This window comes from Melopsittacus undulatus, chromosome 5 (genome assembly GCF_012275295.1).
Source record: "Melopsittacus undulatus isolate bMelUnd1 chromosome 5, bMelUnd1.mat.Z, whole genome shotgun sequence".
NCBI lineage: Eukaryota > Metazoa > Chordata > Aves > Psittaciformes > Psittaculidae > Melopsittacus > Melopsittacus undulatus.
Window position 1 is genome coordinate 32,067,837 of NC_047531.1, and position 144,179 is coordinate 32,212,015.

Sequence of the window (144,179 nt, forward strand, 5' to 3'; positions counted from 1 at the left end):
TTTCTTATGAATGTAATTGGAATCAGATTATTTTCCTGTGTTTCCTATCCATGACAAAGGGGTTAAAGACCGATGTCTGGTTTTTACATTCCTTTCACACGTACAAAATAGCTCTGTATTTTGATTTAGCACCTTGCAGATAATTCAGCTCCATCAGTATACATGCAAACAAAGCAGATCCAGGGCACAGGCTAGATCACTGGCCTACTGGCATGTGTACTGTTTAATACATCACCCTGCTGTGGTTAGTGTCTTCCCCAGCTAGAACTTTCCCAATGTTCAGAGGCAATTTGGGGAACACCATAAGCTGAGGACAGTTTGGATGAAGATGCGAAGTTTCGGGGGCTTGGGGGAAAGAATTCAGTCATAATTCAGATGTCATAACTATGACAAGATTTTTGGCTTTAGGGTTAGAGAAGAACACCATTTTACTTGCCATTTTTTAAATAGATGACAAGTGGATGAGCCTGTTTTATTTGTTAGTATAGACCTAATCTTAGTATACTCTGCAGAGATAGAGTAGTCAAAGAGGTTTCCAATTCTCATGTGCATGCTGTGTTAGCTGGTACATGGTTATCTAGGGCCCCTTTAAGATGCAGGTTTACTTTGAGCTTAATTCTAGGTAAGAAAAAAAATGCTACAGTGGGTTCAAAACACACAGTAAAATAACTCAGGTATAAATAGCAGGTATTTGTCAAAAAAATAAGGATGAGATTCTGACAGAATTATTCTAAGGAGGGCAGTTCACAGATAATGCTGTTTAATTGACTGTTGTGAGCTTTGGAGGCCAGAAGCAAGATGAACGTATGCATAGTCGCTGCCAAGGAATCCTTTGAAGGGAAAGAGCTTGCTCATTCCCAAGAGAAATCATGACATTGCTGAAGAGGTTAAAGGAGCTCAGAACGCCCAGCCTCCACTCAGGCAAACCTTTTCCAGTATATGCAGTATTTCCAGCACTGCTCTCAACACCTTTAACAGCACCACAAGTGGAGTCACAAGTTGTTCTCATAACTGAAAGATAAGCAGTACAGACTTCATTTATTTATGAGCAAGTGTCATCATAAATCAGGAAAAATTACTGAAACACTTTAATTTCATTAGTAGTCAGAGTAATTATTTAATCATAAAACTCACAAAGAATTAAAGCCTTAGTGAGAAGATTATTGTAGCCTGTTTTACCTCTACCCCTGCACAAGAACGTAAGTAGGAGTTCTCTGAAAGGAACTGTTTTACAAAGGCCAATACCATATGCTTAAAGAAGATATTGAGAATTTTATCAACAGCATGAGATTGGTCCATTTTATATACACACTGTTAGCATGGCAAATCAACTTTCACAGTCTCTACCTGGAAAATAATAATTAAAGTAATATAGTATCACCAGTTCATCTTGCATAGAAGGAAATTATCTGCCTTCAGTTGCAATGAATATATGTAAGTAAACTCAGTGGCTCAAGAAAGAACTCCAGACGCAGAAATATCATTGTTATTATTATAAAAAAAATATAAGGAAAAAGGATAGAGTGTGCTCCTTTTGTGAAAAATAAGAATAGGTACTTGCTTATAAAATTGTGAGTAACGTGGCAAAAAAAAAATCCATCTGCTATGACTGACTCTCAATAAATTGGAAGTAAATATAGTTTGTGTCTTACTCAGATTAAGTAATGTGTTTTTCTTTTTATTTTACTAATTTTCACAAGAATACTTAATGCAAAATGTGAGGTTGAGGATTGCCTGACATTCCAATGTATTGTGGGGTGACAACATAAAAAATTTCTGATTAGAAAGAGGAAGATTGTTGCCTACATCCTTTGAAATAAAAGGTGCTTTTGCTCTGACACAAAGCTGATGCAATTTTAGATTTCTGCAGCCCATTTGGTGAGGAGCAGCAAGGCAGTCATAGTTTGAGGAGACTGTAATCTAATAGTAACTCAGTGAAAGATATTATGAATGAAGGAATAAATGGGTATATAAACCAGAAGTACAGTTAGTAAAAGTGTTTTGAGGTATTCTATGCAAAGCTAAAAAGAAAGAACACAAGACATAGAAATGAGAAAAGGCCTGTTTTGATCATTTGAACACTGACTGAAGCATCATAGGCCAGTTCATGTGAGAAAAAGTGCATTTAGCCTACACAAACTGCTAAATATTGTTTACTCCTTCCTATGTTTAAGAGTGAAATTTACCGGTAAGCACTTAAGGTTTTCCAAAGAATAGAGAGATTTTTCCTGATTAATAGTTTTCAAAAAATCCTCCTGTGGCCTATGCAGTGATTTAAGTCCTATTTATGACTATTTAAGTCCAGCAAAACCTTTTGCAATTGCAAGATGCTTTTCTTTTGTCTTTGCCTAAAACAGACAAATAGACAGATTTTTACATTACACTACCTAGATGTAAGATAAAACATGGAAACAGGGATATGCCTTTACCACATTGATTGTATGTATGAAGGGGTCTGGAAATAAAACACAAATCTGGCGACTTCGCCTGGAAATACTCACTATAGTTTTCATATTTTTGTAATTTTCTGAACTAATCTGAAAACTAACTGAAATGAATCTGGCTTCCATTGTTTACTGCACTATTTGAATACTCATTTCATTTGTGCTCTGGGTTTTAATTTGGAACTTGTTTGAAAAGACTTTTTGTTCTTAAAATGTGTGTTTACCACTATTTGAATTCCACGAGTTGCAGTTCCAGAATGAGGAAAAAAAACCCACCAAGTACATCTGAGATCTGGTCCTGGGACTAATTAGGAATGCAAAAGATCATGCAACCTGTCCTTTAGACTTTGGAAGAAAGCTGACATCAGAGGAAAATTAGGTATAGCACGGCTTCGCTTTGGCAGGGCCCAACACTTCCAGAAACATTCCCAACTGACAGTAGATACAAAGTGGAAAGCAGAGATATAGGTGATGCTGCTGAAAACAACTGTTGAAAACAAGCTGTTCTGCACATGGGCAAACATTTTAAACTAACATAATTGTGCTCACTGAGGACTAGAAAATAACAAAGAACATGAAGAAAAGAGTGCATGAAAAACATCGTAGCATTAATTATTTTTTCTAATACAATTTCTTTTTTCTGAATGTATGTATTTTAAATATTAAAGATAAAAGAGGAACATTATTGACTCCAGGAATTGCTTTTGACTTTTTTCAATCCACTCTTTGGAATAAAAAAGTCGTGGGGGCCCCGCCAACATATATTAAAGTTAATAGCGTGAAACTTACTGACTAAGGAGTCATTTACTTCTCCATTAAGGTTATTACTAGTCTACCAGTTTCATGAATTTATGATGGGCTTTTAAGCACCATCCAAGGCAAGTTAGGGTGTCATATGTGCACTGCCACTGTACTGTGAAAGCAATAGTTACTTTAAAAAGTGCAGATTTTGATTCTCAAACAAATTGCTCTGAATCCCACCAGTTCTGCTATTCTAAGAATATTAAACAGTACTTTAATAATTAATTTTATAATGCAGTTTATAGATAATAAACTTCCAGGCTTTTGGAAAGATGTATCATATAGAACAACTCAGTAAAATGAAAAGGCGCATTTTGACTCTGTCACAAACCCCTTGTGAAGCAGAGATTGGATAGTGTTTTCCTTTTATGTCTAACATTATCCTAGGTATGGTAATATAAATACTAATATCGTAAATAAAAAGAAACTTCAACATAAGGTTCACGATGGTGGATTCTGAAATAAATTAACTGTATTTCATATTCTTTCTTAAAATAGGTCAAGTTGTTCTAAAAGTAATACCCCTTTATTATTGTTAATAAACAATGATTGTCTTTTCCAGTCCTTAGCCAATTTAATGCTATTTTCTTACATTCAAGCCAACAGGCTGATTGGAAAGCAAATCACACAGCTGCAAGGCCTGCTAACTTCAGCTTAAACTCTTGAGTGTTCAACCCTTCTAAAATCAGGTCAGATGGCTAAGTCCAGAGTCTGGACTGCTATCAGTTCCTTACCTTTCTGTTTTGAACAGTGTTAAAGAAAAAAATTCAGACCAGCTAACTGAAGAAGTCATCTCTGGCTTTAAAGCTTCTAGAATTGCTAACAATTGCATATTAATCTTCTTTCTTAACTCAACGACTCAACTGAATTATTTCAAGGTGGAAAAGAAGTGTAAATAAAAACAACATTTGGCCTTAATAGGCTAGTTTACATTCTTCAAATTCATGTAAATTATATTAATGCAAAAGGTCATACTGAGGTCTCTATTACTGAGTACAGCTGGTCAGAATTGTTTCACCAAAACACTTTTTAGTGAAAGGAGATTGCTCTGCTTGTATTGAAATATTTTCATTTTCCTGAAAGTTTCCATAAAATAATATTTCTAAAATTAAAGTGATTTCACTTGGAAAATGAGAAATTTGCATTTGTTTTCATTTCTTCATAGAACATAGGGTGATAAAATGGCTTTAGTTGAAAGGGTCCTTTCCAACCTTGTTCCAACCCTACTGCCACAGGCAGGGTCACTCGTCACTAGACCAGGTTACAAGGCCCCATCCACCTGATGATGAATACTTCCAGAAACAGGGCAGCCACAAGTTCTCTGGGCAACCTGTTCCAGTGAGTCATCACCCTCACAAAAAAAAAAAACTTTTCTTAATATCTCACCTAAATTTACCCTCTGTCTGTTTAAATTCACTCCCATTTTCCTATCCCTACATGTCTTCATAAAATATCCATTTCAAGCTTTCTTATAGGACTCCTTTAGGAACTAAAAGGCTGTAATTGTAATAGTTCATTTGACTAGTCCGACACAAGTAGAGGGAAAATAATTTTAAAAGTATAAACATGAGAAATATTTCAGTCTGTAAATGTATCCAAATGCAAAAAAACTGGGATTCATTATTGAACAAACCATGCAGAGTTTTTAGTCAGGAAACCTAATCTTTTTTAGGAAATGTAAAATTTCTGCAAAGTAGAAGTTATGAATCCTGCTTAAGACTCAAAACTCTTCTCAGCTCATGGGCTAAATATTAAGTTCAGTAAAAATCCAGTCTTCTGCCCTCTAGTTCTGATTTCTAGATTCTAGATTTCTAGATTCTTCTACTTTCATTTAAAACACAGCATCACTGTGTACATGCACAGTATTTGGGGGACACTTTGCTATGCTTTAGATCTTCAAAGAGTGTTAAGAGTGGATTTATATTATGAAATATCTATATAATTTCTTTTTTTTTTTTTTAACAGTCTCAGTACTTCTTGTTTAGCTAAGCTACAGAGGAAGTCACTAGAAGTTAGAAAACTTACTCAAGAACTTGAATAAATGATGGGCTGATTAACTCCAAACAACTTTGGAGCTTTTGCATTTAACTGAACAAATATATGGAAAAAGGGCTTTAAAGTGAGCTGTCTTCCAAGAAAAGGCATAATCATTGTGATCACATTGTAGGTCACATCCCATGCTCAGTTTTGGATTTGTGTGGTCATTTTTATAATCTGAGATTTTCATATCCTAAAAAAAAGGTGGTACAGGTGTAGTATAAGGTATTAAGATTCCACTATTCTGTTTTTGTGTTATAATAGACAAGGTTTACCAAAATGCAATGGAATACATTAGTTCTGATTAGATAATTCACTTTTGTTTCCTAAATTACTCTGGATGTTTAATGTATACACATGCATTCCTTTGCATTTTCATAAAATAATTTTTGGGTGTGATTTTGAGCTCTCATATAACTGAAACTCCAGATTTACATCCATGTCCGCATGCTCACCCAGTAAGTTAACCAAAAGAGAAAATCAAAAAATTGCAGTATTTTATTAGTCTTAACAATTTGAAAAGCACCCCTTTAAAAACAGAAAAAAATCTCACATCACAGAAGAGACATTTGTCGAAGGCAAAATAATATGTTGAAAAGAGTGGTTTTGAAATGCTCATTGAAAGCAGCAATGAGATTTTGTTTTATTTGTTTGCTAAGAAGAACTCCTCAGGCAATAAGACTGTCATTTTATTTTCACTCCAGAAAAACTCCAGAAGCATGATCAGGATCTAAAAAATCACCTTTAACATTATTCTACTTTTGTAGTATTATTCAATTGTAAAAACACTTTATATTTTTAAGTATTCCTAACCTAAGAAATTGTAGACTGAACCTGGTTGAGCTGTTTCCTACTGATTCAGTCTTGTTACCTGTCACACTCCTAACCATCTGACCTGCTTTAGTTATTTCAGAGTTTATTATTATTATGGTTTGCAGGAGGGGCATGCATATCACTGGCCAACACTTTTGAATTAATTATGTTTTCCTGAAGAAGAAATGGGACAAGAAACTAGGCCAATTATTCACTGTTAACCAACAGATACACATTCACACTAGTGGTCCCAAATGTTCCCTGGGTCTCTGTTTAAAATTAACCCATCAGAAAATCACATGGAGGATGTTCGAGACCCTCCCCCCCCCCCCCCCCCCCCCCCCCCAATTATTTAAAATCATGTCATTAAATCAGACAAATGCTGGCACTGCAACTCAGCAGGAGCTAATTTAACCCATATGCTTTGGGACTGTTCCTACATCCTTTTGTCTTAGCCAGAATTTATGCAGGAATTATTTTTTCCTATAAAATAAAATTATATTATAAAATAAGCATACAATTTTAAGTCCAATGGATTCTAAATGGAAGCTGGATAAATATGACAAAAAAAACACAAGGCCCAAAAACCTTTAGTTCAGCAAAACATATAATGACTTCTTGGAGACTAGCATTACAGAAAGGAAGATCCAAAAAGTACCAGAAATCTGAAGACTGAAGCAAAAAGCATGGAAGTCCAGCCACCATGGAATTATGTTCCGTAACACATATAATCATGATGAATTCTTAGAGATGGATGACATTATTCTGGAAATTCCTACCAAAAATATTAAATGGGTGCCTCCATCATAGCCTTATAGTCAACTCTCTTGCCTTTCTACACTTCCCTCTGCCATTTCTTCATGATGTTTCTTTCTATATTTTTTCTTTCTTTATCACTTTTTAAATATCTTCCCATATTTCTCCTCTGTTTTATCATCTCAGGTTATTTCTTGTTCTTTCCCCTGTTTAGTGTACCTTCCTTTGAAATCCACATGTGAAAAAAGGGGCAAAACAAATAAAGGCTTAACTTCACTTGGGCTTTTCTGAAATGGTCATTATGCACTACACAGACAGCACTCAGCTTTTTATACTGTGACTCATTCCAAAGGGAATATTGACTAAATTATTATGTTGATTTTATATGTCTTAGTAATGAATCTGTGATTTTTTTGTAAGAATAATAATTAAAAAAGCACTAAAGTGTTGGGCTTACTAGAATACTGATGAAGAGCTAAAGTGTAGTCTTGGATAGTGACATTACCCCATTGGCCATTTACCATGTAGTTAAACATGTTTCAATGCAGTAATCCCGAAAGATGCAGGAAGTACTTGCCTACACAAAAAAAAAAGTGGATCTTCATTATTTATAGTTTTGGGTTGTGTTGTGATTGTGCTAGTGCCTGATTTAAGAATTTATATGGGTTTTTTTTTTTTCGGTTGTTGTTTTTGTTTCTGTAGCAGCAACTTACCATCTGGAAATGTTAAAAGAGCATAAAAGAAATAGGATTTATATGCAGAAACAACACTCCGCTCTTCAAACTTTCTTCAGTCTGGCCTGTGCTTTTGCGTGCAAGTTGCTCTTCTCAATTGTCATTTGGGTTTTGTTTTCGTAATTGGTCATCACCATGGGACTCAAGTATATAGTTCTGTGTATTAATGAGTGCTTCAACTGATTAAATAATAGGCTTTTCCACAGGAAATTTGAGGGATGTATACAGTTCAGACTGAGATACTTAATTCTTGCAAGCAAACTGGGATTTATAAAGTACTTTTATTTAAGAAAATCACATGCAATATTAACAAAACAAGCTCATGCCTTGAATTGTGCACATTTTTATGAGTTTAATGTTTTATGAATGTTGTACAACCGGTTACAAAATATGATGCATGATTCTAGAATCTTGTTGCCTCAAGGGAGAAGTTCCTTCAGCCATGCACTTTGTAATCTCATCTTATCTCATGTCAGGATAAACAGTCTTTTTGCTGAAAGAGTTTCTACACTCTTGCACCCTGCTAGTCTTGAAGCCTTAACTGGCAAAAGTTTTCCCACCTGCCTTTATGAAGCATTGGGTAAGCAGCCTTCCAGTATCTGAAGGGGGCCTACAGGGATGCTGGGGAGGGACTCTTCATTAGGGACTGTAGTGATAGGACAAGGGGTAACGGGTTGAAACTTAAACAGCAGAGGTTTAGATTGGCTATAAGGAAGAAATTCTTTCCTGTTAGGGTGATGAGGTACTGGAATGGGTTGTCCATGGAGGTAGTGAATGCTCCATCCCTGGCAATGTTCAAGGCCAGGTTGGATGAATCCTTGGGTGATATGGTTTAGTGTGAGGTGTCCCTGCCCATGGCAGGGGGGTTGGAACTAGATGATCTTAAGGTCCTTTCCAACCCTAACTGTTCTATGATTCTATGATCCTCTCCATGATCAGTTATGCCCTTCCCAGTTAGCATGCAACTACAAAAGGCAATGATGTTGGAGATAGAATGTGGAAGAAAAGAAAGTAATTGATACATATTTATAGTAATTTCCATTGGAAATTCCAAAAGGTGGACTGTCTGAACCAACAGTATAGAAACCTGAGATATGGAGACTACAGGAGTGACGAGGGAGCAGAGGAAGGATTTCATACTAGTGGAAGACTAGAAGTTTGGAGGCTAAAGGGGCACAAACATATTGCTGATGGATGTGACACATTGCTGATGGATGGATGGATTTGCAGGATTTCCTGAAAACATCAAACAGAACAGAGAACACCTTTAACTAGAGATCTAAAGGAATGTTTTCTAATGAGTTGGGTTTTTTTTTTCCACCATTATGACTCACAGACAGGAGGTGAGGTTCAGTATGATCTTTCCAGGGTATTGGCTCTATAGGAAGTGTTCCTGCTCAGTTATCAAAGTGAGATATGAGTAGGAGATCTGAGCAGTCAGGAGTCTGTGCCTACAGACCAGCACCAAAATTGCTCATAAGCTGTTCCTGCTACAATAACTTGAAAGTTACTAATTGCTTTAAAAAGGGGAATACATTGTAAAAGTAAATACTCCAGATCTGTCTCAAGACAAACTTTAAACCCCTATCAGATGCTCATTTTCCTTCACACATTCTGTGGGCAGATGTGTGTTACTAAGTGTCTAGAGAAATTCCCCTATTTAGCTGCTTTCCCCTAAGATTCTCTTATCTGTGTTAGTTAAAAAGTGACTGAAATATGCACAGTTACAAGAGCAATTAATGTGGTATAAGAAACAATACAAAGTAGAATAGCAAAGCCATACGATAATTTATACAGCTTTTCTGAAATTATTTACATTTTTTCCCTCTGAGCAGCTGTAAAACATTTTTTCATTTGCTTCCTCTGCCTAGTGAGATCCAGGAGGTAAAAGCATCCTCAGCTTTGCCTCAGGGGACACATGGCAAGACACACTTATGTGATACTCATACCTCCATGAAAATGAGTATATATTAAGTAGTTGACAAAAGCTCCCTTTATGGTTAGTAAAAAGAATTAGACATCCCAAGTATGAAATTCATGAAACAAATAGTTTATATACCTCATAAATACCTATTTCACTCCACTGAACATAAATAGGGCTTATTTAGCTCAAAACTATACACCTGATCATCTAAAATTCAATTAAATGTTTCCCTGTATGCATTTTCTTTTCCATGTCTGTCTGTTTTGTAGGTTCTAACACTGTTACATTCTGCATAATACTATGAATTATTTTGTATTTGCCACAATGAGGAGCTTCCTATAAAAATAACTGATTTTGTGGTACTTCAGGTTTTTGACAGAATCCATTCAGAGTGAGCATTAAATATCTTACGACTTAATTTGAATCCCAGTGAAATCAATGCAAAGTCTCACAAGTTGTGCACTGGGATTGTATTTAAAATTTTTCTAGGTTGACATTTTTTCAAAGAATCTCTCCTCATTTACAATTTGAGGGTTTTTTTCAGTGAAAATACATGTTTAGATATAGTTTTGGATTGAGAACAGGCTTTTATAAATATAAAAATTCAGTGACATGTTAAGAGCTTAGCTGCAAAGTAAATTTCATATATGAAAAGAGGCCATGGAAACTGTTGGAGTAAATTCTTTTTGAAGACTTGTCACTTCTATTTTCTAATCCTTTTCCCCCTCTCCACAGGACATCTATTGCACAATATATCTCAAATCAAAATAAATCTTTAAAAATCAATAAAAAAAAGAAGAGGTTAACAAAGAAACCATATTTCTGGAATAAACACTGTTTACGTATAATTTTATAGTCTTAGTTTAGTGTCAGTTTCATAATCCAGAACTGGTTCAGAGGTTTTATAAATCAGTCACTATCTGGATCCACTAAAAAGAATGTAGATGTTTTAGCTAAAGAATGCAGCAGAGAAAAAATAAAAACAAAACAGTTAAATGAGCAACATGATTTTTATTTTTTTTTAAAGTACTCTTGAAAGTAGCATACTGTGAGCTAATATTAATCATATGAGGATAGATCACGTAAACAAAATCTATCTAGTGATCTAGTTCCAAACTTCAGGACTGTGAATCCTGTTAAATTTTAATTTTTATACTCCGAAACAATTTTTATAATGTAACATTTATTTTTGATAATACTCAGAACTATGAATCATTTTACTTTACAACCCTTGAGTCTTAGGATTTATGAATACAGAAGAAAATCTGTTTCCTATTTGTAGGCTCTACTGTTTGGAATTACATGCTAGCAGAAGAAAATCTGTCCTTATACAAATGTGATAACACAAAAATATATGAAGGTGCTCTTGCTTAGGTATGACCAGTCAGTCTCAATTGGGCAGATCTGGTGTGTTATGTTTCTTGAACTATGTAACAATAAATAAAATTCTTGGCTCACAAGAAGAGGAATGCTATTACAATATATATAGTCCATATACTTCATTCTGTTTCTGTTTTGTGACTGTAATTCACTGTAAGACTCAAAGGTTGAGGATCAAGTGTTCCCAATTTCACATGAATTTATATCACCTTTATTCCCAGCAAGTTCCCAGTCTGGGCACTATTTGTCTTAGGGTATAAATTCTTTTCTTATGTTCAAACCAAAATTCTATTATGTGTCTACGTTACTGTTTTCTGATGGAAACTACTATGTATTCATGGAGGATTTCTCATCTTAAAAAATAAGTATATTAATAAAAAAATTCTCAACTGCTTACAGTTAAATTCAAAGGAACTTGCTGCTTTAGAAATAGAGCACAAAAGCACATAAAAGTACTTACTTTTTCTGCATTGGTACAAAAGCCTTTATACAGCAATGAGCATAAATTATAAAATAGTTTTCTTTTGTTCCTAATACAATTTTAAATAATTTAGAAGAAAATATGTGCAGTTTATACTTTGACAGATCTAGAATTCTATAGTGTTACAGACAATGAAGATGCTTCTGTGATCATTGAATTCTTTTATAAAGATATGTGATCTTTACATGCTTAAAATTTTAATCCATGGACAAGGAAGATGCCAAACAGCATCAAAAGTCTATTAGCTATCTATTCAGGCTAATATATTGAAGGAAAATTAATCTCTGAACACAGAGCACATTGAAAAGAATGTAAATCTCCTCATTTCACAGTCTCTTTTCCTATGGGATTTCATAGAAAAAAATCAAATATGGTTACTTGAGATTGCTTTCAATAACATTTCAAGAGCATATCTTTAGACTTAGACATATCAACTATTCTCCTGCTGTGAGCCAAAATAACTTCATAAGAGCACATTGAGCTTCTCAGCTGAGTCCTGGATTGACTGGGTCAAGAGAAGAATGATTAAGAACATATGACACAAAAAAAAAAGGACAATGGTATTTTCCTCTTTTAAGACTATGAGAAGACTAATACCAGCAAGGGATGTTCACACAGTTTCCAAGGTCTTGGCCATACAATGCTACTGCAGGACAGTCTCACATGCCAATAGAAGTCCTGCTGAAATATAGAGTTGCATTTGGACACAGATGCCTTTCCAGTAGTCATTACATTGTAATTGCAGTATCTTAACAGAGAAAAGTAAATTAAAAATACATATTTTGCAAAAGAGTAATTAAAATAATTGACATTTTCAATCATCCACATATATAATTAGCCAAAAATCCATTCTTAAGGCACACTTTTTCTCTTGCAACATATGTGCATTATTATGTACTGTGCTGATTGAATGCCCTAATACTTACACTTAAATGGCATTCCTATTCAATAATCCATCTGCTCAAATGATATTTCAACCAATGGCTCTAAAGTTCAGTTTGACAGACCTAACCAGCTACACCATCTTTCCAGGAATATCCCCCTTTCTGTTTTCCACAAGGATTTAGATGGACTTCTGTTTATTTTTGGCTTTTTTCAGGGAATATTGTGGAAAAAAAGGCATTCCTCAGCTACATAATATGCACCACACAGAAGTCTTAAATTTCAGAATTCTTTTTTGGAGAAGACTCATATCACACCATTTTCACAATCTGCAATTTTCCCACTCAGGTCTCCATCCAGGCATTCACAATGAGAAATCAGAACATAAAGTGCAGCTCAGTTCATTACATAGGACATTTTTTTTCTGCATATTTTATAATCAATATCAAGGGTTCTTCAGAATATGGATCTCTTGCAAGAACTACACAGACAGCTACTGACATTGTATACATTCCAGGAAAAACTACTGACATGACTAGGCCATAAAGTAAAATAAAAATAGGAGAAATTACTTTGAATGACGTCTGTTTAAGTTTTTGAAAGGTCTGATTTTATTTACATATAAACATGCATTGCATTAAAGTTGTCAGCACAGTCTATTTATAGTTCTTGGGCAAAAGCTGACAAAACATTGATCTATTTAACCGAATTTAATAACAATAATAAAAAGACATTGAATTTAATTAACTTCAAGAGGAAAAATTAGTTAAACCCATGCACAGTTAAATATTGTCTAACAGAGGCCATATGTGATTTAAAGGTGGTAGTGTATCAAGTAAGAGTCAGTTAAAAGGCTGAGAAAGTTGATGTTGTACTGATTTGTATTCATTTTTGGAATGCAGCCTTTCACTGGAAATATATTGCCTTAATGCCACTCAGAGTACAAAGTCAAGAACAGTCAACTCTCACTGAACAACTACATATCTCATCCCTTTCCTAGTATTTATCATACTTCTTCTTTAGCTAATAACCGATACAGAATATTTTCATACTGACCAACATGCTGTAAAACTTTGTTATAGTGTGTCCCTGTGTTTTAATAAGTGTCAGTAGCTGTTTTTCATGTCCTAGACAATATTTTGTAACTTAGAGACAATTTCATGCCTTTGGACACCTGGCAGACTATGGCTCAGGTGTTCTGGATCAGGTGTTGCTTAATGTAATTTATTCATTCATTTAGCATTATTAAATAAACACTCCGGCTCCCCAGATAAATATTTCATAGTGGTGCAACAGTTAGTTGAAGATAGGCATAAAATATTGCATTTACTAAATTGCAATTACCATTTGTCTTGTGCAAATAAAGCAGAAAGAGCCTATAGTAGAGGGTTTGCACAACATGTTTGTTTTTTGTACCCTAGAAAAATCCTCTAAGCCAAATCTACATTGGCTGCTATTAAGGTTGGCTTAATACCTAAAAAGAGAGGCCAGGGCACTTGTTCAAACAGATCTAGTACCCTTGGCTCCTAGCACAGCTAGAACAAAGGAGATATAGCCAGGCCATGTTTTGAAAAGCAGCTGTGAAGTGAGGTGTTATGCAAAAAGCATGTATTCTGACTCTTCTCTTGGCAGGGGTGATTTCCAGATCCTTGGTTCTATTCAGCTCCACCTAAATAGACTCAAGCTACTTGAAATTTATGTGACTAGACCTACTTTTCTCAAGAAACTGTATGAGCAATGGTGATGAAACGCAAGAGCAGGCATAAGAATATTGGCTTGTGTAGTTTGTTGCCCTGTAGCAAGCTATACGATCTGCTTTCGCTTGTCATATTAGTCTTCTCTTGGTTGTGTTATAGCTCTACTCTCTACAACATAGGCAGCACAAGATTTATGAAAGGTTATATTTTATATAAATTTTATCTGCCTTTTACACACACTAGTAGCTGCATCACACTGCTGCTCTACTGAATAAACTTAGAAGTTCAGTGGTAACTCATCTGCTGAAAAACCTAGTCCGCACACATTATTCAGAAATATCATTGCTGTATAGAAGGCAATAGAGAAATTTCAATAGAGGCAATAGAGTGTATCTCAGTTCTAGAGGTACAGGATAGACTTTTGGCTCCTCAAGACTGTCAAATAGGATGAAGAAACCTGGTCTAGGTATTTTGGGGTGTGGCTTTGTTTGTTGTTTTGCTCATTTTTATAATAATGGAAAATAAACAAGATCTCATTGAAATGCACCATTGATTGTTACTATGATGGCAGCAATTTTGACTTTTCCAGGTATTTCAGAATAACATCCCATTATTTCTATTTATTAATTTTAAAATAAAATAATAATATTGTGCTTGTATGCCTTATGGAAAAATCAGTTTTAGAATGTGGCTTGTAAAAAAGAGCATGTTAAATGTAGAAGTCAAAGGACTTTGTTTAGCAGTAGTCTGGTTAAAGTCCACCAGAACTGCTGAGACTGAAAATAAAAGTTATCAGTAATGTTTATGTGGAAAGAAATATTTCAAGCATTCATATGAATATAATAGGTCTTTGTGTTGCACAACCCAGTAAAACAATTAAGGTTCTTTCACACTGGAGAAATTTCCAGGTTTTCTAGAGTCAGCATAGTTAGTTTATATAATTTCTAGGTTCAAAGCTGAATATTCATCAAAGGTTCTAGTTAGGGAGTATTTGTGGTGGGAATAGCCAGGGGCTATCTTCCATTCATGTCTTTTTTTAAATATTTTGAGCATAAAACTCCAGACATCTTCACATTATTATTACTAATGTGTTTTTTGGTGAGATCTGTGTTACCCTCAGTAGCAGCAAAGTACAAAAACAGGTGAGAAGATGAAAACAATAGTATTAATTCTTGCTTCAGTATCAAAGTTATTTTGGTACTGACATCCTTAGCAGAAATTTATTTTATCAAGGCAGTAAAGAACCCTTGGAACTAAAGAAATCCCACATTCAAAGTTAAGAATGTGCTGAAAAATAGTAATTTTAGCCTTGAACCAAAATCAAGAAAATATTGAAGCAAGGCCTAAGTGCTGTAGATCTGAAAACTGAAATACTACAGGAGCTGGGAAAAATTCTCATTTATTTTGATGGTAGAATACACTGGAGTAAAAGAAGATCTTTATGAGGAGTGAAGGTGATAAGATTTGCATGAAAAACAGTTTGGGAATGAGCTCTGAGACCTTGGGCTTGATAAGCCCTGGGGGAATGAGTTGGTTGAAGAAGAGGGAAGGTAAACAAAACAATTCTTGGGAGGATAGGCCAGAATGTAGTTGTGGCGTGAGTCTCAGTTGACAATGTGGGGTTGTGAGAGGGCCTGCAGCATTGTGACTGAACTATTTACCTGGACAGTTTTACAGGGCCCAGTGAGATTGAACGTGGCATGTTTGTACAGGTTGGGAAAGGACTGAATAGGGGGATAAAAAGGGCTTGGTTGTAATAAAGTTGGATTTGAGCCTCCTCATCAACTTGAGTCCATGTCGTGAAATGCCACAGATCTTAGCTGGCAGTACTTTTCCTGAATAAAATTAATATGTGAGAGATGACATAAAAAGCGTGAGCAGTTCGACTGAAAACACGTAGAATAAACAACAGCTTATAACATTGTTTTAAAATACAAAAGCATATCTGGGCTTCAAAAAATCATACTAAAGAAAGAAGGCTAATTTTAAGTCTGTTCAAAAGAGATGATGTTTTGGCAAATTTTTAAGGTAGTTTCTCAGCCACTTCTCTTCCTCATATTCTCCTAGTACTGCTGATTTTCAACAGCAATAGCAACCAGCCAAAAGTCAACCTGAAATCTATTTTGGACACAAAATATAAGATTACCAACTGAGTGAGAAGAACAAATCCAACAAAATGTTTTTAAAATTTCAAGAACTATGTTATTTTGGATTCTATCCATAGGAAATACTGCTTTTTCTTTTTAAAATCTGTGAGAGCATTTACTGGTATTAAACAGCTCTGGGAGTTGTCACTGTCATGAAGGAGATTAGTGTCTTGCACTCTTTTTATGGTATTTTCAACTTCTGAACCAGCCTGTGACTAAATTTTTTTAATGAAAAACGTTTGCAGTACTAATGCTGACCTCATTTGTCTCTTAAATGCTAAATGAACTTTAACCTTATGAATCTAAAAATTCTTCAGTAGAAACACAAATCTGATCATTTACACATACAAATGGAAAATATTGGATTTACTGATATCCAGCTAAAACACCATCTGTGGAATAACAAGTGAACACCGGTAATAACGTTTTCATCTTTCTGTTCCTTTTGATCTTGCTAGATTCATTACAGCAGGTTTATTTTCAGTTACATTGATAGAATGCAAAGGAACAGTCTCCAGAGAAGTTTTATTTATTCTTGAGAAAGCAAGAAAACTCTACTGTCATTCCAAAACTGGATATTTGCAACTACATTAATGTGGACATCTGTTTTACCAGGTGAAATAAGGTGGGTTTGAACATTAAATACTGCACTATTCTGCATACTTTACATTTCTTAGTCATCAATTTCAACAACTGCATTTCACAGCTCAGAACACTGAGGCAGGAAGAAACAGTTCCCTGAAAGAATAACTGTTCTAAGTATTAAAGTCCTATTCACTCTGCTGTCTGTAAACAAAAATGTCTACTTGTGCATGTGTTTTTGAGTAATGTGAGTGGGCACAATGGGTACAAAGTGAAACACAGAAGGTTCATCTGAACATCAGCAAACACTTTTTTAAAAGGCAGATGACTGAGCACTGGCACAGGTTGCACAGGAAGGTTGTGTAGTATCCTTCCTTGGAGGTATTCAAAAGCCTCCTGGACTTTGCTCTGCACAGCTTTTAGTGGCACTGTTTGAGCAGGGAGTCTGGGACAAGATGACATTCGGAGGTCTCTTACAGACACAACCATTCTGCAATTCTGTGTGATTCTGGATATGCCATATGTTTGCGTTTCTATTTTTCTGTGCTTTTGTTTCTTTTTTTTTTCTCTCTACATGATGCTTCAAAAATAGTGGTTAACTAATAATTGCATACAGCAATTATCTTTCAACCATAACACAAGATAAAGAGATACATTACTCCCTATGTCATTTACCTGTCCCCATTTTTAATGTCTTCATCTGTACTGAAAACTCTTTAGATTGAATGAAAACGGAATAATTCTCATTAGTATCTATTTCGGCTGTAAATCAAAAGTTAAACCAGGTTTGGTTTGCTTTGACTTTCATATACTGTTGATAGGTACTGCAGACATTTGCCTTTTATTTTGAATTCCTCTAAAACCATGTTTTAAAAAAATGTTTCTCAAGTCCAAGAAGAAACTATTTTTCAAAATTCTGCTGATTATTTTAAAGTTTTGCATTCAAAATCTTTTGAAAGTTACTCTGGACAGATTTGGAAAAATGGACAAGGCCTAACTTCAAGGATTTGCTGTCTGTTTTCAACATGACAATTTAGATTATTACCTTAGTAGTTGGTAAATTTAAAATAATGCTAATCAACCTCTATATATATATATATATATTTTAAAGGCTTCATTTTAAGCTAATCCAGACTTTTCTTTATCTAAACCTTTAATAAGAATGGACAGAAGTCCTCATTTCCATTCAATTTACCTTTAACTGATGTTCATTCTGTCCTGAACTCTTTATAATAATTATAACACTAGGAAGTTATTGACAGGGTTTCCCACTTACACATGGAATATGATGATGGACTCAGCCTATAGACTATGAGTCTTAGAGCTACTTTAATGTAAATCAGTAAGCCAGAAAAATAATTTTGTCTTGGTTTCTAAGTGATTTTTTCCAATTCTGCTCTCAGTGGATGAAGATATACTTCATTACAATGAACACAAGCTAATTGACAACCTTTTCTGAGTGTTGTCAAAGCCAAGTGAAAATCTAGCTGTTCATAAAGTCTGAAGTTTCTCCTGTATAGGGAATATGTGTCCCTGGGTTATGTTTGAGATGTGCTAGCAGAAAATCAGTGGGATATTTTGAGATTTTAGTTGTGTATTACTACTTGATTAGAGTTAGAGATGTTATGGAATTGCCCCTGAGTCAAAACTAATGACCATTTTTTTACTTCTGTAGCTGATTTATCTTCAGTAGCACTCTCCTGGCTAGCACTTGTACTCCAAGGGAAACCCATCTGTACTTGTTTCTAAATGTTAATATGGTAACGTCCTGTGACTGACTTAAAGCATGCAGACGGGATGCTTGCCTAGGAACATTCCTAGGGTCCTGTCCTAAGAGAGTCCCTTGATCATTTCTTGAAAGGCCATGATGTATGTCTCTGATATAAGGCAGCAGGGTTTTCTCTCAGGAAGATTTTGTCATTAATATTTCACCAGTTACAAAGAAAAGTGTTTAGGGAAGAAACCATCACAACTCATATGTTCCTTCTATAAATCTAGGATCAGTTACACCTGTGGTTTTTAGGAGAATAAAAAATACTTATTGTGAAATACACTTTTTCCCCATAGAGAAAACATTATTTCAAGTTGTCAGTTCATACCTTTTTACATCAATTTCAGAACTGAATATCTTATTATTTGTAATGACACTAGATATGAAAAAAACCAAAACCATAGATAAGCACACTTATGTAATTTGCATGATTTCCTTGAGATCTGAAACAAGACTTCCCTTTAAAATTTTAAAGGCTTTCAAATACATACCAGATACTTTGAAAGCTTACATTTATAAAGGCAATATATAGAAGGTAAGCTTTCTCTTTTCTCTCAATGAAAGAGTCACATGTCTTTGGCTTGGATTGAGCATCAATATCATCTAGTTTAGGTTGTTTTGGATCAATTATTATTTATAAAATGCAATTTTAATCCTGTCTTGCACATTTAGGCTTTAAGAAATTAAAAATTCAGGAAGAGAAGTGAATGAGGGCTTGTAGAACTATGGCTCATTAAAGGGACTCTCTCTATTTCTACTGTCATTTCTGCATAAATTTATAAACAATTTCCTTTACTGAAGTACAGTGTAGTGGAATAGGAACATGCTCTACTTGATCATGCTTGTGGAATGTCTTTTGTAAAAAGAAAATATTTTGGAAACTGCAGTCATGAAATGAACACAGATTCCAAATCTTACTCCAGCCAGTGAAGATGCTGATCAGGAATGTACTTAAATGATTGAGTAGAAAGCAAATCGGGAACTTGCTCAAGTCAGTGCTGAATTCTTGCAAGTTCCCAACAGTTTGGTAAGATTTTTCCTGCCAACAGCAATAGGATAATAAGTTTGGCTTGATTCTGTGGCAACAGGTTTGATCTTACTGAGATTCACTGAGTTAGTGATAAATGTGAGATCAGCTGTAACCTTAGAAGCCAGGATAAACAAAGAGACCAGAGTAAGTGAGAAACTTTATAAAAGCAGAGGAAGATGATGACATCTTTGTAGCATAACAACCAAAATGGTCTTCATCTTGTTTGAAGTTCTTCCCTCTATCATTAATTGAGTTGCTTAGATGAACATCCTATTCAGGCACTGACTCCCATGCACCAGACCAAACAGCCACATCAGTTTAAGACATAAACCCCTCATCTTTCTGTTTTGTTTTTCTGCTAAAAATTAGGCAATGGGACTGGGGTAATAGAAGCAAATGTGTTTATACCTCAGCACAGGTTACTTGGTGCAAATTCATTACTTCTAGCTTCAGAGGAGCAAACACACTTTTCTTCTATCACCCTCTTTCAGATTGTCCAGCAAACAGTAAAAAAAAAACTACCTTCAACTACCACAGCTAGATTTGCCAAAGGTTTTGAATCTGTTGTTTTTAGTGACTCATCAAAGCCCTCTTATTGTTAATCCATTTCTAAATGTTCCACTTTTTGTATTTGCATTACTATGTTTCTCTTAGTACACGAGAAATCAGCCCTGATTACAATTTTCACCAAAAGGATCCAATGACAGCACAGCTCATTAGAAAGGAAATTTCCGATACAATTTATGCAGATCTCTTCTCCCTGATCTCACACTCAAAAAATTAATAAAGCCTCAGTTTGTATATCCTGGCAAATTCATTGGGCACCAGGGACAAAGTTGTGATGTTTATATTCTCTCTTTTTTCTTCTTGTTCAATCATGAACAAGTTAACTTCCCAAAGTGAATGACTACCGGGCCCTTCTCTGTTAAAGGTGAAGAGTTACACCAGGAATTTGCAGACAAAGAGAACATGCTAAATCTGGTGAGCTGTTGTCTCCAAGTCTTGAATTTTATTATTTCATTCCTGGAATATCTACACTTTCATAAACAGGATTATATATTCAGGGCCTTGCTTCCACATATCTAAAGCACTTGGACAAAATGAAACACATCAAACCAGGTCCTAACCAGTGCTTCAAGGAAGCAACAACAGCTTGTGCCAGCTCAACATGTAATATAACCTTTGGATGTTTTTAAGCATGATTTACAATTTTTTATTTGGCCGTTTCTTTCAGTTAGTGATTTTCTGTCCTCAAAATACAGCTAAACTATACTGTTAATATCAGAAGTGCAGGGAAAAAAACCCCTGTGTTCAAACCTGCTCCTGCATGAGATGCTCAGAACAACTGAATATGACCTTATATCTTCTCCTGCTCCCTTTATGTGAAATTGCTTAGAAACGGAACACAGCTGAAACAAACAGTTCAGTAAACTCCTTGTAACGACCCAATGCCAGACTTTTTCCTTTTTTTTTTTTTTTTTTTACTAAGGGGCTGCAAATACTTAGGTCGTATTACAGCTGATAGCAGTTTGTTTTGTTTGTCTGCCATAGCTGCAGATGAGAGAGATCCAAAACTCATTGACTTGAATAGGTTCTGAATTGACTGCGGGGAAAGGATTTCCACTGTAGATAGGAATGCTAAAAACATATTTTTTTTAAGGCTTCACTTTCAGGAAAAAATATTCCAGGCTCTCTCACTCTCTCATTCTGTCCTGCACATACACATTGCTTAGGTTTAAATTCTGTCTCCTTTGTACACGTTAGATAACTATAAAATTACTGAAGGCATTCAAACAGCAAGGTATAATTAAATGTGAATAAAGCTTAAAATAGTTGCCTAGAGGTGGGAATTTTCCCTCAGGCCTTGCTGAAAAGCTGTCAGGCACACTCTCAAATGAGGTCAGCAGATTCATACATGTTTTTACATGCAATATAGTAATCAAAATATTGTACTAAATACTGTACTTTTAGTACTGTATCTGTACTAAAATCAAATTAAGTTGGAAAGTCAGGTACTCCAAGGCTAGGGTAGTCAGAACTGGAGTTGTCCTTTCTTCAACAGATAGAAAGCACCAAGCCTCAGGCTGTCTGTGGTTTTCCAGGACTATAGCTCACAGATGTCGTGACTGGTCCAGACAGCACTCACTGACACATGCATGTCTCAGACTTCCTCAGAACAGCTGAAAACAGGACTGATCCAGTTACCAAGAAGGGAGGACTGAGGCACAGCAGCCAAGTAGCTTGCTGCTATCCATCATTTATTTTCAACTTTCAAATGAAAAGAAATAATTTAAGAGGGCCAGGGGTGCATGAGAGGAGGAGAGTAATGGGGAGGGAAAGAGGAAGAAGGAGGAAGGAAAGGAAGCTCTGACTCAGTCAGTGAATCACTTTTTTTTCTCCCTGAACAAAAGTTCAGATTTATCATCAACAACTGAAGAACTGCTGAACTGATAACTTAAGTATCTCAAGGATTCAAGCAGAAATTTTCAATTTCATCCCTTTTTCTTTTTTCTTTTTCCATGATAAACCAAACAAGAAATAATTATGGGATTCATTAAATCCATAATTCCTATGTTAACCAGATATTTTTCTATCAAGATAGTATGTGAATTTACTTGGGTCATGAAAAATGGAAGAAATAAAATATTTTTTGTACAAACAAAGATGTCATTTCATGATTAACACAATAAATGTGATTTCCAGAATTATCTTAGATAACACAAATTGAAGACACACAAAGTGGCTGAAGCCCTTACAAGGTGACTTGGTACATCCATCAGGACTTGCTGGGTATTCTGCAGATTATAGGTGATATTCCTGACTCTGCCACTGGCCCACTGGATTAATATGGACTAACCACTTTTACTACCATTAGTTTGTTAATGCCTTTTAGATTCTCTTTAGGAATGATGGCAAGGAAACATTGTATGGGATATGTTTCACTCAAATGTTTTAAAATATCCCTTAAAAAGGAGTAGATATAAAGGATGTCTTAATGCATACAAGCCATGTTATACATGATGGTCACGGGAGCAGACAGGCAGAGGAAACTGGAGGCTCAAATCTATCTGAAAAAGACACTTAGATTTAGATGTTAATATGTGAGTGAGGTAAACAAAATCTACTCAGTGGAATATGGAGAGTTATTTGAGGTGAGACCCAGGTATAGGTGTAGGGAAACAGTTCCACTGGATATACCCTGGGGTAGTCCACCTTGCCTGCAGCTGCTGGAACGCTATGAATCTGTATGTGATGCAGTAGAAGTGCTGCATCACATCTGCCAGCTCCATGCAACTAACAAAAGTTACTATATTAGATGTTCATGTTTAGTCAACTGAATCTTGCCCCAGACAAGTGTTTGCTTTGGTTAGTTGCTTTAGAAGGAACCGAATAACCCCTAGGTGCCGCTGTCTATGCTGTATAAGGACTCAGTTCGGTTGCCCTTATATTTGGGTTATTAAGTGACATGGGTTTAAGATGCCTTCAGTTGTCCTACCTGGACTCCCACCGGTGGTCCAGAGGTCTGTTTCCAGGGATTCTGTGTGCTGCCTGTCTCATCTATGTGTGCATTTGGGACACCCTTGGGCAGCCACCTCAAACTGCACTAGAAGCTTGTGTTAGGTTAATACATGCCAGTGACTGTAATGGGAGTTTTAGATCCTTTTCTCAGATGTAGATGCCTTTGGCTATGAGTTGGGTCCGATTATCCAAGGCCCAGTAGGATTTAAAGTTAGGATAGATGTCAGGTTTCTCTGCACTCTGAAATCACAGCAGTGAAATACATAGCACCTGCAGCATTTGGGGATTATCCAGCAAGTGGTGATCATTAAAGTTAAAAAGAAACAGAGTTGTAGTTTTAGAATTACATTTGTGTCTGTATATTTTACCTAGAACCTCAGATTGACATCAAAGTGACTTTTGAAGTCTGATCCTAATTCATTCATGAGCAAATGACCATTATTCTCTGTATTAGGATAATTAACAAATATAGTTTTGAGTAACTAAGGTGGGAACAAGGTGTCAAAATTTCACAATTTACATACTTCTGTTGATGGATATTTTCCATCATTTCAGATTTCTAATATTTCCCTTTATTCAAAACTCTTCGTGAAAAGTTTATTCTGCTCTCCTTTTTTTTTTTTCTATTTCTGTCTTTATAAAAATGAATGTCACAAGTGTACTCCCATTGTTATATCCCTTAGTAAAATAAGGATAATGGATTAAGATAACTTTAAAAACCTTGTGCTCTTATGAGTTATTTTGTGAAATAGCACACTGAAACCAGAGCTTCCTGATTAAAAGCCAGTATATCTATTGCATTCTGCTGATAGTTGCATTACAAAGACACATGCTTTCAGTACTATAGACTACATGTGAATTAAACATCTGCCTAGTATTATAACATCAATATAAAAAAAACCTATTAAAGCATCAAATTATCATCTTGCAAAACTGGGAGACTCATCCTGTCTCTGCAGACTTTCAAATATTAGACTGATGCAATACTTGTTCTTAGCCAAGTAAACTCTGTGTTACTTTCTTTGTTTCATTATGTATAAATATGTACATCCATTGTTTATAGACTGTGTATACTAGGCAAGACCATGTCTGATTCACAGCTGTGAAATTAATCATGCTTTATGTAGAGGGGATTTCAGGGAAAATTGTTTTATATCAATACTCTGACTCTTCACAGTGTTTCTTTTCTTGTGCAGTAAACCTTTAAGGCCAGGCAGTACAACTGGTAAATTAAATCTACTATTATGTAACAGACTCAGAGAACAGATTAGAGGTACAAGCAAACAGAAGAGCAAAATAACTTAAAAGATATACTGAAACATAAAAATGCACCCTTCAAAGCATAAATCAACAGCTTAATGTATTAACTATTTGTCATAAGAAAGACATTTACCCTGTAAAATGTTCCTCCAGCAAGCTCCTTCCCTGATGCAGATCAAAATGCACAACAATGGGAGGTTGACAGTCCTGCCTGAATGTGTGGATGACAGGAGCTCAAATGGAAAAAGATCAGTGGGTACTCTTAAAGTGTGAATGCAGTTCACTTTGTGAACAGCTTCCGCACATCGTAACAGCAGCAAATGCTTTCTGCTGGTTCACAGCCTGACTTACCATTTATAGTTATGCCGTTATAGTGCTGACTATGAGGCAGCACAAACCAAAGGAGTTGGAACTTGTCTTTCTTTTACAATCAGGGAAATAAAATCTCAGGGTTCTGAACACAAAGACAATTTTTCAGAAAAGTAACATCTGTATCTTTCAAACATGGAACAAGATCTACTTCCAGATATATTGTGTGGGATTTTTGGAAGAAAATCAACAATCAATAAGGAGGCCTATCCACTGGGATACATTGCTAGTGCCTTATAACACCATAAAAAAAAAATGCCACCGGACCTAAAGGACAGATGTTCCTTCGAAAAGAAGTTATGGTCTGAGCAGGATCCCCATAGCACTGGGAATGACACAAGAAACTGAAGACAGTAACTGAGTCCTGCACATCCATTCTTCATTTTTTTTCCAAAGAGAGCTAGAGACACCTTTCCAGATGTAAAAGTGCTGGATAGCAGAGTCCTCACTAACCTGTGCAAAATACATCATTTTTTTACTCTTCTTTGTCATTCTTCCACTCAAGAAAGACTGTTCAGAGATGCTCTAAATCAGAGGCTGTGCTCCAGTAATAATCCTAAGTGAGACAGGAGAATAAGATCAGGATCTTCCAAGAAGATCTAATCAGCCTGCATTGCTCACTCAGCAGGTTGGCCCAAACTTAGCCAAAATAGCCAACAGATGGAGTCAGTTGCCTCTGAATAATAATTCCCTTTACATCCCTCTACTTGAGGTCCACACCCTAGGTCTCTCTCCAGAGCCAGGTGTCTAGCATCTTTCTAAGAAATCCTGGGAACAGATTGGTCTGCTCCCTCTAAATCTGTTTGCACCAATAAGACTCCAGTCATTCCTCTCTCTAGCCACCAACTAAAGAGTAAACCTTCCTGCTTTCTCTGATTCCAATATACTTTTCAAATGTAGCTCCAGCATGTGAAAAGAAAGTTACCAGTACACAAGATTCCCTCTACGCCTTTGTTATAGTATTGTCATTTACTGAGAACATGTTGGGCATAGATAGACTGATGGGAATGTTCTGACCCACAAAGAAAACCACTCCACTAATAACTATGTTTAAAAAACAAACAAAAAAAATTATACCTAAGCCTGCAAGAGAGTTTAGAGCACTAAACTGGAATTTCATAGACATTCTGAACTGCAGTCCTGAGATAGACCAAAAAGACTTTGGTGAAAGAATCTCAAAGATGCTTGGGCATTTCCTATTCACTCTCTTAGTGCTGTTGAGCCAGTTTTCACATCCTGTCTCCATCTGACTACATAGGACACAGAGCAATGAGCTGACTCTTCATTGTGAATGCCACCCCCATATTTATGGTACTCAAATCTTAGGCGGTGCAGTGCTAAGTTAAATCAGCCACTAACTCTTACCTGAAAATCAAGTGAACCAAACAAATATATATTCTTAGGCTCGTTGAGCATTGGATTCAACAGCTCTAAACCTTTTACATTTTTTATGTTAATTCCTCTGTGTAACATTTTTTTCTAGGAAGATCTAGTACCTGGTTGCAGAATGGTAGAGTGGAAAAGATCTTAAAAGAAGAGTAAATCATAAAATTAGCAACCGAAAATTATAGAACTCATTGTTCTTCCTAAAGGCATTGACCCGCTAGGGAAAAAGAGATCATTAAAGTTAACATTTTTTCCATTCTATCTATCCATACTTATTTTAGAACTTTACTCCTTCAGACTTTTGAAGCCAATTCCTACTGAAATCATGATGTGTCATAAAAAGTAGAAATTGGAACATGTTAATTTTTTGGATCATGACAGTTAAGTAGGTGAAATCATCCTGGTTTAATTACAAAATAACTTCTCCCCCCCCCCCCCCCCCATGTTTCTTCTGCTTAATGTTTTTCCCTAATAAAAAGCAAAGAGTTATTACTATAAAGAAAAAATTATGTCATTTCTTGACAAAGAAGAAATATATTTCCTGTCCACTGTGTGTCTAAATATTGTTCACTTTTCTAATTCAAACAATACCACTGAGTCAAAGCAGCTTTTGCATAAAGCAGGATTTGACCTCATTTAGTTCCATACTGAAGAACATATTCATGGAAAATGAGTAATATGCTGAGAATTGTTAGTCTGAAGACACAGGACAGGAAAAGTGGTTTGTAGCAGTCATTTTCATTATAAAAGTATATATTTTTTGTATTTAATAAAAGAAAGATGAGCTACTAAGGGCCAGCTTGTGTTCCCTGTTACACTGAAAATATCCCTACAGTCTGAAAAACTGCCCCCCATCCTATATATCAAGTATTCATTATATGCTTTTGGTTTACACCTTTAAGTGCCAACTGATATAAAAGACATTATGTCAAACATTTCTCATGACTTGTAAAAGCTTGTATCCTGAAAGTGCCATTTCTTGGGCTCAGAAAACATGTAACTCTACTTAGAAGTGTTGACTTCTTTTACAAACACAAATGCCATGGGCGTTCATTCAGCAGGACAGCTGTCAGAGACGAAGGAGTTATGTTCTTTTCTTGATGTCTATCTCAGTGCCAGTTCATATATTCAGAGGCAGGAAACTTAGAGCTCTTCAAAAGTGAACTCAGCTAGACATTTTCCTCTTTCAAGAAGAGGGACTCAACTACCAAACTCTTCAGATGTTTCTTGCTTTTCCTGGTGTAGTTTTGAAATAACCTCTCTCTGGAGTTGGAGAAAAGAAACTCACTTCTCGCAGTCTGAGCACACCGTTTGCCTGGGAATACTCTATTCCCACTATTATTTCTGTGTTCTACATGATTCTTCCTTGTATAAGAAACATAAACAGTCTTGGAGAAGAAACTAAAATTTTTGATCCTTTGCTGATGTCCAGTAGGAAATCATATACCTTTCCTCACAGTCAGTCCATTATTGAAGACTTCCCTGGAAAATAAAAGATAAGGAGTTGACGCTTTCAGCAGCAGAAAAACATTGAACATTTCATATGACCTAAACAAAAGTTTCAACTGTTGTTGTTTTAATGACTCTTTAAATCACCCAATCATAGACTCATTTAGGTTCGAAAAAGCCTTTAAGATCACTGTGTCCAATCATTAATACTTATCTTAATTTGTTCTGAAAGGGACAGTTTGTTTTCCAAACTGTAAACCCTAATCTCAAATGCAGTGAAACATATGAGCATTTGTAATACAAAAGTCTCTTTTCCTCAAATATGTTATTAACAGATGTCTGCCTCCCGCACAGTCTGAAAACTGCTTACAGGTGCAAGGAAATTGTTTTAAAGCACTATAGCAAAGATTCAGAATAAGCTTGTATCACCTGCACAAAGAGACCTTAAAAGATCCCCAGAAAGTCATCACAGAAGAATAATACAGGGTATTAGAAATAGAAGGGCATTTTTCGAGAAGTGGAAAATGCTTTCAAGCATGACAAGTGAAATTAAGCATAACTCAGGCAAGTCTGCAATAAGATAGGCCAAAAATCACTTTGTTAAATAGTTGCATGAGGGGTAAAAACTACAAGCAAAACATTAAACATATCAAGAGCAAGAAGCACGCCAGCTTATCTGCAGAGTTGACAGATGATATAAAAGTTAAAAAGATTTTCTCCAACAAGATGCAGTCATAGCAGAAATACTAAGTGAATTATTTGCATTTGTGTTCATTGTAAAGGAACATAGGTAAACTCTGACACTGAGCCTGTCCTCTGTCAGGCAAATCCAAGGAAATAACTCAAAGTGGAGTGTAATTACAAGAATTTTAGAGTTCTGATGAGTTTTTTATCATTGATAACATGAAAACTAGTTTGTCATTGAAAATGCAAAATCAGATTATATTTGATTATATCAGATAATATTTGAGATTGTCAGAATTGCTCAGATCATCTCAGATGCTGAAAGAGTGAAAGTGTTGAATGATATGGTGTATTTTCAAAGAATCCATCAGGAGATATCCAGGAAACTACACGCTATTAAGCCTCTATTCTTGGACCAAGCAGCTGAACTTTATAGCAAACCACATTAATAAATATGATGTAATAGTGAATATTCAGCATGAGTTCTTCTGGGAGAAATTTTGCTTAGCGACAGACTCAGAGAAACAAGAATTACAGGTGAGCTCCCTAGTATGCTGTATCTGCACATTCAAAGAACTTTTAAGAAGTTCCTCACCAAAATTCTTAACCTAACAGGAAAATTTCCCTCACAGGTTGTCACTTAAAAGCTGAGAAACAAATAATGAGAACTATGTGAAATGTTACTTGTGATAAAGCATGAGGATCGGCACTTCAGTGTATGTAGCTAAACATAATTGGCTTGATATGGATAAGAACATAAAAACTTTGTTCATATACACCTTTTCCAGGCAGTCATGCAAGAAACTGACTATGAAGATAGGATACTGGATGAATAGATATTAAAAGGTCAAATAAAAATTAAATTCTATTGACTATGAAAATAGTTAAAATCTAGTTACTCGTATGCCATGATGGGCTTCAAATTAATCACTCTCAGCAATCTTTGGACCATTGTTATTTTTGTAGAGTCACTAGCTCAGTGCTCATCAGCAACCAAAGGAAAATACAATGCTAATAAAGACAGAATCAGAAAATTTATACCACTGTAGAAATGCATAGCAAACACAGGCCTTCTGTCTTATGTACAATGCTCCTCACCACCCCCCTCTTCGAATATACATATAGCAAATCTTGTAAAGGTATAGGGAGCTGTGACAAGGATGATGAGAGGTAAGGAATGCTTTCCATATGAGAAGATTTTAAATAGAGTGGAACTATGCTCAGAAAAAGAAGGAACTGAGAGTGATTTGATAGGCTGTAAAATCATGAACGGGCTGGAGAAGGTGACTGGGGAATAATCATTCACTGCATTTTATAACAGAAGGATGAGAAAGCACCAAGTAGGATTATCAGACAGTGGGGCTGAAGGAAGTAAAAGGAGTACTTTTTCACAAAACACCTCATTATACTGTGGAACTCACTGCCACAGATAACTTCCATTGCCAAAAGTGTAAATGAGTTCAAAAACACGTTAAACAAATTAAGGATTGAAAGATCCATCAAAAACTAATAAACCTGATGATATGGTGCAATCTTTAGTTCAAGCAAGCTCCAACAAGACATGGTTGGAAGCTTCATGGCTGTGTTGTTACCAAAGCATTTGCTGACCATTATCAATAATATAATATTGGCAGAGAGGAGTTTCAAATCTGACTAAAACCAGATGGTTTTATATTTTTAACTTCTGTCACAGTTTCCAGTGAGCTTTCATTACCCAGAGCACAATTCCTGAGGTACTCTACTAAGGTTTTAGTGACTATCTTACTCTGTATTTGGGCCTATATGTTGCACATGCACATCCTCATCCATCTTTGACACTTGGAAACAAACATTCATTTTGGGTCACATGAGTCCAACCAGGCATATTTCTCTGTTTGGAAGTGGATGTCCCTTTCCCTTAACAACTTAGGCTTTTAAATTCAGCATCTTAATTCTGCCATAACAGTTGGGTAGGACAGAGCTGGATGGTAGAGTAGTTTTAGATTCCCTTGTCTTTATTAAAATATAAAAGGAAAAAAAATAAAAAATGTAAAAAATAAAATAAAAAGAAGGATGAGAAGAAAGAGGAGATATCTAGAAACAGAGAGGAAAACTATGAACACTTTGTTATAAAAGAAGTAGAAATATTTTCTGGTGGCTGTTAATACCTGAACTGACCAACAACTTCAGAATTTTTTAATTGTGTAATATTTTTTTAAACATTTTATATTTTTATTTAAATAAATATTTATTGATTTAATTGTGCAATATTTTTAAATGTGTAACATCTTTCCACACATGAAAATTTTAGTCTTTAATTTTATTTTGACCCACCTTGTCCAGCATCTTATGCTTTAATAATATGAAAATAATGACTATTCTTCCATCACCCCCCTTCTGTCACTGGTCTACAGAAGAATGCTATTGAGGGATGAAAAAAAGAGAGAGTTTATAAAGAATTTCCTTTTTCTTTTTCTTCTTCTCTTTTTTTCAAGAGGGAGCTTATTTGGGAGACATTCTACCTCTACTATGTCAAGGTAAAAAAGAGGTATGCTTTGAAAATTGTCTGCCTGTTTTGTTGCTGGGATGCCATTACTTTGTGTTTCAAACAGCTGGAGATTGAGAAAAGGTGTTTTCTTTCAGTACTTAGATTTCATCACACTCTGCTATTTTTTCCCATCACATGGGAAATCCCACACATGAGAAAAGACATATATGAGTATAACTTGTAGTTTCTTTGAGATGACAAATGCTGTGACGAAACAGAAGAAATTTTCCATTAAAATAAACCACATGTCAGATTTCAGCTCAGATTCAGCCAGCTCTCTGCTAAGGAAATGCACCTTAGCTGTAGATCATGGAGTAAATACATATCTGCTTTACTCAAAATGGCCCATAGAGAAACAAACAGAAATATTAGCTGGTGCTGACTATGATAATAAACAGAAAAGCCTTCCAAGAGCAGTCCACATCATGCTTTTGCCAATGTACCCCGAAAGAAAAAGATACCTCCTTGCTTTAGGCAATATTTAATTACCTTGTACCACAATAAGATGTGTAATTGAAAGCCAATCCTATCCAGTGAATGCTGGACCTCATGCTGCTTGTTGTATTCCTTGTCATTTGCTATAAAAGCTATGAAGAACTGAAGCTTCCCACAAGGTCCTGCAAAATATAATGAATTTCCTTTACCATAGTTTAACACATTTCTCATGACCTCAGTTTATCCAATTAAAAATAATAAAAAAAAATAAATCTGGGGAGTAAAGGAAATACTGGAAGTAGGGAAGAAAAAAACAATATGAAACTCCCTTGTTACAAGTGATTAGCTTTCACCATCCTTTAAATAAGTAGACCAGGGAGATAACGTATGTACTTGACATTCAGCTTACGCCCTTCAGGCTGACTCCATCCCCACAAAAAGCAGTGCTGAAGTGTTGAGGAGCCTTTTGTATGGATTTTTTTTTTCCTTAGTATCTCACTGTTTCAAGAACATGAAAAGCATTTTCAAAAATGTGTATATTAACAAATTTTCTTTGGGCAAAATTTTATATCTGCTAGGAAGAAAACTAGGAGCAGGAATGTTATTATTGCTTGTACTTCCCCTTCTCAATTTTATAAAACCCAATTTTTGTCTTGACTCAGACATTCAACTAAATCTACACAATGACTGCTTTCAGGTCAGCCTGCTTTGTTGTAATTCCTTAAATACACACTGGGGGATAAAGTATTCCAGAAAAAACAGGTGAACTAACTTTCCTGATGTGAGAAAAAAACTCTTGAATAGCTGACAGGATTTCAGTCCTGATAGTTGAAATGTCCTGCCTGTAAGGTACATCTTGTTCTTCTTGGATGAAAAGTCAAGATTAATATTTTTCTAAAATTTTCATTTCATTCAATCTAAGACCCACTCATGAATAAACTACAAAGGACTTAGTAGCTAATCAAATGTTCTTTTCTCAGCTGAAGTACTCCAACAACTTCTAAGGAGCTCTTTCTATGAATGGGGCCACCATTAACCACACACTTCACAGGAATGAAATAGGAATGGACTGTTGGAGGGTTCCTAATCCATAGCTAAAGCTCGCATTCCAGTTAAAACAAGTATTACATAGTAATAGAAATAACAGCAAAGACAAGACCCTCCCCCCCTCCAAAAAAAAAAAAATCCAATACATAGTTGCATTTTAATGTAAAACTAAATAACTAAAATAATCCCTGGTGAAACTGTGTTTAAACAAAAGTCAAATGACACAAAATGATTATTGCATACTTAATAGGTATACCTGGATGCTTCAATACTCACTCTCATCACAAATGTATACCTGTGCATAGTTGGATAATGGTGGAAGTGACCTATTATATTGATTTTATATTTCCTTAGAAGATCCATTTGGTAACAGTTTTACTATTTTATATATTTGACACAGAGATACAACTATTGTAGCCAAACCATTTATCTCTCCCCAGAGATCTGACTGATAGCATGTTTACCAAACTTCTGAACTACCTCTTTCTGTCTTTGAGGATTGCCCCTTTTTAGACCTGAAAAAAGCCTTCTGTGTTGTAAAACCTATTTGTTCAAGCTCTAGCAGATGCTCTAATAAAGGCATTTCATCACAGGAAGCTGTCTGTCTCAGTGAGGACACGAATGCACTAATAAAATACCTGGTTTATGTCATCTGTTAGTTTATCTTTTATTTTTAGCTTAATAATAAAAGAAATTAAATGTGACTAGCAACTAAAATAGTGCTAACATAATGTTATTAGCATGGTATGACTGGCAACTAACCATGTAGCACTAAGAATAAATAACAACTTTGAATAGCCACCAAAATTTAATGTATTCACAAACATAATCATCACTGATAATTACAAGTAAAACCAGAAGTACGCAGAAATTAGTTTCAATAATTTAAAGAATAAAAGACTAACTTTTCAATGAAAAACACAGCTGAGCTTAGACTATATCAAAAACTTGGAGTCATCATCATTACCATTATAGATGGAGCTGTGTGATTTCACCTTTTTTGGTATTACCTTTCAAAACCTCTTCATTGAAAGAAATGGCGTGATGGAGGCAGAAGTGATGAATGCACTGAAAAATTGCTTCCTGTCATAAATAACTTTATAAACCTACTGGGAAATTTTTCATGTCTACATCTGGTACATGGTGACTAATGCAGGATAATCAAATTAGAAATCATTCAGCCAGCAGGGACTAGTGACCACACAAAGGTCTGGTGACTAAAGAAAGATTAGAAGTTGATATGTGTAAATCACAACTGATTCTAATCAGAAGCAGATGCCTGATTTCAGACAGGTCTTCATGGACAAGATGTCAAAAAAATTAGAAATAATTGAATAGATGGAGACAATGAAATGCAGACTATGTTATAATGCAAACAACTGGCAGAGTTCTATGAAAGTAGGTATGCATAGTTGAAATGCAATGTCCACGGAGAATATATATTAAAAAAAAGGTTACTTTCTACCAAGATGATAATGTGATTTAAATTAAAGAAATTTAGTGTAGAAATCATATGTAAACATGCCGTGAAAATGTGGAATACTTCATTCTATTTGACATGGGAAATAATATTCCCATTCTCTGATTTTTTGTGGACAAGCACCATGAGAATCAGCCATTGATTATCAATATTTAGACTAAAAATATGCATTTGAGGATTCCATATTTATATTTATACTAAACTGATTCTAAATTGTAAGTTATATAATAAGTGTAAATAAGTTTTTTTCTGTGGTGTTTATTATCTAAATTTCTTTGTTTTCTTCTGGAAATTTCACTTTCTATCATTAACTAACCTTTCTATCTTTACTGATACATATCTTTAGATTTATTTTACAGGTTCTATATAGAATGTGTATCAGTGCCTAATAAAAAATATAAGAGCTAAATAAAGCAACAATACGTTTTTTTTCTATTTGAGTAATTTTTACAGTCCATTGTCATAGTTAAGGGGTACTGAATATGGATATGTGTCTCCAGAGGTACACTGAAGAATAAACACTAAACACGTAATACCTCCTCTTCCTCCTACCTTATTTACATAGACACTGAGAACTAAATAGCATTAATCATATGTTGCATTGCATAGGTTTGATTTTATGCAGTGCATGTTACACACAGAATGATCTAAACTGTCTGGAATATGTTTTGCCATAGAAGGACTTCTAATGCTAGCAGAAGACAACAATACACTCTCCAGAATATTTTACCTGCAACAAGCACAACAGTGAGCATTGAGTAAAGAAGTTTGACATTCAGATAGCTGAGAGATTTTAGCAAAAAGCTTATGAAAAGCCAGAGCATAGGTTAATTTTACTAAATAAGATATTTTTATGATTCTTCAGTTTTTAGATCTTTTCTAGTTCGGATTGGGGGATTTTTCAGACTCTACCAGCTTCTCAGTCTGAATATTCATGTGAGCCATTACACATCACTCACACTTTTGATTGGCCAACTAAATCTCAAATGGCTCCATCTCCTGCCTGGATGACTATTTTACAAATGAGGTTTTGCTGACATTTAATCATAATTCCATACATTCCTGTGACTTGCTGTTTAGAGGAATACATACACAAATATTACACTGACATAAATGTTCTTCTAAGCCAAAAAACTATTTAGACTAAGTGAATGTTGGAGAATATTAATAAAAATGTGAGTCAGAGGCTATCGTGCAAACTGGGTGGATGGGTAAGGTTAATGGAAAGGACTGAGCTTACAATCAAGTTACACCTTTACTTTCCCTGACTGAAGAAGGTCATAAAAACAAAAACAAAACAAACAAACAAGAACAATCAAAAGGATTTTTCTACCAATGTCTTTCAGCTAAATATTCTTTACTGGTTTTAGTGGTAGGATTCTCAGTATGGGTTAGGGCATAATGCCTGGTTTGTTTCCAGTATCATATATATGGTTTGCCTGGAAACCTTGCCGGTAAATGTGATGACATTTGAGTGATAATTCTGCACCTCTAAAAATAATGTAAGAGTAGGCTTTAGCTGCTGCTCATTATTAAAGCACATATAAGTCATGTACATTAAACATATAATCACTAATCCAGGGGAAAAAATCATACTCCAGTGCATAAAATTAGAACTTTGACTTAGCCAGCCATATATAATAGTTTTCTGAAGATCAAGACAGAGTACTTGCACTGTTTGTACAAAGATTGACAGATCAAGGAAAAAAAAGGAATTTTTCTGAGTGTATATATTTAGGAGGATAAATTCGTGACTCAAAGCACATGCGTAATTTACATCTAGGACCTTTTCAGCTTCTGGATGCAAACACCTAGAAGAAGGAGAAATTAGCAAAACCAGAAAGTATATTGCAGACACTCAATAGATAGGATTTTTTAAAATTAAAACACCCCACTCTTTGTTAATTCTTTGAATCAACAACATATGTTGTTTACTTATTGTTGCATCTTGCAGAAAAAATAAAGTTGGCTTCAGCAAATAATGAGCAGATGAATTTTAAAGAGGACTGTGTGGCTAGAATTACGAATACCAGACAGCAATGCCATTACACTGTGGGCTTAAGGTTTTTCCACAGCAAAATAATAGCCTGCCACACAGACAAACAAATTAGCTGGTGATGGACCTCCCTTCCACAGCTAAACTTTAATCCAAGACAGCCCATTTAACTAATAAGGAATCCTCCTGTTCTACTACTGTGATAATATGAAAGTGGTGTGGAGCTGATAAGCTGGAGTCAGTCAAGTTTTTGACCTTTCTCAGAAGTCCCTTAGACATCAGCTAGATGAGAATGTGAGGACTCAGCCATTTGAGTAAATCTTCAGTGGTCTAGCCCCTAGAAAGTCTCAAATAACTTCCTTAGTCATAACAGGCACTTTGGCCTCACAAAAAAAGACTAGCATGTAAGTTCAACTCCCACTTAAAATTATTAGAGATTTGAGTTCATCTCACTAAGACTTAACCAGCTTAAATATAGGAGTCCAGTCTAAATAGCTGCTTTCCAAGATCCCCACATAAGCTCCTAAAAATCTTTTTGTTTCTGAATTTTCCTTGTAAAATCCTTGGAATTCTACTCTAAGGCATGTGCTCATTTTGAGTAAAATATCGTAAATGAGCTTAGCAGCTATCTCATTCTTTACTACTTTTGGACTCACAGAGCAGGAGTTTTCCAGCCTCTGGTGTCTGTTGACCAGTAATTTCGGTGTATATGCAAATCCCTACAGAGGCAGAATTTTTCTCTTCTAACTTTTAGTCAAGCTAGTCTACTTTTCACAAAATGAAGTAAGAGTGAACCAAGAAGTAGGTGAGTGTATTTTGCCCTGACTGCTGTGGAAACAAATGTGAAAACTTGTCTAAAATGTAAGTCCAATCAGAAACTGCATGACGAACAAGATATTGGAATGGAATTGACAATGCTACATTAGCAACATTTGTAAAAAGAATGGACAGATTTGAGGATAGCAATTACACTTTTAGGGGCAGATGTTCTCTTTACCTCAGTTACTGTTGAGTGCAATGTTATCTCACTTTGTATCAGCAATGTGAGACTTCAATTGTCAGAAAAAAATGAGGGATGGAAACATATAAAAGTCTTTTTGTCCTTAATTTTTTTAAGTCCTCATTATAAGGCATTCCACAAAAAAAGATCAGATTTAAAATAAAGACTGTGGAATCAGGATTTTTCTTCAAAATCAGCCCTTGTTTCTACAGTATCCAGAGCTAATGACGAATGGCTCAGTGGGTTATTTATTCTTCTCATGGAGTCACTGTGGATCTTCACTGTTTAAAGTTCAGACCATGCTCTGATACTTAAGGAGGAACACTGGGGCAAGGCAGTAAGAATTTGTACAAGAAAACTGCTGTGATGACTTTAGCAGTCCTAGTTTGCACGATTTTGTTTCTAATTTCTGAAGACATGTTTGGCCACCCAGCCCAGTACATCAATCTTTCCAATTACACTTCATTAAAGGCAAAGGGCTAGGCAAGCATGTTATGAAAAGGAAAATGCTTTGGGCTTATTGTTTGAAACAATCAACAGTAATCAAAGACTATTGCCATTATGGTGCTCAAGTTTTGTTACGGACTGAAAGGATTATGAATTACCAAAACAAGATGCATTTGTTCATATGGGCCCCTCATTCCCACAGTAGAAGATCATTTCAAATGACATATTCTTCTTTGAAGGTGCAACTTCCATGATTCCTCTTAGCCTTCTGCTCCACACTTCTGCAGATCTTATACTTAGGGAATTTGTGATTAATTGTGTCCTGCTCTTTCATTGTATTGTCTACTATTCAAAATTCCTCTCTCTGTCACACGCTTTCTTTGAGAAGTTGTTGATGGATTTCCTAAGGGGTGGTGGAGGCTGTGACATGTATTGGCAATCAAGTCTCTATGAGCAAAAGGTGATCTCAAAGCAGGTGGTGCCTCATTGTTAAACTGTAAGAAGAGTAAGTTAAGAAAATTGCAGGAGCCAGAGATAATTATAGAATCATATAGTCATAGAATCATAAAATCATAGAATCATAGAATGGTCTGGGTTGGAAAGGACCTTAAGATCATCTAGTTTCAACTCATCTGCCATGGGCAGAACTCCTCACGCTAGACCATATCGCCCAAGGCTCTGTCCAAACTGGCCTTGAAACACTGCCAGGGATGGAGCATTTACCGCTTTTTTGGGCGATCTCTTCTAGTGCTTCACCACCCTCACAGTGAAGAACTTCTTCCTTATACCTAATCTGAACTTCCCCCGCTTTGTTTAAACCCATTCCCCCTCCTTGTTACAGTCCCTGATGAAGAGTGTCTCTCCAGCATTCTTTTAGCTCCCCTTCAGATACTGAGTAAGGCAGGAATGAGTTTTTTATTTGTTGTGTTGGTGGACCAGAGAGAGTACAAGAGGAGAAACAGTATTCTGGAGAGAACACACAGCCCCACAGTGCCTATCAATATGTTAACAAGTGTCCTGCTCTACTGGTAAGAGGATGCTCTAGCTAATTGATATAGTTTATACCACAGTCAGAAATCCTAGTAACATTAGTGATAGACATATTCCTCTTTCTACTTGTAGTACATTTGCTTTTGGTCTAACCCTGCCTTTACACATTTTTCTATGACAATACCAACAATGAAACAATGTTTAGCTGAGGTTTCATCCACTCTGTTACTTCCATACATTTCCCTGAACCACTGAAGTTAGTTCATGGCATCTAAATTTCAATGGAGAATTAAAGCAGTGCAGAAATAGCTTTGGGATCTAATTTTCTATCCCTTCGGATCATGCTAGCACTACTATGATTTCAGACGCATATTCCTGGAGAAGACATACCTCCCAAACAGACATATTGTTACAGTATTTTGGTAAAATCTTTCAAGAGAGCAGTTTTATTAACAGTAGACCATGAAGCTGACCCTGATTTTGCTTATGAGCTGTGTACAACTGAATTAAATACACAAACCCAGTCAGCTGAAACCTGTCAAAAATTCTTCTAGAAAACAGGTTGTGCATGCAGGGATTGCAAATAGAAAAATACTTTCAACTTTAATGACATAGTTTATGTCCAAATCATTCAATGTAGTCTGCCAGTTGTGTGGAATCATTTTTCATAAGGATGTAGCTGGAAGACACTTCAAGATGGACTCAGACTACAGAGTAGTTTAGAAATTAATGAAATATTTTTTTTAAATGACCCTTTAAAAAAAATGCCGATTCTTCTTTCCTATGTACGGCTGTCATCTATATTCATCCTCAATTCTGCTGAAATTCTGTTACCCTTTGAGAATTAGTTGTTATTGGAGGATAGATAGAAATGTTGATTGTCTTCTAGATGGATATGACAAGAAAAATTGATCTGCCTTGGGGCATAGGAGATATCAGTTCTTGTCTTAAAAGGTTGTAATGCAAGCGATTTGATGCGAAATAGATTGGAATAATCACAGTAACTGTCTAATTATAAATGGCATGAAATAAAACTCAGTTTCAATAGTTTGGGAAAATCTAATGAGGTTTGATGTTTACACCTATTTCCTGGTTTCAAGCCAAGTTAATATCTTCATCAAATCTGATTTGCTCTGACAGGATCAGAATATCTGACTTTATAGTAACACAAACATTGAAAATAAAGTTTTATAGCACAGTATTTTAATCCATGCTTATGTTAAAAGTAACCAATTTGTCTGTCTTTTCTCTTTTCCTACCACTTATACCTTTTACCCAAATGTTTAAAATTGGGTTTCACTCTCTCAGCAATCTTGATATATAAGGATGTCTTACTTCGTTAGCAAACGGACAGCTGTGGCATAGGATGGAATAAATAATTTGATTAAGTGAAAGTATAACATTCAGAAAACTCAACAGCATAACTTGATGTACCTGTACTCAGCATTCACACTTAACTAAAAAAAAAATTATTTTATCAACCAACAGCAAGTTTTTGATAAAGAAGCAGCTCTATTCCCTCTCACACATAAACACCGTAATGCTGTCTAGTGATGGAAATACAGGACAAACAAAAGCAGATGAAATCCTAATGCCATAAATCCCGTATCAGTTGGGATTTAGACCTCTACAGCCTATCACATCCAAAACAGCAGCTCTATTTTCCAGGACAGCCTAATCTTGTATTTATGAACTACCTCCCTTCACAGCCTTAGAGTTCACCTCAGGTTAATCACAAATACTTCTGATGAGGTGGCAGTCTTTTAAATACCAGGTAAAGCTCTGCTGCAATCCTGTTTATGGACACTAGAAATATGTCTAAATGTTCTTGAGAAACTCTGAAATTTTTTATGTTGTCGTAATTGAAGCCAGTTTTAATAGCGGGCAGATGCCTGTGTGTAGCCTCTGTGGCTTTCATATGCTCGTTGTCTGATCCAGGTCAATGCCTGCATAGCAATACAAGGCAGCAGACCACAGACAGCCTCAGGGAGGGAAGCACTCTGCTAGGCTGTTGGATTATATGCTGAGCAGAGCCTAGAGTCCTGCAGATATGAAGTCTTACTCATTTTGCAGCTTTGGAGAATTTTGCATTCTTGATAGAAAGGGAAAGACATGTACCTTAGACTGGATAAATCTCTGGTAGTACATAAGTTGCGTATAGAGGCAACAGAACAGACATTTGATTTCAGTAGCCTGAAACTCCATCTTCAGATCTCTGAAGTGTTTATTTGTTTTCAGAACTATTCAAGGGATGCAGGAAGCTGTATTAGAAAAGCTCAGATATTTTTTTCATTCCTTTTCTGGGGTCAGGCACTTCAAAGTGGAGATGAACCAGTGCCTATAATGAAGACTAGACACCACCATATTACATTATTAAACAGAAAATCCTGAAAGAAGAAACTCAAGTCATAGGTTCACATGAGAGGCCTAAGGTCCTTCTCTGGAAGGAAAGTTCACTAATGTGGATCAAGCTGCCAAGTCCCAGCATAAACCATGACAAGAATAAGAGTATGTAAATGAAAATAGAAAAAATCTCTCTGGAAACCAAGTAAACAAATCTGACTTTATGCTAAAATATGAGGAAATGGATATGGCTAAGCCTCATCTTTCTACAGTCTCCAAATTCCTCTCTCTGTTAGAAAAAATGATTTCACTAGTATTCGTTTTCAGAGTTTAATGCAGAGATTCAAACTTTGCCTGGACATTGATGGCTTCAGAGAAATGAATCAGAAGGAAAATTGTGTTTCTTCCCTACTGCATAGTTATGGTTTATGTGTGGATAAATTGTGGAGAGACTACCTTATAATAACCCAAATCCTCTCTTTTGTAAACTTAATCTTTCCCATCAGATTCACACCCCTGTTTTGTAGCCAATAATGGACTAATATATAGAAATCGCAGAAAAGACTGATATTACGTTATCATTACAAAGCCAAGTCTCAGGGTACAGTGTAGGAAGTAAGGCCTGAATAGGGGCTGTTTCCTGAGTGTCCAAAGGGAAATGTGCTGTAATCCAAGCCAAATTGATTGAGATTTGAGTACAGAAGTTGGTTTTGCACAGAAACCAAAGGAAAGTCCAGTAAAACTGAGACCTTTGCAGTCAGAAGGGAAGATTTTAATTGGTATGAATTTTTACCCCTCAGAAAGCTGGTAGATTTTTACCACTTTGTCAGATAAAGCTTTGGTTTTGTAACTTTGGTTATTCGTATTTGCAGGTGACTGGTTTGGGAAACTAGAAAGACAGTGTGCATGGTATAGACATTTTCAGAGACCTAGGGGAAGTATTTAATAAATTCGGAAGTCTTCATTCTTGACCAAACAGGTCCATGCAGTATTTTAAAACACAACTGAACAGTGTTTTATAAACAAAGCGAGCACACTGAAGACATACTACAAACTGAACTAGGATGTTTCCCTGTTTGCATTATTAACTAAAACACAGACTTTAATTTGCACCAGAAAAAAATATAGAAACTTGGCAGAAATGTGGTACAAAACCTAGAGGGAGTCAGAGTCATTGCCTTATGTAATACGATGAAATAGGTTGGTAATGACTCAGAAGCCATGGTAGGAGTCTGCACTGTCCACACAATTTTAATATACTTAATAATAAAAAAAGAAGCAGACAGAATAGTCCTTCTCATTCAGGATGGTACTGTTCCAGACATCCCATGGGAATAATAGATCTGTAGAGACAACGGTAAGATTTTCACAACAATGAGTGTAATCTCACTGTTACATTGTTGGAACTAAACTATAGCTTTCTGGACACAGTTATGTCTATGGATGATTTCTCCCAAATGACTACTGTGTGTTAGCCAAACAAGATTTTTTCAAACACTACGTGTTTTATTTTACTGTGTGAGCATGTTTGTGCATGTGTGTCCATGTGTAACTTAGACTTTTTGCAATAGTCCCATTTGAAGCAAAACCTCATTAAATAGTATCCCAGACACTACAGAACATCTTACAAATAAATGGATATTGTTCTTTGACTGTCAGCTGCTTTTAGTTTAAGCAGTTTACTGTAGCTGAAAGCTCCAACAATCCAGATGCTTTTTGCTATCAAGGTTCATCTCAACCTGTTAAAGTTTAGATAAGGGGTTGCCAGTTTTCCTGCTTCAAAGGAGACAAGAGTAATTGGAACTACAAACTCTCCCCTTCATCATTAAAACACACATTTTATAGGACCACAGAAAGCATCTGTATCTTTACTAAGACAAGGCATGCATTAGACAGCTTTAAACAGACCGCTCAATACAGCAGATCACTTGTCTGACATTTACAGATGTTAATGTGCACACACTCATTCCAGAAGAGGAGAAAATTGCACACGTTTAATCAGAAGATTATTTTACAGAGCGAGGTCCTCACCATACATAATACTTTGCTTTAGCTGAAGCCAAAGGCCCTTAATCCTTCACCATAATCATTCAGTACCTTCCATGAACAGACGCTGCAACTTTTTTCAGTGAAGTTTCTCTCACTTGTGCCTCAGCACAAACGGAGTTTCATACGGCTAGATCCAAGACCTATGCAATCCTGAAAATGATTACAAACATTATGCCTTGGCCAAGTCTGACAATCATTAATTTCCGCAGTCCATTAACAAAAAGTGGAATCTACCCAGCAACTAAATAGCCCTGGTTAGTATAAGATGCATGTGTTTCCTTATGGTCAATTTCATGGAGTCTTCACTTCCTTTTTGATAGCTTACAAATTCATCAAAGATACAAACTGTTTCAAAGTCAGTTAAATTTACTCCTACAGGATGCCATCATCATCAGAATATATAAAATCTACAGTCTAAAGAAAGGTTTTGCCAGAGAATGAATGAAAAAAAGAAAAAACAGTTCCATTCTCGTGTGTTCAATAACTCTAAAATGAGTCCCAGCTTGTTTCCACTGGAACACTGTAAAAAAGGCTGCCTGATAAGATGCCCATTAGTTTCCCTAGTAAAAGATATTTTAGTTTTATCATAAAAGAGGATTTTGGTTAACAAATCACTGACAGTTAAATGTACTGCACTTCTAACAAATCTAGAGGCTTCTGACAAGTTTTTTCCATTCAAATGCTGTCATATCCTATAAATGGTGGGTTTTGCAGGACATGTGAAAAGCCTCCAGTAGTCATTAGAAAGAATGAAGGACCAGCTTCACAAATATTTTGAAGTTTTTCTACATAAGTATTAGATAGGTTTCTAAGGAAACACGACCACAATATCACAGAATAGTTGAGATTGGAAGGGGCATTTGGAGGTCATCTTGTCTAGCTTCCCCTGTCAAAGCAGGTTCACCTACACCTGGCAGCTCAGGACTTCCACATGACTTCTGACATATCCAAAGCTGGAAACTCTACAACATCTCTGGACAACCTCTTCCAGTGTTCATGCACCCTCACAGTAAAAATGTGTTGTTTTTTTTTTGTTTTTTTCTTATCTTCAGATGTAATTTCCTGTATTTCAGTTTGTGCCTATTGTTTCTTGTCCTGTCACCTGATACACAGTAAAAAGTCTTCTTTCATCTCCCTTACACCCTCCTACAAGGTGTTTTGTCCCTTTACAGTATATTTATACTGACAAATTCTTCCTGACCCTTATCTTTCCCAGGTTGAATTCAGATCCTTCAGTTTCTTTCTGTATGTCAGATGCTCCAAGACCTTAAATGTATCTGTGGCCCTGCAGCACAGGATGCTGTTGACCTGTTTGCTGTGATGGCTCATTGGTGGCTCATGGTGAACCACCCACTGTTCAGGTATCCAGCGATCCATCCTTCTCAAATGACTTTTAAATACTTTGATCAAATTCACTTTAAAGGAATGAATCATAGGACTCAACAAAACGATGTTTCAGCACTGGCAGAGCTCAGGACCACTCACATTACTGCTTCCTGTTGTTTGGTGCAGCAGATGTGGTGTTACCACATAGGAAGCTATTTTAGGGAGATACATCCATAAAAAATCAAACTTCCTTGTTTCCTTTGTTAACAGAACACCTTTTTTTTTCTTGTAACTGCATTGGCTATAGCCACACTTGGTAAGCAACTCAAATCTGCAATCCAACCATGTATGAAAATAAACCCTAAATTGAGTAGACTCCTGGAGGATTTAAATAGCATAATAAAGAAATGACTCCTAAATTATTCTATAATTAATAGTACTTATTACACCAAATAAGGAGCCCAGAACTCAAAACAAAAATTATGGCTTTATACAATAAAATTCTGACAGCCTGTTATGTATACTTTCTGTGTACCTCTTTTTACATGTAACTTCTTTAGAAGTCCTTCTAGATATCTATGTGATTAGGTTTCTTTTAAATTTTTTTTGCCAGCCTCTTAGCGTCTTCATGACAAGAGTCTATTTCATTTGGTTTTCTTGTTGGTACCTTGTATACTATTTGTCTGTGGGAACGTAGTTTGGCTAGCTCCTTTTCTAACCCCCCAGATGTATCAGTTATCTACATACTCTGAGGCCAAGCTTTATAACAGCCTTTAGTACTCTAACCTGAGCCTTAAAAGAAAAATGCAATTTTTGAAAGATCCTCTAAAAAGAGAGACCCTTTCATTGTCTTGTAATTACTTTATACATGTGTGTGTGTCTGCAGAGCTTGCAGAACAGAGTTTGAAGTGGTTTCTTCAAGGATACTAAAAAAAGGCAGTGCTGAATTTCCTCCTCTCAAAGATCTGTTGCTTGGTAAAACTGAATGAATTTTTAAAACTCATTTCAAGATTTGGCAGTATGAACAATATTGGCATATAATTTTTCAGCAAGATGAAATATGCATGTGGAAGAAGAAAGAAAAACCAAGATACTTGTAGTCTAATCCATTTAGCAATCTGTCTCTAATTTTAATGATGTATTTGTCATTTTATTACTCACGAAATGTCATTTATATGAAACTGTCACTATGATATTAGGGAGGAACAGCTTGTGTTAAACTGTGCAATGTCTTTGCCAACTTTCAGTGTTATTTGCATTCTACCTCTTTAGAATTTCCCTTATGCTTTCAATTCAGCTTGGATATATTACTTCATGTACCAAACTTCTGTACATAACTGCTGCATTTTATCTTGGGGTGGACATAGCAACTATTGTGTTTAGTTAATTCAACAATATGGAAACCATTCTGAAAATCATTATGTAAAAATATCCTGATGTGAACTGAAAATCCTACAGGAACCTGAAATATCTATAACTGTTAACATTAATATTGACTAGGTGGAGCTGCAGTCACTTTCAAAGAGAAAGAATACATTTTATTTGTTCAAAAAACAATTATACTACATTTCTTTTCCTCTTAAAGATAGTTGAAATTATTTTCATTATTGATAATCACTGAGATGGAGGAAATATGGGGGGTGGTCCTTGTTTGCTTTTCATATACTAATATCAGCCACTACAATATACTATTCATTGCAGTTTAATGCAAAAAAAGAAAAAATCACAACTAGTCAATTCTTAACTCTAAAATTTTCCTCAGGAAATACAGACAAACCAACACAAAGTTTATTGTGTTATTATACATCTTTAGGTTCTCATCTGCCTTTCTTGAAAACTACCAGTTTTCTCACATTTTTCATGTTCTATTCAAACTCGTTGCTTTAAGAAGCTAAAAATAATTAAAACCTTACAATCTTAGAAGCACATTTGTAAAATGAGGACAATATCTGCTAATTACTTTTGTGTGTTCTCACGAGGATTCGGGAGAAAGCAATAGCATTTTGTAGAGCATCTTGAAGAATTAAACAAGAGTTGTAATAAAGTTGTGTCACAAAATTTAACACTCAAACCCGAAGAAGGGAGTGTTTTTATTAGTGCTCCATTAAATTAGAGAATTAAGATTAAAGATATCTTTTAAAAAGGGAGTATTTCTAAAATGAAACCTTCTACTTAGGAGGCTATAAGAAATTTTTTTCTACACTTTTAGGGAGCAGTCTTTGATTTCCATTTTGAATCCAAGTCTTTCCATGAGAAAACGATTTTTAGTAGAAAAAAAAAAAGGAAACAGGTAGAATTAAATTACTGAACAGGTGACAGATATGGAGGATGTTTCATATCAAATGAAGCAATTCAGATCAACACTCCTTTTCTCAGGCACAAAACCTTTACCACAGCAAGAAGGATTACCAAAAGCTTTCTTCTTGATTTTGTACATTTTCCACTAAGCTGAAAAGAAGTATTATAGCTGTATAAAAATGAAGAATCAATGTTACCATGGTACTGGGAAGGCCAGTGTTTCCTTGAGCCAATCGTAGGGGTGTCAGAAGGAGCAAGGCTCATCAGCCAGGGTTGTCCTCCCCAGGCAAGGAAGGGCAGGCTGAGGACAATGGTTATCTCCTTGGGAATGTTGGGCAGACATTGGGATGAGCCAGGACAGGTGGAGATGTCATTTTATGGCCTCTCTGGAGCAGGGAGTGTGTCCTGGTTTGAGCAGTGGCAGTCATTTTTTCTCCTTCTTGGTAGCAGGTGCAGTGCTGTGTTTGGACTTTTGGGCTGGGAACGGTTGCTGATAGCAAGTATGTTTTGAGTTACTGCTCAAATGTTTGGTTTGTCCAAGGCCTTTTCTGAGCTCATGCTCTGCCAGGGAAGGAGGGGAGGCCGGGAGGAAGGAGAGACAGGACACCTGACCCAGGCTAGCCAAAGAGGTATTCCATACCATAGCACGTCATACCCAGGATGTGACTGGGCGAGACCCAGAAGGGAGAGACCCAGAAGGACTGGAGCTCTGGGGGGATGGAGGAGGTATCAGTCAGTGCTCGGTTGGGCAGGGTGGGGTGAGTTATGGGTTGGTGGCTGGTGAGGTGTTGTATTCTCTTCACTTGTTATTTGCTTCATCATTATTGTTTGTAGTAGTAGCAGTAGTGATTTGAGTTATACCTTAGCTATTAAACTGTTCTTATCTCAATCCGTGGGGGCTACATTCTTTGGATTCTCCTTCCTAACTCTCCAGGAGTCAGGGGAGCAAAAGGGGGGAGTGAGTGAACCAGCTGCGTGGACTTGGTTTAAACCATGACAGAGTGGTAGCCCCCAGGGCTGGAATGGTGTCCTGGGCTGTGAGCAGGGCTGGGGGAGCCCTGGAGATGAGCAGGGACATTAGGGCGCCTGACTGTACTCAGGGTCTCAAAAGACAAAATGGCTGATGCCAAACCAGAGGCAGAGACAAGACATGAATACAACTCCAATAGTTTCTAGTTTCACAATCTGTCTTGACATTAAAAGGAAAAAAAATTATTATAATAAAGAACTGATGCATGCGTTGATTGCAAAGGGCTATTTAAGAACTTATTGTTCCTCTAGGGAGGAGTGTGTCCTCAAGTTCTTCCACGTGAATCCTCACTTGTCATCAACATTTGGTTTTAATCACAAATGTTCCATGCTAATCTCAAAGCAATTGCCTTGTTTGTAGAGCTGTGGAATCAAGCTTCATGAAATGACTTAGCATAATTTCTTGAATGTAATTCAATTGGCTTGATCAGATAATTCATGTGACATAGGTATTTGTAGAAAATTTTTCAAGTGTACTTTTCAAGTCTTTTTTAATCTTCTGAAATCTTTCAAAGGATGGACCAGGGTTTAACTTACAGAAAAAAGAAAAAAATGTTGGAAAGCCAAGATCTGGGGCTTTTGGATATATACTTTAATTCTATAATGTAATTATAAAGGGGTTTTGACCCTGCCACATGTGAATGTTTTGGGCTTCATTCTGATCTTAGATGAAGCACGTATCAGACACAGTTATCATCATGCTTTAAACATATCTCTATATTCTATCAAATAAATGTCAGGCCTGGTATACAATCTGTCATTTGTAATTCTGAATCCTAGGAGATGTGTCTAGACAAGTAATATAGATGATGCAGAGATATACATTCTGAATTCAGCTCCACAGCACAGATCAGTTATAGGTGTTCCCCACAGACTATGAAGTAATTGGACTGAATGCCATTAAAATGCAGCCATATTGAAATGTTCTCTGCATTACCTTTCAACTACACAAAGAGATGTAATAAGACATCTAATAAGACTCTGAAGATGAAACCGTGTCACTATATCTATTTTTACACAAACTGCAGTAAAAGCAGAAGTAAATTTGTGTGTCTTCTCTCATACAGTTGCTGTTGTTGAGACTTTGAACCTCATTTTCAACTGGTCCTTTTTAAACAAAAGAGGAATTAAAGGAAGCTATCAACATTCTTAATGTCGGATTTGGAAGTCTTTTTGTGTTTGCTTTGTTCCTAGCTTAAGATAGCAGTGCTTTATAAATTCGTTGGATTATTTGTGCCTTCAAAGAAAGGCACTTTTCAATGGGACTTAAGTATACGCTTGACATTAAACTTATGTTTATGGTCCTAAATTAGAACCTGAGTTGTTTGATACAGCATAATCTATCCATGTTTTTATTATTGTGCTAAGTCAGAAGTGACAGTCTACCTATTCTGGCTGAATTTCTATAGGTAAATTCAGTACTTAGGAGTAATGTCAAAGTCTATGCATGAGATTCTTCCTCAGCACTATGAAAAGTATGTCAGCATTTGAAAAGCATAAAGGAGCACAGAATGGTGATAGCACATACAGATTTATCTCTTGCTACAAATATGATGGTTCTTGCTGTGGAATTTTTAAATTGTACAAAACCTAATGTGTTAGTTAGCTGGTTCAGCGATCTTGCACATCAACCAACTTATTTTTCTCATGCTGAGACTGACTTTGCAATATTTAGCATTATTTTTATTTTTCATTTAGCTGTTATCATCATTTAACTGTTTCTTACAGACATCTTAACTATGGAGATCACATTTAGTATCACATCAATCATAGCCTCTATTCTATGCAATTCAATTGACCTAGCATCTGTTACAATAAGTCCTAAGAAAGGTGACAGAATCTCCAGTAATCTAATTCATTCTAGTTATAAGCTGCAGTTTTCTGCCACACTACACACTTGCAATCTCTATTGTGCAAAAAATCATCTATCTAAAGATAGTCCTTGATAATGCAAAGTACTAGCCAATATCCTTAAGAGTATGCAGGCAAACTGTTAAGTAGCTAAAGATCTTTTTAGTTCTGATAGTCTATGAAACATTTTCTTTTCCTAAGAGCTGATATTTTATTTGTTTTGAATGCAAAACAAAACATTAGGAAAGGCCTGGAGGGAAGTCTAGCACACAAGTGACTAGTAACAGTCTAATCTCCCTCTGCTATTGAAGGAAAATGTGTTTTGGTTTCTTTCTTCTTAGTCAAGTAAACATAAATATATTTCCCCTGGCTTCCATTACAGCAAGTTGGCAGTTACAGAAGAATTCTTTCAGTTTTGATTTCCTGTCAGCTTTACTAACAAATGACCGCAGAGTACAGTATTCTCTTGGTGTGGTTTTTATAGACTCTGTGCCTTAAAAGGAGTGTTTCTGAATGAAATCACTATATGTTCTCGCTTGGAGAGCTCTGTTTGTTTTCTGTATGCAGTACATTTCCCCTATTAATGAATGTGTGAAATTGGGAAAACGATAGGCAGGATGTGGCCTGAAAGAAAACATTTGTTAGAGAAACTTCTCTTCCCTTGATCTTCATCTTCTAAGCTGGAGTCAGAAAACTAAATTCAGATAGAGACATGAACTGGTTCAGGCCACTTTTTCAATCTGCCCATAGCAGAGAGAAAACAACAAACCAAACCAAAACTAGCTCCATGTGCAAAAGGCTGATCTCAGGGAAGTCAGTGGCACATTGCTGAGTGTTTTCATAAGAGCTTGCTGAAATTTCTCCCTCAATGTTGAATTTCTTCTCAGAGGTCAATCTTGCACAGAAAGAGACCTGACAACAACAGAGCTCATGAGATACGGTCAGAAACTGTGTGGTTCCTAGGCTCCTCAGTAGCCACTCCTATGGGCTGGGACCTATTGCCCTGCTTTCTCACACTTAGAATTCCCTGAGAGTAGCCACTAATCTTTTCATTTGTCTCTAGAGAAATTCTGTTTCAAGCAGGTATCCATTCTCTACTTATGTGTGAGGAGTAGCCCCTCTTGAAGAGCAATCAAAAGTCTACTGTAAGAGCAACAGTCTTTTATAACAGTTTTTTCCAGATTGATATTTCTTTTTCTGCTCTGTCTTTATAGCCATGGTCTCTGGAGAAAATAAGGCAAATATAGAAATGCCACTGCACTCAGTGCATTTTCTGTATTTTGTTTTTCAACACATATATGCCTAAGTAGCCTTTTGCTCTGTAGTGTGCAGAAAGAAAATGTCCTGCAGTGAGGCGCTCAGTACTGTTCCCGAATCTTCACTGAGGGACCTGGACAGCAGTGTGGAGCAGGGCTAAGAGAGACAAAGTGATTTCATCCCTTCAACCCTTACAGAGAAGATAATAAGGAAAGCACTTTCCAAATAGAGAAAGCGTAAGTGTCTTCAGACAGCTAAGGAGGCCAAGAAAACTGCCAAGAGAGGAGTGTAGGGAAGAACATTCCAAAAAGCTGTCCTTAGCAGACCATAAATCCTACTCAGCAGACAGTTCAAACGCATCACTTGCACCAGTCCTACTCTTCCCTGTTTATTTTCTTCCTGTCAGCATTAAAATAGAATAATAAAGTACCAAACAAACAAACAAACAAGGCAAACAAGAAAATAAGCACCAAAACCCAGTAGAGAAGAAAAAGTGCTAGAACCCTTGTCTGTCAGCAAGGAGTCCCTTGGATCACACTATGCTGCAGCCTATGGAAACACTGGTGCTTTACCATGTCCCGTCCAAGAAAGGAATTCATAAGCTCTTCTTAAGCATCTGAAATAATCATTCAGAGGGATAAGGGAATGCCAAGATTATATTTAAATATTTAAATGGGAAGCATATCCAAAAGTTTTGTTTCATGCCCAAGTGAGGTGTCTTCCTGTTAGTTTTGGCTGTTCAAGCTTACAACAGCTCCATATTCCTTCCTGCATTCGGTTAGAAATTTAGAGATAAGGTAACTCTTTTAAACATAAAGAATATTTTACTCTTGAAGAATTTTTCAGGGAAATGGCAAGAAAAGTCCACCCTCCCTAGTTTGCTGTGGGAAAGACAGAAAACTCTGCTGCCAATTTTGAAAGGGAATGCACAATAGGGCAAGGAAATACCTTCCTCTTCAGAGGAAGCCACACATAATGAGGGCCTGGGGAGGAAAGCGAGCACACTGGAGGGAAAACAAACAGATTTCAGTTGGAAACCAGCCTGGTCTCTGTCAAACATACCAATAAAACTGACATGTTCCTGCACACTGAGTTGGTAAGATCTGTGTGTCATGATGGGAAAAAGTACCGATAAGAAAACTTAATAGCATTAACCCAAAGGCTAGCTACAGAAAACTTAAAAGCTTTTTTTGCCATTCTCTCTCCCCAGTCATGTGTATAAACCAAGCAGGAAGGTAAGGCTAAATTAAATTCCTCAGTAGAAAGTTAAAGGTATTAATGCTCAGGGATTAGTTTTAGGAGGTATATAAACTTAACTGTTGCTAACACTAAGCGGCATCAAGGGGGATTAATGAACACCATGCTTATAAATAGAGCCTGGACTCTTTGCTAAGACAAAGTCATCCTGGAAAACCTGTCCAGAACTTTAGAAGAGACTCCTAAGCAAATTAAAAAAGATAACAGCCCAGAAAGAACCCCAGTAGGGAAGCAGGTTTCTACAGGAAAAATATTTTGGTTTAAGACAACTTTAATATCAACATCTGGTGATACCTAACAAAATTAAAGCAGAATAAAAGAAAAAAAAGCATTCAGAAGGGCTTCCAAAGGCCCATGCATCAATCCAATTAGTGTAGATGCAAATGGTTATTACTGAGGGTTTGAGCATCTTAATTGCCGAGGCCTAGCTTTTTAATTCCTAACTTTTGGGGCCTTCGCATATAGATTATAGTAACACTGATGTTTCCAAACCAGTAGGCAGCTGTCTGAACACTAATCAGGTCTACTTGTCTGCTTTCAGAGCAATGAACATCAGTGCCGGGGCTTCTACAGTGCTTCAGGCAGAAGAGGTACATGTGTATGAACACAGACACACACACCGCAGAACTGATTTGATTAGTTTGGATCTAGCTAGTCTGGAGTGTGGGCAAAGATGCTGGATATGAAGACTCTTTCTCACAATTCAGACTTACACTACAGAAGATTGCCACCATAAATGTGCAAATTCAGGGTCTGAAAAATTTATACTCATGGCTGTTACCACTAAGCTCCCCTTTGTTACTCTTGGTTATTAAGCAAAGTGAGATGAGTGCTCTTTGTATGAAGACCTTTCATCTCAGGTGGTCCTGTTCCTGTACTAAGGCACTTCAGTTACCACAGCTCTACAGGACAGGGAAAATCCCAGGTTACAATAAACCTTTCCCTGAATTATCTGTGTAGATCAAGAAGATTAGAATTAGTGAGATATCATTGCAAAGGCATCTGTGTGCATTTGTGTGGGTGTGTTGTGTACTTGGTTTTGTGTAACTTGTGTTTAGTGCTCAGTCACATCAAGCCTCTGGCTATGTATGGATGGCTTGGTATAGCAAGCTGTGGAGCACCTCCCCAGAGATAGCAAAGCCTAGATGATGTGGGATGTGTAGAATCCATCTATCCTGCTAGCATATATCTTCCCCTGTGTTAATGTACGTGATGGCAAGGTAGGAACATCAGGGTGGATAGTTGAAGACTGATATCTGAATATTTCAGCAATGCAATAAGTTTTCACCTCCTACAGGTATTCTTAGAGATATACTCTGAATACATTTAACAGGGAAAAATAAGGCTATGTGGTACTTTGCCAGCAGAAACATAGACATCAAAGAATTATAGGATCAGGCAATAACTGGGACCCAGCTGCCTTGTGAGGATGCACACCAATGAAAAACAGGTTTTTAAACGAGTATTTAATGCACAACTTCTACACTTTACACTGCTATGAACAGCAAATTTTCTGAGCTTTCATTTAATCAAAAAATAGGAAAAAAAATAAAAATAAGGAGAGAATAAGCTATGTGGTGGCAGTTTTCTAACTGCTACATGAAGTTACAGTACTGTTAAACACAAGGCTGAACAGCAGATGGCATATTTACGCCCAAGACTTGAGACTATTGTTGACATGGTTTGCAATAGCAACGTTGATGTAAATGCATATATGCTCAGTCTGTGTATAATGCTGACATTAATCCTCAAGAAAAGAAAACCATCTGTAAAATTTTCAGTTAACATAATCAGAACTGAATTAAATACTATAAACTTACATATTATTCAAGATAAAGCTTTTTTCAAGTAGAGAGGACTATAGCTTTGTATTTTATACTAGCCTTGTCTAATCCAATGTGTGCCTTTAATGATATATTTCCTACCTTATTTTTAATAAATTACTATGAATTGCACTCTCCTGTGTATAATCTTTTCTCCCAGTAGAATATCAAATATCCCATTTGAGGGCAACACTAGCTTAAAAAGACACAGCTTAAGGTATCTCAGGCAAACATCAACATCTTTTGGGCTCTGAAGTTTGCAGGTTTTTTTTCTCTAGTGGAGAGCTTTTTCCTAAGGCATTCCCAAGGAATTTATTACTATGTGTATAAAAACTGCATTAGGAGTAACTGCGTCCATCCTGTGTTTTTAATTATTATTACTTTAATGAAAAATATTTGCATAGTAGGCAAATCAACCAATCCTTATATTCAGTTAGACTATGACTGACTAAAGTTGATAGTCTGCAGTGGAACTTTGATACCCAGGTTTGAAGTAAAATATATACTTTTCTCTGCCACTTAGTACCAGTCTGGACCATGCTCTGAATGCTTTACTAAGCCAGGATCTGAAATAGTCCCATGACAAAGTCCAAGGGGTCCAGAAGGAGGATTTAGGATCTACCATCAGCCTTAGATGAAGTTTTGATGATAATTTCAATGCTGGTAGGGTCAGGCCCTCAGATACAGAAGCACAACTGGTGCTACATCATCTGTGATCATATGGAGAATTCATTGCACCTTTCCAAGGTTCTGAACCAGAGTGTAACATCTTTAAGAAAGCTAAGGCCATTAAGCTATTCTATTGCAGTTTTTCACACCACATATCCTGTGCTATAAAAACTCAGTCAACTTGAAAATGAAAATTATCTCTTAATTTTTGAGCTTACTTTGGTATTAATCTTTTTATGGCTTGCCTTTTTCCTCCCAGCTGTTTTCCTTCCTATTTACTGCACTTGGTTTTTATTGGAACATAGCTGTCCAGAAACCGATACTTTTGAAGGCAGAGTAGATACATAACTGAACTATACTAAATGGCCTGCTCTTTTCACACAAGGTTTGTTAAATAACAAAGAGCAGAAAGCAAATACTGAACATTGATGTGGGTCTTCATCATTTATCATCTGCAGATTATAGTGTTCTTACAACTATGAAAGATAAAGTCATGACAGGATATAAAATGAAGGCAATATTCCTTTATGGATCTTTTTTTGTGTAAATTGCTGTACAAGCAGTTAATTCTTATAGCTCTCAGGAGGTAGACAGGTCATCTGAACATCCTTAGCTCTTTGAATATAAAACTACAGCAAGATGTGGTTTTGGCATATGTACTATTCTAGATTTTTATGACTCTGGAAGCATCCCTGCATGATTTATTGGCAAGCTTCCCATTGATTCTAGGGGTTCCTGATAAAATCCACTGATTTTATGAATCAATTAGAAAATCCCTCTTTTGGACGACAAACAAAAAGAGAGTGATATTTACCATGGAAAATTCAGAATCAGACTTCAAACACTCTGCACATGGGTTTCTTTGAAGAATGATTCACTATTGATATAGCTGGAGCTGTTAGCAAGTATATGTTTAAATCATCAGAATTGCAGTGTAACCAGAAATGCTTAGAACTTTGAAATTTCAGCTAGATAATGAAAAAGAAGTAATGAGCTTACTGTCCCTTACTTGAACTTGCTGAACGAGTGCTATGATGTTATAGGAGCTTGACAGTACTCGGCTGGACAGAGGCACTAATCTGATGGGGCTAATAAGGGTGTTGCTTGTTTCTTTCTTTGCAAGCTATTGCTGATGTCTGCTTCTGATATTAAATGCAACAGCAGCACCTAGGTTTGTTCAAGTTATTGGTCTCCTTTGTATCATGTTTTGTACCATCAGTAGTACAAAGTGATACATTAAGCCCTTTCCTGAAGTGTAAAGTTTATTTAAAGAAATACTTAAAATTCCAAACCTCTCATACAGGAATTGTGAGGAGCTACAAACTTCTTGGTAAATATTCATGTTTAGGTTAAGCATGTCCTTTCTACTGCAAATATAAACTCTCCATGATACACTTAGGCCATTCTCAGTGCAGATTTCCACCAGGAAGCTCTTGGGGAGACTCAGCAGGATCACAGCATGGATTTGACTATATGTTTAATTTTATGTGCAATTTTGCTATTACACACATGAAGGTCTTTAAAGTACCATTCCTCCATAGTTTGCACACTAAAATCCCTCACTGGAACTAAAGCTGGGAGGCTAGCCATGGGATTCCAAACCATTTTCTTTAAATAAGAAATATAATGATAATTAAGTTGTTGTTTTTTAGAAAATACTTTATTAAGAATAATAAGAGTAAACAAGGTTACAAAAATACCAACTTTATTAACTAATGAAGAGGCAGTTACTTACAGAAGATTTTTAATACAAGTTATAACCACAGTGTTCCCTTTTCATTAGGCATTCAGCCAGATGTGTTTAATGGGAGCATTATTTTCCCCACTTAAATATAAAAAAATACTCCCTATCATACACTGCATTCCACAGGCAGCTCCCTGAAGTTAGATCCCATGCAAGGAAACACCATACAAAATTGCCCAAGGGTTTAAAAAGGAACACTGTCAAATTTTAGAGTGAAAAGCCATGTTAGTTCCTGCCAGCAGCCCCAACATTCATAAAACAATAATATACCAGTGCACGTAAGGGAGGAAGAAAATAATTGATAAGGAAACAAGGCTAAACAACCAATCCAATAAGTTTCATCCAGGTTCCATGGGGGTCAATTAGTTTACAGCCAATGTTCCAGAAGAATAGCAGTAAAGCCTCACCTCCTGCTGCAGTTGCTGTGGAGCTGAGAATCTGTGTGCTTTTCAGTGTACAAGTATGCATAAAGTTCAGTGCACAGCCATAGCAAAAAAGCACTGAGCAACTTTGAGCCCCCCCCTTTTTGACAATCACATTCACTGATTTCAAGGGACATTTTGCCTGAGTAGGTTTTGACCCTCAGAGATATATATGGACCCTCGTCTGAAAAGCTCAAACTCAAGTGAGTAGCTCTGTCAAGTACATTGGCATTACCTGCAGCAAGGGTTTGCAGAATGCCTCAGAGAATTCAAATTTTAAACTAAAGAAGATTTCAGCAGTAGCAGCAAAAATCTAGACCAGTACATTCCCAATGAGAGCTACAGTTTCTCTGAGGGTCATGAGGTTTATGAGAGAACAAGAGATAGGGAAAAAAAGATTTTCTAAAGGATTTTTTTTTTCAGTAACAAAAGAAAGAAGCATCAGCCAGTTCCAATGCCCAAAGAAAATCAGTAATTAAGTTGAACTAACTTCAGTAGCACAAAATCACCTCTTTGGCTTTAATTAAAAAAAATTATATCCAGTATTTATACTTTTCAGAGACCAAGGATTAGTTACAACAAAGAGAACGAAGATGAAATTCAATGGTATTTAAGAATGTTCTTAGATAAAAATTTAAGTTCTGTACCCTTTAATTCTAATGTGAATAAAGCCACATTTACAAAGTAAAGTCCAACTCCTGCTGAAGTTAGTTAAGACGGTTTCCAGCAATTTAGATGGGCACTAGACCAGGTTCCCTTGTTATTACAGCGAGAAAAATATTAGAACAGTGGAAAAATATCTATAGAGTGTCCTTTAAGAGAATCCTGTAGTTATAACAGTTGCCTGGTACGGTACCATTGGTACCAACAAGAAATATTCACAGGAATAAATGAAGTACAAATTCATTACCACATATCATTATTCTTCTCTTCCCTTGCTCTTCAGAGTCTCATGTGCCCTCTATACTGATATAGGGAGAGCAAGAGCACCCAATAAGCAAGTGCATACAAACATGTTAAGTTCTGGAGCAACAACTCTGCACAATTTATTTTACTGAGGCGCTGCCCAGAACAAAAAGGTAAAAATCCTTACACGTTGTCTAACAAAAAACAGTATTTTTATCATATATATATATGTGTATATATATATATAAAAATCACAGTCTTCTGCACAGCAGAAGCTTATAACTAAAATATTTTACGATTCGATTTATTTTAATTAGACATAACAAAATGCCTGCAAATATAATACAGTGGGCACATAATAATTCTTAGAGTACAAAGAGTGAACATGGAGTTATATATTTTATCCACATTCTGCTTGTGACTGGAGACAAAACTCTCTTGGAGTTTTTTAAAATTTTCTCTTGAAAAGTTAATCCTTTCAGTAAGATATGGTCAGTATATAATTACTAAGAATATGTTCTTCACATACATGGCAATAATTAACTGTAAATACAACAGGCTAAATCCTGTCCTCTTTAGGTCTGGCAAGCAAGAAAGCCCAAAAGGAGAATAAAATCTTCAGAGGCAGCTGGAATGTATCAGTACAGACTATCTGTGTAGCATCCACCACCTCCAGATCTGCTGTACAGAGAAGTTGCATCTTATCCAAAGAGACTATTTACATCAGGAGGAATTTCAGAAGCTCTGCTTGCTGAAAGACTTCTTCCTATGTGCCAGTAGAATCTTCTGGATGTTTGACACAAATCTTAGCATGCCAAACCACTTAAGCATGGGCTGAAAAGCATCCCAGTTCACCAGGAGATGTAAGCATATTTGAGTCCCATTGAAATGAAAGTGCACTGCTGAAGAAAATGTTTTGATGAGTCAGCATGAAGAATGCCTCCCAGAACAGCTCCCCTGAACTGGTTAATTTCTGCCAGGGCAAAATTCAACCCTGTGTCTTCTGAATGAAATGTCCTTTTAGAAATGTCCTACACCATGATGCCACCTTAGCGGCTATGCAGTTAGATATGATACACGTCATACAATTTGGTAATGGAAACATTTACAGTTACACAGTCACAAGTGAAGTAACAGTGCAGTTACTTATGCAATTACATGTACAGTAGTAAAACAAACAATTTGATATATATTGTATCAATTTTCCAGAAATTACAGGGTAATTGGTGCCACCTATAACAACATATTTGTATAATACTTCCAGCCATACCAGTAAATGCCTAAAGGAGAACACGTGCTTTTCATGGATGCTATTAGTTCCCTTTCCCCATCAATATAAAGTGATGGCTTTACATACAGACAGAAAACACAAGCTACTAAACTACTGATGATGTTTTCCTTATTACATACAAGATCATATCAATATCTGCAATAATTTTATTACCCTGAAATTCAATTACACAGAGGATATAAATTTGTACAAATCTAGGTAAGGTTTTATTAAAGATCTTAAGTCTCTGAAAGCCTAGTAATGTATAACTTACTTTTCCCAGTACTAAGTCTCTCAGACAGGTGCCAGATCCAACTATTCTAACTATTCTTTTTCCTGATGCAAATAGAGTTACTTACACAAAATAATTAAAATCAAATGAGTTCTTAACACTTGTCTCTTGAGGAAGATTTGATATATATGATTGAAATTTAGCAGTAGCTAATCAGGATTAATTTTTCAATCTGTATGAAATACTCTTTTTAGCATTGTAAATCGATGGTTATATCTAACTTTAAACAAATGATTAATAGTTTACTAAGCAATCCACTTTTATGTCTCATCCTTCATCCAAAATGGATTTTGAGATATCTATTATAGGACCACATACACATTGGGGGAACTAAGTGCAAAACTAGGCTTTATAAACACTATGTAAAAGGAAGTTATATTGACTTCTATGAGAACTCTGCTTGCGGCAGGCTTGCCAAAGTCCATCAATAATGAAAAGATTAATTTCTAAAGAGATTATTTTTAATGAAATATTGACCTCTTATAAGGGCGAAAGAGAAACATGATCATATATGCTGTCCTTGACAGATGCATATATCTCTCAATAGGTCTTTTGTAATATATGAAGAGAAATATATGGCTCATAGAAATAATAAGATGTGATAAATAAAACTATGATTTTACTCTCTTCCTAAATAATCTGAAGAGCAGCATAAAAGAGGTCATATGATCTATTCCTACAAAACCATTTATCATCCAGTAATGTCTTTGCAAAATTTTTTACTCATTCAAGTATCTTCAGGAGATATGTCACCATACTTGCATATACTGTAAGTCACTCCAACACTTATAAAACAACACTGATCGATAGACAAAAACACCAAAAACACCCATAAATATTAAAAGAAGCTCAACAAACTTGACTATCAAGTAGTTAAAAAATTGTTGATCTTTACATTACACATTAATTCCATGCTGTCAAAAATCTTTCTTTGAATGGAAGTTGTCAAGTTTTCAGGGTTTTCTGTAGGTCATCATAATCTTGTGTATCCACCGGGAATAATATGAGACCCGGACAAAAATCCCAGGACGATTTCGAATGGCACATCCACGGCCAGGAACAATAACACCAACTACTATCTTCAGTCTGTTTTGTTCACAAACCAAAGGACCACCATAATCTCTCTAGGAAAAAAAAACATAAAGAATGTCCCTTCTCAAAATGCTTCAATACACAGCTCCCACCTGTCTCCTACTGATTGGAGCCTTTTGGGGGTGACCTAGCTCAATGAACAGGCAATAGGATTATTCTTGCCATAAGACAAAAACCAATTTCCAATATCTGTTCCACAGCCAGAATTTAGAAGAACCGATGCCAAGGTCAGCCTTTAATCTTTGATTACATCCCGTGCAAATTAAATCCTGTGATGGACCTTTTGATGCAATTCTAGTGACTTCAGACTACCAGAACTTACTGTCCTCTTTCGGTTACCTGCAAGCATAACATTTGCTTATGTGGATATAAACCAGATAAGCAGAAAGTGAGTTGACTGATAAACATCTGTGTTATGGTAAAAGGCTTTGCATCAAAGACTACAGACAAAGCCAGGTTAATATTCTTCTGTCAGGCCATCATCTTGCGAGGCCCTAGAATAAGAATCTATGTATACTAATAAGAAAGGGGGAGAATTCCATATATAATAAAAAGTAATATTTTGTAGACATAATTTTGAAACATGTTAAAATGCTCTTGTTCATTATTCTGAGTGAAGGAGACATCTATGCAGCAGTACATGCATTCAGAGAAAATTTGGAGTATGGCTAACTCAGATCTGGGTCTTATTTAGCCCTAAAATACATTTAAATTTGATTGAAACATCAATTTAGATACATTCACATAGATCTAGGACAACATAGACACTATGTTCAACGCAGATACTGCAGCTTTTACCCAGGCAAAACATACACTGAACCTAGCAAACTATCTGCAAAACTAGATAGTAAGTGTTCATATCAGATAGTGAGATAGTGTTTCAAAAAATAAAAGCTGAAAATTAGCATTGTATTCTCTCTGGATCACCAGAGAAACAACAATGTTTGACCTTTATTTGGTTAAGATCTTTTTTTTTCCTGACTGCAAATTAGTTCCCACATGAGCAATGAACTATGTCAGTACCATCAGAGCAGCTCATAAAACACTTTCAGGAGTGGAGTTTCACCTGCCAATCTGATTTTGTTTCTCTGCCTGTTCTCTGCTGAGAAAAGTAGCTTCAAAGGGGAACTCAGGGAGCAGGAAACCATGCAGTCATTAAGACTGATTGCTAATATTAATTCAGTTCATTTCTTCCAGCAGGAGAAAACAAAGTGCAGGATCCCCTGCAGACTTCCATGCAGATGTTTCATTTATAAGCCTTCACATGCCTAAGAGCTCACTTATGATTAAATATTTGATTTTGAAGAAAATACCTTGCAATAGCATAATGATAATGTGGAAAATATAATAAAAGGAAGAGGTTTCAGTAGTCAGTTGAAGACCTCAGTTCACCATGGTCTGGTAGAACACTTGGGTAGAGAAAATTTCACTAGTTGGTTAGGATCAGTATTAGCAAACCATCTGTCCCAGTTATTAAATGCATAATCATGTTTATGACTGTCCTCCTTCTATATGTCATCAGGATGATTTTCCACATGAAAAACTATATCTTTCTGTAAGACGTGATTTGCAGCATTTCTCCTCAGATGTCTTTTCTCCATTATCAAATTATACAAACAGAAATTTGTCCTGGTCTAGTAAAGAGTATAGTCATGTGATTATACTTAACATTCATGCAAAATTTTACTAGTGTGGTAGTATGGAAAAATTGAAGTGAAGAAACTTTTTCCTGAACTCTTGCAGAAAATAGGACATTAGAAATAATTTTCCTGTGCAAAATATTAAAAGAGGGCTTGTTTTTTTTTTTTTTTGGTGTAAAAATTTCATGCAGAGAGAATAATTGTAAAAAAAACATGCTAAATTATTTCTGGTAAACTATATTTAGCTGACGGCTCCTCAGAATATATTAGGAAATGTGATATTTACCTCACAAGGCCCAGCACCAATGGTTTCAGCCACAGCACAGATTTCTGACTCATTCACGGTGATCTTCCCTTTGAGATACTGATTGCATTTCTCATTTCCCAAAATAAACAGATTCGCTACCCGGAGAAGGCCATCATAGTTAATTACTAGAATTGGAAAGAGAATGAAAAATTTATTCTATTTTAAGAAAAACAAAAATTGAAGATACAAATCTGAATAAACTTACTCATGTAACTTCAGTTATTGTACTTTCCCAGCAGTAAACACATTATCTGTCCATCCCCATTCTCACAATGCATTTGCCTTTTGGATTTCTTATATTTGCTGCAAATGAGATTTGCAAGAAATTTGTTTGATGGGCATGTCTGTTCAGTTCTCTCAAGATATCTGGAGAAGTTTTTTGTATTAGAAGCAAGGGATAGGGATCTGGTTTTACCCTACTGTTCAACACCAACTTGCCCTGTCACATCACAGAAATCAGAGCTGAGAATATTGTCTCTCCCATGAGTGGAGTGAGGATTTTGCTCTCTCCTTCAAACACAATTTAGCATGTAAGAGTGCCTGCACGGCCTAGGGAAGGACTTGTGACTTGAAAAATATTGTAACAGAGCAGAGTCTTTCTTATTCTGTGCTGGTTCAGCTACACTGAATGACTGTGCCTGCGAGGGCAGAGCCATAGGCTTTTGCAATCTCCATTCATCAGCGTGAAGGTCAGGAAGCAGGAGCCCTGTAGAGCTTACTCTTGTTCTACATGTCGAAAGACAAGTCTGTACAAGCTGCAAAGATAAATAAAGGGCCTAGACTTGTGCATTCTCTGCCCAGCCATCAAAAGAAAACAACAAGCTTGCTCTTCACTGACTTACTATCCTGTTTTCTTGAAAAAAAATGGATGTAACACTTACTGCTTTCCTGACTGGGATGCTGTGAGGATTATAATAAGTAGTGCATAAAATAATATAGTACAAAGCCCTTGGAAGACAGATGTTATGTATTCACTGCATTATGTAACTCCACAGCATTTCAAATTCCTTATCAGTTCTAGTAAGATAAGCTTTCCTGCAATGCTGCACCATGCTCCAGCCTGACTTTCCTGTCCTCCAGACAGCCGTTCCTTGCAGAGGATGGCTAATATGGCCATGCTGGGAACACCAAATGTAGTCATCTGAGAAACGGCTGCTACAGATTACTTGCCACCCACAAAGTAATGCAGTGTAGTGACTACAAAGAAGAGAGCCTCAGAATTACAATCTAGTTTCTGCTTTGCTTCCAGGAGAGCATGAATATGTTGCTGCTACTTAGTCAGGGTCTGTGGCAAAATGACATTTGAGCACAGCAATTATTGTAGTAATTATTGTCAACTGGCAGCTATTAACTTTATCATCAACACATAATTAGGCAAATATAGTATTTACCAGCCTAACTAAATGTCTCTTCACCCACATATTTCTATTTACTTCACAGAAAACCTGTGTTTAATAAACGTTAGTAAGGTTGCAATGTCAAGTACTGAAAAGTTAGGGAATGTCAGACTTAGGACTGCCTATGCATCCTTAACTCAATGTCTTTGTATATCTTAATTACGTCTTTGATTACATAACTCTGTTAGTGTTTCCACAGGGTGGCCTGCTTTGGGATACAGAAAGACTGCTCAAGTAGATGAATTGGAATGTTTAAAAAAAGCTTTAGAACTCTGCAAATTTTTTTTGCCACATTTTGTAAACACATAGAACAATATATTTTGCTAGTTCATTCTTTGAAATATTTGAATCATTTTGCTTGTCTATTAAACAAACAAAAAATAAAAGTTGGACTAGAGAAAACATTTTATATTAAATGGTCTCAGGTGAAATGCTCAAAGATTTACAAAATTGGGAAAAAATTGAAACTGCATTTTATAACAAAAAACTGTCGCACAATCGTGGCATCAGGCAATACCAGCAGTCTCACCTATAATGACAAGAGGAGGTAAGCTGTCAATGCATTCATTTAGTTTTTAAAAATAGTTTCTTACATCCTGTGTATCCCCATCCATAAACACTGCAACTGGTCTTCTCTGGAATGGTACATCCAGAAATGGGCAATCGGATTATTTCTACAAAATTTGTCAATATGGCAGGTCTGAAAAGAGAAAACAAATAATAGATACCATGGATTTTACTCTACCTAAAATGTATCTGAAAAATAACTTCAACAGGAATCAAAACCTATGCCAATTCTTTTCCATCTTTGATAGATTCTTCTACCTACTTTTTGTGCTACAGCTGTTAGCTGTCAAAAGATTTCTTGAAATGCTGTCAGCACTATTGTGCTATTTAACTTGGGTTTTCATCTTAAAAGTAAGTAATGATTGCATTTTGTTTGAATATACAGCTTTGTTAATATGGAGAAAGTTTGAAAGTTCATATATACACAGGGATCTCAGTTACAATCTGGTGCTTATTCTCTAAATTTAGACCATATACTAGTGCATGCGGATTGTTATTTAAAAAAAAAAAAAACAACAAAACAACAAAATGACAAACAAACCAAACCAAAAAACCCTCCTAACAAACCTAAACTTGGTTAGAAAAGTTATCTAGAAAACCATATAGGCACCATTTTTCTGTACTGATTAAGATAGATGAATCTGCATTTCTGCATATACAAATTAAAATCTCTTTTCTTTGGAAGTTTATTCTATACAGACATCATCATCATGCGGTATCAAATGTAGTATCAAAGATGGCAGTGAACTGAATTTGCAAGTCTTCTTTAGAAAGAATCTCATTCTTTGGTTGAGAGTTCTGGAATTCACAATAATGGCTACAAACCTGCTAAGTTTCAGCAAGACCAAATCTGATCCTGCAGGGCCATATACCAACTGGGAGATATTCAGAACTTGTCTATGCTTCTCCTCTCCCTTTCCTTTGATATTATGGACTCCAAGCCAGGCTTTGTAATCTTTCAAATCTTTGTACCTAAATGAGGCAAGTTAGTTAGGATTTTGACAAGCATATGATACAATAACTAAAAAAAACTGTTTAAAATGTTAGATCTTAACTAATACTCTTCACCAGAAATGGGTTTCTGCTGCCAACTTCTATTCCAAAATAAACATGCTCTGATGTAAGCTTTTGGTCTGAAGACGTTACATAATTTTAACTATTACTAAAATCTAATTTTTGTTTCCTAATTGTATCCAAACATTTAGATCCTTGGACAATATAAACCTTTGATTTTTTTGAGATTTGCCCAAGTTTTCTATTTTATTTTGTCGAGCTAAGCAGAAGCATGAGATTATTTTCATAAAGAAGCAATTGTCTAACCATTGGAGTTGGAAAATATATTTATACTTCTATGTTGAATAGCCAAAACCCTTTTAGATTAACAACAATAAAAATAGATAATACCAAGGTCCCACAGGCCTTTTATATCAGAAAAGCAGTGTTAAAGCCAAACAGGAGAGAAAAAAGCTTCATTTAAGTTGAAGAGGTGCTGTGCTGATAAGATCCCAAAAAATAGACATATTTCAATATTGCAAAACTACAGACTACTGTACCGAGAAGGGAAACACTGCCTTGCTGTTAGAACCCACTCTTCCTTTATTAAAGTACCTCCACAGATATGCTTATTCCTGGGAGAAAGAAGAAAAAAAAATGTAAAAAAGAGGTAATAGAATGATTTTCTACATATTCCAAACATTTAAAGAATAATTTTGTTCCCCACATATGTATGTATTTCCCCATCCTGGTGAAAGGTAGATGACTGTCAGTCTGCAAAAAACACATTTCTATCCCTCTGCCCTACAATTTCAACACTTACAGTAACATAAACTTGCAGAGATTTACTCCAATGTGTAAAGCCAAGAGCAAAGAGAAACTTAGTCACTCTGTTCCCTTAGCTGTTTCAAAACTCAATTGTAATGAGACCTAATTAAAAAAAAATATATAATAATAATAAAAAAGAAAGCTAATTCTTTGTAACAGGAACTGGACTGAAACACTCAAGCAAGTCCCCAAACTGCCACCAGATGTAAACAACATTTGATCATTATTCATGTAGGTATTATTCAAAGTATTGACCTCAAGGTGGCGAGTTCCTATTTGATTACAAGCCCTCTGAGATTTCTGTCCCCACATATTTCAGTTGGAAACAATCTGCAATGTGTGACATCCTACATACGATTATACAAAACCTACCGCATAATATATCAAGTAAAATTAAAGCAATTAAGCATGACAGTTCTTTCAAAAATAAAGATGACTGTGGAATGCAGATTAATTAGTTTCCTTCTTTCTGCCTCCAAAATCACATTTATTTTCTGCAGCCCTTTGGAAAGTGAATCAGAATTGTCAGCAATTCAGGAAAAGCTTAAAATCTTGGAATTTATAAATTCAAATCACACAAATGCTCAACGCTTTGCAAAGAACTTCTGGAAGGAGTCCAGACTCTGTATGGAGTTCAAAGACAGCAGAATAACACAGAAGCTTCTCTACGTTATTTTTTTTTTTTTATTTTATTTTGGTTGAGGAACAAAATATCTGATCCAAAAGTTTGGATTCTTTCTAAAATATATATTCTGCCCAGTATTATTACAAAAAAAAGTCACAATCAAGGAGTATATGCATGCTTCCATGTTATGTTTACATCACTCATTATCAAGATGAATTTATAAGACTGTATCCTTGTCCTGGGTTCAGCAACCAGTAATTTTTTCTCCTTCTTGGTAGCTGGTGCAGTGCTGTGTTTTGACTTTTGGGTTGGGAACGGTGCTGATAGCATGTATGTATTGAGTTACTGCTCAAATGTTTGGTTTGTCCAAGGGCTTTCTGAGCCTCATGCTCTGCCAGGGAGGAGGGGAGGGCAGGAGTAAGCAGAGACAGGACAACTGACCCAGGCTAGCCAAAGAGGTATTCCATACCACAGCACGTCATACCCAGGATGTAACCGAGAGTTACCCAGAAGGGCTAGGGTTCTGGGGGTTGGAGGAGGTATTGATCAGTGATTGGTCGGACAAGGTGGGGTGAGTTATGGGTTGGTGGCTGGTGAGGTGTTGTATTCTCCTCACTTGTTATTTTCTTTATCGTTATTACTATTATTGGTAGTAGCAGTAGTGATTTGTGTTATACCTTAGTGATTAAACTGTTCTTATCTCAACCCGTGGGAGCTACATTCTTTGGATTCTCCTCCCCAACTCTCCAGGAGTTGGGTGAGCAAGGGGGGGAGTGAGTGAATGAGTTGTGTGGCTTGAACCACTACAATCCTCTGCTTTAGAAGATTGACTACTACTTTAAACATAGGACATATCCAGAATTCATTCAATGAAATAGATGAAATTCATGCAAATACACTTAAATTCACCTGATAAGAGGATCTGGATTGAATATATAAGAAATTTTGTCATTGATCAATTTAATATTTAGAAGTGGGCCTTAGTTACAAAATACAAGTTCCTATGTTGCACTAAGCCTTTACAATTTGGACATGGCAATTCCATTTTGAGGTGTGCAGTTAGATTTTTGCAAAAGACCTGAAGACATTAATTTTTTGTTTCAGACAACATTCTATTTGCTTCCTTGGTAACAATACAAAAATAAAACTGCATTTTTATGCCCACATGTAATACTTAAAATTGTATTTTGCTGTTGGAGTATTCCAAGAATTCAGTGAAGAATCTGCAACCATTTAAGCACACATCTACTTCATGGAATTTTGTTGCATAGCACAAAATCCAGGTTCAATTGCCTTAATGTAAGTTATTTAATTTCTAGGCAGCCAGATGTATTTCACCTTACCTGTCTAAAATTTCCTCAAACATCAAGGCTGCTTTAAAACAAGTGCATGGATAAACTTTTCTAGGAATGATTCAGCCCACCTGATTGGTTATTTAGTCTAGGAATAGAGTGATGGTCCTTTAGAAATGTCTTTTTGCATCTTCCACTACCCTTCCAGAAAGGTCTAGCTCTGATTTGATCTCATAAGATGCAAAGATCATCAAGAATGGGAAGTACCCAGAATTATTTTAGCAGTGAAGCAGAGTAGAAGACAAGAGGTTTACCTTTACTCCATTTTTCCATTTAAGACCTGGTTACAGCATGGTTTTAAAAGAGATGAATCATAAGGTAACAGAATTGAGCCATATCTTAGTTTATATCACCAGACAAAAAAAACAACAACAAAAAAGACTTTGTTTTTTTTTTACATTTTTTCTTTTTTTTTTTTCATTGTAGGAGATACAGGACAGATACATGAGGTATATTAACGATTAACACTTCCAGCTGATGAGTTATGAAGCAGAGTAATGATCATAGGAAATGGTAATTTATGTTCTGGCTTTTACACAGTAGTAAGTTAAGATCTGCCATAATGTAATACACATTTCCAGCTGTACATGTTAGGGACTTGGTTTAGAGAATGAAAAGGATTCCCTTATAGCTCCTACTTTGAATTGTATGCAATGGTATGAGCAGAAAGCTAAATCTGACATGGATATAAATCCTGAATCCAACACTTCTCAACTAAATGCACTGTTGTTGAAGTGAAAATATTTACATGAAACTCAATTTTTTTGGTAACAGTTTCTAAAATAAACAGTTTAGTGCTGGATGCTAAGCCAATGTTATGAAAAAGTTTGCAGCAGCTAATCAAAAAAGCAGAATGCTATGAATGCTTCATAAGCTCATGTGTGTAAGTTAGTGACAATGAACATGTAAATATTTCACTGACAGTATGAATACTATAAAATCACCTGATGTTCCAGGAATGCTGCTTTTCTGCTTTTACAGAATTTGATTGCAATCCAGAAGCATTCTTATTATGGTCAGTTCTACAGCTCCAAAACCAATATATTCATACATCTTTCTAACCAAAGTTATAGTTACCTGTATGTCAAGCTAACCACCCATCCTTCGTTAGTTTGTGTTGGGATTCCATTTACAACTCTCAAATGTTTTGTTGAGGCACAAGGAATGACAGTATCTGAAAGCAGGTCCAGAGATCACATTTTACTAAAAACAGTGGTAGGAAACCTGTACAGTTGCACATAAGGACCACAAGAAGGTCAACATTTATTATGGATTAACTTTCCTGCGCTATCGAGATATATTTCATCAAACCTACTTCAGTGAAGTTGAGTCAGTCTATATAAAAATGCATTGGCAATATAAAAGATATATATTTCAATATGGGTTGGTTTTTCTTTTTTTGAGATTTACATAGTTATAGAGAAAACATTGTAAATCATTACCATATCTCACCACTGGCAAGACAGGTGAGTATACATAAAGGAGTATAATAAAACTATTCTACATTTTCCTCTCGTAAAACCTATTTTCTTTAATCTATATTTGTTTTAATCTTTAACTGATATTTCTTTTATTTCCCAATACGAAAGAAATGGCTAGTCTTAGAGAATATAATATATGCACTGGACAGTACTTCTGCAGATTTACTTACCATCCAAGCTGGTTGTAGTAGGAGTTGTATCCCCTTCACCTAGGCAGAAACATAAAATAGCCATAATACAAAATTAACACGTATCTAACAGTTGAACAAAATAAAAATGAACAGCAAAATGACATATTGCAAATTTTAGTAGTTCACAAAGTTTTAAACTTCAGTCATTCCTTTATTACTCTGCAAAAGCACAGTCTAGTAAGGGTTAACAGAAAGGCACAATTTCATCCCAGTAGAAGTAAACAATTAAATATTTTGCAACAGGAGTTTAAAGTATTTTCCTTCTTGGCTGAATCCTGAATACATCAGACTATCTATTATGTTCAACCTATATATTTAATTCATAAGAGCAAGTGCTGAAAAATTAAGTTGTGACTTTTTTATAAGCTTTCAGGAAGTATTGAAGTCACATAGTTAAATATAAATCAGATTTAATGAAAAATCCTAATCTCCTCGAAAACCCTTGAAACTTCAAATTTCCTTCTCCCTTGCTATCAGCAAAAAACTTAGCCTTATCAAAATATGTTACCCAGAATCTGGTTTGGTTCTTGCATCTAGTCCAAGTCAAAATACAGTTCCAATGAGCTTGCTTAGACCTCGTTCAAAGTTCTTGCCTTCAGCAAAGCCTGCAGAGTGACCCAACATTACAAGCTAGAGGTACAGGTGTAGCTACAAAAAATTTGCCCAGGTAAAATTGAAACAGCCTCATCCAACTAGGTTTCCACCATTAAGTAAATCTCTCTCTCGCTCTCTAAAGGTATACATTTATATATGCAACTAAATTTCCATGTGTATGTATAACATATGCATCTCTGTATGTGTATTTGCATGCATATGTATACATGTATCTATATATATGTGCATATATATATAGAGAGAGTGAATGCTGTTTGATGAGACCAACTAAAGGCATTAAGTGAGCACATCTGGGAACTGCTAGCATTTTTCTGTACTGGTTAAGCTGGTTATCAGTACCTGAGTGAGCTATTAGTAGTTTAATACTTGTGCATATGAGTTACAATTGTAAAACAGACATATTACAGCTCTGGAGGTTGTTTCCAGGAACCATAATACCATTGCCATGTAACCTATAAATGTTTGCTGTGAATATTTTGTTAGGAATTCATAGATGCAGATAATGAACTTATATATTCACTATTTATAGTGAATAAAATTTATACTCCTTCAGCTGTTGTTCTTTATCTACATTGACACAAATAACCTTTTCCAGTTTGTTTACTATTTACATAGATGCCAAAATATCACCTGAGACTTGAAGTATCGCCTCTTAGAGATGCTGAAGTTCAGACTATGAGGAAACACAGCAGATTGCTGCTAGGAATGAATGTAACATTATCTTTAACCTCTAGAGATCACAGAAATTAATTCAAAGGCCTGATTTACCATTTAATTGTTCTCTCGGGATATACAGCACAGTGATTTAGAAATAAGAATTGAGAAAAAAAGAAAAGAACATAAATGGAATTACACATTTTTCAGCATAAACCTATTCTTTTCCACTGAACATCAGTCTATTACTGTATTCCCTAGGGTCTTTAATTCTGTTTATTTAATCTATTTAGGTTTTAACATGCAACATTAGAGGCGTGATGTTCCTAGTTCTTGCCAGGAATTAAATCATCCTATAAACATCCAAAAGCAGAATCTAATCTATATAGCACATATACACTCCAGCATATATGTAGTGAGTTATCCTAACTTTACAAACAAATACAGATCACACAAAGAGTCTGTGAAGCTTGTAGCACAGAAGATAACTGTCTCTGGGTTTCTTGAGGCCATAGCCAGCTTTCTGACCACTAGACAATTCTTTGTCTCCATCCAGCACTCATTCAATAGCTAGATCTGTTGGAAAATGTTTAACCATCTGTAATAGCCCTTTTATGCTCCTGCTGCATAAATAAGCCTTGAAATCTCCAAGCTGGTCAAGGAAAATGACCCCTTGTTCATATATTACACAAGCAACTTCTGTCCTTTCCTTCTCAGTCATGCACAATTGATTCTTGATAGAATCACACATTATCTGCTGTCACAAGTGACAGTACAAAGGTATGCCTATGCATGTGACACCATGGTTTCACTGGGACTGCACAGTTGACAACGCCTGAGGCACACCAAGTACTCACATCGAGAAATAGGGCAGTAATCCCAGGGAACGAGAGGATCATCTGTGTAACACCAGGGACCATGAAAATCATCATCTGGATTGCGGCAATAGTTTTTCTTCAGTTTACTAACATCTGGTTCTCTGAATATTTGTATATGCCTACAGGGAAAAAAAAATTCAAAGTGCTGAAAAGCTTTATACTATAGCCCAAATTTTCAAAGGTTAAATGTTGCCTTGCTCCACATTGTAATATTAGCTGATTGAGAAGCCTACAGGTCAGGGTTTCAGGCTGATTAAAATCAAAGGGAAGATGAGACCCAGATATTTGCTGGATCTGGGTCCAAGTTTCCTCTAGTTGATATTTTAAGCTCTGTGTCCACTGTACAGCTGTGAGGTTTATTGGTCTGCCATTAAAGCTAAAATCCCTGAACACCCTCAGCAGGGATCATTACACTGATTAGAAGAGAGTATGTGTTGCCCTCAGCAAATCTACAGGCCTCTCTGGGAGCACAGGTACCTTCCTCCTCCAGATTTACAGCTAGTACAAGGGACCACTGAATCTGCAAAGAAAGATGAATCTTAGACAAAGTAAAGACAAACACAAGAAAGTTAGACAGACTGAGCAGAAGGCAAGGAGAAGGATGAATGGCTCAGACAAACTGCAGCAATAGGTGTCCTAAATTGCAAACCTGTATGAGGCACTTTTAAAAGTGAAAATTTGGGGTAAAAATCTGAAGCAGAGAAATCTGTTTATTTCTGGCTTATCAGATTGACACTTACAAGATTCTGAAGTTACAGCTGCACTCCCTTTTTCAGTTCATAACCATCCATGCATGCTGCCTCTAGCACACCCATAGCCAGAGTAACTGCTGCAGTGAGACAGGTAACTCCCAAAAGATGTTCCCAGATGGAAAATTTGTGGGAGTAAGAGAAGAAAGGCTCATCTGTGCTCAAGACTGTATGAATGCAATTACATCAAGCATCCAGTCTCATTCACAGCTAACTGAAGACTTATTAGCACTCTCAGAATGCATGATCTTAAAATTCTTCCTTCCTTACATGGCCAGTATGCGGGAATATGTATTCTGCCTCTGGCCCTGGGACAGCCAAATTCCAGAGGGCAATAGGTTGGGCACTATGACTGTGGTGATCATGAGCACTAGCAAAACAAGTACCAAAGGTAATACTGAAATAATCACATCTACCTCAGAAACTAAAAGAAAATGAAGGAAAAACTGTTTCCATCTGAGACACTAATGTAATATCTCATACGTAGAAACTTTTTATTAATCTCTTTGTGCAGTATGTGGAAGTCCTTGCTCTTTTCATTTACTGATCAACTATTCTGAACCAGCAAAGACAGCATATGATCAAAATAGTCTTGAAAACTCACAACTTCTTTTGTACTTACTGCTGATTCATTTTTTACATTAACAAATAAAGTAACTTGCCATTTCTACTACTTGAATATGATAACAGAAAATACAAGTTGCTTTCATGTAATTTGATGTCAGTATCATTAGATCATAGTCTCAAGACTCAATTTCATGCTGTAAGGGAACTTAGGTAGTTTAAAGTCTAACCTCCTGCTTCAAGCAGCATGAGCTATGAGATCAGATTGATGAGAGAACCGTTTCCTACTTCATTCTTGCTATTCTCTCATAGAGCAAAACTTTCAAGGACAAAGTAAGGCCTGGTAAACCAGGCCAGTAAACTAAACACTAAGAAACATCCCAAAGCCTGCAATTAGTGGTTAGCCTGAACAAAGACATGTTGTGTAATACATTTAAAGGGGGGGAAAAAAAAGAAGATACTGAAAGCTCCAGGGCATAAGGGGCTATTTTAGAATCACTGCAGAAAAAAAGAGATGCCATCTGGAGGCAGTATTTATTCAGGACTCACTGAACCATCTCTTTTTGTTTCATATGTACACACCTACGTAAGTCTTCAATATTCTTGTCCCATGTGGAGCAAGTTAGCCCAAATCTTGTCTTGGATAGGTTCCCCATGTAACTCTTTCCATTGCCACGATAGCAATCTGAACAAAGGAAGTTGAGACAAAAAGAAGTGGAAGGTGATTGTATAGCTTTGAAGAGAAAACTCCTCATTTCCATCAGTAATTCAAATAATTAAAGACAAGTGTTATATTTAGCAAACACTATACAGTATAAATCAGTCAACTGTATAAATCAAATCAGAAAGAAAATGGGAGAAAGTTTTCAGAATCAGATACATAATGTCCTGCTTGAGGCCCCCATTCCCAAAACAGTAGCATTTTAAACTTTGCCTTACTTAGATAAACTGGAAAAATATCCTTCATAAATAGTTTATGGTTAATTTAAAACGGTCACACAGAATATCCTGAAAGTTGTCAGGAGCTGCTGTATACAAAACAAAAATGCCCCGCTATTCCTTCATCCTAAAAAAACAGGCACTCAGCCTATTTGAAAAACCTTACCTTTATGTAGATTCTGGATACTGGCAAGAGTATATAATCCTAGACTTAAATTCTACTTTGGCAAAACAAAAAAAAAAAATCAACATGACTTTAATTTTAATGTAATTCAGAAACTTGCCTGTTCGCTCCAACAGAAGTCATGTTTAATTCATAAGCTTTTATCGTAAGCCTTTCTGAGACTTTTCAAGTGGATTGTTTAAAATGATCACTACTCTAAAGAGTTTTTGCATAAAGTATTTCATTTCATATTCATCAGTATTTTTACTTTTGGATAATTGATACTTTACAGAAAATACAAAATGAAAGAAAAAGTTTAATCCTTTCTCTGAATAACTTTTGCAACTGCAACTTCTCAAATTTTAAAGGAAAAAAAAGGCTAAAATTTAAAGATAGAGATCTTAATGCAACCTAATGTAGGGTCATAGGTCTGATGTCCTAACCTCAGTTTATGCTGTGATTGACATCAGTTCTCAAGATGCAATAATACTCCTTAGAGTACCACTAAGACCTCACGGGAAAAACATTTGCCTGAAGACTTGGAGTGGACTTTACAGGCAAAGACAACAGCTTGAATCTAAGAGGTTACATGTGAAGTCCCATGTGGTTTTCTTTCAGTTCAACATCTTACAGACAAGGGAGTTAATGGAAAAAAATACATTTAAAATATTGTGTTTGATGGCCTCATATGCAATTATAAATAGACTGTAAACCAAGGAAATTGCTTTAGCTCTGGGAAAAGGGCTTTCAAACTAAGAAAGGTCAGAGATTGGAGCAGATTTCCAGTTAATATAAAATGTATCTCCAGTTAATATAAAATGGCACTCTGATTTGTCTTGTCTAAAAATCAGATCCAATAACAAATCTTTGCTGCAGCTTTCCCTGTTGGAATCGAAACATGAACTGAGAAGCGAATCTCATTTACACCATGATGAATCCCAAATATGCAAATAAAGCTAAAGCAGAACTACACAGGTGTAATACAGATGTACTGAGACTAACTTCTCTATTTTTCCAGCCTGCCTATCTGCCATTTGGAACAGTACAGCATTCACTTAAAATCACGCTATCGACCTTTCTTCTGTTACCTTGCTCATTTGATACATCGCACTTAGGAATCTGGGAGCAATAACCAATACGGATGTTTGGGTCAGTGGTAAAACACCAGGGTGATTCAGATCCATCTGGATTTCTGCAGTAGTTCTCCCTCAAATCCCTATAAAAATAAATATGTTAGCTCACAACAGGGATAACCTAAACACACTGATGCATTCTATTGCTTTTTATGATGAATTCGCAACTATCTAGGCTCCTTAAAATCCGATATTACTGATCAGTGTCCAGTGCAAGGAAATGAGGAACCAGTAGAACACAGTGTCAAAAAAGAGTAGTAAATGTAATAAGAATATGGCTATGGGAATTAATTTTCAGAGGACCTATGTTTTGACTGGATAGAAGATTTCATTTGAAGATTAAAAATATTTTCAATATAGCTATTTTTATTCAGCATTCTCTGTCAAAATTTGTATGCAGGCTGACATTGGATACACCTGCAATCCATTACAAGTGCTTTTAAATACAAATGTTACAAAAGTGCTTAAAATTCCCTGTACTTTGAATGGCTCTGCTGAGTTTAGAGAAGTAGAGTCCTGTAGTCTGTCAGCAATTCATTTAAGAGACTGAATCTTGGAACATGAAAAACAAAATGTCTGTAGAAATTCTATACAGCTGTTACCTTTAAAGTAAAAGTCAGTCACAAGGGAACATCTTTAAATGTCTCTTGCATCTCACATGAAATAGTCAAACCTCTTAACTGTAAGTTTTATTTTCCCATCCCCTGACAGTGGTTGCCAGGTTCTGTGCATCTCCATATTTCATTCTGTTTTTCCATCTGCAACACTTACTGATAACAGACTATGGAAAAAAAAATGAGCCTAATACTGTAATTCTTACTCATGTGAGTTTTGAACAGGCATACCAGTGGTTTTGTTGACTTTACTCATGTAGTGTTGGCTGAATAAACAATACTAATATTAACCTCTTATTATTAACATGCTAGGAACATTTTATGACTTTAGGGCCTAAACCTTCAGCGTTACCCAGGTGCAGCACAATTTTAGGTGGTGTTTTGTCTGAGAAAAAACTGTGGGATCAGGCTTAAGCATTAACTTCCTGGTAAATTCCAGGTGGTTCTGAGACTGACAGAGGAGGCCCAGGATCGGTCCTATTTTCCATTATAAAGATGATTGTTACATTTTCAGGGCATGTGTAAAATGCACAGCATTTGACTGATAAACTGAACAATAACAGTGAAAAAATTAAGACAACAAACCTGTTTTGCTCAAACAAGCTATTGTTAGGGCAATAATTTGAACTCAGACTGGAATATTTTCTTTACTTTGAGAGCCTGGCACCATTAAAATCCAGCACAAGCCAAAAATGACATTTAGCACAAACCAGGCATTGTGCCCATGCTGGTCAGCTAGGTTTTCTCTATGCTCAATGAAAAAAGGACTGAAAGAGCATGACTAAAGTAACTACATAAAAGAAATAGATTATTCACTTCCTGGGAGTTTATGTACTGTACAGAAAGGTTAGATTAGTGGTCCTTTGGTAAAAGCAGTCATATTCATTTAAGTACCTTTAGTAATGAGACAGAAAAAGAGTTGAAAAGATAGATAATGCCAAGTGTTGCCAAGGAGATTACACTTAGGTAGCATTTAGGACATATGAAGTTAAAGTTAGTAATGAAACTGAGAACAAGTACTTACCTCCATGAAAGAAAAACAATAGTGCATACCAGCACTACCGGGATTCAGGTCCCAGTTTGGAAAACATCCATACACTTCACAATCGATTAAATATAGTGAATATATGCTTGAAGAGAAAGTTCATAAAGAAAACCTTCTACAGTTTCACACAAGTTCATCTAGAACTAATATTTTGAGATCTGAACAACTGATTTTCCCATGTTCAAATGGTTTTCAGCATCAGCAAGCCAAGTGAATGCATTAGGTTACAGAGAAAGGACAGGGATCCTATAGTCTACTTTGGTGACATGAATTTCTAAACCTTTGCAAACTTTTTTTTTAAGCTCTTCTACCACTGCAGGAATACCCACATGCATCTACTCACTTGCACTTGAAGTTCTCAGGAGTAATGTTGTGCTGGTGAGGAAATTGGGAGTCCCATCGCTGGCATTGGATCCCACTCCATATGGTGTTCACCGTGCCACGATAACCCTCACCTTGTCCCTGTATGCACGTTGATGTCTCAGCTGCTACCTCCGTGCTGTTCATGACTCTTTCATCTGCAGACCCAGAGAAGAAGGGCTGTTTCATATGCTTAAGACTGAGCCTGGCTTGGGATGTTATGTTTGAACTCTACATTGCAGTTAAATCTTGGTATCTGGAGCAATTTGATGAAATTGCCAATCTCATGTCTTTTACAAAATAATCTTTTCCTCTTCACACTTCCAACACCCATGAAATCAAAATAAGTGTTAGACCGTATGCTGGTTTATCCACATGCAGGCAAAGAATCTGCAATGTTTAAGAGGTTTTGGTTAGTAAGACATTGTCCTTATGCTATGTCTTTGAAGTTCAAGAGATGTGCTGGGTTCGTTTTTTATTCACTGAGTTTTATAAAACTGAGTGACTACCCATGTACACATTGTTAAACATATTAATACATGTTTGAAGATTAAAACCCAATTGGTTTTCTCCAAAGAACTCCTGGAATATCAAGTCACAGGGAAAAAGATGAACATAAAAAAAAAAGGGAGAAATCCTTTTATAAAGGAGAAATCCTATTATGGAAGTGTTGAATCCTCCTTGAACTTTCTCTTTTTATGCCTCATAGTTAAAGGGAAAAAAAAAAAAAGCTCAGTTTTTGGAAATCAAAGATCAGTATTCTCTACAGACAGACAAATGTTTTAGGCTAACAAATTCATCAGATTCAAGATCTTTTACAGATGTTGATATGCTTTGCATTCATCCTGGTGTGGGCTGTTTTGAACCAAATTCAGAAAAATAGTGGTTTTTGAAATGATTCATTCACATAACTTGAAAGTCTCTTTTTATTTCTTATGCAATTTTTGTAACTGCAAATTAATAGCACAAATATTGCATCAGATATATACAAAGTAGTACAAAACTAAATACACTACAACAGCGACACTTCTACAGTGTCCTAAAAAGCTCCCAACACAATATTTTTGCAAGTAAATACCCATCTGTTGATAATTGTTATTGTTCACAAGACTAATTTTATTAATTACCTTAAAAGTATTCGTTGCCAGCAATAAGTATGTTAATAAAGCTCTAAAATTAGTTTTGTTTGAATGCTCCAGTTATTAGAATAATATTTGTGTGTTACTCATAATGTAGTTCATTCCTGGTAACTTGAGCCAGTTCTATGAACTTGCAGAGAATATGGATCTTAAGGAAACCAAATGTCATAACAGATGGGTTTGGCTGATTTGCTGTCTAATCTTCTATGTTAAAGATCACTTCCCTGTCAGATGATAACATCAAGTTGTGCAGTTGACTTATACATTTCTCCATGCTGGAGAAAATTTCTCTTCATCTGGTTGATGTTTTTACATCGCTGTTTCGTGGTCAAATTAATTTCCTATCTTTCTTTCATAAGGCATTTTGTCTGCAAATGTCCTGTTTCAGCAGGATTGTGAGTTCCAGGCTTGTTGCAAAACCAAAAGGATATGACACTGCAAGTATCACAAGTAGGCTTCCAGAGGCCAGCAAATGTACCCTTTCTAGTGAATTTATCAAACAAGCTTGCAGCTAGTAACTGTATTTTTAATCGTTATTACTCATTTTTTAAAATAATTGAACAACAGACAAATTCATGCATCTAATAGAAATATATGGCTATGTATTTAAGTTTTCCATCATAACTAATGTATGAAAACAAATTGGAATCATATTCTAAGACAGCTCCTAAGCTGATTAGACTAAACATTGCTGTGCCACTTTCAAATACATATCAGTCTTTTAAAAAAAAATATTTGTGATGCTTTAATTAAAAAGGAAAGAGATGTGGAGTATAATTTGGAAAAAAAATAGTTATCTACCATGAAAAATTTCAGTACACATATCTTATCCTGGATGCATACTATTTCTCAAGTAAATTAATAAGTTACAAATATATAATTCTAGCAAAAGGTGTTTTTCTTGTAATAGTAATAATGCATAAAATTAATACATATTAGAAAGACCTTATTTATCCAGTAGAAGTTACTATTTCAACTGCAATGAACTTGACATCTACTCTGTACTCAGTCATACTAGAGAAAAAGTAATTAGGTTGGCATTTATGTATCATTGTGTGGCTTTGTTTTGTTTTGTTTGGTTTTTTTTTAATTACTTGCCTGAATTTAATAACTAAAGCATCAAATGACTTAAGCAAGGCCATAGATTCATTCTGTAGAGCATTTCTTCTTATCCATCTACAGATACACAGCTTAGTGATGTGCCTGGACAGTGATCTCTATCTATAGATCAGATTTAACACCAATTTGTCTGTGTCAAAATACCCTATTTAAAGGAAGCAGGCGAACTTAACATTTACATAATAAGGCCACTACTGTAAAGACTTATGTTATAATGGTTGAGAGAGATTGTTTCAAAATCTGCAACATGTGATAGATTATCTGCTGCTACTACTTTGTGGCAGCTCTCAGTAAGAATTCTAGTGTTGAAAAATATCACTACAATGGTTCTATTGAATTAATAAAGCAACTTATCCTTCCAAAAGGTCCACAGAACCCCCTCCAAACTCTTCTTGCTATACGACCTGCATTTCCTGCAAATGTCTAATTTTCAAACATTAAAAATGGGATTCTAAAATATTTCTGAAATTTAATTCTGAAATCCTGGGGGCTTGTGCCTTCAGAAATAACCTGTCCCATTCTGGCTCTTCAATCTCATGGAAAGCGCAAAATTTATCAAAAAAGGCTCAAGAAATTCTTCATTCATTGGGTGGTTTCTTGAAATAGGCATGATGGGAACAATCTCCCTGTTCCTGTGGACTGGATGCACATGGGTACATCAAAAGCTTGGAGAGGTGCTCTGCAGACTATAAGGCAGTTTATAAACTTTAAGAAGTGCCCAGATTGTCCAAGCCTACAGCTTTCATCTCCATTCAGTACTGGTCTTGTTCTTCAAGCTGATTACTCTTGTCACCCACATAGGTGATTATCTAATACTTATTAACTTTGGGCATGAACATCAGACATGCAGAGCACTGATGAAAGAATCCTGAGACCACAAGCACCAGTTCTTTTGCAAGGAGCTGGAAACAAGATCAAGCTAACAGTCAGTAAGGATGGATTCCCATCTTTACCCTAACAATTCCTTTAAAATATAAATTAAGATCTACAACTCCAAAGGCTTGTTCCAATAAGAAAGACATTACGAATTAAATTTTAAGATGAAAATTCAATAACTAATCCTTACAATGCAGGCAGTTCAGCTTTTAGAGTTCTGAACTGAGATAAAAAGTACCATTAAAGGAAAGTCACACAAAATGTCATCTTACAAAATACTAATATTTATAATTTGTTAAGTGTCACTTCTTATTCCTGTATGGAACTTGACTATAAACAGAGGAATTTGATAATTGTCTAGCAACACTTTGCTACTTTTGAACTTTGTTGTAATTTGTTTTGTGCTCTGGATGACTCAAATTAACCATGTAATTCAGACAGCTACTTGAGGATTTCCTGTTGGTCATATTTCCACCTTCACATGTTCACTCTGAAATCCCCAACCAAAGTACAATAATGCAAAGGCTTTCTTTTTTCTGCAAAACCCTCCCTATATTTCAAAATACATAATTTTATTTATAAAGGGCCAGCTCATGCATTCATAAATGCTTAAGTAAAGAGATGAAATATTATCCAGAGCTTCATGTGTAAAGCCACAGACAGTCTTCTAAGTTCTGGTTCTCACAGTAATGTCAGCATGAGGGAATCAGCAGGGGCCCTGAGTCATTCTACAGCTGAAGTAACCAGTTAGAGTACTATTTCTGTCTTTAACACCAATGACCCAGAAGAAAATCCTACACAAATTTTAGGTCAGTGGTGAAAATCCTATTGACTTCAAGGAAGGTATGGAATTTGCTGGAGTATTCATGTTTTTTCATAGTAATGCTATCAATGCTTTTTTGGGAAAATACATAGTTGGAAAAGAAGTAGAGCCCTAAATTACTTCATCAGGAAAATTCCTACTTTCCCTCATATTGTTGCAATTTCTTTCCTAATGTGCCAGTCCACAAAAAGAAAATGTGCCCTGATTTCCAACAAAAGATTTTGAAAAGTAGTTTTTAAAAGACAAGATGTGCCTAACCCAGTGAAGAAAGTGTAAACACCACAAAGTCCTTATTAAACATGACCCATGCATTTCTGTAAATGTCACTAAAAACCATGAGTGACATGGGAAGAAGCTGCTCATGCTTTCAGGCATCTCTACCTCAAACAATATCATCTAGCTTTCTAGGCAATATGATAGTGGCAGTTCTTTTCTTTCCATGTGTTTCCTCCAATGGATTATCTCACAGTATATGAAACATGAAAAAAACCCACCATCACTGATTTATAGGGGATTTGTTGTTTGTTTTTTGTCGTTTTTTGTTTTTTTTTTTTCAGTAAAAACATATGAGAAAGCAAAGAAGTAAATGAAACCAAAGATCAAGAACCACAGTACTGAAGAACTAATTTTCAGCTCAGACCTGCACAACCTACAGTTCATTTGTCCTTGAACAGAGAGAGATCTTTGAAGGTTATTCCAATGCCTACAACTAGGCTTTAAATCCAAACAATTCTTAGTTTAAATCCGTCTAAAAAAAAAAAAAGCCTTAAAATAATCTCAATATTTGGAGTTTCATAGCTCTTAAATCTCACTTTCAAAGCTATCATAGAAATGATGAAAAGAATTTGATCAAAATCCTTTTTAAGGAAATGTAGATTAAATCATTGCTCACAATGAATGCTGGACCTTTGTTATACCTCCCTGTGGAGCAAGGTGGAAAGTAACACTTTATCAGCCACTAAACATCACTCTCTTTCCACTGCCACTTTTCTATAAATATCTTTATCTTACACAAATATTGAGCTTTAACTGAGTGTCATTTTTATTTGTTTACATGCTATGATTCAACAAATAACTTTAATCAGAGCTTCACATTCAAATGGACAGTTGAAATCTGCTTCTAAAGAATGGCTAATCTAGTATCAGTGATTTTTTGCCTTCAGGTTCATTTTACATCTAGATTCTCAATTTTGCCATTTCATTACTTGCTTTCCTCATCAAACCCACACCTTTATTGAATTCTCTCAGGGCTTTTCAGGTTTCAGTCACTCCTATCTATTGCCTATGAGTACTAGTAACAGAGGTTAAATCCATGGTAAAATCAGCTGGGTAGGTTGGAAATCAAGTAGGCAGTAAACAAACGTTGTCTTTCCCATATTAATACCATATATCTCAGCTCTCAAATGACTTTCTTTCTGGGCCTTAGCACTTCTCATAGCTATACAGATCATCTACAGAAGTGCAGCTATCCTTTTTCCTATTTTTTTGTTTAACTCCCAGCTCCTGTCTCCCCTCAGTAGTTCATGTCCTCATTCACACTAAAGTAACAGTATTTTTTTCATGTTTGCTGTCACTGCTTCCATTTCTTCATTTCATCCTACACTTTTTTATTGCTGTTATAGTTGTCCTTTTATCCTCTCTTCTAACTAAAAAATGTCAAGCCAAAAACCACAGACACATATGTGAGCAACTTCAAACCAATTCTGGGGTCCCTGAAGTCTTAATCCAGATCCAATTTTTACAGCTTGAGCCATCTCTAATCCCTAATTGCTCCTGTCATCTCTTTCTCACAGCCCTGGCTGTAAGCCACAGTGTTTTATGCTGCTTTCTGTGCTTGGAAATAAAGTTACAATGCCCTCCTGTCTCTTCAGTCTTAAAAACATATTTATTTTCTGAATGCTTCCTTCCACTGACTTTTTTTGCTGAAAATTTTGTATATGAGCTGTTGTCAGCATTTTGGCTATAGAGCATACTAGCACTCATGACATTTAGCAAAAGCCACAGGCAGCATGCTGCCTTGTGGTCACTCCCCCAAAAGAGAGGACACCTACGTTTCTGTATATGGTCCAAGGACTTGGATTTGAAAAGCATTTTTACTAATTAGCATTTCTTGTAAAATGTATAAACAGTCCTCATCATAGAAATTAAAAATCTGTGTGAGAATCCAAACCACAAAGCTATAAAGACATATAACTCATGATCTCTTTTTAGTGTACTAAAACTGAACACAGCCACAGCTTCAGAAAATGAAGCTACCACTGAAACCCAGAAAGGACTAGTGTTTTGGGCTCCCTGCTAAGAGGTGGGAAATAGTTTTTCTATGTGCCTCCAGAAAGACAGAAAACTGAAAACAGGTCTTAGATATTTTGTGTTGGTATTCTAGTCACTGGGCTGGTGATACAACAGTATCATAAACAATAAATTCCCTCTCTGAGTGATAAAGGAAAGCACTGAGCAACATTGCAGCTTACGTAGAGGGCAATGACATATGCCTGTGCCAAAAAACCTTTGAAAATATCTGCTGGATTAAGCATCTTCAAAATCACTATTTCTTGTATTTTTCCTCATATATATTACTTTAAAAATTTCCAAAGATCTATAGTTTTCTGCAGTGAAAATATAGTCTTGCATATGAAATTTCCACACATATTATACTTTCTAACTGCGGGTGAAATAATTCATAGTTAATTCAGTCAATTTATGCCTAGAAATGAGATAAAAGGCTTTCATTACAACATTAAAATCATTACATCCTTTGGGGTCTTAAATTTCATTTTGATGATTACCTTTTATTGAGGACTCTAATTGTCATTTGAGCAGACAAAGGTGACATTAGAGTAGTTTGCAGTTCTCCCACCCAGCTGTTTTAGAAAGCTTAGGCCAGACAGTAAATACTGAAAGTTGTATGGGTTGTAAGCTTACGTGACCAACAAAGCCAGATGTGAATCCTCAGAACACTGACACATCAGCTCAGGAAATGCCAGAGGATAAAGGTTTATAAAAGTTGCATTTGTGAAACAGTCAGCTGTAACTTACGATTTTTGTTGTTGTTTTCTTTTTTTTTTTTTTTTGTGAAAAAACCCACTTCTACCAAGGGAAAATAACGGATCTAGTACTCTACATATGATTAATTTATTACCTAATAAATAAAGAAATGTTAGAAGCACAGTAAAAAAATCACACACAAAAAACCCCAACAAACAGCAAGATCTAACAATTAATTAACTAAAAAATTAGAAAGATGGTTCTGTTACACAGCTTAGCATGACTGCACAAAATGGGGAAAGACTGAACTTTCCCCATTACCAAAGATTACCAAGAACTCTAGATTCAATTACATGAGTTCGTACTGCAGTTCACAGGCAAGACTTTCAGCATGGTATAACTTACTGGGTGTCTGACACAAAACAAGCAGTAGTTCTGTTAATTTTCTTCTGTCTCTTGACAACCTGATTACAGACATTGCCTAAAATAGCAAATTAAGCTCACTTACTTACAGTGGAATAATTTTTGTAGTTTTAACTACTTTATACTGGATTTACAATGGCATGTCATAGGACAAAGTAAATTCAATTACTCCACATCAAGAAATAGATTAAGAAAATTCTTATTTAATCTTCAGATTTCAAACAATTGACTAATCAACAAAAAGTGACTGACACCCCAAGACATTACTCTGGCCTAAGCCAAAACAAGCAAGGAGAGAAAATGCTGAACTATTGGTGGTGGAAAGAGAAAACATTGCAGCAAAATTTGGTTTGGCAAGAACTCCAAGTGAAGACAGAGCATCCCATGCTTCTGCCTTCAGGTAGCAACTGCACACACATAAAGGTTCATGCCAAAGCCATTCCCTTTCACTTATCCACGTCACCCTGTATTTATATATTTGTTAATTTTATGGGGAAAATACAGGATTATATTATGGAAACAGACTTTTTGTAAGATTCACTACTGTCTCTATTTTATCTGGATCTTAGATACCCCAGGAATGGTTTGTCTTGGTTTATATAACAACAATAACAAAGCACAGAGAACCCTGCAAATTAAACTGTCGTTAAAAAATCACTTCTTTTATGCTTATTATAATTTTCCTTTTTTTTTTTCTTTTTCATTTTTTGAATTCTAGTTCCAGGTGAGATTTCTTTTTCATTTTAAAAGATTCTGTTCTGTTCTTCTATTCTCCTTCCAAGAGGCTCAAATAAATTTTAGTGACATAAGCCTACTGAAGTGACACTTAGAGCTAGATGAAAAACAGTGTCTGGTTTCGAGGATTAATTTTTTTTTCACACTTAATTTTGGTCAGAATTGAAGCAGGAGAACAAAAGAAATCATAGTTTCCAAAACTGCAGATCTAACAGAAACTGACTTTCTCATGAGATAACATGACACTGAGTTTCACTCAGCAGTTTTAGAAGCAGCTTTTGCCTGCATTTCACAGAAAATAAAAAAACACTGTTTTCCCTTTTCTGCCCATTTTCTTTGGGTATCTCCCACAAGACTGGGGCCCATGAAGCTGTCAAGCTTCTACACTATGGATTCAGTTAAAGTCATGCCTTGTTTTCAGAAATTGCCTTTATTCCAGAGATGTTATAAACAAAGTGTTTTGAGTAAAGAGAATAAAAAAACAAAACCTGTCTAAGTAATACTAGTCTGCCTTTAACATCATGCTTGTACACTGATTATTTCACATTTCAGTTCACTAAGAGAAGAAAAAAACTGGACCCCAAATCTGTCAATGAGAAGAATGTGAGATAAAAAGAGAGATTATCACCTGTAGACCCCATGAGTTGTGAACGAGGAAAGCATTTTCAGAGATGCAAATCTTAGTTTTCTGGCTAAACCATGTCCTAGTGAAGCTCAATTCTACCACCTGCCTCAGCCCCAAGGTTACCACAGAAGTCTAGAAAAACTAGCTAACACAAGTTTTCATGTAATTTCCAACAGTTTTACCTTCTTCACTGTCCCTGTAGTGTTCATTGAAGACATCTAATCATAAGTAGAACAGAGCTCTCAGAGTTAGCACTAAAGTTAGGAGGATCTGGTCTTCGAAGATAGAAAATGCTGCAGAATGCCTTAAAAATTCTGAACTAAAGCATCTCTATGTGGGCATTCGATATTTATATACCTTGATATTGCTTGGATTCAATTCCCTGTCTGTAAAGTGAGGCTAAAAAAACCCTACCATCTTGTTATTGATGGATGAAAAGAAATTAATTGACTGCAAAGTATTTTGATACTGTAGTGCTGAATATCACAGAGAAACCTATGAGGAAAATAATAATTCTGTCTTTAGTACAAGTTGCATAGCAGGCAGGAGCTGAGGCTTAGAAGCACACAATGTGCAAAAGGAAACCAAAGCAATGGATAATTGTTAGATAGAGCATTGAGTAGGGAAGGTGTGAATGCACCTGTTCCCAGACTCGTGGGTTAATGCTCAGCATGGCCAACCTAATATGTACATGAGATCTTCATGATGATATTGTTTCACTGGTTTAGTACTTGAGATTTCTAGATTTTAATGTAAATTCCTGCATGTGACATACACACATTTTCCAGTGCTAAGACACAACTCTTATTTTCTGTCAAGATTAAATATAATGTTGTTATAAACAATCCTCTTTGAAAACTATGTTTTAAAAGTCAGTGAAGGGCAATAAATAAACTAGCTATGGCCCTATATTGCTTGAACTATCTGTATTCATATTTTGGAAAGGAAAAGGAAGTAATAAATTTTGCTTGAACTCACCACACGTTTTAATTGCACAGAACTCCCAGGGGGTGTTAGGGTCAAGAGTGTAGCACCATGGTCTCAGCTTGCCATCAGGATTGCGGCAGTAATTATCATCAAAGCCCTTGTCGGGATATCTGCAAACCACAACAAGAAATGTGTCAGGAAAGTCTTCCTGGCAACATTGCGTTGGCTTCTACAAGGTACTTAAAGGACAGTCTTCAGCAGAGGCAAACAAGAACCAGTTCCTGTTAACCTGAAGTCTGATCCTGACATGGATGCAAATGCTCTTTTAACACTATTACAAAGTTAATAACATAAAGTCTCTTTCCAAATATGCAGCAGAATCAGACCACTGAGGGGATTCCCTGCTGTGCTAATGCACAGGGTACCGGATGGGGTAACTACTAATTGCTAAACTCTTGCTCTTGTGTCCATCGACTGATGACCAGACTCTAAAGCCACCTGGTTATTTTGAAAGAGCCCAATTAAGTGTGGATTGTATAAACACTGCTTGGCATGCTGAACTCATTAAGGAAACAGGTTTTTTAGTGCAACAGCCCTGGGTTCAAACTGGAAGATATTTTGAAGAGCTATGTTATTAATGATAGCTCCATTTCTGTAATAGAGCTCATTCTAGGTCATGCCCTCATTTTGAGCACTGGTTAAAAAAGGAAAAGGAGAAAAATAAGGAGTTATTTTCTGTCACCCTTATCTCATTAAGGTTTGAAACTATTGTGCCATTTAATTGTTTCTACTTTCCTACCACCATCATTGAACAATCAGGCAGATATTCAAGATAAAACTTAAAGAGAAGGAGATAAATGCATACTCTTTTCCTCCAGTGAATACAAATTGTCTTGGTATTCCAGGTTTATTGAAACACGTTTGTAAAAGAAATAAAAAGTAGATTTGCCTGTGAGGGAAAGATGAAAAAGTGTAAGAGAACAATAAAGTTAACTACCTGGGAACCTGAACCCGGTTACAACTGCAAGCAGATGTGTTTCACACAAGCAGAGGAAAATATGATTTACAAGTGCGTGCTTTTGCTAGGATGCTTTTTCTGTCAAACAATCATGCTAATTTTGACTCACTGCAACTTGATCTCCCATTCCTTGGGAAAAAATCAGGTTCCTTCATCTATACAAAGGACAGGGATGGGATTTAAGTAGAATAAAAACAAACAAACAAACAGTAACAAACAGCAAAAGGACCAAGGAGAAATCTCATAAACCCTTGAGGCAGTCAAGAATGCGGTAGTTTCAGTTTCAGATCTAGCATCAGTGACCTGTTTTCTGCTGGGTGGAAGACAAATTGGAAAGTTTGTGTCCAAGGATTGGACACATTGTGTCCAATTTCACAAGAAAACAGTTAATGGGCTATTAACACAGCATAAAGAGAGATTTTTATTTTTTTTTTTTGTCACCCAGTAGCTGCAGTGATGAGCTTTGATGTTAGCAGCACATGTCACTTAGCAAAGAGTCCATGGCCCTACCCAGGAAATGAGGTAAGTCCAGGAATGGCAAGGTATCTGCAGTCATAGTTCCCAAACCTATTCAGAACAACTGGGAGTGTAAAGAATCCATTTTCTAGAAACAAGTGCCCTTCCATAGCACTGTATGCTCTGTCCTTTCCAATATTATATATGTTCCCACAGTATGCCAAAAAAGTTATTTACTAACTTAAGAAAAGATGGAATAGATCTTCAGGAGCCAGCTTTAGGTGTCTGCTGCATGGAGTAGTTCCCGTGAACTGTATCTTTCCACCTACTACATCTACGTTTCCTTTCTTAGAGCAACAACAGCCTTTCCAGTCAATGTTTCTTCCCTCAAGTATTCAGGCATGTTTCTGCCTTCCCTCATATCCAGTAGGCAACAGTTTCTCAGCTCCTATAGAAAAGGCCAACTAATACTAGGGAGAAGATAAACAATAGGGCTTCAATCTCTTCCACAGAAAGTCAACAGTGAGACTGTGGTGGATTCCCTGAGGGCTCATCCCTTTGCTCTGCACAATTCTCCTTCCCCAGTACACTTGGGGAGGGACCTCTTGCTTAGACCCAATAAAAAGCCTGAGGTTTCCAAGATCTTTCAGAACCCTACATATTTCTTCCCCTCTCCTGCCATTGAAACTTCAGTAGCTGTACCTCATTATTGAAACTGAAATGAAACATTAAGATACACATCTGGTGTCAAAATCAAGACTTTTTCTCAGTTTCAGGGAGGGGAAAAGAGTGTTAGATGAAGAGATAACATTTATTTTCTTTAAAGAGGCAGATGTTGAGTTCTAGCTCTGCTGGAACTAAACTGAAACTTAGTGTCTAAAACTCTTCACCAATATTTCTTTTCCCCTTCTTTTTAAAAGACATACAGGACTGTAAACTTGATTCTGTATAAAATAAATTTTCATGCAAGAGATATAAACCAGAGTATTTTAATAAAAGTATACAAGCAGTTATTCAACTTCTATAGCACACTTCAGCCCTACTTTTCTCTGTGCAGTTAAGTACATATTTTCAAAACATATTTAATTTTAAGCAGAAAATATGCTGCTGAATGCTCCATCTCTGGCAGTGTTCAAGACCAGGTTGGATGAAGCCTTGGGTGATATGGTCTAGTGTGAGGTGTCCCTGTCCATGGCAGGGGGGTTGGAACTTGATGATCTTAAGGTCCTTTCCAACCCTAACTATTCTTTGATTCTATGATTCTATGATCCAAGTCATTATCCTCAATGGAGGACACAGGAACTGGAGCTTCAGAACACAATTCTGCATCCACTACTAGCTAAAAACAGCTCATGCAGGAGCTGTTTGGGCAGATTCCTACTGCTACCTTCAATCACATCTAAGTACACAGATATTACCAATTCTCTTCAGTAACCAACCTCTGAAGTGAATACATGTGGAACAATTCATCAAGGTGACAGAAAGGAAAAGTGAGGTGTATTCACCCTGAGCATAAAACATTGTTCTAAAGCAGGTAGACTGAAGCATTTGAAAAGATTACTAGTTTTACTTCTTTTCCTTTGTTGTTGCAATTATGATTCCAGAAATTAAAAGAAGTTTAAGTCTGTCTAGCTAGTCCCTTTTGGTCTCCAGGTTATTCGTATTATCTCCAGATGCTATAGTATAAGCCTCTCTAGAGATTGCTGTATTTTAATGATTCATTTGTTCCAGACCTCTTTTCTTATTTTCAATTTCAGTAACTATTAAAAACCACAAGCAAGCCAAAGCCCCAAATATTTTTTAAAAGCTAGTATAATCAAAGTATAATTGTCACAACTTTTAGTGATCATTCCATGAAGGTAATTAACATCAATATTGATTAACTGTACTGTACCCCAGTTAGTCTTCTGAAAGCACATACAGATCAGCTTAATCTTGATGGGTCACTTTTTGATAAAAAAGCATTTTTATTACAGCCTAAAAGCTCTCACAAGTACGTTTTCTGAGGAGAATCTTTCAAGGAGGAATGTGATTGTGCGATTGCAGTTAGTCTGAAAAATCACTTTGCAAGCAATCCAAAATTAACAGAGTAAATTTCCTCCTGACAGAAAAATTGTTATTGTTTGCACCCAGAAGTTCTATAATTTTTTTACTCACAAGGAACAAGTGCATGGCAAAAATCAGAAACAGATTATTTTAAGTGTCAGCCTGTTAAGAACTACAGGACTGCCTGAACTACAGAACCCATGAAGCAGATCATCTGAACCAAGAGGAAAAAACAGGTTATATCACATAAAATCAAAAACTGCAGTTTGCTACTGTTTTGCTGAATAATCAGTCTTTCTAATATCTGCCAGTACCTGTATTTCTGAGTATGAAAAATATGCTATATTTGGTGCAACACTTTAAAATATATAAAAATACTTTCAGTGGAAGGTCTCAGTCATTCTGAGTTTGTTGATTCTTGCAGTCCTCCTCTGTCAGTTTAAGTTTATTCAATGCACTTACAAATAGAGATAATCCAAAATCCTGAGTAAAACTAAAATTAAACTTTAGTCCAGTTTAAGAGAAACACAAAGGTCCTCCTGTGTGGCCTAAACCCCCACACAAAATCCTTCCAAAAGGGTGTATCATAGATGACCCTTTACGGCCGGGTGAATTTTACCCTTTAGGACAAACTGTAATGGGGATGCAATTTATCTTGCTATTTCTGACTCATCTTTTGGCATTAGGTACCTATGCTTAAACTAAAAGAGAAAAGTCTAAAATACAAATCCATGTACATAAAATGCTAAACAGAATGATTAACTCCTTTCCCAGGCTGAAAAAAACACATGTAGTGGGCAAACATTTTGTTGAAACAACTTGGATACTTAAACTTGATTACAACAGAAGATCATCTACAGCTGTAAAGCTGTTCAATATTTCAAAAAAAAGAGCATACTCTGTCTTGACAATGTTTCAAGTTTATGTTCATTAATTGTGTTAAGAACTATCAAAAATGTATTATTTTTTAATCATTCTGATTGCTTTAAGGTATTTTAAGCTGACTGAAGTTGCATAACAACATATACAGCAACATTCAGAAATTTATTTTTCTACTGTAAGTAAAGCTAGGGAGGAAATTTGGATCAATTAATGCAGCACATGTCCATCACTACACTACACAGCCAGGGGATGTAGCCGCAGCTGCATGACATAGCCTCTAGTCACCATCCTTCATCTCCAGCATGATGGCAGCCAGCCTGCATGCACCATGGGCCAGGAGCCCAAGCAACTAAAACTGGTGAACTCCATAAACTTCAGTTCAGCTAATGCTGATTTTGTCCAATTGGTTCCAAAATGTGTGTCATTTTCAAATTATATCCACATGAATTTTCCAAGGAAGGTGGGGAAACAAGTTACCTCTCTGGACGAAATTTGTGCTTGTGTGGTCTCTGAAGATCCCAGCGCTGACACTCCTTGCCTGTCTCGGTGTGATCCATTGGCCCTCTGTAACTCTCTCCATTGCAGGTCATGCATTCAACTAGGAAAAAAATAGGTAGTATATTATGCTGATGACATGCAACACACACACACAAATAAATTGGAATAATTAAATCACATCTCTGCTGTTATGAGTTGAAACCAACCTAAAGAGAGATAAAAAAGTAATATATTTAAGTCAGGTTGGTATGGTAAATGCCTTTTGGGAAAGATTTTCATCTCTTATATCTAATCCAGATGCTTAAATTTGATATCACTTTATTCACTTTATAGGACACTTATGGTTTGGAAGCAGGTGGGTGTGAGCTGCTAGAGACATTCATGTTCCTAGCAGATTTTTAACCTTAGTTATGGTTAGTAACAGAGAGAGACACATATCTAAGGAAGAAGTATATTTTAGGACTGATATTTTATGATTAAGTGAAAATAATTATTCTAAATCACTCTAATCATGGCATAATTACAGCATAAGTTTAAGTACAGAGTAATGGCTGAATTTCAGGGCAGTACAGTTTGTTTCTTTAAATTCCCAGCACATTCATATGATACTGTTTCTTTTCGATACTAATTCTTTTTGGCAGCCTAAGCTAAGATACATTTTCAGCCCTGGTTTGGGAAAGTGGGGGGTGGAGGGAGAATGGGCAAAAGCTACCAAAGGGATTTGATATCACTGCTGAACAAAATATCCTCCATAATTTAAAATGAGAAGTCTTAAAATATAAAATAAATTCACCATACCTAACTGTAGACACGTTTCTTAAGTGTTCCCTAATTAGAGTAATTGTAACAAAAGATCACTTAGTAAATAGTAATTTATGCAATTACAGATCTCACACTTCAGATGAAGCATCCGCTACCAAAGTCTTCATCCTGCAGTGAGCTCCAGGTCTTACCACGTTTGAAGCTCAAATTGATCTTTAAATGTTAGCTTTTAACAGATTTTCAAGCTCCTTGTCATTCTCTTCCTCCCTCCTTCTCCCTTTTCTTCCCCCACCACAGTATAGCTATTGCACATGACACATTAGCAGGAAAATTAAAGTCATCCTATCTTGAGAATTTAAATGAGTTGATTGACTGGAACTGAATTGGATGATTAGCAAGATATAAGAGCTTAGTTTGGAGCTTAACAGAACTTAAAATTCAACAAATGAAATGGTGCACATGAAATATCTTTTGAATTCTGTGACTTGAAAGTTGAACAGGAATGAATTTATACAAAGTCTTATTTACAGTATACATTTGAAAGAAAAAATGGAAAAAAAAAACCCAAACCATACTTAGATTGAACTTTTTTTCCTGTAGCTAAGTATCTCTATTTTCATCCAAAAGAAGGAGAAAAGTTGATTTTACTAGGGAATGCTACTAGATGATTTTATCACATAGTAATAGCAATGTTAATGGATTCTCTATGGACCAGATAAGTGAAAAAAGGGTTGCATTTGTGCGATCAGCATAACTTCTTTGTTCCAGTTCCTCCATGACCTGAAAAAAAGCTGTTGAGTCTAAAAGCTTGTTAAAGTCTTCCAGAGTACTGGAACATAACAAGACCTCCTCTTTCTGTAATAATTGCTTTCCTTGTTACAAGAGTTATTCTTGCTGAGAAATCGACAATTCTTTCTCCAAAGTCCATGAGCAAGTGTCAGTGAAACTAGTGAAATTTCTGCATATGTGCTGGCAGCAGGGAAAAGGAACTTTCCACATAAGCCTTGCCAGGTTACCTTGTGAACAGAGGGGGATGTCACAGACTTCATGGCGTGTCTCTGGACTGGTGGTGAAGCACCATGGCCCTCCCTCTTCCCCTCGGGGGTTTCGACAATAGTTTTCCCGCAGGTCTTTACCCCGATAGCTCGAAGGCAAAAAGCTAGTTTTAAAATGACAATCATTACAGTATAAGAGCATGCAAACTTTGGTGTTAAATCATAGTATTTTTTGCAAACAGTTAAAAACAATCTAACTTCTGCTTCCTTCTCCCTCCACCCTGCCTAAACAAATGCACACACCCAAATATCTGTCCATACAAAAATACACATCTTCAGTAAGGATTACTCAATCAATGGTCTAAATCTGGGTCAATTAGTCTAGCCCACTGCTTGCTCTAGCAAGTTTTATTCCCATCCCTTGGGCATCCGGAGCCAAATATCTGCTGCAGAGCCAGAGGCAGCAACACACTCCCTGCTAGCCCTCACTGCACTCTCCTTCGCAAGCTTATAACTACTCATGCAAGGCCCTTGGACAAAGAGGAGAAATGCATTGGACATTTCTTGGGTGGGGGAAATCCATTGGGTCCATCACTGTGTCAGACATGTTATTGCTGTGTATGTTGTGAACATATAATGCACAACAATATACAGAGCTGGCCCAGATGGGTTTAGTGTGCACCTACTACATAAAGCTCACAAGAAGAGAAACCTCCTCATTTCTGGCCAGGCAGCAGCAAAAACTGAGCATCAGGAGTCTGTGAGCGTGACTGAGCACTGTGACACACCATACTGAGAGGCTTTTGCTGCCTGAAACCGCAGACGACTTTGCATTTCAGCATCAGAAATTTCCCCAGATTCCTCTTTAGCCACCCTGCCTCATATTCTGCCATGAAGCCCACTGTTGTCACCTTAGGGTCTGCTACTTATAGACCCACTCATCATTGTTATTATACAAACTAGGTCATTTAACAGCAACCTAGCTGACTTCAACTTTCCAGGATCAAGTTTTTTGTGCTCTAAGCTGTCTGTAAAATTTTGTGCCTACCCCTGGAGAAATTCCCACATGCACACTGAGATATAAATATATATGTAGGTGTGTGTATATATACATATATATTTACACATATAAGTAGTACTGGTTATTTTTTGCTACAAACTAGGGGAAAGTATGTAGTGAGAAGCCCAGCCCTAGAGCTGGTCTCTTTGATGCCACTGCAAAAGCTCTGACCACACTCAGACTTCATATTGCTGACAAACCCATGGGCACTTCACTTCCAGTTTCATTGCACTGACGCTTAAAGAGCAGCTAAACCTCTGTAGATAAAAACATTAAATTCCGAGTTATGTTCAATTCCATTAAAACTTTATAGTTTTGGGGTAATTGAAAAGTTGGGCAAAATGCACAGGGGAACACACAAAACCTGTAATTCATTGTAATACATTGATTTAATTTTTGAGCTTTCTGAGATTTGTACAGGAGTTTTTTCTTCAGTATGTTTGCATTCTGGTTGAAATATCACAAGTGAAGTGCAGCTTTTATTCTGAAAATGCCTGATACTTTAATTTGGATGTTTGTTTTGGGTTTTTCTCTGTTGGTTTGGTTGGTTTGTTTTGTTTTGATGTGTTGTTTTGGTTTTTTTTTTTTTAATTCTCCAAGTAAATTCAGATGTATCTATATTCTGTAGGAAAAGAAAAGGAATAAAATTTCATCTAACTTCATTTAGAAGATTGTAGACTTTTGCAGTTTAAGAAACTGAACTAAAGGACTTGGGACAGTCATTATACCCAGACACCAATTTAGTTCATACAAAAAAGCAGAAACATATGAAATGTATGGTCCCTGCTGTCCTTGGCATAGTCTATGTTACAAATGAATGAGAGCAAGAGTCTGACATGTGACATTTTAATAATGTTTTATTCCTGTTAATTAAATCTTTGAACTAAGTGAAGTGGAAAATACTTCTGTTAATCACATTGTGGTTCTAGTCAATGCAATGTACAAGCGTTACTGAAAAAAGTGGTTTTCTTATTTTTGGTGCTTGAAGAGGATAATTTTTATGTCATTACTGCTGCCTATAAAATTGTTGCTTCTGGTTTTCCTCTGTAGTCTTGTAATATTAAATCTCACAATTTTTTTTAGCTAAAGACAGCCCTGGGCAAACTTTGCTGATGGGACATTGCAAACAGAGTAAGTGTTAATGTAGTATGTCAGTGCATATTAGAATATCTTATTTAATTTTCCTGCTGAAAAATCTTCCTGCTCAAAAACTATGGACATTAGAAAACCAGGACAATAGGGAAAAGGCACTTCAAATTATATCAGATATGCTGTTATTAAAAATTAAAAAGTCTAAAAGAATAGCATTAAAAACCTAAGATGAATTGGATAAACAAATGGCTTCAACAGGTACTGAAGCAACAATCTTGAGGGAGGAAAAGATGAGATGCAGTAAAGACCCACCCAGAAACTGAAGATAGAGCCACTCCTAAACTGTGTAATGATTTAGTTCAACTATATTAGGTAAGGAAAAAAAGAAAAAAAGCTAAAAACTGAAGCCAGTAAAACTAATGGTAAAAACAGATTTAACCACAGCAAAAATCACAGAAACAGAACTCCTGTGAAGTGCCGATCTGCTCTTTGACTATTTCTCTTTGAACTCTTTCTGCATTGGCTTTATCCATTTAAATAAAAAAAAAAAAAACTCTTAAGAGAAAAAAATAAGATACTTTCGTAACCTTTACTAGGATAGAGACAAAGAGAATAGAACCCTGATTTCATCTGTGAGTCTCCAGGTTCTACTGGAATGCAAACAAATAAAAATGTAATTTGTTAAATCCAGAAAGTTTAAAGGCTGAAGTTATTTCAGTTCTTTCTAAAAAAAATGAAAAATCGGTAAAGTACATTTCTCCCTTGAATACGAAAAAGGGATTTATTTTCCAATGGCACTTTGTGATAATCAGATGTTGAGAAAAACTGACCTAAAAGTCTAAGCCTTTCATACTAATAAGTTCCAAACACACCACTACTGTCTGCTTCTTCCCATCTCCCTCATGTCTCTGATGATGAAATCATATTTTCTGATGTTGAAAAACCAAATTAGCATGCAGCCACCTCATTTATCCAGTGACCTTTTAAAAACTAAACTTATTGCACAAGGCAGGAGAAAAGTCATTCTCATAAAATTCATCATAGAAAAGTGGCTGTCCAAATATATTAGATAAAGTTGTGTATGCTGTATGTTAAAATGGAATTTAGTCATAATGTATGCTACCCAGACACTTTCTATAATTATATAAACTCATATGTATGTTTATAGAATAAATGCTCTTGCTTAGGTTGTAATTAATGAGAATTCTTTCACTTCTAAAGGATGAAGATTGTATACTTCAAGGTGTTGAGTCTCAATAGGTCCTTGCTGTGGAAACTGTATTTATCATGTGTTCACAATTAAGAATGCGTCTGGTCACTGAAAATCAGACACACTACCATCTATATTATAAGCAGCCAAGTCTAGTCAATTCCAAGCCTGAGGCTCAGCTTTGTAACACATCATAAGAGAGAACCCAAGTATCCTTTCTCTTTTCATGTTGTTCCAAGATATCATCTTGTACACTGGATAGATTTGGTCAGGACAGGACTCAGCAGTGCACAGCCCTGTTCCTCACTAGCAATCTCCAGCTTGGCTCCTTCTAAACAAAGTCCTGATGCTGGGTGTCCAGAGCAAAAGGCAGCAATGTGGATAGGAAACTTATGAGTGAGAGGACATTTTGGTTCTGGCTCTTAAGGGTTTACCATGTAAATGGCTAAAGACAATAGAAAAGGTTTCAAAGAGAAAAGGTCAAAGAGTAGACCAGCACTTCATGTTCCTTTTACTAGTTTCCAGCAACATTTGTTGTGGTTGAATCTGTTTTTACCATTGCTCTTACTGGCTTCAGTTTTTGCTTTTCTACTCTTTTTTTTTTAGCCAATATAATTGAGCTAAGTCTGCTCTCAAAGTGTAGATTTGGCCTCAGTTCCTCACTATATGAGGTCTTAAATTTAAAAATAAGTCCCATACCTGCTGCAACAGTCTGTATCATACATATTGCTTGTATGATCTGAAGGAAAAGATTTCAATAATCTGTTCAGTCTTTACCATGTATCTATTGCTTGGTCTAAGGGCTTTATAAGGTTTCATATTTCTCTATATAATAGAGAATTGATAGTAACTGTGCAAAATACAGTAACAATAATTATACATTGATGAAATATGTGGGATAATATTTTTCAAAATTACCGATTTTCTGGGAGTCAGCTAGAAAAAATTGATAAACTTCCAGACCCGAGGCTGAAGTTAAGCAGATGTTTTGTTTCTGCCAGTAGCTAAGAGATACTAGGATATAAACAGCTTAAGAAAAACCAACCCTGACACAAGAGAAGGGATCCAGACACACAGGCTGGCATTAGGAAAGACCTCTTGGACAAAGCCCAAGAAGGTAAATGTTTTCTGGGATCTGGAGAAAGGCATCTCTTGGGGAAAGGCAAGAATACACCTAAGAAGTTTTGTTGTCTAAGGTCAGTTTTCTCATAAATTCTCTCTGCTAATAAGTCAAACTCTGCTTTATGGAAGCTGTCTGGGCATTATTCCTATTGTCTCTGCTCCTGAACTCTTACCTGTGCTCATGGGGGATCATTGAATTCCAGGCTTGACACTGGATACCACTTTTGGTAACAGATATCATTCCTTTGTAGTCTGCTCCTTTTCCGATGATACAATTCCTGACATAGTCTAATGAAAGAAAAGAGAAGAAAATTAGGACTTACATCCCCCACTCATGAATGAGATAAATAAAAGTTATATCAAGTCTACAGTAACTCATACAACTGAGCTTTTAAATGCTAAACTGAAGAAGAAATTCAGACTAGTATACATGATGATAGGCAAATATGTATGCTGGGAAACTGAGCAAAAGCAAGTATGTGGACAAACTTGCATGATGGAAAAATTAGGATATTTGTAAATAACGTTGTACGATGTAGCTTTCAGAATGCATAAAACCATCCCATGACCAGGATGCTCCTACAGTCAAAAAGTCACTGACTGACCTCAGCTTTTTCCCCTCCATAGCTGGAAAAACAAAATCAGTAAATAAATCAATTACCCTTCTTTTCATACAGATCAAATGCATGGTCTTGCTTCTTTCTCACACCATTTGTCAAGCTGTTGAAGGATAACCAATGGCACCGTTTTGTAACTCTGTCATAAGCAAAGGCCCTGCAAAGAAAATCTGGATGAGAAAAAAAGTCTGTGTGGTTTATAATAATGACACATGGCCTGCCAAGGAGCATGCAATGACATCAGATTTATTTTTACTGGGAAAGTCAGAGAAACAGTCCAAATTACTATTTAAACCTACAACTGTGCTGACAAGAACAAAGAAACAAAGAAATTAAATTGATGTGGCCATTACATTAAATACCAGCTTGGTTGTTCCCACTAATCTAAGAGTTCCCTTGTCATTGAAGATCTTTATTTTGAAAGTGAGATAAATGTGACTAAGACAGCATTTGTGGCCCCAGTTTCACCGGTTTCTGGAGAAGGAGAAGGGGGAAACATTCTAGAACATCTTTACTGTGCTTATAATATATGTTTGAAGTTGTTAAGCATTTCACAATGATAGCTTCAGGAAAATTCAAGCACATGGGGTTGTTTCTTGCCTAGAACAACAAAACTCTTTAAAACCAAGACTGTTTTTATTTTTATAAATAATCTAAATTGATAGGGTACCTACAGCTTTTATTTGCATTGGTTTTGTTTTGTTTTTTTCTCTTATTTTTTAGTTGCTTTTAAGGATAGAGTACAACATGTGTCAATTTGAGTGGATCTGGGAGGCAAGAAAGACAAACAGAAGTCAGAAAACTCAAGATACTCTTTCAGCTTTTTAAAAGAAATTAAACATGCAGACCTTTTCCTCCTAAAATAATTTTGAAAGAAAATTAATTAAATGTAGGTAAAATATTTTAAAGGATTTAAAAAACAGAGTAAACTGCCTAGGTAGGGGCAACTTATATTCCAGTATATTCCAAGAAAAAAAAAAAAGAAAGAAAAGAAGAAAAATAACAGAAAATTCTTTCCCCCCCCCCTTAATTTCTCTTTAGAACCAAATAACATATCATTGACATTATGCTATTGTTCTAGGCAATCACAATGTCTGCATTTCTATCAGTCATTCCTAACCTCCAGAGATATTTTATTCTGACTAGAGAAGGCATTTTAACACTACTTGATAATATCCAAAAGACACACATTTCCTACACTTCATCAGTACTTCAGCTGTGCCGTATTCCTGAGCATTATATCCCTCAACTCGAAACTTTTCGATCTTCATTTAATTTGCCATCAAGCTTTTCTTTGTGAGATCTTGCTGGCTTTAGATAAAAACATTACAAGATCCCATCCAACCTCCCCACTCTTCTCGCTTTCGAACATCCTCTTCATTATCATTTCCATCACCAAACAGATTTTTCATCCAACTGCTCTCTCTACTCTGTTGACTCCAAATGTTTCCAACCTGCTAACCTTCATCCTTCTGCTTTTGTTCAGCCTTCTGTTCTCTCCTGGCTGGTTCTCAAATATGAGCATATCCAATTGCCTCTAACTCCATCCTCACAAAAATATCCTTGACCTTTCCTGCTTTTCTAATTACATTCTCCTTTCCTCTCCTCCCTCCTAAAGTGGGAATGCAGAATGCACTGTTTACAAACATTTTGTTCAGTTGTTGTCTTTCAGTTGCCTTTTGGTTTCTTTCCAGTTTGGCTTCAGCCACTCCTGCACATAAAGTTTCTAACAATCTTTTGCTGGAACCAAATCTGGATGGTTTTTACACTTCCAAAGTCAACATATTTAATCAAATTCTTGGACTTTCCTCTACTGATACTGCTGATCACAAAAATTTCAACAATTTTTGTTGTATTTTGTACCAAGATAGTTGGTAGATTTTTCTGATCAGGGACTGAAATCTCGTGGTCTATCTTGGAATCCCCTTCAATGAAAATACAAAGACACTCCAGAAGGTAAGCAGATAACAAAGAATAACACAGGCGCAGCGCTGTAGGTAAGGAAGTGACACATCGTCTACATAGTCAATACAGTAATAACTATAATATTTTTTTCTCACCCATAAGAAATGTAATAGGAGAAGCTGAAAGATGACTGAAGGAAAACAGTGGGAGTAATGGACTGCAAATAGTGGTGAATTATTTAAGGAATAAGAGCAGCTTAGCAGTGGGTTAGTAAATCTTATAGCAAGCAGAAAAAGATGCACAGAGAATTATGAAGTCACAAAGACAAGGAAAGTGAGATAAGGAGAACTTTGATGGGCAGGGGAGTTAGGAATAGTGCTATAAAGAAGAAACAAGTCTAGATAAGAATCCTGTCACTCAGTTGGAAATCACCAAGAACCTTGCAAGCATGATAGCAAAGGAAAAAAAGAAAGGTCCATTCTCAGAAGTGTCATGTATTAGCTTCAACAAAGAGGTGCCAGAATTAAAACCAGCAACAATTAATGATTATCTAATATAATATTCACAATTTACTTGCAAGCAATACAGAAACTTATCATACATAAATCAAAAGTTGTCTTAATATTCTTCCTTTTTCCCCAGAAAATAAGGGGAATCTGATCCTTTAAGTCTGCAGTGCCTGGAATCTGCCACTTTACCACTTCCTGGCAGATAAGAAACCCAACCCTCTTCATGCTTGTGTACCTCACACAGCACAGATCCAGGTGCTGCTGTTCCCAGTACTGTTGTCACAATTATGTTACAAAATATTTCTATTTTATTTGATCTTAATACTTCAACAAATTGAGCTTACATCCATAAAATAAAATGTCTGCTGTGACCCAAGTAATGGGGAACTACTGCATTGATATGGAGTATCAGAATCAAGCCACGAAAATCTCAGTAAACAAAGGAAAATCCAAGTCTTATTTCAAGTCTTTAAAATGCCATTTTGTGTTAATTCTCTTCTTATTTTAGAATGCCTCCACAGCAACTAGTGAACTAATTGGTTTTAATTTAAGTTGGCAACAAATTTCACCTTGTAGTAACCATATGCAGTTCTGAAGTTAAAGACTGGGGATCCGAGGAATAAAAGAGAAACATTAGCAATCACTGTTTCCTTTAAAAGGGAACACATGTCAAATATGTGTTTACAGTAGCATCAAAGAACTATGCACGCTACAAGAGGACTCATCTGGGGCCAAATGGGAAACCACAAGAATGCTCCCAGACACAGAAAATCCATCTTACTTTGCTGCATAGTGGTAGCAAAGGCAAAACCTAATCACCTACACCTCCATTGCTAGGCTTCCTTCCTAAAAATCTGTCAGGGAAAACTGGAAATTCAGGGCACGAGTAGTCAGATTTATAATTCTTTTTCATCTTTAGTGCAAAATAATTACATAACTGATTGCAATTCTATTATCTATGAGTAGGACTCTTCCAAGCTGCATTCTCAAGTCCCTCATAGCTCCTCTAAGCTGCTTTATTGACTGATTACAGCAGGAGTAATATGCTCCTCAATGACTCCATCAGAGAGTAATACTTCACAAATTGTAAAGTTTTAAAAATTCAAAGAGATTCTAGACTATTATTAATGCAAAATAGAATAAAAAATATGCTAACTTATTTTCAGAACAAAAGCTTACCATCCAGAGCAGCTACAACTAGATTGAGACAGTATTTCTAAGGAGAGGTTGGAATATGGAATTGTTGTTTGCTTAGCATTGCTCAGAAATCTTATATACTGTGGAACCCAATTTTATACTTCTCTCTTCTGACCATCAGAACTCAAGGATCTCTTGCTGTATTGAAGACAACCTGATCCACTTGGCAATGATATCAGTGGAAGCTCTGCCAATAGGAAAAGGAGTGTCTCATACCATGTGAAAAATATTAGTGCCTGGAAAATATTTTCTAACAGAAAATAAGTAAAGTCTGCTCATTGTTTACATATATAAGTAGTCAAAATACAAAGCAATACAAACTAGATCTTGCAACACAGGAATTAAAGGCTTAAAGAAAGATTAAATTACAATTGAGGCCTGTTTCTGCAACAGAAGAGCTTTTGTTGTCACATTTAGTCTAGCTTCCATTTGTAGTGCTTGCAAAAACTTTTTTATGTGTCAAGATGAGGCTGACATTTAGCTCAGTACTCACCATTACAGAAGTCATCAATTCTCTTTGAGATTCTCCTGCATTCATGTCCTTTCATATACTTCTAATGGTTTAGACTAAGAGAGGCCAGGGGGATACTTAATGTCTAATACATGGGAAAAATTAATAGTGATTTGTTCCAGAAAATAGTAGAGATTATGTACGAGGCAGACAAGCAATCAGCTACATGATGTGTTTCTAAGAGACAGCAGATGTTGAAGAATAGCTATGATATACTAGTAATGATTGTGCAGCCCAGAAGGTTTGATTCCATTGTATCAGATTCATAGTACTTGCCAGTGAACTTCAGCAGTGAATGTATCTGTGCTTCATGTGTGAGGTTCCCATTGATTTCAGCAGGAGTAATGTGCAAAGAATGAAGACAAAATATGGTCTGAAGTGGTGCTGAAATACTGCAGCTGTGATGTGTGACAATAACCAATTTATAAAAGACATAAAAATCTCAGAAATGCCCACTGAACACTATAGTGCAGCACAAGTCATCCACATCTTAACATGAGTACATTTTTTCCAGCTATATTTTGGAAAAGATTACATATTGGGCAAGCTAAGAAGATAGATCAACTCAGATAAAACTTTACAATAGACTGACACTCTTTGGACAGGGATAACAAGATCATGGAAATCAAAAACATGGTGTTTAGATTATCCTCAGCACAAGCTATTACCAATGGCATTACAGGCACCTTGGGTCAAAGGGTGTTATACAAGTTCCATTATAAAAACAAACAAACAAACAAACAAACAAGGCCAAACCACCATACCAAACAATTAAAATAATAGAGAAACATAACTCACTTGCAAGTGAATGAAAGACCTTTGTTCCTGCTGCATCTCTTGGCACATTGCTCAGTGGTGTTTAACAGCTTGGTTTTTACTTCCAGTGCTTTGTTTACTTTAATGAGCATCAACTCTCCTGTTTTTTTGAAGTCATGAAGAGGATTTCTCCTTTTTCCTCTACACTCTAAGAAAAAAGCAAAGAAGAAAAAGAAAAAAAAATTAACAAAATAAACACTGTAAAGAACAGTTCTGAGATTAAAAATGTCACTATATATGAATAAAATGTATTAGGAATTATAGGAACATCAGTACCTAAATCACAAAGAAACACACAAAAAATAGCAGATACTGAAGAATAATTGATTATTTTACATGGTCATCACCATCCTTAAAAATAGGAATGGTAGGAACTACACAAAACCTAGTTTCAAATAAAAACTTTCATAGTACTTTGGCGAAAGGTAACAGGAAAGTTTTTCACTCTGTAAATTTTTTTTTCAGAATGTCCAAAATATGTCTGATAGTCTGAGATTTTATAAAGATTTCCATTAAAAACTCAGGTGAAAAAGGTGTACTAATGTCTTTTTTGGACAGACACAGTGAACTTACAATCAGAAGGAAATGATATTAATATTATAGAAAGTTTACTTCTGAATAAATTTTAAAATTTCAGAACAATGATAAACTGTTCTTAAAATAGTATTTTTTTATCACAAACTGTGAAAAGAAGTTGAGCCTGGAAGTGACACAAAACAGTCATTTTTGTGCCCCCTGCTCCACTGAAGACTCAATGTGAGTGTTGTGCCCATTTTAAGTGTGACAGATTTAGAATTTTCAGCCCACAGTAAAGATGACAGGGGGATGCAGAGGCTATTCCATGGAAATAGTCTACACTGTTGCAAAGATTTCAGAAAAAAAGAACAGGTTGATCTGGTTTCTATGTCTCTATTGGAAGGCCCAGAGGAAGGGGTAGGAAATGTCAGAGGAAATTGGTTAGATGTGTTTGGCTAAAGGGCAAGAAGAAAAGTCTTCGATTTTTGCAAGAAAAAAAAAAACAAACAGCAATATATATGTATATTTTCCCAATATATATGTATAGTTTTCTTCCATAGAAACCAGTCTGCCAGTATAGGCTGCTCCATTGTCAGTGAAGGCAGATTAATATACCTGGACATCTGGAGAGTGATTCTCCCTGTTCTGACAGATAAGTAACATAGACCAATTGCCCTTTGGATCTATCTCTCTTGTTTTACTCAGTGGTCCCAGCTTATCCTTTTGGATTCAATAGCTAATCCAGGTAAGGTTAGGTGAATGAATGCTTCCTTAATTCACAAAGCAGGTAATAGTATTTTCAATAACTTGTTTCCATGTACCAGTTTTCACAGCTGTCCCTCCATTTTTCTCTACAGAATCTGCAGTAATGGTAGAACAGGAATGTTCAGGATCAATTTATTGAATTTTGCCAGAGTTTTTAACATATATGAAATCACAGTCTAATGCTCCATTATCCTGAACAGATAATTGCTCATGCAAGTGCACTTAAATCAGTAAATTTTTACTTTGTGCACTCTGTGCAGAAGCTCAGAATAACTTTGTAAATCACAATGGCTGAGGCTCTGAACGAGTTTCTAATAACTCCACATATTGTAAAGCCAAAGAGGGCTCAAGGGTGTTACTTTTGCAGAACTTTCATCCTGATCATTAAGTGAGCTCACATTTTCATTGGATTCAGCTAAATCACACCTCTCAGTGGTGAGTTATCCCTCAGACACCTAAAAATACACCAAAGACATTTAAATGAGATTTCACCAAGCTTCAGCCTTATAAAAATAAAATAATTTAAAAAATCAAAGGAGTAGAATATCTCTGCTGCAATGCTCCTATAAAATACCTTCATCCCATCCTGGTCTTCATTTTGAACTGCTAAAGGTGAACTAAGCTTTTCCTCTGCACCTAAGAGCCCACAGTTTTAGTTCCAACTACAAATATTTTCAAAAAAGAAAAAAAAAGTTTTATTTACCTACAAATCGATGTTCTTATCACATAAAGGAGCTTTAGATGGGAAGACCAGATATTAATAGTTTTGGGTTTGTGCTGAGGTCTCATATCAGCTCTCTAAATAATTTTCAGCCTTATATTTGTGCAGTGGACATGCATCCAAACTGAATCATTATGTTTAGCAAAATGCTAGGAAGACATTCTTGCCTTAAGTATCAACACCCTGTTACTGGAAACCACTGTTTACACTGAAGCTGCTTTATTTTTCCCTATACCTGTAATAGAGCCAAAGTGCTGCAAAAAGGATTGCATCTGCTCTTTAAGACAACCACAGGAAAGCAAGTCTTCTGTAAAGCTTTTGTGGTATATTTCTTCATCTATTATCTTACAAGACATATTTGTTAGTTCTGTGTTGTCTCAGCCAGGATTTTAATGTCAAATGGAGGCAAAATTCTGTACAGAAATATCAAAGTATTTTATTTGAGTTCCTGATAATAACATTTCCCGTGTACTGATAAGTGTCATTATCTTAATGCTCAATAACAGCTTCTTAAACTCATCAGCTAACATGCAAGAATATTGTTGTAAAAACCCAAATAATTCTATTTTGCTTAAAAAACATTGTTTATAATTCTGCTTTTTGAAAGAAAAGAATCCTAGTAGTTGTCCAAAGAGGATTATGGGTTTGATATTGCATTTAACAATTTATAACAGCCTGATTTACTTTAGCTTTCAAACAACAGCATTCTATGACTTGCCTATAATCCAAAAGGCAAAGGGCCAAATGCATCTGTGGTGTGACTGTTAGAATCACGAGGATAATGCAAAGCATTACTTTTACAACAACAAAATAAATAAAATGATTGAGCCTTTCTACTTCAAATTGTATTATTAAAACCTTAAATCTAATATTACCCTAGAAATGTTCTGTGTTACAGGTTATCATGCAATAAGCTATAACTACAGTTCTTAATTTGTGTTTGCCATTAATTTCAGTTTCTTAAACTTTTATTTGTTTATACTGTGGGCTATGTCCTCTGATGGCTTTTGTAGTTCAGAATCATATTGCTAAGGAAGTCTGACATTCCACTTACATTTGAAAATAAGAGCAGCTGGTTCAAGCACAAGAGAATCAAGTCAAATATGAATCAACATTTTTTCTTCAACCACTAACTAAATACATTTCTTCAGTTGACTTAAAAAATTCCTCAAAAAAAATGAGAATGCTGTCTCTTTCTATTTCTTAACATGATAGCAACCTTCCTTGAACAGAAGAAAGAAGTCAGCCAGTGGCCAAGAAAGGGAGACCTACTATATTTGCTCTAGTAGGATGCAGCATTGGACAAATACTCTATAATTTCATTTGGGATGTCCACAGTCTTCCAGCTGGAACACTTCCATTTTAACAAAATGCATTAATATATACTGGAGGGAAAAAAAAAAACATACTTCACAGTGAAAGACTGTGTGGAGACCTACAGGTCTCAACTTTTGGTTCCCTAACTACCTTTTTCATATGAAGTTCCTGTATAATCTTCTCAGATATGAAGCATTAAGTGAGACTGTTCAAACTATAGACCATCTGGAAAAAAAGATTTCCAACAATACCTTTTCTTGGAGTAGTTTCAGTCCATGCCAAGTCAAAAATCAGAGATAAAGTTATTCTGCAGCATTTTAGTGAGAAGACTTGCTAGGAGTTTGCAGAACCTACTTAACTGCAATTTTAATTATAATTTATACAAAATAGAGCCATGATTCTTAATGTAATCTTGATGGTTTTGTATGGAGTTTTATTTCCTTATTCTGTTTCCTTACACTTGCATAACTTCAGCATTTTACTAAGAAGTTCTTTACTTTGTTGTGCTGAACTGTGTGGGGTTATGATTTTTTTTTCCTGTTATCATAGTTATTGGTGTGAGTAAGCTGGATACAGGTCTTTATACTGTGGGTGGACAAAAGACCTTTTATAATTTTCAGTTTTGACATAACAGCACCATTGCTCATTATGTTTATCAGATGTCAGAGATAAATTAAATCTTTGGGAACAAAAAATAAATCAAGAAAAGAAAGGTGTTACTGCCCATGCTGCAGGGGTTTGGAACTGGATGATCTTTAAGGCTTCTTGAAACCCAAACCATTCTGTGATTCTATGAAGATATCTAAATTACTTGGGCTGGAAAGTGCTGCCAGAGAACTTCAGAAATCAGCTGCAGTCCTTCCAAATACAGAATGACGTACAAAATAAAGATGGCACTGGGGGGCAAAAGTAAAAAGAGGAAAACTCTTCATATACTTTGTAGGAAGCTCAGGGAATCCTAGGAGTCAAAATATCTTTCAGTAAAGAAAAATGGTCGTGTAAAGTGACACAATTGTTTCAGAACTATAAAAGAGACATATAGTCCCTTTCTTTAGTGTCAGCTGGCATTTTAGATAACTGTTGGATATTTTGCACCATGTTTGTAATGAAATGTAGTCACTTGATCTTGAACAGTTAAGAGATGGACTAATTAGACATTGAATTATTTGTGTTACAATTGATAATCAGGTCAGAATGTCAAAATGAGATTAGCTGTTAACTGAATTTTGTAAACAACCGTCACTGCAAGACAAAGTAAACTGGCTTTCCCCAATGAGCTAAAAAAAACAAACAACAAAACCAAAACTAAACCTGAATTGTATGTGACTTAAAACCTGGTGGTGGGGGAAGACAAATGAGAAATCTACTATCAAAAGTCAAAAAAAAAAAAAAAGGAAAGAAACAAATCCCCGATCTTAAACACATATGAAATAAATGTAGGAATGCACAGTTCAACACCACAAACATTTAACCAGGGAACACCACGCTTGACAAAAATTGCATGGTAACACCCATGCAAATGTGTTCATAAGTATGTATCTGAATGGAAAAAAAAAAGAAATAAGCAAATGTTAGATCTCAACAAAACATACAAAGCAAAAATCTGCAAACCCATGGATTATCACAGTGTTAGACAATACTTTTCAGCAGAGATATCAAGACTTATCTCAATATAAATAGTAGAAACTTAATATGAAAATAAACAATGTTTAATTATATGCATAAGATTGCATTGGCAAAGCTTGTGTAAGAAGAAAAATCAATGAGTAGGATTTGAAATCAAGCAACAGTTGTTGGCATACATGAAAAGCAATATGCAAATGCACAGAGGTGTTTAACTTGTCTATAAAACATGGTTCGAGGGATAATTAAATTCAGTAATGTATTTCCAAGACAATACTTTTCAAATGATATAATACCTCAAGAGTAAATTGCATATTGGTGCAGGCCCAGTATGACAGCATAGATATACTGGCTTCATTAAAGGAAAAAGGAACCAACAAAGTGACAAAACTTGACCTGATGGTGAAAGTAAATGCTACTAAATGGTTTCTGACACCACATGTTTAAATTAAGAGTATGGTCACAACAATAAAAGAAAAGATGTTAAAGGTGAATGCTGATACTAAAATAATAGGGTCATTAATGTATTGCTATCTATAAGAATTGTTAGGAAGCGCTTTTCAAATACATTCAAGACAATTTTCTGTCTTAAAACAAGTCCTAAGAGAGTCACTTTGATAAAAAGACTAATGTTCAGCACTTTTAACTTACTTTCATTTACTTTGAATTTTCCTTATGCCTGTTTCAGTATCAGAAATCTCCAGATTCCTGGCTAGAATGCAAAAAAGTGAACACCTTTTCCAAAGATTTCTCATTTGGAAAAAAGAAAAAAAGAAAGGAAGAGAGAAAGAAAGACCAACATAATGAGAAACTGAAACAATTCTGAAATGTGCCCAAGAAAAGATCTTTGTAGATTGAATAGGCTTAGATGCCAGATTATATTTAATGCTGTTATTTATGTGAGACAATAATTTGGCATGAAAGAATTTTACCAACCATACCCATAAAAACTGCAGTCAGCTGTATAGATGGAAAGTCACCAAAATAAAACCAGCTGTCCAAGGAGACATCTCTAGCTTGTCACAATGAAACAGTTTCTCACAAAGGTATATGGAGGATGATGTGATTATTTTAAGTTCCAAAATTTATTTTCTTGGCAAAAAAGCCACCGTGGAAAAAAATCTACAATTTTGAGAAAGTAGTTTGAAATAGAGACATACAATATAGAGATAATTTTTTCCTTATTTTTACATTGGCTTTCAGTCTAGTTATTGAGCAGATTCAGGAAATGCAAAAAATATATTTCTTTTTTTGGCTTTGTATTGTATTTTACCACTCACACACACACCCATGAACACATACCCCTTCTTAGCATCTGCAAAGATTGCCATGTTACTTGGACCCAACTTCATGTTTGTGCTGTCCTGCCTTCATAACCTCCTCCTATAGCCAGCGTGAGAGCTCAAGAAGCTAAGGATAATGCTAACAACTGATAATATAGTCTAAAATTGGATGGTAAATGCAAAAGGACAGCTCCTTTTCTTCCAAGGAAAGGTTATCTGCTCAGGAGGATGCCGGGACCTATTGTCAGAAACAAATGTTCTGCAGTTTGTACTTTGACTTGCTGTATCTAACCTCTGGATAAATTACTGAGAGAATTTTCCTTTGTAAGATTTGTCTTCTTACACATTTGGCACAAGAACTAAATCCCCACCATTTTGCATTGAATTGCACAACCTTTACAAGCCTTTGGTGTCTCATCAGAGGCACTCAGCACATTGTGCGCTTCTTCAGTGATGGAGTCCCAGCTGCCACTGAGGACACTAGGGCATGGAGTAGGGGGGAAAGAGAACAGCATGGGCAGGCAGGAGAGGGATTTGGGCAAACAGAGTTACAGACTACTGGGGGCAGCAAAACAGCCCCTGTGAGGAGTGATGAGAGCCTTGTCGCATAGTTTATACACAAAAAATAGTGCTGCTGGCCAAGGCCAGGAGTCATAGGACGAGCTGGACCTGAGGGGAGATGGAGGGAGCAGCCAGTTCCCAGCTGGACCAACAGCACCAAGGACTGCCAGGCATGGCTGGGCTTCTCAGACAGCACAAGGCCCACAAGGGTGGAGGCCCACAAGCCATTGAAAGCTCCTGCAGCTAGATTTTGCCAACACATCTGACTAATCTGGAGCATGTTCCCAGTTCTGCTTCACTGCAGTGTTGCTTTACATGTAGGTTCTAACCATGTTCAGGAACAGGTTCACTATCCCCTTAGGGAACTGCCAAGAAAACCTACAGAAAAGAAAATGGGGTAACGGTGAGGATGTCCATACCCCTTCATGTTTCTTTGTAGTTGCTATACTTCCCCACTGCAAAGTACAAACATTGCTCACATCATGATAATTCTCCTACTATTCATGCTTCCCAAGCAAGTGTGGAGATAATTCATTCTCACACCTATGACCAATCCTTTGTCCCCTCCATGCTGCATTCTAGTCTCTGACCACCAACCCCACCTCAGCACCAAGGGGAGAAAGTGAAATTCTAACACTCATCTAGTACAAGTAATTGCAAAATGCTTAGGGCAACTTTCTCCTCTCCACATCAAGCTTTTACCTATCAAGAGGCCAAGTCATCCTGCTTTCAAATCTCCTTGGAAAAGTTTGAAATGCTTAAGTGACAAACTAATGCTCAATATAAAGATCCAAAGGGGAGATATTATGCTCTCCAAGGGAGACTGCATGTTTCCCTTCCAACACTGGCCTCAGCTGAAGTATTACAGCAATGACAGATGAGCTCCTCCAATAAGAGGCTTTCCTTCCCTTGACTTCAGTGCTCAGTTTTCCAGAGTTTTATGCAACATTTTAATCCCGTGTATTTCAACTCTGTGTTCTCCTGCTATGTTGCTTATGAAAATGGCATTAATAGAAACAGAAAATCTGTTAAGCAGGGTAAGTACTGTATTACATGTGAGAGCAAAACAAGCAGCCCCTGGCACCAAGCACTAAAAGGATTCCATTAAACAGAAGGAATACAGTCTTCCAACTGGCAGAGTATCATTTTGCTTTGTTGACAGTGTATAGTATAATGATTATCTACAGCTGGGATGGGGAAGTATAAATCACATTAAATTTTTAAAAAATACTTAGCTATGCAGACCACAGGAATATACAATGTTCTTACATTGATCATGGATATGGGGTTTTATTATTTTATTTGTTTTTAAGCAATAGTTATTTATAGGAACTAAGTGCAATTCCCACATAAACTGCAGAAAGTGCTCAGAAATTTGAATAAAACCACTTGTCTGACAGTCTCTTCACAGAAAAGATATCTTTAGTTTAAATAAGTCTTGCAATATACCAATCTACTTTTTTCTTTGATTAAAAAGTTATTTTCAGTTTTAGTAGATTAACTTTATTAAAGAGATATTGTCTAAAAATATTGAATAAGAATATCTGCACAAAGAAGAAAGCTCACTAATAAACTTGTTAGCTACAGATTAATTTCTTTGTGCAAGTGGCAAAGACTTACAGGATATTGATAATGACTAGGCAAGTAGTCTACAGGAACCTTGCACATTTGTCTTTCACCAATCACAGTCTTATCTTTTAGATATTAAAAAGTAACTCAGAATCTGATAGTGTAGACAGCTTGCTGACATTAAAATTTCTCCTGTTTTCTTCACCCTCCTTTTTCTTTACCCCTTAATATAACCCAAATGTATTAATCAACAGCCACAGCAACACAGGACATTGTCTTCACACAAGATTTAGAACATGGGATTCCAAACCTAAAAGATCCATTCACAGAAGAAATAACACACAACATTAGGCACAATTAGAATCAGATTTGCAAAATAGTTATAGAAGTAACATGGCATGCATTAGCAAAAGACTTTTTTTTTATTTTCCTATTTTTAAATTCTGTTTTCATCACTTTGCTTGTTTTTCATATATAAAAATAATAAAAATGTAGGCAAATATTAATCTTTCTTAAAGACTTCTCAGTAAAAAGAATTCAATATCCCATACAAATATACCATGTATGTTTAGAAAGCAATCAATATGTTTCAGAAAGGAATGGCACAACTTCCTCTTGCCTACATTGTAAAAACCCAGACACTTTTGTTGAAAATCATGTATTTTTGCAAAGCAAGGTAAGAACAATGGCAGTGTGCAGTAAGACTAATCTTTCTTGCCCACAATGCAAATGATAGAATTGATTAATATTAAGGTAGATGGGGGAGGAAAGTTAAGAAAGGCAGGATTGCCAAGAAACTGTCACTATGAAAGCTGGCCAGAAAACAAGCCTACTCTGTGAAAATATGAAGTTTTGGAAATCTAATTTTCCTCCACACCAAGATGAACCATCCAGTCTTATACTGGGGAGCCCATTGGTTAAGGCACAACCCTATTTGTCAGCCTACTGATACTGGCAGCACTGAGGCTTAATCTATCCTGTTGGAATATTAGATTAAATATTCATTGAGCTTGGTAACATTTCTCATTCAAGAAACATATCCTGACTATCAAGACAGTAAGCATGACATAGCTTCCTAAGAAATTGGCTATAGAGCAGTACCTGTATCTTTGGTCCATGGAATTAAGTTGGGGGGCATGGGGTCTAATTCCATTTTTTTTTTTTTTTCCAAACTAAGAGTTTCTGTCACAAGTGAGGGTTTCTCAACAGTAGCTACCACAGGATATTGTGAATGTCTCTCCTTCATTTGATTTGGGAGAACCAAGCCAAAGATAGCTTCTGTTTAAAAGGCTCTATTTTTGTGCAAAACTTTGGTGGGTCAGCAATTTCCAGTTGAAAAATGCAAACTTTTCCTCAGAAAATCCGTAACCAGCTCTAGTCATCATTTTCCAGAGAGGTCGCATGTCCATAAAATGAAAATTGCAATGCACGTGGAAAAGGAGTTCAGAAAAGTATAGCAGCATCATGTCTGTGTCACCTGCTAAGAATGCCCACAAAAACAAAAATTGTCACTGAGCAGACTGAGCACAGAAGATCTGGCAAGATGTTCAGGTTCGACTGCATGTGATGCTTCCAGGGCTTTTTTCTACTTGCCCTCTAAGATAATGAAATATTCCACTTCGAAATCCTATTTCAAAAGATATATATATATTTAAGTAGGAAATGTAGTTACGTCTTGGAAGCCACCAACACCACTTGCCAAATGCATTGCACGAAGTCCTCAGACCTTGCCCCAGGACCCAAACACTGGGTGTCCCTGCCCTGGCTCTGCCCACTCCTGGCAGATCCTTTTCCTGAATTGTGGCTGTCTTTTGTCTCTGTGCAAAGGTCTGACCCTAACAATGTTACCGGAAGGAAGGAAGGAAAGGTTCGTAGAAACCTTGCAAACTTTTTTTTTTTTTATCCCCTTAAACATCTCCCCAGAGGGCCAATAGAAATGCAGAGTGAGCTCTTCAGATATCCAGTACAAGGGGGACACTTCAGGAAAGAAATTCAGCTAAAGAGCTTCCAGCACTTGATTACTTATTGTTTGTTCCTTCCACCCACCCTCCCTTCCCCCGTCCCCCTCCTCCTGGATCTCATTGGGAACATCTAATGAAATTACAAGTATTTCAGTCTTGAAATAGCATGTTCATGCTGCTGCACTTCAGCAAGGACATTCCTTTTCAGCAGTGTGCTATCTCGCGGTTTGGGTATTCCCTGTCAACTTATGTTACTTAACATCTTTTCTACCACTTGAAAATTAAAGGTACACGTTCACGTCTTGAACAGGGCACCTATGGACAGCGACGGGATTCCCTTCTCCCGCTCTCGGCTTCCCCAGGGCTCCGAGCTCCCGTTCGTCCGGGCCGGAGGTGGGAGGAAGCAGCGACCTCTCCTCCAACCCCCGGACCTGCCGTGCCCCCGCGTACACCTCGCCGCAAGACCGCGCGCTCTCCGCGACCCGCCGCTCTGTCCCCTCTCCGCACTGCATCGCTCCGAGGGCGCGGGAGGCGCCAGGCGGGGACCGATGCACCCAATGCCCAGCCTGGGCGTTGGGTGGTTGCTCCTGCCCTCAGGTAGGAGCTGCGGGCGCTGGGGTATCCCCGCCTGTCCCACCTGCACCGCCCCGAGCACCCATCCGCTCCCCGGCGCAGAGAGGGACAGGGAGAACGATGCCGCGGTGAGGTGGAGGGGGGTGGCTAGGGAAAGGATAGATAAACTAACCTGCCACGGGGATGGTGATGGGAAGCAGCAGCAGCTGATGGAGCAGCAAGGCGGGCAGGAGTTGGGTGGCCCACATGGTGCTGGCGCCCCCCCCCCCCCCCCCCCAGGCTGCTGGCTGGGAGGAGAAGAGATGGCTCGTCGGAAGGACCCTCTGCACAGCCGGTCACTAGAGGAGGCAGAGTGAGCCGAGCTGCTTTTTATTGCGATGATCTAAGTTTGTTGTGTGATTAACTGGAAAGATCTGGGTCCCAACTCCCTCTTACGGTAAGAAACTGTTTAACAACATCCCCTCTCTTGTCTCCTCTCCTCCTCCCCTCCACAGGAGCTGCCTCCCCTCCCGCCCCGCAGCCAGCCCAAGGACGGGGCTCCCACCGTCTCATCCCTCCCTCTTACCCTTCATCCATCCCTCCCTCCCTCCTTTCCCCCGCCTCCTCCCCTCCATCCCCTCGGGGCTCAGAAGGAGCAGCCTGTCCAGACAGGGCCCCCAGCTCTTGCCCCAGGACTGTTGTCTGCTGGCCCCAAGCCCCTTCTGGCCCCACAGCCCCCTTTGCCCTCTCATTTGCAGCTGAAACAAACCTCTCCTTCCCTCTTTGCAGACATTTCCCTTCACAACCTACCTCTTTCTCCAGCTGCCTCTAGGCTCCATACCCATCTGCATCCTCATCCACAGTCAGCAGGACCCTCCATAGCAAACCCAAGGGCAAAGCAAGGCCAATTTCCCCACTTAGGAAACATCTTCTGACCTGCTCATGGCTGCCCACTACCACCAGCCTGGCTTTTCCATCACCCTCTTTGGCCACCTGACAAATGCCACTTCCCCAAAATTGTGGCAACTCTGGTGAATTTAAAGGTCAAGTATCAGCTGGCTGTCATTGCTCCATGGAGACAGTCCCAACGCGAAGCCTGACCTTCCTTCTGTCACAGGCAAAGTGGCTGAAATTCTTCTGTTGCACTTCATTTTAACCTCATGGAAGCAATGGCTTTGGGTTTTGTTTAAAGTCATGAGGCTGGCCTTCATGACACGCAAGTGTTCAAAAATAAACACTTCAGGAAAAGTTCTGCCTTAATTTAAACTGTTCCTTTCTCCCATGCACTCACCTACCATCTATAGCATGCGTGTGTAACAACACAGGAAGCCTTTTCCTTCTATTTTCTACAAATAAAGCAGAGTCTTGTATGTGTCCTCATGCCACGTGAGTCAGGAAACAGCCTCCTTCTTCTTTGACCAGAATTACTGTCCATACTGATAAACACCTTTGAGAGAAAAAGCTTTCTTTAAAAATGGGTTGTTTCCCAAGCCCCAGATATTCATTGTCAGGTTTTATTCAATTTTTTCCTATATTCCCCAAATTTGTTTTTTTTCACCAGATTCATGCTCAGTGGCAAAACATAGAATTTCCATTTGGGAATTACTGCGTTGAGAAGTAAAAGAAAGGGAACAGAAAGTAGCTGAGAGAAAGTCTGTGAAGAAAATATTTTGAACATTTGGTGTTACAGGAAAAACACATTTATGTAAGGAAAAAAAATACTTTCTGCTGCAGAATGAAGATAATTTCTAGGGGTCTATTTTGCTGTCCTTGTTTTTCTCACAAGAATGCAGGTTAATTTACAGGAGTTCCCTAGAGATACACAACATGAAAATAGAGAAAATGTATTCCACTGTCCAGTGACCTTGTGTGAAATCCTTGTCCACTGTAACTGATAGAACATATCTAAGGGTTTGCTTTTCTCCATGTGCTCAAAGATAGACATGAATGTAAACAATAAGCAGCAAAAATAATCATAGCACCATGCTGAGCTCAGAATAGCTACATTCTGTTAACCAGATGTATTTGACTTGCTGTCCATGCATGTGATGAGTGACTTTTTTTTGGTTTAAAGCACAAAATCACGCACCATTAAAGTCAACTAGATCTTTTTGTTTGCCTCTGACTTCCCTAAGAGGGTATTTGGTCTGTAGCCAGTTTTCTTCTGAAATTTAGGAGGATTTCTGCAGTGTCTCTTGAGGACTAGGATGCTCCTTAATGGAGTAAATATTTTGCTATATGGATACCTATTATTAATACATAGTCTTGTGTATTATTCATGGTGCATCTGCAGTACTGCTTGAGAGCTGAAGTCATGGTCATACACTTCTTTGGCTGAGTATGCTATACTGGGCAGGTGCGACTCCATAGCCCTGGTTCTCCATTTATCCAACTAGAGGACACCTTTTTTCATAAGCCCTATATATCTCCCCTCAATGGAAACCAGGGCACATGGAGTGGAAGGCAAGGAACAGAAGGGAGATTAGGAAGGCAAAAATTCTATAAACACCATATTCTGGTGCTCTATTTTAGGCAGTCAAGACAAAGCTTTGTGTCTGGATCAGGGAAATGAAAATGTTCTTTGGTCCCGCATCATATACTGCGAAAGGTAGTGTGATCTTTTTTCTGTGCTTTCTTGCCCCATGTGTTTTACAATTGAAGCACAATATTTTAGTTCAGTTCAATCAAATTTTACCTTGAAACCAATTTCAATATGAAGGAAAGCTGCAAAAATTGCATTTCATGATGAAGTTTGCAAAAAGAATTCCATGTTAAATTTCAGCCTGCTCATAGAGAAACTCATAAAGATTTCAGCCTGCTCATAAAGATCTAAATATTATAAGAAAAAGTTGTGGGGTTTATGCAAGAATATTCTATTATATTTTCTGACCTTTTGAGGGCATGTTTTCTGACCTACAAATCTCCTTCTCTTTTTCTGTTTTTAGGGCTTAGCTGAGTGTGGGGATTTTTGGCTACTTTTTTTACTCTTCTATTTTTTTTGGCAGCATTGCAAACTTGCCTCGATAACCTGACTTTCAAATCAGTGCAGCTCTGCATTAGGAAAGTAGCATAACATTTCTGCATAAGATATCTAAAAAGAAAAGTGTTACTGCACACTTTACCTAAGTTGTATTTGCTCTGGACTGCTCACATGACCAAAAAATTTGAAAACACTTTATTTTGGTTGGAAAAGTAAGCAGACATGACCAAATACATAGAACTGCTGTTTTTATATTCCCTTTTCTGACCATAACCACAGTTGGATCTGTTTTACAGATGTAACTTGCTATTCAGAAATGCTAGATATTCACAGTTTTGGCAGGAATCTTCACGCAGAGTAATACCAAGTAACAATTACCTTTAAGGAAAGCTTTTCTAAATGACCCAGCATCTGTCATATTAAGTACCTCTTGTGTTCCACATAAAACTTTTTACCTCTCGATTTATCTGGTATAGGTATCACTCTGTTAAGGTCCTATTGTATAATAAACCAAATGCAATCAACTGAACTTGAGACTAGGAAGGGAAGAGGATGAGGAATGGATTGCAAGATTGGACACTGATGGGAAAGCCAGAGTTTAAGCAGAGCTTCAGCACACAGCAGGTGTCAATACTTGCTGAGGCATCTCATCCAGGGCCCCATCTGGGCACATGACACCTTCCAATCTAATCCCCCAGCCTTCCTCATGCAGAAAGACAAAGGCAAATAGGGTGGAAAGGCTGAAAGGAAGATGTGGAAGAAAAGGCTAACAAGATTCAAGCAGAGTGATTAATATCTAGCTGAAAGCAGAAGCTCAGAAACTCCCCTGAGTTTGCCATTTTAGACTCAGCCAGAAGGATTTTGCATGTCATGCTAAATGCTGCAGAGCTGAACTGCTACTCCCAGAGGACAAATTCACCACACCAGTCAAGTTGTTTAGAGTACCTCACAGTGAAGCAGAAGAGTGTGGCACCTCAGACTAGGCTTCTTTTTGATTAGCCACCAGGGAAAACCGAGGATGAAGACAAGAGCCACATATCCCCCTGCAATATAGGCACTAACCTATAGTCCTGAGACAGTCACATCTGCAAACATGGCATTCACAGGTAAAAGTCCATATGTATTTAATAACTTAAACTGTCTATCTTTAAAAATCTTCATATTCCTTCAGCCCATTTCAGAGTTTACAAATAAAAATTAGTCAGGAGCTGTTCCCTGACTCTATATGCACAAGGTATGGCATGGTTTGGCTTGGAACTATATGGTTGCACTTCACCCAATACCAGACTGGTGCAAGCAGCTTCACACCTTGGCTGAGTCCTTTCATGACGAAAACAAGCAAAATAATGCAGGATATGTGTAAAATTCAAAACAGTCTGAATTATAATTTTGTACGCAGGTGCATGCTCCTGGGTAACGAAAAGTACAGTTTAGAACTTGTTGAGGTTAAAAAGGGGTACAAACTCCAAAGTGACTTGGCTGTGCTTGATTCAACCCATTACAACTCACATATATTTGTAATAGTCAAACACACATAATTCACAACTCTCCCCACAGACTGCCAGGTGCTCAGGTCTGGGTCCTAAACCCTTAGTCAGGTAATCCAGCATCCATCCGTGCAGTCAGTTGATAGTATAAATCCCTTATGGTTTTCTTGTGCAAGACATATGGTAACTGCTTTTTGTATATATGTTATATGGTAACTAAGAATAGCTAAGATGAATAACAAAACAATTTTAAAGTTGTAGCATGAAAGCCATTTAAGCTGTTTATGGCATTGTGCCCAATGGCTGATGCTGATAACACAGCCCTTCAGGATCAGTTTGGAAATTACTTTTTCCAATATTTGGGGGGAAAAAAACAGTAAAGGAAAAAAGTAGTAATCTATACTCTGCACATTGCTATTAGTAGGAAATATCTCATCTCATTTTATCTTATAAAAAATCTATTTCCACACATCTATCATTTATTTACAAGGAGATAAATTTTTGCAAATAAGTGTGCATTCAAAAGACTTATTTTAATAAAAATTCCTGGTAATATCCATTTAAAGTTTTTGGGAATGTGCTTCATTGTGGCTATAGGCTTTTAGGAGCATAAAAATTCCCTTACTCATAATTGTTTCTTCTAAGTACTCAGAGTTTAGGTATATTGACTGAAGAATTTAAACTTTTTGCTTATATCTGTTTCCTCCTTTATTAGTCTCCGCAGTGCCAAGAAAGTCTAGAAAGATAAATGTCATCAACAGTATTGTCAAAAAGATTTTAACATACTTTGTCTGTATTACTTAGGGCCTAATTTGCCCTGCAAAACCTTTATACTAGATTTATTTGTGCAAAAAATGTAAGAAAAAAATGAACTTCTCTTTGACCTTATTCTTCTAAAATCAAGTTGTGGTACTGGCCATTGTTAAAAAAACAGAAGCTGAATACATATGATATGAAGCAACAGCCCCAGAAGACCTCAATTTACATGCCATAGTTACTGAGTTATTCTCTGAGGGTAGTTGCTCTCTACACTATTTAACCATTCTGATATTCAGCCAGTTGTGCTTCTCCATAAGTGTCTCATTTTTAGCAAAGACATAAGTGATTTTTCAGGTTTAATATATGATACATTATCTTGGACAAAGAAAATCAAAGGTTTGGTCAAATTCACCCAGACATCAGATTTCTCTTTTCCCAGCTGTTGCTCTTTTTCTTTTTTTCTTTTTTGATTCAAAAAGCCTTCATGCCTTTTCATATTAAGGTAAACTACAAAGCTTAATCATGGTCAAAGAAATCTATATTTGCATATGTATTTTTAAGTGCATTTCATCTTTTTTTTATTGTTGAAAAGCTTGAAATTATCAACCCAAAATATTCAACTACTGAGGAAATCTCCAAATCACATTGCTTTTAAAATTGCCTGTTTTTAAATCATTGTAACTATTTTAGGACCTGAGCTAATGTGTGTATATATGTGATACCAATGATACAGTAATACTTCCTCTGAAACTCTTATATGTGCAAGTACTTACCTCTTCATTTTTTAAGAAAGTGAAACCCAAGAGTGTACTGAAATAAAACCACTGAACATACCTGGCTGAATATTTTTTTCATTTAACTGGCTAAACCATAAAATTCAGGACAGTCTTTCCAAGCTCTTTTATGTGTTAAATCCCAAACTCAAGAATAATTTTGGAATTTCTTAGAGTAATTTTTTATTTTAAAATAAACTTTTGAAGGAGTTCAAATAAGGACATAATTTTTACTTCCAAATTAGAAACACTTTTGTGTACAAAAGAATTCCAAACAAATAGACAAACAAAAAGGAAAATTTTGTTAAAACCAATACAGAGAAGCGAATGTGAGACCATGTATTGTTTTATTGAACTTTAATGTGTGTTTTTAAGGTGGGAAAAGTTTAAAATTCTGTAACATATATTTTACTTCTAGAAGAGGTAAAACTGTTGGCAGACAGCAAAGGGCCCTTATCTCCCAGTATGATACTTCTGCAAATGCAACATCATTGAGATATGCTGAGAAGACCCTCCCAAAAGGTAGGTGCTGAAAGACAAGCTACAAAACATAACATGCAGTGATTTAAAAAAAAAAGAGTTATTGCTGTAAAAACACTATTCATATCTCTCAGACTGGTAGACAGTTTAAAATGCATTTTCAATATGTTTGGAGTAACAAAGAATAAAATTAAGCTGGTTTTTGACTGTGAATTATATATTATGGAGCACTTTCAACAATTCAACAATCCAGAGACAAAAGCATTAGCCTTTTGAATTCCAGAGAATGAAGACTTCCAGAACCTGCTTGTCAAGAGTGAATTCTCTAGGATTTCATATCAAAGAGGAGAATTTCTACCTAGGGTGCTGTTAAAGATTTTAGAAAGAAACCTAACCAGGAATTCATCAGTTTCCTAGCAATCTCTCAGACACGAGGATGTATTAATAGCAGCTCAGAGACAACACAAACAACAAAAAAGAGCTCACAATTCATGGCCATAAGGCACTGATCTTTCCTGGTTTAAGGTTTGTAACCCCAGAGAAAGAACCCTTGCCAAGACATCAGAAAAGATGTTATGAGAGGAGGAATCGCAGCTTGACTTCTTTTCAAGAACAAGCTTTGGGTACTTTTTTTTGAAACAAAGTCTCCTTGTTTGGGATATGAGCTTTGTAATGCAGCTACTGGAAAATAGTCAAGTAGGGAAAAGGGACATGTGGCTGCAGAATCAAGACAGGAACTCTCAAAGGAAGACTAGGGCAAACTGTTAAATTTCTCTGCTGTTTTCAGTTTTTTTATATACTAAAGAAAAACCTTTTTCAATAGTTTTGGTTCTTAAAGCTCTTACCGCAGGTATTGCAATGCTGGTACTGAAACAACACTGATAACCATGATTGCTCTACATTTGCTATGCCAAGAAAACTTATGCACTTTTTCTCTATGCTATTTTTAGCATTCCATACCTCAACACTATGGTGTCTATTTCCACAAAGTACCCAATCCCCGCTTTTCATAGAGATTATTTGTTGCCAAGCCTTTTTCTTATAGATGAAATCTGAGCACGGATGATTAGGCTTCACTGCACATTAAATAGTGACAGAATATATTCCTACCTTAACACATTCTTCTGCTGAGGATTTTGCTACCAACTCCTTCAGCAAAAATAAGATTGAAGGAGAATTTAGATGTCTACGGGCTGAATTTATACAATTCTAAAGCTGTCTGCTTGTTCACATGCACCAGCTTTGCTCAACCTTCCCCAAGTTTTCATCTCAGTCTTCAAATCTAAAATTGATCTTGTAGATTAAATAAGAAGTTCTTGAATTTAGAACACTGCTTCTAAGCAAGCTGGTATAATAATTTATTTAAATATTTTTATCAGATTATTAAATAAAATTATCTTAATACAATCAGATTGATATGAATAGACATAAAGCAACAAATATTTTTATAATAGAGACATAGAAAAAACTTTATGGAAAAGTTGGGTTTTTTCTGCTGAATAGCAATTGTGGTCTATCCTAAATTGAAACACTTTATTTCTGAATTTGTATTATTATTGCATAGTTTTTTTAAGTCTTTCTTGAAATAACATTATACAGATTAATACGCATTGTATATCTAACTGCCCAGATAAGTAACACTAATTTTTAATTCAAGAATCTACAGATTAGGTTGAAGGACAAGTCCACATAGACAAGAAATTCTATCTGACAGTAATCAATGAAGGTTGTCTAGGGAAAAATATAAAAACAGAGGAAGTTTGCAGTGATACCTCCTTAGAATGTTTTCTAGCTTTCCAACATCTGATGGTCATCCAGTTTCTGGCCCTATGAAATTAATTATCTTAAGAGTGATTTATGACTTTTTCCTCTCTTTATGCAGGTTCTGATGTAAACAGCTAAATACAAATATGAGGTAAGCCAGCTGGACAAAGAATTTTTAAATGTACAATTTTGTGAGTTGCTTTTTACTTCTGGTCCAAAATGATTCACATATAAACCCGCTAAAAATACTAGCTTTTGCATATATTATCAAACAACAAATGTTCAGTGTTGCAATTTTAGTGTTTTTTCCCTAAGAAGAAAAAAAACCCAGGCAAAACAAAAATCAGGAATGCCTGTCCTTCACTTTATTTTCATGTAAACACTTGAATAATTTTTCACAATAAACCCATCAATTCTGAATATATGTAGATTTACATGCCACATACCTGAATAGCTAGTTCTTACCATCTAAAGCACTTCTTCATTTATTCCCAGTAGAGAAAACAATGTAGTTTCAATTCATATAGTAAAGAGCAATGGCAACAAACTGTCTTTATTTTTAGGGTGGTGAGGTACTGGAATGGGTTGCCCAGGGAGGTAGTGAATGCTCCATCCCTGGCAGTGTTCAAGACCAGGTTGGATGAAGCCTTGGGTGATATAGTTTAGTGTGAGGTGTCCCTGCCCATGGCAGGGGGGTTGGAACTAGATGATCTTGAGGTCCTTTCCAATCCTAACTATTCTATGATTCTATGATCCTGCCTGAGATTATTTTATGCACATATCCTTTGGTTATGAAAGCACTTCAAATAAACCACTGAGAATGTGCATTGAGCACCCACAGGAAATAGAGGGCTATGTCACTCAGCTTGAGATGAACAACATTTCAACTGCTTTTCTTACAGTTATCCAAGGGGGAGAAATAACAAAAATCTGGTATTTTTTTTTCCCAAGATTAAAATAGAAAGCACACTATCGACAATTAATCTGTATTTTGTGACAAGGATGCCTGATATAGTCACATTAAAAGGAGTGGTGTTAAAAGCTGACTGTATCTGGAAATAATCCTTTTTTTAACAGGGGGCATAATTAGCCAAAATTAGGGACCATGTTAGGAAAGCTAAGGCCCAATTGGAGCTAAACTTGGCAAGGAATGTTAAAGATAACAGGAAGGGATTTTATAGGTATGTAGCAGCTAAAAACCAGACTAAGGACAATGTAGGCCCCCTCTGGAAGCTTTCGGGAGAACTGGCTACACAGGACTTGGAGAAGGCTGAGGTTCTGAATGGCTTCTTTGCCTCAGTCTTCACTGGCAAAGGCTCTGACCGCAGCACCCGAGTCTTGGAAGGCAGATGCAGGGACTGTGAAAACCTAGACCTTGGGCCCACTGTACATGAGGATCTGGTTCAAGACCATCTTGAGAACCTGAATGTACACAAGTCCATGGGACCTGATGAAATCCATCTGCGGGTCCTGAAGGAGCTGGCGAATGAAGTTGCAAAGCCATTGGCCATCATATTTGAAAAATCATGGCAGACAGGTGAAGTTCCCAACAACTGGCAAAAAGGGAAATATAACCCCCATTTTCAAGAAGGGGAAAATGGATGACCCGGGGAATTACAGACCAGTCAGTCTCACCTCTGTGCCTGGCAAAATCTGGGAGCAGATTCTCCTGGAAGGCATGCTAGGGCACATGAAAAGAGAAAAGTGCTTGGTGACAGCCAGCATGGCTTTACTAGGGGAAAATCCTACCTGACCAATTTTGTGGCCTTCTATGAAGGGGCTACAAAAGTGATGGACAGGGATGGAGCAGTTGACGTCATCTACCTGGACTTGTGCAAAGCGTTCGACATTGTCCCACATGACATCCTTGTCTCTAAATTAGAGTGTCATCAATTTGATAGGTGGACCATTCAGTGGATAAAGAACTGACTGGACGGTCGCACTCAAAGAGTTGTGGTCAGCAGTTCAATGTCCGGCTGGAGGTCAGTAACGAGTGGTGACCCTCAGGGATCGGTGTTGGGACCGGTCTTGTTTAATATCTTTGTCGCTGACATGGTGTCGTGGTTTAAACCAAGTCCACACACAGCTCATTCACTCACTCCCCACCTTGCTCCCCCGACCCCTGGAGAGTTGGGAAGGAGAATCCAAAGAATGTAGCCCCCACGGGTTGAGATAAGAACGGTTTATTTGCTAAGGTATAACACAAATCATTACTGCCACTACTACTACAAATAATAATGATAAAGCAAACAACAAGTGAAGAGAATACAACACCTCACCAGCCACCGACCCATAACTCACCCCACCCTGCCTGACCAAGCACCAACTGATGCCTCCTCCATCCCCCCAGAGCTCCAGCCCTTCCGGGTCTCTCCCAGTTACATCCTGGGTATGATGTGCTACGGTATGTAATACCTCCTTGGCTAGCCTGGGTCAGGTGTCCTGTCTTTGTTTCCTCCCGGCCTCCCCTCCTCCCTGGCAGAGCATGAGCTCAGAAAAGGCCTTGGGCAAGCCAAACATTTGAGCAGTAACTCAAAACATACTTGCTATCAGCAACCGTTCCCAGCCCGAAAGTCAAAACACAGCACTGCACCAGATACCAAGAAGGAGAAAAAAATGACTGCTACTGCTCAAACCACTACATTATCCACCCCTTATTCCATACCATTCACGTCATGCTCAGATCCTATATTTTCAATATACCACCACTTAAGTCCACCCCTCGATCATGAGTCAATCTCTATGTTGCATCTCTGGACTGATGGCCTGAAGTATCTGGGCCCACCAGGCTCAAAATAATTCACCATCCCCTTCAGCAGTTCTACAGCTTGCTGCTGGAGACTCCATACAGCTGCCTTCCACCTCCAATGCTTCCAAAGCACTGGAGGGGCCTAGTGGACCAGATACTCACCCATACTGTCCCACATGCTCTGCCACTCATGACTATCCAACCTTGGGGACAGTCTCCTGGTGCTCCTATATCCTTGCCTAACCCTAGACAAGACCCAAACCTGACTCTGCTTAACTTTTGGGATCAGACAAAATGGTTGTGGGTAGAACACACTCTGTGTGTGTGCCACCATGCTGATCCCTATCACAATCAGCAGGCAGGTCCCAAGGGCACCCAAAAGCCATTCATAACGATCAGAACTCTCAGATGATGCTGCTGCACTTGTCACTGGGGCTGATGTAGCTGCCGTGCTTGCCAGTTCTCCCACTATCAGCTTCTCTTCTCCCAAATCTGGATCTTCCTCCTCTGTCTTGCTGGGAAGTGCTGTGTGGTCTCCTGCACCCTGCTGGGGCTCGGCTGGTGACTTCTGGGGGATACTCTCAGCCGTCACAGGGTTCGGAACGGCTGCGGGACTCGGCTCCTCCAGTGCCTGCTCCCGCTGCTCGGCTCCTGCCTCTTTCCGCTCCTCCACCGCCTCCCCCCGCTGGTCTGCTACTGCCACTTGGTTCCCTGGGCAGCTCTCCCTGGCAGCTTCAGCCACCGCTGCTGGCTCCTGGGGGTGCTCCTTCCCAGCTTCCCACAGCCTCACACAGACGGAGGTGAGGACAAGGGCAAGGACGGGGAAGAGAAGTGGGTCGGCCTGGTACAAGTCCAAGTCCATGGCCACGTCCATCCCCCCCTGCTGCCGGAGCCCCCCCGTATTACAAGTCATTGCTGTTAAGTACAGTGAAAGAAAAACTTTAGCCCAAGCCCCATGACTGATAAACACAAATACATCTAATCCGTACTCAAAGTACCTGGCAAAATCCTGAAACTGTGAGATCCAGAGAAAAAACTCTGAGAGCCAATAAGTCAGCATTGTGACGAGTGACTATAAATCTGCTCAGATCTGTTGTTATCTCAACCCCTCAGGCCCCACGTTGGGCGTCAAAAAGAACTGTTGTGGTTTAAACCAAGTCCACACACAACTCGTTCACCCATTTCCCACCTTGCTCCCCCGACCCCTGGAGAGTTGGAAAGGAGAATCCAAAGAATGTAGCCCCCACGGGTTGAGATAAGAACGGTTTATTTGCTAAGGTATAACACAAATCATTACTGCCACTACTACTACAAATAATAATGATAAAGCAAACAACAAGTGAAGAGAATAGAATACAACACCTCACCAGCCACCGACCCATAACTCACCCCACCCTGCCCGACCAAGCACCGACTGATGCCTCCTCCATCTCCCCAGAGCTCCAGCCCTTCCGGGTCTCTCCCAGTTACATCCTGGGTATGATGTGCTATGGTATGGAATACCTCCTTGGCTAGCCTGGGTCAGGTGTCCTGTCTTTGTTTCCTCCCGGCCTCCCCTCCTCCCTGGCAGAGCATGAGCTCAGAAAAGGCCTTGGGCAAACCAAACATTTGAGCAGTAACTCAAAACATACTTGCTATCAGCAACCGTTCCCAGCCCGAAAGTCAAAACACAGCACTGCACCAGATACCAAGAAGGAGAAAAAAATGACTGCTACTGCTCAAACCACGACACATGGACAATGGAATTGAGCGTGCCCTCAGCAAGTTTGCCGATGACACCAAGCTGTGTGGTTCTGTTGATACGCGGGAGGGAAGGAATGCCATTCAGAGGGACCTTGACACACTTGTGAGGTGGGCTGATGCCAAGCTCAGGAAGTTTAACCATGCCAAGTACAAGGTCCTACACCTGGGTCAGAGCAATCCCAGGCACAGCTACAGGTTGGGCAAAAAGGAAATTCATGGTAGTCCTGTGGAGAAGGACTTGGGGGTGTTGGTCAATGAGAAAATGAACATGAGCCAGCTTCACTGTGTGCTCACAGCCCAGAAAGCCAACCGTATCCTGGGCTGCATCAAAAGGAGCATGACCAGCGGGTCGAAGGAGGTGATCCTGCCCCTCTACTTTGCTCTCGTGAGACCTCACTTGGAATATTGTGTTCAGTTCTGGTGTCCTCAACATAAAAAGGACATGGAACTGTTGGAACAAGTCCAGAGGAGGGCCACGAGGATGATCAGGGGACTGGAGCACCTCCCATATGAAGACAGGCTGAGAAAGTTGGGGCTGTTCAGCCTGGAGAAGAGAAGGCTGCATGGAGACCTCTTAGCAGCCTTCCAGCATCTGAAGGGGGCCTATAAGGATGCTGGGGAGGGAGTATTCATTAGGGACTGTAGTGACAGAACAAGGGGTAACGGGTTGAAACTTAAACAGGGGAAGTTTAGATTGGATATAAGGAAGAAATTCTTTACTGTTAGGGTGGTGAGGTACTGGAATGTGTTGTCCAGGGAGGTAGTGAATGCTCCATCCCTGGCAGTGTTCAAGACCAGGTTGGATGAAGCCTTGGGTGATATGGTTTATTATGAGGTGTCCCTGCCCATGGCAGGGGGATTGGAACTAGATGATCTTGAGGTCCTTTCCAATCCTAACTATTCTATGATTCTATGATAAAATTTCTAATGCTGTTTATCACATTAAATAACAACCAAAAACTCAACGCTAGTTACTCTGGTAAACCACTTCTATGCCTCATTGCCAGTAGCTTGCAATGTATATGGAATTTAATCTCTCCTTTACTTTCTTTTTGTTTCTTTCTCTCTTTCTCCTTCTTTCTTTCACTTTCTCTTTCCCATTCTTTCTGCTTTTTCTCTCTCTCTCCCTCCCTTCCTCTTCCTCTTTTTACTTACTCTCTCTCTGTTTTTCTCTTTTTCTCCTTTTCTTTCTCTCTCCATCAGTATCTCTCTTTAAAATTCTCTGCCTTTCTGCTTTTCTTTCTTCCTCTATTTTCATATTTCTCTATTTCTTCTGAGTCTTATTAAAACCCCACGCAATTAGAGAAGTCTTCCTGTCTATTGTCAATTTAAGAACAGTTTTGCAGGCTAAGATTTATAAATTAAAATCTGGCCTCTGAAACAAGCACTAGAAGAAAATTTTATAAAGTGTTGTGAAATTGAGGGAAAAATTCAGCAACTACAACACCAGCTATTAGGCATTTTAGGTGGCATCCTGAGATATGCTAACTACCATCCTGTTAAGTCTTCATTCTATACTTTGCAGACACCATAACGATTGCTGAAATATGAAGTTTCAATAGGACCAGACAAAATGCTTCTTCAAAGTGTAATAGATTTTTAAAGAAACTTCTAAAGAAATAATAACAGTTCTATCACATCAGTGTATCTATCTAGTAGAGATAAAGCCCTGTTACAATAAACAGCAGACTATTAAACCTTTATTTCCAAGGCTCTCCTGTTACAAATAAGTTCAAAGATAGAGGTTAATAGTGGAGACCAGCGTTTATAATGGTCACAAGAATCACATGTGAAAGTGTTATACTTCGGAGCAGGCATTACAGAGAGATACATCAGGGATATGCTCCTCAGTCTGTGATATTGTATAAGCTTTCTAGCATCCTGTGGGCCAAAAGCAGTAACTGTTCTCACAATTCTTGTAATGACAAAGTTTTCTGAATTTTGCTTATAGCCATTCTCTCTTTTACTTAGAAACTTAGCTTCAGAAAAGCATGTAAAACTCTACTTGACATCCTGATTCTCACAAATGTTATTCACCTACATTTTCAAGGAGGTATAACACAAGTGAAGTTTAGGTTTGCCTAAATGTCATTCTTCATCAGCAATAATATAAACTAGTTGTCCTGTGTGACACATTTAAAGAGGCAATAAAGCAAGACTGCAAATTCAAATCCTTGTCTATTTCCCATTTATATCTAAGAGACTACTCATGTTTTTAGACGTGCTCATAAGAACATTCTTGGGTCTAGGCATATGGGGCTGTTTTAATGAAAATTAAGAAGGCACCTCAATGGACTTTGACTCCAAAATAATGAAAAACTATTGATCAAAAATCATAGAGTGAAGTGGAAAACCCATTTAATTTTATCCTGAGCTAAACCTCAACAAAACTAATTAAATACAAGTCTTAGCTTTGTAAAATTAAGCCTGAATGAGCAGCTAGCTTTTGCAATGTGATTCAAGGAAGAAAATGTCAAGACAGAAAAAAAAATACATTCCAATTGAGAATCATAGGTCTTCTGGTGAGCGAAAATTCCAGTGAAGAAGCAATCATGTTGAAATGAGGATCACTCAAACATACCATAACTGCAACAGAAAGGAAAAAGTTTTCTCAGCAGTGCATCACACTGTTTAAGCCAAGACTGATCACACACTTGATGAAGGCAATGACACAACTTTCTTTGTAGATAGTCTCTGCAGACAAGAGGGCTGTGGAACACCAACTAGAGTGAATGGATAAAGCCGTTTGTATATTCTTTTTTTTAACTAGGTAATAGAGCACAAATGTTCTATTTTAAATAAAAGTCACTGTATCATATCCAAATTTATAAGTCAGAGAGAACAAAGAATAGTTACAGTAGTTTGTAAAAAAGTCTTCCACTTAGCATGTCTAGATAGTAGATGCAGATGTACCATCTGTGTTTGAAATGGAAGGTTGCCTACCCACAAATCCGTTTTAAAAGACATTTTTAGGTACATACTAGGAAACCAAAAGTGAAAATAAGGAACATAAGAAATCTTTCAATACATTCTACAGTCCAGGAAGTCTGATAAATATTATAAGAAGGGAGGCAAATCATCAGCATTATGATTCTACAGTAAATAGATGGGAAAATATATTTTTCTGCTTCAGTCACACTGTATCTCTGCCATGTTATATCCTGTATTGCCTAGGTATTTCTGTCTTGTGGTCCTCCAGCACTACCAAAGGAAGGCCAGGCTCCTGGGTGCACATGCCTCCTCCTGAGAATAACCCTATTCTTTCCTGTGCTGCCTTCAGCTACCTGCCACACTCCAAAGCAACCAGCTGAACTAGAGGCAATGGGTTCAGTGGCGAACTCTGGAAAGCACACACACCTTTTTGCCATGTAACATAGTAAACATGTGTTGACTGGTCACAAACAAACTTAATAAAGTACATAATGACTTCACACAAATGCATTCTTTCCTAATGGAAATGTTTACATGGGCCTCTCACATCTACCTAACTATTCATTTTGGGTAGTATTCATCTAAATCTAATGTTAGTATTTTTTTTTGGGGGGAGGCAGTTATGTCTGAGGTAGTTACTTACCTTTCACTATAACACTGTTAGAAATTAATAGGCATTTGTGGGCATAATTAATCTGACTGGATAAAATGAACTTTCAGGGCAAATTTTAGGTTGGCCTTAAAGTCTCCTGGAAGGATTTACTTCCTCTCAGTCAGATGCCTGCTTTTCTGAGTATTTTCAGCATAACTCCATTTAGATGAAATTTGATTGAAAGCAGATACATTAACAGATGAGAAGAATAGGAATAATAATGTAAAGACTTAAGACAAAAAGTAGAAAAAGTGCAGAAATTATGTTATTCTAGTGCATCATACATGTTCTAATGAATTAGAAAACCATCCTGAAAACAAGAAACTCTCATATTCATATGTTTACGATATAATACAGAATCCTCAGGAATTTATAGAAAATTTCCTGTGGACTTCAGATTTTGGGTTAAAAGACAGATAGCACAATAGCTCAGTATAGCATTCAAGCTTGAGTCCAGTCTGCAACTCAGCATGCTGAAATGAAGATTTCTTAAGTCTTAAATTTTTACTAACAATTCTGGGGGACAATGAACTGTTAACTCACATTTCCTGAGAGTTCTGCTATGCACACCACAGCAAAAGAAAATAAGGACCCTAGCTGCAGCATTTCAGTATTTGTTTTAAATGTCTATTGTTTCAGCCAAGAGTTCTAATTCCCTGACACTGAAAAGAAACCATGAATAGAGACTTTAACTCTGGAGAAAAACATGGATTAAACCTCTTAAGCTTTTCCAGTTTGCTTCTTAGTTTAGCAGCTGTGCACAATGTTCAGTTTGTTGACAGATGGAAAGATATCCCTAAGACTGCATTTACCTGTCTCTAGAACTAGAACTAGGAGAGGCACAGTATTCCTGTGTTGCATTTGAGTTAATTACTTTTTCTGAGATTAAGTCTGTTACGCACAGCACCATGCTGTATATATTGCTTCAGGAGCTAAAGGCAGTACCTTTAAATTGTCCTGTTATATGAATGTACCAATGTGATCAAAGTAGCAAACGGAATATTTGGAACTTAGAATATGATGCAACTTTTAACATGTGCCTAAGTAGCTCAGGCATCCAGCTCTGGCTTATAGATTCCTTATAGATGACTAATTCCCTAGTTTTTTAAAAAATATACAGTCTTTGTCTTTTACATTCTTTGTTGAGCTTACCACAGCTGACTACAACCGAGGTGAATGGAGCTCAAAAAAAAAAAAAGATAAAATCTATTAGGTTTGAAATATTTATATGATTGAGGATGATATTTTGAAGGCATTAAACTTCCAAAACATGATCAATGAAGAAATTCTTCCTATCACTAATACATATAGCATGTATAGAAGTTACATCAAACCACTTACAGAATCCTCAACTTTAATTAAAACTGACTTGGAATTTTCAGGTCAGATGTTTTCAAATCAGAATTCAATTAAAACCAAAACTGAAGAATGGGTGCATTCTACAAATTTCTGTTTTTTTTTTTTTCCACTATTTTTAAGGAGTTCTGAAATTACAAAAAAACTCAACTTTTTGACAGATATCAGAATCTAAAATGACATTTTCTGGTTTAAAGATGTTTCTAGATGTTTTAAATTAAAATTAGAATTAATGTGTAACAGAAAGAACTATAAAATATAATAAAATTAAAATATAAAGAACCATTTAATTTGCTACAATTCAATACATTTTTAATATTAGTTCCCCAAAATATCAGATTTTAACATTTCATTAAAGACAGGAAAAAGCTAGAAAAGTTTTTTAAAAAATAATATTATAGTAAAAAAAAATCTTGTGATGATAAAAATTAATTTCTTGTGCAGCTGTGGTCTGATTAAGAAAGTCATGAGTCAAGAGCTCAGGAGGTCAATGAAACCAGTGTTCTGGCCATGAGGACAGCACACTGAAGAAGTTATAATTGATCTACAATATACATTTCCTAATTTTTATGTACTTCTTATCTCTCTGATGTTCTGTGATTTGCGTTGTTATTGCAGGAATCCATATGGGAACATGTGAACATAATAGGTAAATCTAGATGTGCATTATGTCCATGGATAAATTTCTTAATTGCTTTGGTTAGTGGTTGCAACAATTATTACAAATAATATCCAGGAGGTGTTGTGAGGTTCTGTTCATTCATTAAAAGCATGAAATCTGATGTGACAGCTTTGTATGAGCAGTGCTAGAAGTCTACAACTAGAAAACTTATGTGCTCATAGGTTTATAACCCATACAGGGAAAGAGTATTCTGTATATTTGCATAATCCTGTTTAGTAGACTTAAACCATAATTAGGTAATTTGAGAACTTCCCTGTCAACATTTTAAAGTATTACAACTATTAATGTTTCTTGCACTAATATTGTAACTGACAGTCATCTTCATCGTTTCTTCTTTAATTAAATTATTGATCTTATTGATAACAGTTTAATATTTAGAAGATACAAGACACACAGCGTTTCTTGCTTCCTTGGAGCCAGAATTTCTTCCAGAATATTTTATTTGGCTTATTTTCTTAAGATTAAAACATATTTCTCTTTCACTTTTCCACTGCCTTTCATTTTGCTTAGATTATTAAGTTTTGAGTGAGTACTTTTTGTTTTGGTTTGGTTTAGTTTTTCTGCAGAGCCTTCTGAGGAAAAAAAAACAAAAGCAAAAGAACACTGGAATTCCAAATAAACACTTCTCATCTGAACCACCCTCCACAGATCACCAAGCTCCTCCCTTAAACATTCAGATATATGGCTGTACATGAAAATCAGATTGGCATGAGAAGATGATTTCATTTGACAAAATTCAGTTTTGATCCATATGGCAAACAGCTGCTCTTCAGATGAGCAAATTTCTGAGAAGCTAATTTGCTAAATCCAAAGAAAGGATCTTGCAGTCAAAGGTAAATACATCATAGCACCTTGCAGTTTTTATTTGCTGTCATCACCACTGATAATGCAGTTGCTTATGATATGCTGTTTCTTTCTTTCAGAATAACCTGCAAAGTACAAGATAAATACACAAGATATAGGATCTGAGTTGCCACCGTTTCTGAAACATGCAGTAAATGGGAACATAATTCCTCATAGCCACAGCAAATTACCACAGACATTTTCAGAAACGTGTGATAATCCAGGGTTTACACAGAGGGCTATTCTAGAAATATTTTTTTTTTGGTTTATGATTTTATCACTGTCACATAGCACTAACCTGTTTCTGCCTCAATGTATTTAGGGTAAAATCTTGTGGTTGATTTTATTATGAACAGTTGCCAGGACTATTGAAAATACCACCTGTAACAACTTAAGTGTATATACATGAGATGATGTCTATGCTGCTTCACTGCCTGGAGCTTTTTCTCTTGTTTGAAACCCTAAATTGTTTTCTGAGTCTGATGCAGTGTTGGCAAATCTTTTAAAGAACATTTCTTTTCCACAGGAAAAGCATGTCATATTTCTTACCATCCACAAAGCTATCTCAAGGAGGGCCTGTCCAGACATGTCCAGCAGCATGTCAATTTGTGGGCCTTCCCCTTTGAGTCCTATACTGAGACACCTTCCAGCCTGAAAGAAACCATGATTTCCAAGCCAACAGACTGTATGTCTTGTCTTAGGACTCTACTATTTAAGCTATGCCTTACTTATGTAACTAAACTAAGAGAATTCCTTTGTAGAGATTAAATTCACATAGAAACAGGTTCCCAAGGAAGGTATAAATTTGGTCACTTCAGCATATGAAACAACATCATTTGAAACAGCAACTGGTCTGATTTTATGTCTTTCTTACCTCTTGTGATAATATTAGTTTGATGCACAATTTTTCTCATCAACTTAAGATCTTTTACAAAGCTTAGCTCTCTTTTCAAATAGTCATAATGGCACATTCTTTTGTTTATTTCCACAGGTGTGCTGGGGAAGTCACAATCTGAGTAAAAAAGAAATAAGATATTTACTGCCAAATTGTCTCTGGAATAAGACCATGAAAACTAAAGAAGGTACAAAAAAGGATGAAGAATGAGGCCAGATGGTCTGTTGGAAGGCATTAGAGAAGAAAGCGTACCAATTCCAGTTTGGGCAAGGCGAAGTCTGAGAAAATGCCTGCTCTTTGGATACTTACATATTTAAGTCAGTAACCATTTCAGTTTATTTTTTTTTCCAGTACTTTTTATAAGAAAGACAAGGTAAGGTGATAAAATTAATTATATTTATTTTTAATGTACATATTTGCCAAGAATATTTAAAAGTCAAGTTATATACCTACTTAGATTTAGGTCTAACTTAATGAATTAAGTGCATGAATATCTTCCTTTATCTTTCACTCTTCAGACATATTTAAATCTGAAGACTAACTTTTAACCTTACATACAGCAACATTTTATGGAGGTTCAAACTTAAAAGGAAATCTGACACTCTTACAGAGTGTTTGTAATTTTTGTCAGTTGTGAGAGGATATTGTTCCATGTCTTCCTGTTACTACTTTCTTAATTACAATTTTTGTTTATCCCAGCCTTTTCTTCTTGATTGGAACCACTCGCTAATGATTAAGGGATTATTTTACATATGTGATCCTTATGGTCACTTAATTTGTGACACTATATCATTTATCTCCATGAAAGTTTCTAAATTTGTCTACTCAAGGTGAAACTGTAGTTCTTGAAGAAATACAGAAAGCCTGACTTTGAACTTCAGGACTTGTCTTGGTTTGAGGAAAGTAACTCCCACCTTCTTATACTCTGCCTTGGAGATTTCCCTGACAATTGTTTTATTCAGAAGCAAAATACGTCAGGGAAAATTGTGAAATAATTATTATTTAATATTTATTTAAATAGTACTTGTCTGTGAATATAATGTATATGGCATGAAAATGTCTGAGGTGGTTTTGTTTTGTTTTGTTTTGTTTTGCTTTGTGGCAGGGAGATTTAATTGGCTTACTTATAGTTTATTTAACGCAAATTCTTGAAGGTACTTATTTTTAAAAGTTCCAGTTACTGCTTTTAAATAAAAAGTAAGATTAGTCACCTGCATTAAGGAACATTGAAATCCATACTCTCAAGAACATTGAAAAAAAGAAAGAATTAATCTTAAATACACAGAATGTAACATAATGCTTCTGTGTATTTTGGATACTCTGCTTGCAATAGAATTCATATTTAGAGAGGATTTTCAGTATCCTTTATAGCATTATTTTAGCCTCAAAAAATACGTGTTCTTCTGGTTACTATTCTGTAAAGGAAGAAACCATGCAAAGGGGATTATGAGACTGAAAATTGACATTTTCATAGAATCATAAAATCATGCAGGACGGTTGAGGTTGAAAGGGACCTCTGGAGGTCAGCTGATGCAATCCACCTCCTCTATAAGGGCCACCCAGAGCTTGCTGCCCAGGACTATTGCCAGAAGCTTTTGAATACATCCAAGGATGGAGACTCCACAATCTCTGGGCAAACTGTTCCAGAGCTCAATGACCCTGACTGTGAAAAGTGCTCTCTTAAGTTCAGACAGAACTTCCTGTGCTTCAGTTTGTGCCTGTTGCCTCTTTTCCTGTCAGCACTGAAAAGAGCCTGTCTCTGTCTTCTTCCTTGTATTCATATAGATTGACGAGATCTCCCCTGAGCCTTCCCTTCTCCAAGCTGAATAGTCATATCATAGTTATATCATAGTCATATCATAATCACAGAATCATAGAAACATTAGGGTTGGAAAGGACCTTAAGATCATCAAGTTCCAACCCCTCTGCCATGGGCAGGGACACCCCACACTAAACCATGCCACCCAAGGCTCTGTTCAGCCCAGCCTTGAACACAGCCAGGGATGGAGCATTCACAACTTCCTTGGGCAACCCATTACAGTGCCTTATCACCCTCACATTAAAGAACTTCCTCCTTACATCTAATCTAAACTTCCCCTGTTTAAGTTTGAGTCTGTTACCCCTTGTCCTACCACAACAGTCCCTAATAAATTCCTAACTCTCAGCCTTTTCTCACAGGAGAGATACACCAGTCCTTTAACCATCTTTGTAGTCCTTTGTTGGACTCTATCCAATATGTCCATGTCTTTTTTGTACTGAGGAACCTGGAACTGGACACGGTACTCCAGGTGTGGGCTCACCAGTACTCAGTAGAAGGAAGGGATCACCTCCTTTGACTTGCTGGCAACTCTTAGACACTTCCTAATGTAGCCCAGGATACCATTTCCTTTTTTTGCCACAAGGGCCCATTGCTGGTTCTTTGTTCATCCAGGCATTGAGCAGGACACCAAATCTTTTGCAAAGCTGCCTTCCATTTAGGCAGAGTGGATTCCAATCCAGACTTAGATATGACATTTAAGCACATAAATTTGTGTGTCTACTTTTAACTGTCTACATGTGACTAAACTCAATGTAGTCTTTGCAAATGTAGGGGAAAAATGCATAATCTTTCTCAGTACTGATAGATATCGATGCTGGTTGAGATTCCACAGGGTAACATACCTGAACTCCCACTGCTGATACATGAGAGTATGTATCTCCCATAAATCTTTTGTAATATCTTTTTATCTAATCTGCAATGGTCTTGGACACTCTCCAGCATCTCAGATTGCAGTAGTCACTTATGTGTATGCAATTGAATCAAGTCCCTTGATAGTGTACTATCAAGTATACTTGTTAGTGGAGTCAAAAGAACCTACTCACCTAACCAAATTTAGTGTCTGCATTTAAGTGATATGAATGCACATGTCCAGTGATGGTAATGGGCTCATACATGGCTATCTATATCACAGGCAACTAAATTTAGGTATCTTAATCCCAAGTTGAGTTACTTTGCAAACATCAAACTTTATGAAAAATGCTAGCAAAAGGTTTGGTTTGTTGCATGTTAAACAATAAATGCGCTCCAGCATTAAAGAAAACAAGATTAAAAATACTCTTAAAAGTTTTCTTACTTTTCAAATACATAGCATATACCTATTTTATAAATTAGAACTAAACACAAGGTTCTTTATGCATTCTTGAACTAAATGGAAGGGAAAACTCGCAGGGAAAATATGACTCACATACAATTCATAAAACTAGATGCTGCCCAAATAATGAAACACTTGCTTCCTTCAGTTCCATTAACATTCATTCCATGACAGGCACAAATCACATTTCCTCTTTCCTTAGCTCCTGGTTTGCAGACAATAACTCCCAGGAAATTGTATCAGATCAGAGCAACTGTCCAGCCCTGATGCTTAATCTGAATTACCAAGAGTGAAGATTTTTGGCTCACATTGCATTCATGCAATCAGTTTAGACACAGCGTGTGAGACTGCTGTAACCATTCACTGTAAGCTCCCAGTACTGTAAATAGAAGAGGGAGGGAGGGGAAGAAATGAGATATAAATGCCACTTATACGGCACAGAAAAGCTGTACTAGCTACTGATAGGATAGGACACCTACCATGGACAGATTTAGTAGAGCTTTCTCAGAAGAGCAAGAGGCAGAAAGTAAAAATGGAATGTAGAGTGTGGCTCTTTAATTTACATTATCAGTATTAGGGATAATCTGATGTTGAGCTACTCATTGTCTCACAGTTGGGCTTGTAAGAATGTTGGGGTTTAGTTTTGAATAGAAGGATTTTTTCCTGTAAAGCCTTTGCTTCCTTCTAAATGATAATTTGCCCTAATAGAGCTTTCAACTTGGGGTCAATGACTCCAAACCACTTTTTATTTTACCAACTTGAACATTTTTAAGTCTTGTTCTCTTATTTGGTAATTTAACATTTTTAGGCATTTTGCATTTGTGTTATTTTACCCTGCTATCATTGTACTGCTGCCAAAGTCAGCAGACTGAATGCATGATTGCTTTCATTTCCATTAATACTGGAGGCAGATGTAAAGCATCATATGACTTTAACCAAGATTTATCATGCATAAATACTAGCCTATCTACCTATATGTATCTGCTATGGGTTTCTTCTTCAAGAAAGTGGCTTTCAAGTTTCAAGAGTGAAACAATCCAATCTACATGATGTTTTCATATAAAAAATATAGTAAGGAATGGCAAAAAGAATGGCAAAAGAATAGGACACTATTCTTTTCAGAGAAATGACTTGCACAATGAAGAAATAAGAGGGTTACTTTAATATATCCTGAGGGCACCCATTTTGATAAAGAGAAAAAGTGGTTTAAGGGGGAACATCTCTGTGAATTTCATCATTGTAGGAATTTATGGAAAGCCTGTGTTCTTAAAGTTCTTAGGAAGGCACATCTGAATATCTCTCGAGAATGATGAAAAAATGAAAACATTAATATATAAAGAAATAGACAAATAAATAGATAAATCTTCATCTTATGATTGTCCCATTGGAAAGACTTTCCAAAACTTTATTACTCTGATGTTTAGAAATATTTGTATTAGTGTTTGTTTTCATGCTAAGGGTCATCATGACCAATTTCTTGTGCTTAAAATGCAGTCTATCTTAAGATAGCTTTCTGCAGTCCTGCTATTAAAAGAGATGCATTATCAGAGAACAGCAGTATCTGTCTTTTGCCAGGACAAATGAACTTTCAAGCAGCATACATACAGCCTAAATTTAGGTACCTGATCTTTCTCTGCTTCTGTATTTATGACTGATGAATTATAGGATAATTTTCTTTTACAAGATCCACATGTAAGTCTGTACTGTTGGATTTCATTTTATTCCTAGCACTTCAGTCCCCTAAGTCATCATTCTTACAGTGACAATGTTTATATTTAACCTGCTTGATATTAAGAGTTCTCCTAAACCTACTTCAGGGCATGATCCAGGCATATAGCTACCTCTCTTCTGCTGTGCTTCAATTCACAAAAGAAAGACACTCAAATATCTGGACCAGAAGGGAACTGTAGTGTGTACCAGGTAGGTCATCAATACAAAAAAAATCAAGAACGATGACTTTTAGTAGCTATATGTGACACCCATCCTAAATATATCCAGTCTAAATACACCCAACAGCTCCTAACATGCTACCATTAACAAGCTTTAGGTAAATACATCTCAATTTTTTTCTCTACCTGGACTTGTGCAAAGCTTTTGACACTGTCCGGTATGACAACCTTGTCTTTAAGTTGAAGAGACAATTTTGAGGTCACTCAGTGGAGAATTTGCTGGATGGCCACATGCAGAGAGTTGTGGTCAATGGCTCAGTGTCCAGCTGGAGAGCAGTAACGAGTGGTGTCCTTCAGGGGTTGGTGTTGGGACAGATCCTGTTCAACATCTTTGTCGGTGACATGGACAGTGAGATTCAGTGCACTCTCAGCAAGTTTGCCAGCAACACCAAGCTGTGTGGTTTGGTTGATACCCTGGAGGGAAGGAATGCCATCCAGGGGGACCTTAACATGCTTGCTCGTGTTCAGCGTGGAGAAGGCTGCATGGAGACCTCATAGCAGCTTTCCAGTATCTGAAGGGAGCCTACAAGGATGCTGGAGAGGGATTCTTCACTAAGGACTGTGTTGATAGGACAAGCAGGAATGGGTTTAAACTTAAACAGAGGAAGTTCAGGTTAGATATAAGGAAGTTCTTTATTGTGTGGATGGTGAGGCACTGGAATGGGTTGCCGAAAGATGGGGTAAATGCTCCATCCCTGGCAGTGATCAAGGCCAGGTTGGACAGAGCCTTGGGTAACATGGTCCAGTGTGACGTGTCCCTGCCCATAGCAGGGGGATTGGAACTAGATGATCTTAAGGTCCTTCCCAGTCCTAACCATTCTATGATTCTATTTATGCTCTGTATAGGAAATAGTGATATCAAAAGCTTCCTGTTGGCAGAACATGATTAACCTCGACAAATTCATTGTATATTATGTCATTTTCTGTTTATTGTGAAAACTTAAATTACTCTTTCCTCCAGGTGTTCCATATTGCAAAGGTTAAACAATTGTTCTTCAGCCACCCAAGACCTCATTTTCTTTCTTTTAAACACAAATTCTGCATTGTATAGCTTCTAGCTATAAAAGTCAATCTTTAAGTTGACATTTTTTATTATTTCTTGCTGCATTTTATGAATCACTTTTCTTAAAGGTCTGAAATGATGATAACCAGCCCTCCTGAATTCAGCATATAACTTCATGACACACTAATTCAGGCATCACACAAAGACCTCCTACTCATCAACAGAGAAACAGGAATTTTCAGACACCAATTTAGATTTTAGGGAGTTTGAATTGCTGTTCATAGAAGCTTTTTTAAAGATTTTGAAGGAGTGTATGAAAACCAGGCTTCTGATTGCTTTGCTTAAGTGCTTTAACACTGGGGAAACTTTGCCAGAGCCCTGAGTACACTCAGGGACCCTAAAATTCCTGTTTGCCTCCAGGGATCCCCACACACTGTCCAAGCCCAGAACCCATTCTAGCCCCAAGTGCCATCAGTGTCTACCCCATAGAGGCTGTAGAATGCCTTGGCTTGTCACTATCACCAGGGATGTGCATGAAGCATGGGGCGGCCTCAGGTGCCACCCTGTTCTGTCCTGCCCTTACTGGACAGAAGGGGCCCTGGCTGCCCCCAACTTCGGGAGCAAGGAACCAACAGCCCTGACCCTGCTTTACTTTCACTGTAGATGTGGCACTGCTTTTCTTCTACCTGCCTCCTCATTCCAAAAGTTACTCTGTTGAATGTCAGGGTGTGCTGCCATATTAGATTGCCTTTTATCTGTACCCGTCACTGAACAGGAGTCAGACTGCCAAGGTTTAGATATTATTAGAAGAGCCTTTTGATCACTTGTTTTATTTTCCTTTGTAAAGGCAATAGCAGCTTAACTTTTTGAAATTGTCGTTATGTGCTTGCACTTTTTGACCTTTAAAGTATATCTTCCTTTAATGATCAGTCCTTTTGCCATTCCAGATAGGCTCCCTGTTTACTTCTAATATCCTTTTTATGAGATGGTTGTTTATCCAGTTAGGCCTTTAAAAAGCTTTCTTAAATATCTTTTCTTTTCTTTTTGGATGAGATGTGAGCCCCAGATAATTTTTGTGCATTTGACTTAGATAAATTCCAGTCTTGTTCCCGTTGAAGTTTCTGAGCTATTTAGCCCAGTTAACTTCATTAATTAATTTTCTTAATCATCAACATTTGTTCTTTGGAAACAAAAATACAAAATAAATCTTTAGCTTCTGACCCATCCTGCTGAAGACATTTGGAGGGGAATGAGCCCAGGATGGTAATACTTCCCCTGTTTGCACAGTGTATTTGCAAAGTGATTTATACTAGTCCAGTCAAAATGCAAGTACTTCTGTTGATATTGAGTTTAATTGGGCACAGTAATGACTAAAGGCTTTTAAAGGTCACTGCATCCAGATGTTCAGCTATTAGTCACCATCACCCAACAAACTTTCTACAGTAAATAAAGATAAAATAAAGAAACACTGCAACCTTCAACAAAATTAGTGTGTGGGACTGGTAGGATTATGTACTTCTGCTTTCTGGTCAGCTATGTTCGGTCTCCCCGGAACATTAAAAGTTACCGAAAATAAATTCTACCTTATGAGGAAAAACCATCCTCTGCTTTAGTCAGACAAGTAGGCTTTACTTTAATGAGTAACACAATTACAGTTTAAAGCTTACAATCTTTATAACAATTCTGATATTTTCCACATTGAACAGTCAGTCTTTTTTTTGAAAACTACACTGTGTGTAACCTCTTGTGACTGAAAGTTTAAGCAACTCACACCAGCTTCCTTAGTGCAGTTTAAGAAGTAACATTGAAAATGTTTCAGTTTCTTTTCTTTTTAGTTTTCAAAAATTTATCTTATTGGAATCAAAGTCCATGTTCTTTACCCTTGTCTGATTAATGGTTCTTGATCTTTGATTTTTTACAGAAATTAAAGAGTTAATTTCCAGAAAGCAGGTTTTATAAAGTGATTGTCTATGATAATGTTTCATACTGTTACATACTATTTTCATATGTTAATCTAAAATAATTTTTCAAACTCTCATTCTCACTTTCTAAAGATACACACAGGCCTTTTAGGTTTCTGCAAGAGCTCTATATTTCAGCTTCTGATATTGCTCAGTGCTGGAATAAATACAAAGGAATTTTCACCATTTTTACCATTTTCAAACACTAATGAAGTATTTAGTGTTCTAATAAATCCAAAATTCAGTTGAAATTGTTTTAATTTTAGGAGAGTTTGAAATAAAATTATTGAAGTGACAGTGCTCAACCTTCTCTTGTAGGTATAAACGTAAAATTTATTCATTCAGAGTGAACGGAAACATAGATAGGAATTGAAGCTACTATTGAAAAAACATTCATCATCAAATTCTGAGCAAATTCTTTTCATATGCAATTAGAATTTGCATAATATGGGAAAGCAACACTTCTTAGATACTTTTGTTTATCATGCTAAAACTTTAAGAGTCCTATAAGAAACCTTTAATTTTAATCAGATATATGCTATGGAACATTCCTACATTGAAGAAGAAAAGCTATGCTATTGAATCTTCTTTCCAATCCATCTTTACCATGTTTCATCCGAAAGGCTGTGCTCCTTATTTATCAGCACTCTACTTCCCCAGTGAGATAAACAGCATTCTTTAAAAGATATATTGTCAGACTTTACAGTAGAATTCATTTGTCAGAGTGATAAATCTAGAGCTAAACCAGAATACAGTCTCATTTAATCTGAGAACATTGTCACAATTTATGTAATGGGCTGCTCTAAAGGTTAACAAGAAAACATCCTATCTCTTCTTTCAAATGTCAGCCAAATATTTTATAGATTTCTCTCCATCCCCTCTTGTAGCCCCTTTAGTTAAATTAGCACAGCTGCTTGAGAGATCAGATTAAAAGCCTTTCGATATTCCCTTGATCTGAGAACAGATGCCTCAGGAGGTCTGCCAGGCAAAAGGTAAAGTGGACCAGTGCAGCATATTTTCTAATCACATTACATACACAGAATTAATAAGTAGGTAGGTACACTTTATCTGTTTTTTATCTAACTTTTAAAATACTGGGAACAATCTTACAGTGTCCAAAAGCAGATCCAGCTAAAATACACAGGGCCAGTGCTGTCCTTTGCTTATAGAAACATCTGGTAGAATTTTGGATGGTTAAAAATTAAGTAAAAAAGTTATTTTAACAGGATGACTCAAATTTAGCATTGATATTGGAGGTCAATATGTGTACATTACAAAAAAAAAAGTGACTCCTGAGAGCTCATATGAAAACATGACCTTTAGGCACAAAACAAGGGAAAAGTCTTTTATTTCACCTCTGCTAGGTGTTGAAGGCAAATTTTCTAAAATTAATTCTGTGGTCTAAAATGGAATCCAGTGTTGTGTTTTTGGCATGATGACCGGAGGTTGTCTGTCTTCTGCATCTCCACAAATCAAACCCTTCAGCCACAGACAACTTCATAAACCCATTTGAAAATAAATGACCACTGTAATAAGGGAGCACAAATTTTCTTTTCTTGTATATCCTTTGCATAAAAGGGTAGCTGATAAGTAGGTTGATACGGTCAGAGTGCAAATCACCTGAGCAGGACATAAGGCCTCTGACTCTCTGGCGATTTGTGTTGATGCACCAGGTGAATTAAATGTAATGTGGGCATTGCTGACACAATGACCTGCAGGGCAAAGGGAAATCTCTGACAATTGTGCAGAATATGAATAGCATAATTTTCAAAGAAAGAAAAGAGTGGTCCTTATCCTACTCCTCCAAGGAACAGATGTATTTTTCTCAAGGCCTTCTTCCATGCAAAGACTCTGCAGATGTAAACCAATAATATTCTTGATTCTGCTCTAGTCCCTGAAAAGAGTGCTCAGGGGGTCATCAGGTAAATCCTTTCCTTATCTAATCTTCTTCTGGAAAATAAGTAAGTCAACATAGATAGGACATGTACGTTTTCAAAATAAAGAAAGAGCCATATTTTGTACATTAATAAGCCC

General features: G+C 36.7%; 1 protein-coding gene across 1 annotated transcript; it reads right to left on the reverse strand.

Moving 5' to 3' along the window:
- Positions 1-57,247: 57,247 nt before the first annotated feature.
- Positions 57,248-114,288, reverse strand: HGF (hepatocyte growth factor). The gene is made up of 18 exons (XM_031048326.2): positions 114,201-114,288; positions 103,122-103,287; positions 98,246-98,358; positions 97,758-97,872; positions 93,122-93,264; positions 91,323-91,443; positions 86,495-86,613; positions 76,775-76,949; positions 74,728-74,855; positions 73,120-73,222; positions 71,204-71,343; positions 69,057-69,095; positions 68,483-68,579; positions 65,161-65,235; positions 64,433-64,579; positions 63,634-63,740; positions 61,623-61,768; positions 57,248-59,728 (listed from the first exon to the last, which is right to left on the reverse strand). The coding sequence occupies exons 1-18, from the start codon at positions 114,274-114,276 to the stop codon at positions 59,558-59,560; spliced, it is 2,181 nt and encodes a 726-aa protein (XP_030904186.1). The 5' UTR covers positions 114,277-114,288; the 3' UTR covers positions 57,248-59,557.
- Positions 114,289-144,179: the final 29,891 nt, after the last annotated feature.

Bases quoted from the DNA above. Each gene is read 5' to 3' on its own strand.
- HGF (XM_031048326.2), bottom strand. From the start codon at position 114,276: ATGTGGGCCACCCAACTCCTGCCCGCCTTGCTGCTCCATCAGCTGCTG. The intron at 86,614-91,322 runs GTAACTTGTTTC...TGTGGTTTGCAG, and splicing joins CACAAATTTCGTCCAGAGAG to ATATCCCGACAAGGGCTTTG. The intron at 64,580-65,160 runs GTACAGTAGTCT...TGCCTCATTTAG, and splicing joins AGGCAGTGTTTCCCTTCTCG to GTACAAAGATTTGAAAGATT.